This window comes from Rhopalosiphum maidis, chromosome 1, assembly GCF_003676215.2.
Source record: "Rhopalosiphum maidis isolate BTI-1 chromosome 1, ASM367621v3, whole genome shotgun sequence".
Taxonomy (NCBI): Eukaryota; Metazoa; Arthropoda; class Insecta; order Hemiptera; family Aphididae; genus Rhopalosiphum; species Rhopalosiphum maidis.
The window spans coordinates 77,105,947-77,227,240 of record NC_040877.1 but is presented as its reverse complement, the minus strand read 5'-3'; the positions used below and the strand labels follow the sequence as shown (position 1 = coordinate 77,227,240).

The 121,294-nt window shown below is 26.1% G+C and overlaps 9 protein-coding genes across 15 annotated transcripts; 3 read left to right on the top strand and 6 right to left on the bottom strand.

Moving 5' to 3' along the window:
- Window positions 1-6,869: 6,869 nt before the first annotated feature.
- LOC113555979 (apoptosis-inducing factor 1, mitochondrial) lies at window positions 6,870-12,680 on the bottom strand. The gene is given in 11 exon segments (XM_028188599.1): window positions 6,870-7,408; window positions 8,523-8,634; window positions 8,708-8,848; window positions 8,914-8,951; window positions 8,954-9,608; window positions 10,132-10,271; window positions 10,694-10,760; window positions 10,908-11,063; window positions 11,141-11,275; window positions 11,937-12,034; window positions 12,104-12,680. Coding segments are annotated over 11 exon segments (1,989 nt in total). The 5' UTR covers window positions 12,147-12,680; the 3' UTR covers window positions 6,870-7,004.
- Window positions 12,681-13,740: 1,060 nt separating this feature from the next.
- On the top strand, window positions 13,741-22,105 carry LOC113556059 (squamous cell carcinoma antigen recognized by T-cells 3-like). Its single transcript, XM_026960779.1, has 16 exons — window positions 13,741-13,981; window positions 14,174-14,300; window positions 15,492-15,596; window positions 15,874-16,058; window positions 16,134-16,352; window positions 17,071-17,380; window positions 17,450-17,629; window positions 18,110-18,278; window positions 18,382-18,540; window positions 18,898-18,985; window positions 19,044-19,164; window positions 20,220-20,425; window positions 20,484-20,631; window positions 21,317-21,450; window positions 21,507-21,673; window positions 21,733-22,105. Exons 1-16 carry the CDS (start codon window positions 13,871-13,873, stop codon window positions 21,860-21,862), a joined length of 2,559 nt encoding a protein of 852 aa, XP_026816580.1. The 5' UTR covers window positions 13,741-13,870; the 3' UTR covers window positions 21,863-22,105.
- A 167-nt stretch (window positions 22,106-22,272) lies between these two features.
- LOC113556703 lies at window positions 22,273-50,752 on the bottom strand. The gene is made up of 4 exons (XM_026961810.2): window positions 50,516-50,752; window positions 25,818-25,936; window positions 25,623-25,746; window positions 22,273-23,419 (listed from the first exon to the last, which is right to left on the bottom strand). The coding sequence occupies exons 2-4, from the start codon at window positions 25,928-25,930 to the stop codon at window positions 22,586-22,588; spliced, it is 1,071 nt and encodes a 356-aa protein (XP_026817611.1). The 5' UTR covers window positions 25,931-25,936; window positions 50,516-50,752; the 3' UTR covers window positions 22,273-22,585.
- Window positions 50,753-65,140: 14,388 nt separating this feature from the next.
- LOC113555563 (N-alpha-acetyltransferase 25, NatB auxiliary subunit-like) lies at window positions 65,141-72,303 on the bottom strand. Of its 2 annotated transcripts, XM_026959990.1 has the most exons (16): window positions 72,163-72,303; window positions 71,675-71,803; window positions 71,521-71,606; window positions 71,296-71,434; window positions 71,043-71,236; window positions 70,715-70,852; window positions 70,482-70,636; window positions 70,058-70,308; window positions 69,676-69,845; window positions 68,824-68,987; window positions 68,585-68,757; window positions 68,330-68,499; window positions 68,076-68,243; window positions 67,315-68,004; window positions 67,110-67,241; window positions 65,309-65,659 (listed from the first exon to the last, which is right to left on the bottom strand). In XM_026959990.1, exons 2-16 carry the CDS (start codon window positions 71,742-71,744, stop codon window positions 65,309-65,311), a joined length of 3,051 nt encoding a protein of 1,016 aa, XP_026815791.1. In that variant the 5' UTR covers window positions 71,745-71,803; window positions 72,163-72,303. The 2 variants fall into 2 exon arrangements, with proteins under 2 accessions (XP_026815792.1, XP_026815791.1); XM_026959991.2 differs by lacking the exon at window positions 72,163-72,303 and having other exon boundaries at window positions 65,141-65,659; window positions 71,675-71,744.
- Window positions 72,304-72,497: 194 nt separating this feature from the next.
- On the top strand, window positions 72,498-81,302 carry LOC113555564. 2 transcript variants are annotated; one of them, XM_026959992.2, is made up of 11 exons: window positions 72,498-73,090; window positions 73,490-73,659; window positions 73,901-73,914; window positions 74,012-74,107; window positions 74,168-74,379; window positions 74,466-74,615; window positions 75,114-75,169; window positions 75,640-75,692; window positions 75,789-75,935; window positions 76,006-76,088; window positions 79,846-81,301. In XM_026959992.2, the coding sequence occupies exons 1-11, from the start codon at window positions 73,043-73,045 to the stop codon at window positions 81,073-81,075; spliced, it is 2,259 nt and encodes a 752-aa protein (XP_026815793.1). In that variant the 5' UTR covers window positions 72,498-73,042; the 3' UTR covers window positions 81,076-81,301. The 2 variants fall into 2 exon arrangements, with proteins under 2 accessions (XP_026815793.1, XP_026815794.1); XM_026959993.2 differs by lacking the exon at window positions 72,498-73,090 and having other exon boundaries at window positions 73,652-73,792; window positions 73,872-73,914; window positions 79,846-81,302.
- Window positions 81,303-85,084: 3,782 nt separating this feature from the next.
- On the bottom strand, window positions 85,085-91,181 carry LOC113556688 (UDP-glucuronosyltransferase 2C1-like). Of its 2 annotated transcripts, none has more exons than XM_026961784.1 (5): window positions 91,032-91,181; window positions 86,645-86,882; window positions 85,987-86,579; window positions 85,467-85,909; window positions 85,085-85,385 (listed from the first exon to the last, which is right to left on the bottom strand). In XM_026961784.1, the coding sequence occupies exons 2-5, from the start codon at window positions 86,880-86,882 to the stop codon at window positions 85,085-85,087; spliced, it is 1,575 nt and encodes a 524-aa protein (XP_026817585.1). In that variant the 5' UTR covers window positions 91,032-91,181. The 2 variants fall into 2 exon arrangements, with proteins under 2 accessions (XP_026817585.1, XP_026817587.1); XM_026961786.2 differs by lacking the exon at window positions 91,032-91,181 and adding an exon at window positions 90,247-90,364.
- Window positions 91,182-92,553: 1,372 nt separating this feature from the next.
- Window positions 92,554-101,129, bottom strand: LOC113555925 (5-oxoprolinase-like). 3 transcript variants are annotated; one of them, XM_026960548.1, is made up of 23 exons: window positions 101,111-101,129; window positions 99,126-99,307; window positions 98,873-99,064; window positions 98,537-98,784; window positions 98,204-98,366; window positions 98,052-98,137; window positions 97,786-97,975; window positions 97,446-97,706; window positions 97,252-97,374; window positions 96,985-97,186; window positions 96,289-96,508; window positions 96,088-96,226; window positions 95,847-96,018; window positions 95,653-95,761; window positions 95,041-95,188; window positions 94,859-94,971; window positions 94,524-94,797; window positions 94,220-94,464; window positions 94,042-94,153; window positions 93,756-93,980; window positions 93,435-93,678; window positions 93,216-93,313; window positions 92,974-93,126 (listed from the first exon to the last, which is right to left on the bottom strand). In XM_026960548.1, the coding sequence occupies exons 2-23, from the start codon at window positions 99,285-99,287 to the stop codon at window positions 92,974-92,976; spliced, it is 3,879 nt and encodes a 1,292-aa protein (XP_026816349.1). In that variant the 5' UTR covers window positions 99,288-99,307; window positions 101,111-101,129. The 3 variants fall into 3 exon arrangements, with proteins under 3 accessions (XP_026816350.1, XP_026816349.1, XP_026816348.1); XM_026960547.1 differs by lacking the exon at window positions 101,111-101,129 and adding an exon at window positions 100,284-100,439; XM_026960549.1 differs by lacking the exon at window positions 101,111-101,129 and having other exon boundaries at window positions 92,554-93,126; window positions 99,126-99,287.
- Window positions 101,130-101,334: 205 nt separating this feature from the next.
- LOC113555926 lies at window positions 101,335-103,058 on the top strand. The gene is made up of 4 exons (XM_026960551.1): window positions 101,335-101,537; window positions 101,969-102,182; window positions 102,289-102,480; window positions 102,567-103,058. The coding sequence occupies exons 2-4, from the start codon at window positions 101,980-101,982 to the stop codon at window positions 102,823-102,825; spliced, it is 654 nt and encodes a 217-aa protein (XP_026816352.1). The 5' UTR covers window positions 101,335-101,537; window positions 101,969-101,979; the 3' UTR covers window positions 102,826-103,058.
- A 305-nt stretch (window positions 103,059-103,363) lies between these two features.
- On the bottom strand, window positions 103,364-106,393 carry LOC113556335 (UBX domain-containing protein 6). Of its 2 annotated transcripts, XM_026961209.2 has the most exons (7): window positions 105,826-106,393; window positions 105,413-105,718; window positions 105,177-105,343; window positions 104,964-105,091; window positions 104,488-104,891; window positions 103,898-104,027; window positions 103,364-103,835 (listed from the first exon to the last, which is right to left on the bottom strand). In XM_026961209.2, the coding sequence occupies exons 2-7, from the start codon at window positions 105,643-105,645 to the stop codon at window positions 103,587-103,589; spliced, it is 1,311 nt and encodes a 436-aa protein (XP_026817010.1). In that variant the 5' UTR covers window positions 105,646-105,718; window positions 105,826-106,393; the 3' UTR covers window positions 103,364-103,586. The 2 variants fall into 2 exon arrangements, with proteins under 2 accessions (XP_026817010.1, XP_026817011.1); XM_026961210.2 differs by lacking the exon at window positions 105,826-106,393 and having other exon boundaries at window positions 105,177-105,365; window positions 105,413-105,641.
- Window positions 106,394-121,294: the final 14,901 nt, after the last annotated feature.

Sequence of the window (121,294 nt, the reverse complement as noted above, 5' to 3'; positions counted from 1 at the left end):
GTCTTTTTTTCAGCAAGATCTTTAATAAATGACCCCTCTTTCCTCCAAGCATGACCATAAGACCAAATGAATTTATTTTTCGTAATTTCTGCAATAATATCTGGTTTTTGAAACAAGTTCTTCCATTCTTTGTTGCGGCATATCCTCCATTCCCCAGTGTTAAAATCGATACTTGATCTATAAATTCTTATTAGAATTTTTCAATCAAACGTTGCAAGTCTTGTTTTCTCCATCTTTCTCTGTGATTAAGGCCTCAAAACCATAAAACATTGTTTTGGTTTTATCAGCGTCATTTATTATTGGATTTTTTCAACTTTTTGATAAAACTTTTGAGCCAGACATGCTTCCTAGACCAAAATAACACCTATTTCCCATTTATATTTGAGATCAGTCGAGTATTTTTTAATATCATAAGCCTCAGCTATAAACTGCAGCCTTTTATGTATATTATGTAATAGTTATAGCTATTTTTTGTAGGTTATATTCAAATATTCTTACATACCGCCCGGAATCCCAAATCATTAGTGTGCAATACTTGGTAACAATTGGTAAAAATTATGGATTTACAATATTTGCATAGGATAGGTATATATAGTTAGAAAATAATTTGTTATTTTGATTTAACCAATTAATAATATCTATATTAACTATATATTACCCGATTATTTATTACAATCCTCTTATCTATTAGTTCCGTTTAGATTCAATTAAAAATTAAAATATTCTCAATTGTTTTTTAGTTAAAATCGGTTTAGTATTATTTTAGTATTTATTTTATAATATATATAAATCATAAATCATAATTATAGTATACTTTCTAACTTAATGCAATTTTAAATTAAAAGCTATTAATTTTGCTATTCAAATTAGCTGTTACTTGATTTTACATTTATGTAGAATATAGTTTAATTAACTTAAAATCGAAATGATAAAGTATAATACAATACACATAGCAAATTATATTAAAGTAAAGTAACTATTTTATTATCTGTAACGAGTAACGACTGTAACCACTAACTATAATATAGTACCTAACCTTATATTATATAAATAAAAAAAAAATATTTTTTTTTTTAAGCCTAAACAAAATTCATGTGTCCCGGCCTCAAGAAATTTATGATATGTTTAACTTTTATTTAAAAAAGTCCTATATTGTTTTTGAGTTTATAAAGAACAAATATAGCAACATTTATGTTTATATAACCATATGATTGGTAATAATAGATCAACATGTTTGTTTAGTTTTTAGTACAAATTGGCAATTATAAATATAAATAATAAGGAGTTATACCAAAAATAGTCCTAAAAAACTCTAGGTATCTAAAAATATTGATTTAGTTTAAGTTTTGTTTTTAAAATTAATTTAAACAAGGGTTAGGCACTATGAAAGTGTGAAGTGCATAGGGTGTTATTGATTTTTTTTCAATAAAAATATATATTGCAGCAAAGGTATCATTGCTATTTTGACATATTGTTTTTAATTCTGATAAAAAATGTTAAATGATGTTAGTTGCAGAGTTTATCTTATTTTTTTTTATTGTAATAGGCGACGAATAAGTGAAGTTATAGAAAATATATTAGAAATTACATGTAAAGGGTTTTGAAATGTAATGTTTGAGCTTTTGCAGCTGTTACTGGGTCAATTCACTTAGAAATACTATACAAAACTTCTACGATTTTAACCAATGATCTAGGAAAGTGAAGTATGGACAATGAAGTAATGTTCTACTAGTTTACTACCAATGAAGTTTAATATAATGTATGTAAAGAATGTCCCAAATCAAAAAAAGTGATGTTAAGGCTGTTTAGCAGATAAATTGAAAAATGATATAACTCCAGAAATAGTTTCAAATGTATTTTAAACAGTGGCGCTGAACCTTATATCCAAGTATTGTAAGTTGCGACTGTAGCATATGCTTTGGGTGGGCGGTAATTCCGTAGGCTTATTTTAATATTGGACTTAAAGATAATACCTAGTGGCTAGTATCTAATTTGTTGAATTCAAGCTATACATGAATACATTACACTTATATGAACTTAACTTTCCGAAATCTAACGCAATACTATGCGATCCAAGGTCAACAGTTTTAGCTTGTCCATCTAACTATAATTAGTGAATATATGAAGATGTTATATATGTGGGTGATGGGTCTATAAAACAAATTTAGGTGGTGGGTGTCTGGAATCTTATACTATAGTGTCTAGTTATATTGTCTATAACATGACGGTATATTTATAAGTTATAACCTAACCATGGTCTATATAAAAATGTATTATTTCGCAACATAATTTAAAATGAATCCCGGCGCCACTGATTTTGAATACTCTCGCTGTAGTATGTAAGTACTTTGTACCTTACAATCTTTTATTAAATAATTGTGCAGTGTATGACTAAGACATAGGCATCGTTTAGCAAATTTTAAGACATCATTAAACATTTTGTAAAGTTGAAACAGCACCATGTTCTGATTACGGTCGCTCCTGGACCCCACACCTTTACGGATCAATATTACTTTCAAGTTTCAATACCATCGCACCTCTTCACTATTTATTCCTATAACTTGGAATGTTAATTTGACAACGTTGTCTAACGGGCATAGAAGATAGAACCAATAATGTATGTGAAAGTCGGAGTTCTCGGTTTTCACTTATGAATGGACAAAATCATTCAATAATTTGGAAACTTATTACTAAAATAATGTATAAATATCTGCAGACCGTGCCAAATTAGCTTTAGTCAAACTGAGTGAACAATCTATATAAAAAAAAATAAATGGAAATGGAAATGGAAACAAGATTAAATGCTTATGCACGCGTTTTGGGGAAAATAAAATAGAACTTAAAGATTTTTTGAAAGCTATACAGCTCATAATATTAAATTTAAGTGATAATAATTTATTTTTGTAATGTACATTTTTCCATATTCTGAAAATTGAAATGTAAAAAGTTATTATCTTTTTTTAATGTTTGTTTTATATACTTATTAGCTATTATTATATAACTGTACTAGTTTTTTTAAAAAACAGACTTTTTTTCCTACCATCGCTTTTTGATATAATTATAATAAATTAAATAAAGCTATTTATTTTACTTTAAGTAGAATAGCCGTATGTGTTGGGAGGTTATATTATTTTATTTAATGTAAGTAATTTAATAAACAATAGTACTATTTTAATATTTTTTTCTAAAGCTTTATAAATATTCATATTTGTGAGATGGCGCGATAAGTTTACAACACGGACTAAGATATCTTAGTCCGTGATTTACAATGTTGAATTTATTACCTTTTTTGAGTACCGGTGTTGTTTTTGACATTTTAATACTACCTGGTAGACCAGTGGCGTAGCCAGGGTTTTTTTTCGGGGAGGGCTGATCAATTTTTGTAAAGTACAATTTAAGATTTTTGTAGCGATTTTCATAAACCATTTAAAATTAAAATAATTTTTAAATTTTCTTGATATTTCGGGGGGGGGGGGGCTGCAGCTCCCTTAGCACTCCCCTAGCTACGCTACTATAGTAGACGTTGTAATAACTAAATTAATAATGAGTGATAAAAATTAAATTAATGAAAGTATATTTAATTTGAGCATTTTTAGTAATTTTTTACTGTACTTCTATTTATTATCTAACGATCTAACCCACGAGAAGTATCGTCTTTTTAGGCTTTTATTGCTTTTATTATTCCTTCTTCACCACTTAAACTAAAATTATTAAATTAAATATCTGTGGTGACGTGGTTGGTTGTTTTTAGAAAGTACCTACCTGGTTACCTGTAGTTGTTTAGTTTTAGTATCAATAGTATCTATATAGTATAATATTGTCTATCATTTGTGGCGTGTGTTGATTGCTTTGTATGTTTTTAGTTTTATACATGTTTACTGTTGAGTGCTGCATTGTGAAGTATTCATTAACGCAATTTGATATTTATTTTTATTTTCCTGTTGTATCTATATAGTTTTTCACCAAATTTATTATAATGATGGTACAGGTTTGAATAGGGGAATTAGTTTTATAACGGTTTATCGCTTATTTAATAATTTAATAATAATATATACTTGGACTATTTTTATAAATGATAAATTATGATAGATTTATTCTGTGTTGTCTCTGTCTTACTGACGTACATCATACCAAATTTGTGTTCAGCAGAGTATATTTTGTGATGTTACCTTCAATATTAGAATACATTTACCTATAATAAAATTTAAAGCTAAGAATATTTTCTAGGCATTGTCATATGGTTTTATTGATATTATCATTTTAAAGTTGTAATATTTTACATAACTATAATTCATTTTAAAAATTGAAAATAGCCATATTATAGAGTTCATTTTCAGAATATATTGACGGTTCAACATTTTAATTTCATTAATATGATTTTTAATACTTTTTCTATTTAAAAAAAAAAAAACTTTGAATTATTTAATGCGAACGCTTTCAGTGTGGCTTGCAATGTTCCAATGTTGCATAGGAATCCATCACTTAACTGTCTTAACTAGGTACTTGCCAATTGGAATAATTCAATATCAAGTTTATAAAATTTTACTTCAGTCAGTGTGAAGTATTTGAGCGAAAGTTTAAAAGTATTTTTTTTTAACACTTTCAAGTATGAAAAATAATAGTTTTATTCAGTTTTATAGGTGGAGCGACCAAGACAAAAAAAACTTATATCATGTTTCTAAATAAAAAAATATTAAATAAATAAAATATGTTAATATATATATTAGTTAGTTTTAAACTAACAAAAATAAGCAATTCGCAATATTTTAAGAAAAAAATTACTTAAGAAATATTTAAAATACTTAAAAAACAAAACTGTATTTTTCACAAAACATTGTTTGAGTTCATCAGGCGCGAACACAGGGGGGGAGTGTTTAAACTCCTTTCGAATTATCATCAGGAACAAAAAATAAATTACCTGATCTACAAATTAATAGCATGATATTTATGTACATTTTTTAACCCTCCCCCTCACCGATATTTTTTCCTGTGTTCGCTCCTGGAGTTCATACATCTACTATCCATGTTCAAGTTGGCATTTGAGCATCTCCAACTGATGGTTAATAAGAAAAAAGAATATAACCTTTTTTTAAACTGGTTTTGCTAATAATTATTTTAGTTATTAAACATTTTTGTTATTCTTAATAAGACTGTAGGAAGCTAATAATTTTTAAGGGGTCGTATTTAGGCAATATTCGATTTCCATCGTGATTTATGTGCAACTCTGTGTGTTGTGACTGATCATTAGTGTGCGTGAGTTCCTTGAATTCAGTGGCGTACTTAGACCTGAACTTTGGGGGGGGGGGGGCGTTAATCCCCTCCGTTAGTACGCCATTGCTCGAACGCTTTATGTAATTAAAGATTAACTACAACTAAGATTATTAGAAATCAGTAACTTACATACACGCAGTCACACACTCACACAACACTAAATTTTGCGATAAAGTATCTACTAAAGTAATTACTATAGTAACAAATGAATTAATATGTATAAATAATTATTTTTTTCAAATTTCACCTTATTTTAGTGTAACTAAAAAAAAAAATTTAAAACCCATTTCCTACAAAAACTTGAAAAGAGAATAAGGAATTCAAATATGTTTTTAAAAATAATATGGGAGTTTTGCTACTGGGTAAATTTTTCTTTTGCTTATTGGTCTTAACGCACAAAAAACGACTGGCTTTCAACAGCCTTAAAATAAAATTGATTCATACGGCAAATGCACAGAAATGCTATTTATATTAAATATACTCATGCCTATTGTCTGTACAACATGTATACAATAACTAATAACCCATTCCTTAATCCTTTAATTAATACATATATTATCTGAATAATGTATTTAAGACTAACATAATGTAACATTAATAATGTTAGTATCTAATAATTGGTGTAAATAATACTTTTTAGAAAATCCTCCAATGACTAATCACTAATGGTAGTTGTATTTATATATAAACATATAAGTTTTAATAAAATATGAAATATACACAATATCATTTAAAAAGTAGTGAGTACTTAGCAATTAAAAGGATGCAACATGCTCACGCTCGAATGTATTGTCTCATCTTATAAGCGTAAATGCCAAATTTAGTATTTACATTGAGTAGAACCAATTTTGTGTTGTGAGCTTTAATATGAGATTGATTTGACCGATGGTCAAACTTAAAAGTAAAAAGTAATCTGTGATCCTTCATTGGTTTTTTTACATTATTTTAATTTTTAAGCATGTTATGAGTATATAAATCACTAATATAAGTAAATACTCAAACTCGCAAAACAACACTTGCAGGCTCTCTGTGGCGTCCTCTTATGAGACAAATATTGTTACTATATATTAAATTAATTTAAGTAAACGGTTTATTATTATTATTTTTAATAGATTAACTAAAAAAAATTATTAATATTATAAGAATGTTAAATAATAAATTGTTTAAGTAATATGTTCTACAACATTAATTAATATAATTATACATTATCAATTTAGTGTAGTTTTTATTTATTTATTGATTTTTTACATTAACAATATTTTCTAGTAAAAATGTGATTGTAAAAATTGTAATTCATAATATATAAAATATATAAAATGTGTTCAATTCATTATACCCATAGCTCACGAATATTTGAGTAAATACTGAATGCATTAACTACTTTGTGAATAATTAAAAATATACAACACATTATTATGAATTTATAATATTAATAGTTAATACTATTCACAAATTAAATAACACTATACTGTATTGAATAAGTATTAATACGATTATTATTATTAACATTGCATTAGTGAAAACATTTTACTAACTAGTGAAAAACAACTTTATGCAGAAGGAATGTCAACAAAATATGAAATAAAAAAATTCTAAAATAGAATCAGTCTATACAAAAATATATTAATTTTTACATATACGAAAGGATTTCATATTTTATTATACTATCTAGTATTAAAAATACTAGTATAACAGTAAAACAATGTAAAATAACATTAAATTCAGTGTGGGCATCATGAAGAATCACCATGAATATTGAAGAGTTTAGCAACTTCGTTGAGATCTTTATAACATCTATCAGATTTAAGCACTTGGCGTGCTATAGACATTCGATTGAACAAATTCCATAATACAATTCCAACAATTACATCATTTTTCAAATAAAAAACAACACCTTTGTTGTAATCATTTTCAGAAATATACTCATTATTTTTGGATACTAATTCTTCATTTATTTCTTTTTTATTGGTTGAGGTATTTTGGTCAGTTTCATTAGCCAAAAGTGATGGATCCTTATGGTTTCCTTTGGCAAATACACCCATTGTTATTAGAGACGAATCTACAATTCCAATAGCTTCATAACCCACAGAAGGTCCAATATCAGACCAAAACATAGGTTGATGTTGATATGGTTTTGCTGAAAATTTAAAAAATTGTTGATTCAAGTAAGACAGTAACTATAGTTGAAATTCAAAATGAATATGATAACCATATTCTTTATTAGTTAATTATCTATGACCTTAGTGTCCTATCGCCAGCTTTATAACAGCTTTATATAACATAATCATACATATTATTATCATCAGTATTCGGCTATGGTTATTGTTAATTACAATTAAACATTTTGTTTTGACAACTGGTTTTGATAAACTATACAATATCAGAAAGTTTAACGAAAATTTAAATTTTATAAGTCACAAACGGATTACTCCAATCACATATTGTAAACGTACAGTAAAAACTATTCTTTTAAAAAAAAAATTAATTCTTATTTTATTTTCAGTACAAAAAAAATAAAAATGTTTATATTACACATGTAATAAAAGTGTCTTAATAAATTTATGAAAAAAAAAAATTAAAAAATAATGATTATAACACAAGTTTTGTCAAAACTTCATGATATACTGTATAAAAGTCCATGTCATAAACTTAATTTCCAGATATTCATTATTTGTATTTTGTTCTTGTTTGCTAATATGTTGTATAATATTATTATAGTTTTAAATATTTATTTTTATTTATGAAATATCGGGTTTTAAAAGTTTTTGAAATATTAAGTTATAAAAAATTATAATTTTTGAATTCTAAAAATTGTTATTAAGACAATTACTGTTATGTTAAAATATCAGTTATGTTTTATGTGTGGCATCATAAAATCACATAGACTAACAGGCAATATCTGAAATACATGTGTCGTGTATGAATATAAAATTTGTTTTATATAAATAAACAAAATTTTAACGATCAAAAACATGTTATTTAAATTTATAAAGTAAGAACTGAAATTATTATTAAAAAAAATAAATAAAAATATAGTAAAATAAATTAGTATGTGATCTACCAATGTTTTGTGTTTTACTACATTTACATAAAAATTTTTATCTTATTATTTTATTTGCTTATATTAAAAAGCCATTGCTATTATAGATAATAATTGTTTTGTTAGACCTTTTTCAAATGGTTACATTTTGTAACAGTGTTTTGATATCCCCATAATGATATTTATATATTATTACTTTAATGATACTTACCAGCACCAGCCATATTTTCACCAGCTAACCTGCCTGATATAACAGCATGATCATGATGTTCAACACGTCTCCTTCCAAGTTGTTTGTCATAAAAACAAGCACAATCACCAGCCTATAAAATTTTTTTTAGATATCTTTCATGTTTATAACAATATGAAAAAATAAAAATATTTTTAGAAACTAACAATATACAAATCTGTTCTTGCTTGTAATTCAGAATTAACTAAATAACCATCAAGTTTTGAATCAATTTCTAATCCAGCATCAGCAGCAAGTTCAGTGTTAGGTTTAGCACCTACTGCCATTATTACATGATCAACAGAGATCTGAAAAACCATTATAAGATAAAAATGCAAATTTTTATTTTATTTTGATAACAAACTGTACTAACATTTTTCCCATTACTTAATACCAAATTAACTCGTTGTTATCATTATCTAAACTACAATTTTCTACTTCTGTTTCAGTCACAACTTCAACGCCTTCATTTCTAACTTTTTCAGTAGTCCATTGGCTAAGATAATTAGGTAAAACTTTTCCCATATTACCCTTTTCTTTGAATATTTGATAAATTTTAACTCCATTTTTTTTTCCTTTATTGGCCAATGAAGCCGCAAGCTCACTACCTAAGAATCCACCACCAATAATGGCAATAGATTTTATATGACTCAGTTGTTCCCATAAATCTTCAAAATCACTGATGGACCGAAATACCGAGAATTTATTCTTAACTTCTTCACTAGCATCATCATATAATTTTAATGTTTTTGGAATAGATCCAGTCGCAATTAAACATTTATCATAACTGATTTCTTTGCCATCATTTAGCTTTACTTTTTTTTGTGATACATTTATTGATTCTACTTTCCAGCCTCTTGCTAGTGATATACCACCGTTTTTAGCAGTTGTTAATTCTTCAACAGGTGTATAAAATGGTTCAGGTTCATAAAATAGACTTCTAGATGTACCATTCCATTGATGAAAGCTTAACGATTTAGCCATTTCAGTATCATCACCATACCATAACTCTTTAGATAATGGGGGACGCATATGAGGAAGATAACCTTCAGCTGATATAACTAAAACCTTGATTCAAAACATAAGAATACATCATATTATTATAGTGATGGTTGAACTGTATGAATTTCGAACCGAACCAAACCAAACCCTTAATGTTTGATCCAGTTTGAAATTCGAACTCGGCATGAAAAAATTCAAACCAAACTATCAAGCATCTTTTACTGTTCGAAAACCGAATTTGAAAATATTTGTTGAACCAGACTTACTGGCCACGATAGTTCAAAGACCAAATATTTGTACAATTCTTCAAGTTATTTTTAAAAAATATAACTTGATAATGATTATTTAGAAATAATTAGACTATTGGCGATAAAAAGTTATAAGCTGTAACGGACACATTATGTATCATTTATAATAATATTGATAAAAACTATTGAGTTCGAGTTCGACTTAAAATGATTCTAGATTTGGTTTGATTCGGTAGAAAATATGAAGGTTTGGTTGGGTTAGATTTAAAAATCAAGATTTGACCCATCACTACATATTAATTTATAAATCAGGTATAATAAGATATACAATAGATATTTACCCTGGCAGTAGGATCTGCAGATTTTATTGCTCGGAATGCTGAGAAAGAAGCTGTACCTCCACCAATTAATAAATACTGTATATTATCTGGTATTGATTCAGATAATGAAGGAATTTGAACCAGTTTACGTGTTTTTTTAGCTAAAATAAACATTAATAAGTTATGATTTTAAAATTTGCTTAAGAGGATAGTACCCGCATGTGTTGTCTCCATCTTACACATGTACAATATAGCAAATTTTCGTTTACCAGTTTCAATATTATGTTGTTAGTTTTGATATATATATAAGTGAACTGACCTATTATAAAATTTAAAGATAAGATTATTATCCAGGTCTCCACATAGCCTTTTATTGATATTATTATTCTTAAGGATCTTTTTTAAACGGCACATTTTAAAATGATCATAACTGGGCCTTGGATAATAATCTTACTTTTAAATTTTATAATAGGTCAGTTAACTCAAATACCAAAACTAAGTCTAAAATTTGCTATGTTGTACGCGTGTAAGATGGAGATAACAAATGTAGGTACTATGTCTTCTTAATATAATAACATATTACCATTTATAGTCTCTTTTGTAATATTGCTATCATCTTTTTTCTGTTTCATTATATCAAAATGATAGATCTGTTTTAGAAAAAATTCAAAATATAATTAAATAGTTTAATAATTAATAGGTAGCTGGTAAGTACTACATATTATTGTTGAGTATTATTAAATGAACCATGTAATTCTATTTCAATTGTAAAATTTAGTTCTACAAGTAATACTTACACCATATAATGTTCCCGATAGAATAATAGCTCCTCCAAATAGACTCCAATTACGAAAAGATTGTTTATTTTTAGAATCATTCTGCCAACCATCATTTTTTTCAGACTCAGAAGAATGAGATGTCGAGTATGAATTTGAATTGGTACTAAATTCATCCTAATGTGTAATTAAATAATTTATTAACCACAAATAACTTAACACATTGAATGTAATTTTATTGAATTTTGGTCTACCTTAGCCACTAAAGGGTAAGTTTTTAGAGGATATTCGTTATATTTTGGTATTATAATTTCTTTTTTAGGTAAATTGACTGGTTCATTTATTTTTTTTGTTTTTTTTGAAAAATTGTTTTTAACAGGTTTAATGACCTAAAATATGTGTTAAGCATAATGTTATTTTTTTAGCATTTTATCAATTTCAAACTATTTAGGTATATAATATTAAGTATTATTGCATTATCTATTAAATAGTTGTAGAACATACAATGTAGTATATTTAAATTGTAATTTATCAATATTGACAATATAATTGAAACTAAAAATATTATAATAGATAAGTATGTATTGAAAATATTTAATGCTTATAGTCTATACACTATGTATTTATTCTTATTATATACCTAATAGCTGAATAAAGTTAATTTAATATTACATAATATTTTATGTTTTTAATGAAATACAAAACTACTGCATGCATTTCTAAATTTTTTTTATTAGTTGACATTGTAAAGTATAGGTTGCATAAGAAATTGAAGTAATTATAGAAGCAATTTTATTTTCATTAAAAAAATATTTGACTTTAGCCATGCAACTATTATTACAAAAATTATTTTTTAAAAACTGGTTTCTATTAATTAAATTATAAATAATTTACAAGCAAAATAAAATTGTTTAAATGAATTTTACAACGTAATATAACTATTGTTTATAACAAGGGAATCTTTACAGTTTAATATCATTAGAAGCTACCTAGTAATTACAAAACATTGTTTATAGGTGCATACCTATTTGAATAATAAATAATTTTTACCTGTATTAATGGAGGAGTTTTTCCTCTATTGTTTTTTCCACTGCCATTCTTTTTATCACTATAATTTTTACTTTCCCATGCACTTAATATTTTGGATCCTGAAAAAATCATTCAAATACATAATATTTAAATCGAAAGTTATGGTATTAAATGTTAACTTTACTAACCTGGGGAAACCGGCGGTCTGAGAAGTCTTAGCTTGGACAGCATAGCTATTTAATACTATAGCTGATTAAAATTTAAAAAGAATATTCTTGTCGTCAATAAGCCGGACGTTTTTAAGATTTTTGGCTCAGTCTATATTTTGGTAATGACAACAAAATGACTACAAAATTTGGATGTACACTTAAAATATTATTATACAAATACAATAATATCACATTCGCGGTTTGACGGCTTCAGAGTTCATAATATACGGTTCAGCATCGATAGTTCAATCTTCAATGAACGTTTAGGAAACAAAATGTGTTCGACAGGAAAACTTGGGTACCTACATCTAACCCGAATGGCATTTCTCATGGAACGTTGAAAATTGAAGGTGAAGCACTGCGGCCTATAATGTGCCGGCTGTGGCGCGGGTAGTGGTGGTGGCAGCGTATACGATGTAACCGCGCGGACATGCGTACAAACAGGCGAATGAGGTTTTTGTAATCGAATTTGTTTGGGACATGAGAAATAACCAAAGTGAACATATATTCATTTTTGATTTATTGAAAATGAAAAAATAAACAAAAATTATTTTTAAGTCATTAATGACAAAAATGGACACCGATGTACATGAACGCTTACCGAAAATTCCGTATTATAAACAACAATTAGGTATAGACGTATAGTTCTAGGATGAAATAATTTACATAATTTATCTATTTAAATTTGAAGGTACAACCGGCAGTCGGTCGCCGGTGCCTCCCGCTTGGTAGTAGAGTTTGTTGGGTAAACACATACTTGCCTGAGTGATAACCATCTGAACCGGTTTTCATTTTAATAACACCTTAAAATTATACCTATTATTACATAGGTAGTTACATAATACCATGACAAAATATATTTTGTATTTGTAATCTATTTTGTCATGCATAATACTATAACTATTTAAACGCATTTACGCATTATCATAAAATTATTTTTAGATACAATTTTATTTTCAAAAATAACAGTTCATAAGATTCTGAGCTACGCAATGAATATATTTTGTTTTAATTTTTTGAAAATGTTTTACATTTGAATAGGAATCATTGTTCGAGTCCACTAGAATAGATATTTGGATGATTGGATGACTGATTCGAATGTACATCCAAAATTGATCTTATTGATCGTAGATAAAGATAATAGATACATGAATAATTGATTTCAAAATTAAAAAATATATAATAATATTGATGTTTGATTGGGGGTCGGTCTAATTTACTGGACTGCTGAACAGTAAATTATGAAGTGCCAACTAGATGGTGAATCCTGAATGATATATTATTATGATTTATAATATACCATTCACCATCAAACAACAATATTATTAAATATTTTTTATTTAAGGACACAGATTATAATATGTTATTCATGAACATAGTAATAATAATATTAATATGTCTATGATGTTACTATATTTTCATGCATTCTGTAGTAATATTGTCGACACGTAGTTAATGTTTTTACGTATAGCACTAAACACCCATCACCCATGTGGAAAGGTTATATAGCTCCCGTTAGATATCACGATACTTTTTTCTTGTTATCTCGATTGTGATTTTTGTTTATACAATAATGTTATCAGTAGAATTTCGTGTCAATACATGATTGTTGTTGATCTGTTAGCTACGCTTATTTTATTGTCAAAAACGTGAAATTATATTTAATTATTATTTTTTGTTTTAATTTAATTTATTTTTTACTTTTTAGTGTACTTTACTATTTAAGCGTGAACGTAATAATTCGTAATGGATGTTGATTCTGATTCTTCATGTTCTTCGTCAGACTCTAATGACGAAGAGCTTGAACAATTTAAGCAAGATGAATTGAAAAAAAAAATTGATGTTTTAGAAAATAAGGTAAATTTCGAATAAAAATTTGTTCGTCCTGATTTTAATTACTAAGATATTTTGTATCCAAAGATCGTGTTGAAAATTTAAAATTGTATTTTTTTTATTTGAGATTAATTTCATTTATATTTATACTAATGTGTACATACTATGTAAAGGGTAAATTTATTTTATAAAAAAACCTTTTGTGTTTTTTGTTAGATTACAAATAATCCATCAGATTATGATGCACATGTTGAATTAATAGAAGTACTTCGCAAGGCAGATAATTTAGATCAACTACGTATGGCTAGAAAACGTTTAAATGACAAATATCCATTAAGCGCAAGTATGATATAGTTTTATTATTAATATTTAGTTAATAAGACTTTCAAAACTGTGAATGTATTATGTAATACTGATTAATTAATACTTTGGGCCAAAAGTTACAATTGCCATGATTCACTGTTTAGTAGAATAAATTGCCATTGCAGCATTTGATTATAAAGACTAAACACATGTGAAATTAATTATTTTTTTATTTGGTATAGATATTGATGTCACACATACAGTAAAATAGTATTATAGTCATGTATTCATGTAGATGTAGACCATAATATTGTGCCATAAGCTACAGAATATTCTTTAGAAGATTTCTTTTTTTATATATGTATGTATTATATGATCAGAGGAGATTTATTTAAAAATGCGTTATTATAAGAAATTACCATCCACATCAAATTATAATCCGGGACACTACAATGATGTCAATGACTTCCATCCACTAGAAAAAGGTTACAAAACTAATTGTAATGACCAGGACTTGGGACTTAAAGCACTTGCTTATTTTTATGGATTGACTTAAAATGTAACAGCTCTATGGAAGTGTATGTCATGTTACAATATGTTCAATTATAAAATTTGAAAGTGTTTTTTTTTGTTTTTTTCAACATTTTTTTAAAATGATGCTTATTTTTATTCCAGTTTTTCTGATTACTTTTGCTTTTTTAACCAGTTTTTTTTCAGAAAATCCCTTGGAAAATCTATAAACAATAAGGCAAAATGCCTGGAAAGTGTAGTTTGATTTTTTTAAATTTTTTAGTTAGAAACTTTTCCTAATCATTTTGTTGTAATATTTTTTGTAATCTTTAATTATATTATTTTTAGCACAGTTACAAATTATGTCTAGTACCTACTTTATCATGTTTTTTTTTTGATTATACATTTTTATTCAAATTTAAGTTTTTTAAATGCTTATTTAAGTGCTTATTTTAATGAAATTAAATGTTATAAGTCCCAAGCCCTGGTAATGACATTTTTAATGATATACTTTAGTATCTCACTAGCCTATCAGCTTGCATCTCAGTGATAAATAAGAATAAAGTTATTAAACCAATAAAATTTGATAAAAAAAAGTTTAATTTTAACTATACATAATTAATTACACAGAACTAATTTTTATATCAGAATTTAAAATATACCTACTTATAAAAAATATTAAAATAACTAAAATTCTTATTATTTCATTTATTTTTTTTAGATTTATGGTTAGATTGGATAAAAGATGAAATAGCTATAGTAACTACTGATGAAGAAAAGGATAACATAATTAAATTATGTGAAAAAGCAGTCAAAGATTATTTAAGTAATTATAAAATATATTACTCTAAAAATTTATTTTGCTACTTTTTTAGTATATCTTTTTATTATAATGGCTATCTTATTTATTATTATTCGTAAACTATACTTTTGTAGGAATAATACTTAAGTTTATTTCTCAGTATTACTAAATTCTAAAATTTTAGTTAAGTATGCTTATATTTTTCATAATTTTTATAAATATTTTCTATGACAAATTGATTAAAGAATAATTTAAAATGTTTATGTTACTATACTTGAATTATAATATATATTAATTATAGGTATAGATTTATGGTTAGAATATGTACAATTCAGCATTGGTTGTATGTCTGATACTAATGGAACTGACATCATACGAGAATTAATGGAACGTGCATTGACAGCTGGTGGTCTTCATGTACCTAATGGCAATGTTCTTTTTGAAGTGTATAATGAATTCGAAAAATTAATTTTAATGTCTTTGAAGGTTGATAAAAACATTAATTATACTTATTATAGTTAATTTTAATAAATATTAAATTTTATTTTGTTTTATTTTCAGCAAGGTACTGATGAAAAAGCTATAAATGATCAAAAACGTCGTATAAATAATTTGTATCGTAGACAACTTTCAGTACCTTTATTTGATATGGAAAACACTTATGCAGAGTATCAACAATGGTTGACAACTGAAAATCTTGAAATAGAAAAATCAACTGTGGATGCTTATAATAAAGCTCTTAGTAAATTACAACAAATTCAAGTTTTTGAAGATCGTTTAGTAAGTTTTTTTAAATTATTTATAATTCCCAATGACGTTTGAAAGCAGTGATTTAATTTTATGATTTAGACCTAAAAGTCTAACAAAATTAAATCTATTATTCTCTATTTTGAATAAGAATGCTTGTGCTGACAAACAAAAATGTGTCAATGCGTATCTCTTTTCACTACTAATTCTAGCACAGTTGCCTCTACTTATCTTCCTATTGTTTGCCACTGACAAACATCAGAGAGCCAAACAATGTCTTAGCTTATTTGTGAAGCTGGGTAGAATTATACTGATTAAAAAACTGAATAATCAAATTTTAATTATGTAAAAATGCCAGTTCATCGATTTCTTTTCTAGGTGATAGCGGAAAACAAATTTTAGAAATAAATCCTAATTTTATTTATCAAATTTTTAGTACTTAAGTATGTATTATTTTGTTAGATTTTTTTGTCAAAATTGGTTTAAATAAGTTGTATCATACAATTAATACTTTATTTTATTGAATGTAATGACTTGTACATATGCATTTGGTTTTTGAATTTATGGATGATGGAGACACTTGCACAATATTAGTGTGTAATGTTATAACAATTGCCTATCAAAAACTCTTTAAATAGCTAAAATGTTTGTTTTTTGTGCTGTATTATGACAATTTAATTTCGTACCTCATTGAAAAAATGTATTCTTATAATGGTTTTTTAAATATTTGTAACTATATTTATTTATTTAGTTATCAAAAGAGGTTAAAGATCGTTTAGATTCGTATGAAGAATATATACGTTGGGAAAAAAATCCTAAAGAAGGTGGTAATAAGCCAAGTCGAATTATATGCTTGTATGAACGTGCTATTGCTGATATACCTTTGATACAAACACTCTGGGCTGATTATATTGACTATATTGTAGTAACAATAAAAGAAGCTGATTTGATATTAGCTACTTGTAAGAGGTCTGTTGATAACTGCACATGGTCATCAGATCTTTGGATTACTTATTTAATTCAAGCTGAAGCCAATAACCAATCACATGAAGAAATTACAGGTTTACTATTAATTTTTTTAATATGCCTTTTTTAAAATGTTAATTTCATCAATTAACATATTATCTTAGCAATTATGGAAAAGGCATTATCTTCATGGTTCAGTTCCGCAGCAGAATATCGTTCCTTGTATCTTTCTTATATTTTTTATTTGAGACGACGTTTAAATAATACAGACGCTGAAACAAAACTAAAGAGAATTGAAGATATAAGATCAATGTTAGAACAAAGTCAAAAATTTCTTCTAGAAAGTATGAATATTAATTTTTATTTCTTGATTTTTCATTATACTTAAATAGTTTATACTACAAGCAAATATATAATAAAATTGAAAATTGATATCTAGTCACTTTGCTGTTTGGATTGTATTTTTATTTTGTATATGTTATTAATATGGTGCAGATTTATATGTATTTAAGTCTCAAAAATGTGTACATATATGTGTATTTAATAATGATATATTTATTATTATCCAATTATGCAAAAATAAAAAATCATAAACCATAACTTCAAACAATCAATGCTATAACATATTTAATTTGTAGAATCATTGAATTATCTTCATCCGTATTAAATATGAACATAAATATTAAATACATACAAATCCACACCCTTGTTATTGATATTAACTTTATTAAGATCGATTAAATTTGATTTAATCATATCAGAATAGTTAATATAGTATATAATAATTAGTTAATATATTTATAGTTCTAAAATATAATTTTAAGGTTATGGTTATTCTGGTGATCCAAATTGTGAATTGCTTTTATGGTGGACTGATTTTGAAGCCATTATAACTGGAGATATGGAACGTGTTAGGAAGATGTGGAATGAAATTTTAAATGCTGGTCTTAATCAATACTCTTCATATTGGATGAAATATATAAATATTGAAATGTAAGTAATAAAAACTAAAATATAAGTAGAATTATTTCAAAAATTATTAATTTATATTTACATCATTCAATTCATTAAATTTATAAAATATATTTATTTCCAGTCAATTTGGTGATCAAAAACATGTACGTAAAATATTTGCTAGAGCTTTAATGACAAACACAGATTTACCTGAAACAATTGGAACTGAGTGGATTAGATACGAAACATTGTATGGCGATTTAGATACCTTATTAAATTGCAAAGAAAAATATAAAACTAAGTATGTGATTATTGTTATTTAATTTCAGAATTAATTTTTTTACTTATTTGATACTTTTTATTTTTTTGCATGAATTTAATTTGAGTTTGTTATACATCAATTTCTTGAAAAATTAATAATTAATTTTTAAATTAGTCTTATTATATAATAACATTTTTAGTAATTATATAAATGTAAGCAGATAGTGAAGGAATAAAAAGTAAATATTATTTTATAGTTATCTAAAATTGATATTACATTTATTAATTACATTCTACTATTCTATTAATCAAACAAAAGTAATATTAATATTATTAAAAAAATATTGGGAATAAAATGTATTAATATGTCTTTAATTTAATTTTATACAAATTTTAGAATGAAACAAGTACAAGAAACACACGAAAAAGATTCAAAAACTGAGAACAAAACAGGAACTAAAGAAAAAGAAGCAAAGAAAAGAAAAGTAATTCTGTTTTAGTAATTAATATTAATATATTGAAACTAATGCTTCTATTTTTTAGTGGGATGAAAGAGAACCGACTAAAAATTATAATGAAAAATCAAATGGAAATTTAAAAGTAAATTATGCTAAGAATGACAAACAAGAATTTGAATCTTCTCCTGTTAAGAAATTTAAAACAAGTAAATGGAAATCATAACTTTTAATACCTAACTATTTTAGAGTAGATGAGTGGAATAGGTACTTGGTTTTTATATTTTTAATTTATATCTTATTTCTTCTTTTAGTTTGCAGTTTAATGAAATGCCATACAAAATAAACCTAGTTATTAGAGTATTTGGATGCATTTGTTTTGACTAACCAATAATAAGCATTTAGGAGAGCTTTGTGCAATAAACACTTTTGCTCATTCATTCTCAGAATTACATGTTATAAAAAAATTGTTATCTACTGTTACATTAGTTGTATACTCTTTTTAATTTAAATAAAGCTTTGACTGAAAATCTATAAATTAAATCCTATTTTTCTCAGAAATATAAATTGATTATTTAAAAAGCAGATTTAATCTGAATGATTTATAGTGATTCATATGACATATTGCTCTTGGCTTGATAAATAAATAATAAAATTTAGCTATCACTACTTGAAAGTTGTAATTGATTAAATTTCCTAGAAGTTTTTAAGTTAATTTTGAATAACTATTAAGTAACAGTGAAAAGCTTAAAATCCTTTAATGGTGTGTATTCTTTGTCCAGCAAGAGAATATACCACTTCTGGGTATCTCTATGCACTACTCTACCATCAACACTAGTTCATCATTGGCAGGGTGTTGCATAAGGATGCACAAAAGAATCAAATTTTTTTTGAGCTATTGTATTTTCTCAACAAACAAAGTATTTATACATTTTAAAAGTACTGTCGTGGGGAATGTTGATGTATAAATAAATATATATGTTTTTATCTGATAATACAAAAATATGGCTTATAAACTTAATCTAAGAACATATCAGCTGATAGTATTGAAACTTAGATAACTGTCAAATGATATAATATGTTTGGAATTTCTAAATAATATACTAAATTTAAAATGTATTATTTTATTTTATACTATTGTGGATTTTACTTAAAATAATAACTAAAATACAACTATGGTGAAAATGAAAAAATTATTTAAAAAAATGGGTAAAATATTAACAACAAATAAATATGTTTCTCTAATGTCATGTTATTGTTTTAGCTGAAATAAACCTGGATAAAGGTGGTCGACATATGGAAGTTGAAGGTAAAGAAAACCGTTCTGTATTTGTAAGCAACTTGGATTTTGCTGTGACTGAATTGGAAGTGAAAGATGCATTGTCTTCAGTTGGTCATTGTGAAGTGTTATTAGTAAGAGATTTCAAAGGCCGGTCTAAAGGATTTGGTTATGTGCTTTTTGAAAAGCCTGTAAGTATAAATAATTATTTTTATTAATATTCTTATTAATTTATTTATTGTTTTACAGGAAATGGTTGCAGAAGCATTAAAAAAAGATCGTGAATGTGTAAATAATCGACCAATGTTTGTGTCTAAATGCGAACCTGATAAACAAAGTAGATCTTCAGGGTTACGATTTACTACTGAATTAGAAAAAAATAAATTATTTGTTAAAGGTAAAATTGTTAAACATTTTGTAATTTTTAAAAGAAGTAATAAACTTTACCATTAATTTAATTTTAACGGCAAAGTTCTTCATGTTTATGAGTAAATTATGTATAAACAATAATTAGTTGTATTATTTGTTAAAATTCAGTTTATTTTTAATATTATTTAAATGTCACTTTAATATGTGATACAAATACTTAATGAAAAATAATTTTTAAAATTGGCATTATTTTAATAATTAATATAATATCATTCTTCTTGGCTAAATTAATATTAAGTTAATTTAGTCATGGAAATTTCATAATTTGTCTAATATACTATTATATTTATGGTATAAAAAACAATATTAAATAATTTTAATTTTCAGTATTAATCATTTGAAACAATCATGTTAAAAATGATTTAATAATAAGTAATTAAATAATTTAAATCAAATTAGTTTTTTATTATTGCTTATAGAAACTTAATTATTAATTGATAATTGTAAAAAACAAATAATGAAAAAATGATAATAGTATTCAGTCATAATTTGTTCAAATTTAAACATAACAATACTAATTTTCCAGTCAGTTAAAATGTTGTTTATTGAATAAAAAATGTCTTATTTTATTTGTTTATAATTAAAATAATTTATATGTTGAGTAAATACATTTTAGGATTTAGTTATTTATAGAAATTTTTAATTTTTCATAGGTTTACCATTTACTTGTACAAAAACTGATATAGAAAATATTTTTAAGCCATATGGAGCTTTAAAAGATGTCCGGGTTGTGACATTTAGAAATGGTCATTCAAAAGGATTAGCTTATGTAGATTTTGAGGATGAGGTAATATAACTATTATAATTTGACGTAACCTTATGTTTAATTTCATATTTTATTAGGTATCAGCTGCTCAAGCATTGTTAAAAACAGACAACATGGTAATAAAAGATAGAACTATATCAGTAGCATTAAGTCGTCCACCAGAACGTAAAGATCCTTCAGAAATTAAATCTTACCCTCCTGTTGCTAAGTTCAAATCACAATCTTCAACTCTATTATTAGGACGGTAAGTTATTTTTTATTTTGTTTAATAATATTTTTTAATGTGAATATATTTTTTTTTAGTCGTTCAAAACTATCTTTAACACCAAGTGTATTACAGAAAAAGTCTGTTCAAACTGCATCAACATCTGCTGATGATAAAACTCCACTTAGTAATGATGACTTCAGAAAAATGCTACTTGGTAGCAAGTAAATAGCTAAATTGAATATTATTTTTTTTTTTAAATAGAAAAATAATCCTTTTCTTTCCGTTATCTTTATGTAATTTAAAATATTTTGTTTTAATATTATATTTTATGAAGATACAATATTCTTTTATAAAATCAGATTATTTTTGCAATAGACTTGATTGTAAGTATTTTAAATTCAATGATACAAATAATAAAATAAATAATCTATTAATTAAGAATAATAAAAACATATTATTTAGAAGGTATTTGTTTATTTACTTCTTTTCTATGATCTGTTAAAAAATAGAAGTTATTACAAAGAATTCATAATATGAGCATCTATAATAACATTTGGTTTTTAAATTAAAAGATTGGCAATTATACAATTTAAAATCAAAAGTTTTTATTGCCATAATAATTTAATATATTATATTTACTACATTAACAATTTTTGTGTTTATAAAATAATCACTACAATCTTAACACCTTACCAATTATTATACTACTTTTTAGTTCATTACTAATAGTTTCATAAATAAAAATCAAGTACAAAAAGATACTCACAATAACCATGTCTTCTTTTGACACATAGTCTTGTTATATCATAATATATTAAAATATATATACAGATTTTAATTCTATAAGCTATCACTTTAATTTAAGTGTGATCACAATTTGTAAAATATAAAAAAAATAATAATAATAAAAGTTTTCTTTACAGCACTACGACTTATATTTGTATACTCTTATACTAGATTGTCGGGTACACCTTTGAAACCTATCATAGTCTTCTTAACCCTAGGGGGTGGTACAGGCTGCTCATTTTTGCCCGTCTTTTTTTCTTCATTTACACTTTTTCTCATACAAGAATAAGATGATTCGGCCATTCTTCTCCACCATGATTTTATAGTGTCTCCAGCGTGATAGAAGTACCAATACACAAACATGAATACCATTAAAATGAAACCCAATGTCAATAGTATAATAGATATGATAAATATGGCCAAGCTGAATCCTGTAGATTGTGGCTTATGATGTTCCGTCGTGTCTGGTATCTCGTTGGTGTCAACAATCTCAGTGACACTGGTAGTCGACGTCGTTATTGTAATAGGTGTTGGATATGGTGACGTATCGACTGTACCATCTCTGTCGGACACCGAGATATCAGCGCACGCCCGGAACTCCTCTTGCGGCCCGCAGCCAACCGCACTGGTGCCATTCGCACACTCGCCCCAATTGTTGCCCGCAATATACTTCCATTGCAATACGCACTGGCTGCATGTCAAACTGTCCGGCAACAGGTATCTCATTTCGTACACCTTGTTCTCTGTACCTGGATAAAATCGAGTGTCGTGGAACGCTTCGATGGCGTCCTTGGTCTTAACCCTCCGCAATACGTACTTGTCCAGACACGACTGGCTGGCCACTTGCTTGGGCGCGTTGTTCGGACACAGCCTGAATTCGAAGTACCCGCGGTGGTTAGCCGTCAGCTCGATGCGTACAATTACTGGCTGTCCGATTTTGTAACGGCGCACGATCACTCCTTGTCCGTACTTTCCGCCAGCTTCGTGTTGTCTCGGCTGCAGAAAAACACAGGGTCGTAATTAATCGTTTATATGAATTTGGGATATTTTCCTCCCACATGCGTACCTCTCCCCGCCCTTAATAAAAATCATGATTGATTTAAAATTTAAACAAATATTCTCATTAAAATAAGTTAAAAAACTGTTACAAATTACCAAAACTGAAAAAATAGTATTTTGTAAATATAGATGGATACATAGTGGTTAGTGTCATTGAATAGAAGTGGAATTGTTCAATTGAATATAGTCAACCCTATTTTTGTGTGTAGTAGTAAATGACAAATTGACAAAAAAAAATATATGTTTACTAGTTACAATCCTTAAAAGGTAAAGTGTGTAGTAGGTAGCAAAATGTACAAAAAATAGATCGCAGTCAGCTAAATGGTAGGTAGGTATTATTATATGTTATAGGATATTAAATTCATTCATTTTGAGCATATTTACTTCAAATTTATAATATATTGGTACCTATTAATTGTCATTATTTGGCAATAAACGCTATTTAATATTTATTATGGTATACAGTTTTAAAAAAGATAAATATTTTGAAGTTTATTGTTTGCACGTTGAATTTATAGGTTTTTTATACACATAATTTTAAATGAATAAATCTGTGCAACATTTATAGATACAAGATAAAAGTTTATTACTAAAATAACTAATAAGTGACAATTACGGATAAATAGGTAGTCAAAGTAATCATATTTATAATTATAAATTTTTATATTTTGTGTAATTAGGTATCTCAAATTTTGTACATTATAGATACATATACCTATACGAAGAAATGTTGGTATGAAGGATTTTTAAAGCAGATAACAAAAATGTCCAAATAAAGGTATTCAGGTCAAACTTAAATATTATGTTTACTAACAAAGTACAAAAAAGGATGCCAAACGTTAAAGTGAACCAATCAATTCGAAAAAATAATACATTTTATTTTTATACTTACATTGGTTTTTATGTGAAATACAAGGTGATTTTTTTATTATTATACACTCATTATTTCGTCAAACATTGATATTTTTTTCATCCTTTTATAATATTGAAACCACTATCAACGTTTGATTTTCAAATGGTAACTTATATTTAAAATATCATAAAATAGTAGGACTAATTTTTTATCAATCAACTGTATAATCATTATTTTTCATTTAACCGTTAATGAATTAAAGCTGCTCAAAGTTGGATGGTTTGAAATGTTTGTGTGTTCATTCTACAGGTTATTAAGACTGTGAGGCTTTGGTATAACTACAGGTACAAAGTTCATCACTGTGTCGATACTCAATAGCCGATAACGAGTTTATTTTTTTACATATGAAATTATATATTATATGTATTTATTACATATTATGTACCTTTTATTATTTATTACCCACGTGACTACTTGTTTTCAGAAACAAGAAGTATTATAATAACCGAAAACCACCTAAATTTGAAAAGCTATATCTTGCTAAAATAATTAACGAAAAATAATAATTAGAACGTTAAAATTCATAAAAAAATAGCTCTATTAATTTAGTATATTTTAAATGTAGTTTGCAATTTGAAAATCAAAAGTTGTAGTGGTTTCACTATTAAATAAAATTGTGAAAAAATTTCATGTAGTTAGTTTGAGAAAAGCATGATACCTAGTCATAATATTTAAAATAAAATGAAAAAAAGTCAATACTTGACAAAATAATGAATGTAATGATAAATGTATTGATAAAAGAATCACTCTGTATAATAACGGACTGTATAATAGGTACCTATCCATTTTTTGAAAAGTTCGATGTAGATGAGATATAAATATATATAATTTATAACACAATACTGTATATAATAAGTATAATGTAAACGGGATTCCATCACTGTTAATTTTCCTTAAAAAAAAGAAAGGTACTTTCCATTTTCCTTCAATATTTTACTATATTTTATCACAATGATTTTTATTTTTAGTTAATTGTAAAAATTTATAGAACAATATTGGTCATGGTCATAGAGTGATAGGTAGGTATATCTAGGTGTATTTTAACCTACCTATTTTAATTAATAATAGGGTGACAATTTCTTTTTTTGTTAATGGACTTAATGAAGGAAAATGGTCTAAATTTATCAGGTATTTTTTTTTTTTTTTTTGACAAAAAAATGAACAGCAAAAGAATACGGTATGTGCCTACCAATGTATGTATATTGTATGTATGCTTTAAATAAATACCTGTGGAGCGTCCCATGGGTCGCCGCATATACCGCATTTGCCTCCATTCGTCTGATACTGTCTCGTAAAGCCACCACAATACAATTCGTTGTCATTGTAATTTGGTGGTGTATTGAAGCCATATCTATTGGGATGAAAAGCGTCAGGGGTTTCAATTGATTTCATGGCTACTTTATAAAAATAAAAAAATCTTACCTCCACATAGATGCTCTGGAGGGTGGTTCAATTAGTCGTCCGTGTCCATTGGTTTCTTTGTACTCTAGCGCCCATAGGATAAATCCAATAACCAGTTTTGGTCCAAATATCATTATGATCTGTATAAAGAAAGCAAAACGTAAATGTTGTTGATTGGCAAGGAAATTATTATGTTATTCGATATTTCAACGTACAAATAGATTAAATTCATCTGTATATTTTGTATTTACACAGTACATGGTGAACTCAGTATAATAATAATAATAATAATAAGTATAATATGTATTCATAAACATCTATAAATTATAATTTATCACGTTAAACTCCTTTCGAATTAACCGGATCCCCGGCTCATGGACAGAATATTATTGACATGCTTCACCCATAACAAGAAAAGTGAAAATTGGTGTAGAATATAACTAATAGTTACAAGTTTAGAACTTATAACCTATATAGTATATAGTATTTAATATGACTGCATTTTTCAAAAAACCAGTTGATTAAATAAGATTGAATACAAGCCAAACTCGAAGTAAATAATAATATGTGTATATTATTTTTATTATTTTAATCAATAGCGTAATATTATTACCTGTTAACTTTCAGATTTTAAATTATTATACATTGGAATTGCTCAAAAGTCAAAATTAAACTAGAAATGTAAAAATTAAATGCTCGCCACTTCATTTACGTGTTAATTGTTTATTATAGCCTATGCCCTATAGGTTTAGGTACCTATATTATTGTTTTATACTCACGCAGGATTTACATTTGTTTCATGTTTACTACAGAATATCAAAAAGTGGCAGATAGGATACAATGAGAATTTAATTTTTTTCTGGATGAGCAGATTATCGAATCTAATAATATAATTTTTAAAAGACGTGAATTTTACTTTTAAATTAATCATTATTGAATTATGAAATGTTTATAGATATAGTTACCTGCTAATGTTGATTGTTTGTGATTTAGTGATATACTGTGACAAAAATGTACCTATTTAAGTGTCAAGTATTCAAATATAATTGAAAAAGATTTATAAATAATCAATAAGTAAATGTTATTTTATAAATAATATAAAAGATTTAATGGCTCATTATAAAACAATAGAAACCCCGCATAGTATTGGCATTATATTATAACTTGGAAATTGTTAATAAACATTTTGTTAGGTAACTTATTAGTTATTATAATTTATTTTTTTTTATTCAATAAAAATAATTATTTGGATAATAGAGTACTTATGTATAGCTATTTAATATTGAATGAAAAATGCATATAATTTAATATTAATATTTGATATTAATACATTTTAAAAATAGAAAAGTGTAAAATATTTGTATTACATTCCGATATTCGACATTCGTAAAGTATAATAAAGTTTAATACCTATAAATACATAAAATATTAAAATTAATTTATCATTAATAAATAATTAGACAATATCAAAGTAATAACATTATATTTCTAATATTGTGGCATGCAAACTAGGTAACATAGAAATAATAAGACTATAATTTAATAATTATTGTATTTACATAAAATCTACAATTGGAGTCGGAAATAAGTATACATTATACCTACTCGTTGGATAATTAATTGAGTTATATACTTATTAACAATTAATCAAGATCGTATGATGAATTAGCGTACAATTAGAACAGTCTAATATATACACTGACTGTTTAACTGACAGATGATCGTTTATAAAATGTATATTTATTGTATGACATTTTGTTTTAAGTAGTGTAAAGAATGAATAAAAATCATTTCATTAACTTAAATAATGTCTTATAAAATAAAATAGAATAAATATTTTTTCATAATTTAAAATCGTCTTTTACGGAAAGATAAAATAAATATATCGCTGTCGATCCATCGTTTGAATGATGACTTCGCTTCATAGTATTTTTTTTCTTCAAATTAACATTACATCATCTAGTGCATTGTTTATAACTGCTTCCGTTCTAATTAGTTACGCATTATAGAACGACTGACGACATCCTCGATTTTATTGAAAACAAACTAAATTTTAATATATTATATATAAGTAAGTTATAGGTGTAATATGGTTTTATATTTTTTATAATATTTTATTTTTTTAAATGTAGGTTCATACATGGGAAAAATTTTGGGGAGTGACCTTAGAAACTTTTAGTCTTTTTTCTCTCTAAATATCCGCAAATTCTTCATCACGTAGATAATATATAAATCAATTATTTTGCATTCCTTTTTTTCTCTTCTCTACATTTTCTTTATTTCTTTAATACTCTTCCTTATTACCTACCTACTTAGAAATTATTTATTGTTTTTTTTTCAAAGCCACTGAATGGATATAAATAGGGTTTTCACTGTTGGATAGCTTGGTTCTCCGTTGAGATTTAAGATTTAATCGCATAGATTAAATTCCTGTACCCGGAAAATTAAATGATAAAATAGGAGTAAGGACACCGTAACGCCATCTGATCTGCTTTTACAGTGACTTAAAAAAAAATTCTACAGAACTACTTACAGTTTATTTTATCATACGAATATGTCTTATCATTTATTTTTTCCGGGTAAAAATAAATAAATAGGAATAGCTGAATTCATTTGCTCGTGATGTTATTACACTTAAACCGAAATATACATAGCAATAGTCGTTATAATACCTAATTTGCAATAGTAGGATTGCCTAATTCTGGAGGATTTTTTCCCAGGCGAAATCGGGTAATAGTGTAATATTGGAAAATGATGCTAATCATTTTTTATATATATGATATAAATAATTAAAAATAATTTAATCTATCATGCATAGGTATTATAGCTTAAAGTTGTAGATTTTACTATAGGCACAGTACCTATATAAATATAAATAAGTACCCACCTATTGTCTATTGATAATGGACATTTTGGATTGATGTTCAGTATACTGCATTCGTGTGGCTTTATTAGTTGTATCATGTGGAGTAAGTTGGGACTAAATAGGTGTAAACAATTGCGGATAGAGTTTTTTTGGGTTACAGTTGAACATTTTTAATAAAAATATAAAATTCTAAATTCTAAACTTTATTTTTCTTTTCAGTTTTACACAGAAATAAGAATGTTTGCAGTATCTATCGATAGCAGGTAGGTACCTACTAGTTGTGTCCAAAAGATTACTGCTTGCATTTAATGTACGTTATAAATTATTAAAATATCAGAAAATATTCAGCATATATAGTTTAGTTTTATTAATTATTAGATAATATTATCATTTATTGTCAGCATAATTATTAATTAATGAATTTGTTTCTAATTTCAATGTTTGCATCAATGAATTTAGTGGTATTTGCATTTGTTGGTGACGAAATACATTCAGTAATTATAATGAGGAACAACTACTGCAACTACAAGTCGAAAATGTATTTTATAATGTCAAAAAATTCCATCGTCATCATTTCAACCAATATTGTTTGGCCTACTGCTTGTTATTGTTCGAAAAATAATTTTACACGCATTCATAAATCTCAAGTATTTTACCATTTTTACACCCACAGGCTACAAGCCACAGTTAAAAACATCCTACTTTATCTTCTCACGCGGTTCTTTATGCGCTGCACCGTACATCCAATTCTATAGGTATATTATGTACGTTGATACACACACGACTATGCTGCACGGATTTAACATCACATACTTCTGCTATCATTCACTGTAAGTATTTTTTACAGTGTTGATGACACTTACACAGTTACATTTGTCAGTTCACGATATTGTATAAGAACATAAGTACTGTATAGATATAGGCACTGGTGCACTGCTAAAACGTCTGTTGTACTAGCACTACCCACATGCCTTCGAGATTTCGTGCATATATTATTATATAGCAGTGTTGTGCAATGACTGCCAAAAAAGTGCCCGGGCCTAAAAATATATTAATTTGAAAACTTGTCGCAATACCTACTGTGTATGTATATTCTGTACACACGTGTTATACGTACATATGGATACATCTCATTAAAAATGTTCATGAACTCTGAATAGTAAACACCCACGTATATTTATTAACTCTAATACTGCTTAAAAATATATAAAATATAAACAATAATATATTATTATTATACATAGGAACTATAGTTATTGGACTATTAAAGTCTTAACTATATGAATAAAAAATTTTCACGATTGTTTTTTTTTATCAACAAAAAGTACGCGCTTTTTGGGTTTTTTTATTCTTATACGAGTCAACATATTTTAGTCTTTTACATTGTTCTCATAATAAAATAATATTATAATTTTAAGACGAATATGAATTATATATGATCATATTATACTGAATTATTGAATTATCTTTAGTCTTTATTGATTTTAATTTTAACTATCCGCAAACCATGGTTTTTTTTCATTTTTAACAGTTCAAAATTGAAATTTATCCTAAATAAATAAAAAACAATCTAAAAAATTAAAAAATGTTCAAAAATGAAATCATTTTTTAAGTTACGGTTTTTTTAAAAAGATGAAGTTTTTAATTTATCGCATAGTTAATATATATACTCTAGTAAATAGTAATGCTGAAGATTTTTTGGAAAGTTCTTTGAGTTTAGATACATTTTTTACCATAGTGAGTTTCTGGCTTATTATTGTAAGATCCGCTTCCGTTCTCATCCATAACATAATATTTTCAATCAAAAACGAATTAGATTAAATTTCTAAACTTAATGTAACATTTGATTTTGACTAATGAGTTATTATAAGATTGAAAAATATACAGTATATGAATATGTTTCTAAGAATTTTTTCTTTACGATCAAGATATTATGACGTAGTTTTGTTTTTTTGAACAATGGCGATTACTGTTTTAAAAAGTGCAAATACAATTTATAATATAAATACATTTTTGGAAACTTGCATTAATTTAATCACTTAAACTATTAAACCATACCAACTGGAATTCGACAAAAGTTACATGTGGGGGATTTGTTTTGATATCTCGTATAAAACTATCGACTGCTGAGTCATTTGAATTTTTTAGTTTCATTTATTACTATTAATGCATGTTATATTTAAAAAAATTTACTTTTATATAGTTATAGTAAAATTTAAAGTGTATTATTTAAATAAAAATTTAATAATGATGCATGATTATAAAATCGCGATATCTTCTCGGATATCTTTATTTGCTTAGTTTTATAATTATTAGGGTAGGGTTTTGGTTTATTTACAGAAAAATAATAAAATATTAAAAGCCCAATTGGTTTATTGCACTTATTGCAGTGTATTGTATGTTGTTGCACTATTGTAACAACTAACAATGTATTTTTGTTATACTGCACTTATGTTTTATACGGTATATGAGTGTATGATAATGATTTGATATACTTACTACTTACTAATAATACGGTATATATGCCTATTATTAATATATATTATATATTTATATATATACGATGTGCGTATGAAATATAAATAATACAATTGGTACATACAGTTCAGTGAACAAACAACGATCAGTATTATTATATCCGTTGGTTTATAATTCTATAGAATGTTAGGTACTATGGGACAGTATACAGATACATATACATAATGATGATAATTTTAAATTTATAACAATAGTAATATACTAATAGGCGTTGCAGCCATACTAACAGACGGCGCGCGTGCCTAATCATACTATGTCGTTGCGTCTCGTTGTTTTCTAGGGCACTCATTATCATTTATCAGTAGGTACAACAGTTTCCGTTTTGCAATCCTCCGGAACCACACGAGTGCCTTATATTATACCTTATATATATTTAACATACGGGTGTAGACGGTGTAGTAGACTAGTAAACTAGTTGGTATATCGCATATTGTTTATGTATAATATTGTTTACAACAAATATTGTTAAATTTTATATAGGTACGCGTTATTACACGATCCTGTGTATTTTAACTTTCCCCGCTGCAGTGATCCAATAAATATTTCGAAAAGATTTGATGGTATAACAAACTGCGATAATCACTTCATTTTTACGATCAGTGAAACGAATGATTATAATTCATAACAATAAATACAATACAGAGTACACAATGGATGGCATATTCTATAAAAGGTACCAAAAAATATCTGCTTTGTTTCGTCAACAATTAATTTCAAGTAAATAAAAAAACGGATCATAAACTAAAGGCGTACAAGAAATCGATGGCGTTAAAAAATATAGGCAATATCAATATAGCCGTCCAATGCCGTGGAATGAATTAACCGGATGGATCATATATTATACAATAACTTGCGCTACATGGTCAAATTTAAGATCTTACATAAATAACCATTTTTGGTTTTTATCTGATAAAAAAAGAAATAGGTAGTGTAATTTTCTACATTTATCTTATTTTGATTGATATTTTTAAAAAATGAATACGACTGATTAATTGATTTTTTTTGTTTTCTCATAAGCTTTATTAGGTACTTTTTGCTTAATAATTTTTAATTTATTTGTGCTATTTATAGACATTAAATCAAATTTTTTATTGGTTGAAGGTTGGAATGTTTTTTTTTAGTCTATATATCTTGACAATATCACTTATAATAGTTGTTACAATTTCTTTTTCAATGATTTAATTTTTAAATATTATTACTATTTTTTTTTGTGCTGGTAACTGATTAAGTTTTTGAATTTTATCTTATATTTATTACAAAATTAATATTTTTATAATAATAATAAGACTGTCTTTTAAAAATTATTTTTTTTTGAACTTTTGCAAAAGTTTATACCATTCTTCCGTTGTATGGGAAGTATATAACGAGTGTAGAAACGCTGATCTTCTCTATTGCAACTGTTTCAATCGATCGGTAGAATATAGAATATTAGTGAAAACAAATTGGAGTTTTGATTCTGTCGATACTTAGTCGCTCTGCATGCTACGCGCGCCTATTGCTATTATTATAAAAAATGTATATTGTTATTAGTTCCTGTCGAAATCGGCTCGTTCACAAAATATTACGTAACAACGTATATAATGAGATAATTAAACCAGCTAACTGTGCGGTGCACCCTATACAGCGCTAAGCGTTTCGCTAATCAAATCAACCTGCTTACATATTATTATTTATTATTTACTTATCGAAATTGATGTTGTATGTCACGCACGACTACCGGACACCCCACGGTGTCTCGGACATAATATCTCGCACGTTTCGTGTTGGCTTAAAAATATATATGTATAAATTACACTATAAGAGTATTACGCAGTGGCGTAATTATGGAGAAGGGGGCAATTGTCTCTATAAAATTCTTGCAGCAATGGTATCATTTTGTATTTCCCATGCGACCTGCCCATAAATATTTCAACAGTAGAAATCATCAATTTTTTTAAATAAATAATATATATTAATAAAGTAATTATTTTCCAAAATGAATGCGTATATATATATATTAAAAACATGCATATTTATTTCACGTTTATCTTGTTGTATAATGTGTCGATGTATTGTCAACGTAATTATTACATTATTTGGGTTACAAAAATAACCTAATATTATTATTTTATGAATTATGATTGGAGAATTATCCTCAAATTATTTTTCTTCAAATAAATTATGTTTTTTTTTAATGAACTCATTTCATATATACGTACTCAATATTGTTTAACGATATTGGGTAGATATGAACGACTTGTTTCTCAGCCATAAAACGAGTCTTATTATTTGTGTAAAAATAAATAATTATAGGTTATTGTAAATTGTTTTGCCTCCCACCCCCTTAGTTTTTTTTCCAGTTATACCACTACCAATATGTATAATGTATATATAATGCCTAAATATTTGTATGCAGTATATAATGCCAGTATATAATGGTTTATGGACATATCACATATGGTATATATCTCAATTTTCAATGCATTAGTACCCATAATATATACTGTACATGATTACGTGTATTATGTATGTATAGTTATTTTGAAGACATTATATAGATATTAAATAATAAATATACGTCGACGATATTCGACTCGTGTACACAGTGCAGTACGACGACGTTATTACAGTAAAAAAAAAAAAAAGTTACACGTTAATTAGATATAAGACAGGTAAGACAAGTATGCCAGACCTAGGCGACGAGGTGAAAAACAAATAGCGCGCGATACGCACTTTCTATATAATAATAATGATAACGTGATTGTAATAATATATACCTGTACATATATTATAAATATATAATATTATATATATATATAATATATATATATATATATATATATATATATATATATATATATATAACGCATTTTATGTATACGTATTATATGGCGTGGATAATTGTCGGCTGTTTCGGTACAATAAACGAGCGCGTAACACCATAAGGCCGCGGTGTCGTCTTCCCATCATCACGGACGTTGTGAACTCCTATTGTTTCTCTGAACGCCCCATAATGCGTATATTATAATATGTATATCACATTTTATAGTAGCCGTCTCTGGAAGTGATTCTAATAATAGTACACCTTATAAACGCGGTCGCGAAATAATATAATATTATTATAAGCGTGCGCTTTCACCGAGCGACTGCCGCAGCCGCCGAGGCATATTTGTGGTTTCCGCAAACGGTCTCGCGTGCGTTCTGTAGGTAAATTGTTATAATATTTTACACTGCACTTATTATATCTGCACACTATTAGGTGTATTTTGGTATATAATATTATTATGTGTCTGTAGGTCCGTATTTGCGCGTACACGTATTCGCCTGTTTTATACACTATTATACGTACTGCTATGATTAGCAACGCACTTTCGTGAACGCGAACGTGCGTGTATACATATACCCTATTACGACACCCCTTATATATTAGCCGGCTGACATTTGAAAAGTTTCTATACGCGCACAGCAATAATAATGATTAGAACATAATAAACATAATATAATGTATGTTATGTGCTAGTTGATGGTTCTCGCCTATATTAATATTTAGGTACTATACGTAGTATGGTTGTAGTACCTTAATATTTTATATAATGTATATATAATATGTACTATTATTATTAGATATTGCCAACAGTGTATCCGAATTTGATCTCAGATTATTTTTTTTATTAACTGGTGAACCTATATACTTACCAGCTGTATATTGGCAAAGGTTACACCCCAGAACAACATTTAAAAAGGTCGATATTTTTGCAATTTTTGTATTGTTTTACTTGTGAGTTCAAAGAACGATTTACTAATCAGTAATCACCATCACATTACACCTAAATTACAATCTTTTACCTCAGCGTACATAAATATTATAATTTTAATGAATTATGATTTATTGATTTACAAGAATTAGCAAAGTACTTTAACAGTTTATAAAGGTATTTTATCAAACCATGAAACATTTGATGCAGAGGTAAAAACATTAGGCCTATGTAAATAGTAAAATTGTACCATAAAAAAACCGCCCAAATACCTACTTTTCTACTTTTTGGTATCACTCTCGGTTTTCTTTCCATATACGAAATGGGTAAGTTGGGTAAGTTATTTATTCGTAGATTAAATTTACGATTTCGATTAAAATTAATATTTATCTATTAAAAAAATTTAAGTATGATGTTTTTCCTTTTTTATATCTAAATTCAAGGGTGCATACAAGGGAGGGGGGAGTGCAATGGGGGCAATGGGTATCATATATTTCAACAAATTTTTTTTTTAAATAGGTGATGTCCTTTTTTTAGTTGATAACTAACAGATTCTCCCCCCCTTCGTTTAAAACCACTGTATCCGCCCTTGACTATATTCTTATTTTTCTTAGCTTTATTTTATTCGTTACAGTCAATAGACCATAGTGCAGTAATGAAAATGTATTTTGCCAGTTTTAGGAAGTACTAAATCTAAACTATTATATTATACGACAGTAGGTTGATCAACGATCTTAATGAAGATTACTGAAATTACGACAACGACCTCGCAATAATGTTCTATATTTTATGTTTACTAATGATAAAAACAAATACATATAATAATGAATATGTTTATTGTTTCTTAATATCTTTGTTAAAGGATTAATTGTATAGATACAGTTATTTAAATTTGAAAATTAACTTATATGGCAGAAAAAATAGGACGTTATCTGATATTATTATAATATAATATATACATTATAAATTTATACATGTATGATGTATGATGTAAAATAACATATAGTGTATAATGATATAAATATTAGAGCTTGATAATAATGTTATGCCTGAATAAATTAGTACTTAATAAATGATATAGTTAGGTATAACTATTATAACAATTTAACATTTTTAATTAATATTATAAGTTTTTAAAAAAAGCTTGGTATTACTAATTTTATTAAATAAACATTTTAAGCTAATAAATTTGAAATAATTGTGTGTTATTGTAATGTATTTATAAATTTAAAATATTTAGAATTTTCCTTCTGTATTCTTCTATATTATTTCAACAATAAGTTATTAATTGTAGATATTGTTTATACAGTGGAGTGATTTTATGACTGACACAGACGTGAAACTAATCTCAATAAATGTATATAATTTGGAAACAAGTTCACCTTGAATGATGTAGTTTCAAATCAAGTATTAAATCATTAACTTAATTGTGGACCGTATGGTACCTACCTAATGACTATGAGTTTAGGTTATTCAAATTTACATACATTGAACGTTAGATTATAGTAAAAATACGTTTTTAAAATTTTTACTTATACAGGTAAAACAAAATGCCGTTTTTTGTTTAAAGTATTTTTACAAAAATAAATTTCGCTAAATATATTTCATAAAACTGATCGTATTTTCATAAATGAACAACTAAAGACTTAATATATGATTATCTAAAAAAAATATTTTAAAATAAAACGTGTTAAAGTAAGTCGTTTTGTTATTGATTAGTTATAGTACATTAGTAGTTACTATTATACCTATATTGAATTTATTTTTCGATAACTAGATAGACGGATAGTTATTGTGTTATTGAACTAAATACATATTATATAAATCGTCATGTCCTTGAATGGTCTGAACGTTGTTTTGTTTAAATAATAAAGCAAATATAAACATAGACATTGACTATCGGTGTTATTATAGAGTGAAAAGTAATTATTTTATAGCAAATTATTATTTATTGCAAAAAATATGTATTATATAAAGTATAAGGGATTTGTTTAAGTATTAAAAACCAATTAAAATAGAGCAAAATAGGAAACACAATATTTGTTTGTATAGCAGTGTATAGCTTTTTTTACTCTAAACAGTTTTAGATTACTTTTACATTCAACTACACACTGATACTTGATAGACGATAGTATTGTAATTTTACTTGCGTTTCAATGTAATTACTTGTTTGATTTCGTTCAATTTAATCAATGTTTAATTTTGTTTATTAGGTTACCTACTACTTTCATTTTATAATATATAATATTCAAAATAAAAATTGTTAAACATATATTGTTATTATTTTTAACTAATTTTAAAATGTTTAATAAATTATAAAGTTGAAATAGTTTAAAATACTAGTAAAAATTTAACACAGTAACTAAAAAGAAAATACTATTAAAATGCTAATGAGTAAATTAAATTTTCTTTTTAAAATCACATTTCAGTTCAATCTTGTGATTTTAAAATGAATACGTCCATTTTCAATTAAAATATACAAATAATGTATCCCACGGTGAGAAATGCTAATTATTTAGTAATTAAAATACAATTGTTTTAGAAAACTGTAAAAGTGAACAACACGCGAAAGTAATACTTTATAACCAGATTACTATAGGCATACCAGCTATTACTTAGTATTATAATATGAATTATGTTGTTAATTTTTTATTAACTGAGCAATATGTAAAATTATTGATTTATTTTAATAATGAACATTTTAATTCCCATAAAACACGTTATATATAGGTACCATTTTATATTTAGTTAAATTTTTATTTTCAAGCAAAATCTCAAATATTGGTTGAACATAAAACATCGAGAAATTTTATCATTGATAATGGATATGGTATCTATGCGACTATACGTTATGGTAATTACATTTTTTATAGTAAAATATTCAAATTGGTTAATATATTTTGTTGTTTTGTTTAGGTGGCTTGCAGAGTTATAGGTGAATGGACTACCTAACCATAATAATTTGACTTCCTTCGAAAACATTTTTCACGTGGGTGATTTTAGTGTTGTTGACCTAACCTACTCAAATTCAATTTTAATACAAGCTTATTATACAAATGACAATTTTTTGTCAGTCTATTTATGGTATAGTTGTACACGGGTACAACTTCAATAAATCTAGTTTCAAGTTAAAATTGTTTATATACTAGATGTCCAAATTGTTCTTATATATTATTATAATATATAACAATAATTAGAAACATAAAATCTTATTAACTTGACGTTTTATTAATTTAATCATTTTATATGTATCATTAATATCGCTGTTACAGTGTTACTGTATAATTATAATTAACATTTTGTAATAACTCCTGTAACAGTTCCTAGGCTATAAACTTTTTGTAATAAAAGTAACGATAAATTGTGCAAATCATTTAAAAAAAGAAAAATTGCATAAAATAAATTATATATTAGTTGTAATTTCAAAAATAAGTGGATTGTACCAATCTAAGTCTATACATTGAATCAATATCGATTTTATCGCCAGGTAATCAAGTAAATTAATTTTTGTTTTGTTAATTTGTGTAAAAAATTTAGTAGATTAAGTACATTTTGTTCAATAATATTGACTTAGACTTTTGACTAGAACCATAGGGTATACTTACATAAAAACGTGTAAATAATAGATATAAACCTATATCTAATTTCGGAATCTATCTTATAATAAACAATAAAAGCTAATTAATTGTTAAAGTAATTACTATAGGTACATAAATAATTAATGTTATTTAGTAGGTATACCTATACTTTGGTCTAATATTATATTTATCTTTAGATTTTTAGATTTCTCATTAAATGTAGTAAAATTCGTTAAATAAAGCTTTATTTTTCTATAGGTAAAAGTTAAAAAGGTTATGAATGAATAACAGCTTAAAATGAAATAAATAATATTATGTAGGTACTCAAAAAATAATTACATTCACCGTTCGGTACAACGTACAAATAAGTAAACAGTAAACTCTAAACAGCTAGGTACATTAAAAAGACATATAATTCGTATTATGTAACATTTGGATAATAAGAATGCCTAAGAGAATTCACATCTAATATTAGTGTTTGGAAAAAATGAGTAATAAGAACTGAAGACTGAAGTTCACATACAGATTGAAATGGATAGGGTATTGAAAGAACTTAGTCATCCCAAGAGTTTAAGATATATAAGTCGTGTGTTGACACCAAGTTCAAGTACTTAACTTCTAACTACTTATTTGCAGCTGTTGTTCAAACTTAAAAACATAATATAAAAACATAACTATTAAATATAATAAATATAATCGTATGTATTTAAAAATATTCTTACATAATTTTTTGTTTTTATATTTCATAATTATTTACAGTAATTAAGTTCTATATTCGATTGTACTCAAATGCATATTAGCTTTTAACATTTAGCCTTAGTTCCTTATAAGTACGGAAATATAAGTATATATTTCTACTTAACCAATTAAAGTTTTATTACATTCGACTATGCAAGTGTTCATTTTTGCTGCGACTTCTAATAATTATTAATTTGGCGATAATAAACAGACAATACCAAATATTGTGTTTGTAGTTTTATACTTAAAAGTTAGAATTATCAGTTTATTTTAGATATTTGTTGCATATTTATAATTTTTGTTTTAATGATATGTCAAATTTCATAGTTTAATAAATCATATATAATAATAATAAATATTACCTATATAACATTGTTTTAATATAATATAATCATTAATAATTTTTAGCTACATTTTATGACAGAATAAATTGTATTACTTCCGTGATTTTAAATAACAGTTGTACCTATATTTAAGAATTTAAATATCTTATCTTGTTCAATTTCTAGCATCATGCATAATATAGTATATCATATTATACTTGTTATAATAATCTCTATAATTATTAACTACAGAACGTAATCTGAAGCATTAATTAAAAAAAAAGAAAAGTTTTCTGAGTATGAATGTAGATACCAGATACTCAACTTATGTATTTTCTACTTTTAATATATGCGCAAGTAAAATATCTAGTTCCAAGAAATATTTTTGAGGTATCTATATCATATCTACAAAAAAACCAACTCGATTAACCATTTGTAACGGGATCAAAAGAATAATAGATAATTGATTTAGACGGATAAAAGTAAAATATTCTTTCTTATACTCTATGATTATTATGTATTAATTTAATATTATACGTATTATTAGTGTAATAGTGTGTATAATGATAAAATAAAATAATTTGAAAAAATTAGTCATTTAAGTTGGTTTATATGAATCCAAGGCTTTTTTCAGTCTTCTCATTGGTAAGTTTTTTTATTTTCGTTAACAACTGTAGATTTAACAAATCGTCTTCATAATGCATATTTATATCCAGGAAATTATCTTTATGAAATGGAATGAAATTTTTTTTTAAGCATTGCCAAAAGAAAGTCAGTAGTTAATTTTATCAATAAGTAAACATTAAACGTAATAGGTTTTATAAATTATAAATTTATAACATAATATTTTTTTACAATGTATTTTTTTCATTTATAATTAAATATTTATGTAGATAATGTTTTATAGTTTCTAACTTTATAGAATTAAATATTTCAGATCGTATATTATTGTTGGTAATCGACATAGTTGCATTATTACATTTTATATATAGCATTATTTAGTATAGACATTATGGTCCACTAAAGTCTCATTATTGAAACATATAAATGTCAGGTATTTTATTGTAGTCCTCTACGAAAAATTCAAAAGGACCTTGATAAAACGAGATTGGCGAAAGGAACACGACACAGTTGCACGAAGTAACTATAAGTCTATAACATTACAAACAAATAGAGTTCATGCAAGTAAAATAGAATAAAAAAATATATATAATTCACGTTTTCAGTATCTGAATAAATCATATTACTTGATATTATAGTATTATAGGTACATATATTATAAAATTGATATAAATAATTTCAACGCAAAAACGAATAGTATTAAACAAATAATAATGTTTATGCATTTGTACAATGTTTTATGTTTGTACAATTATCTTTAATATTAATTTATTTAATGTTTGTTTGTGCGACTAGTGATGTAGAACTTTAACGAATTTACTATGGCGAATATCTAATTTGAAAATATTACGTAGGTAACTGTATTACAGCATTACCACCAGTTAAAATAATAACACCAAATTTTTTTGTTACAATTTACAATATTATATTGATCAATTATTTATAAAATTATATTTGATATATTATATGGCTTTATTTTATTATCATATGTAGGTATATCAGCTTATATATTCAATATGTGTAAAGAGTACATTGTGCACTGTAATTACAAGTATACAACTATGGTTAAATTATTACCACTACTATTTGAATTGACTTATAATTATATAAATTTATGATGAACAGTGACATTTTATATTTATATTAAAAACAGTTTTTTTAATTTTTAAATTAATATTTGTATTTTATAAAGGAGTAGAATTTACGAGTATAATATGAATAACATTTAATAAGTAGTTATATAAAAGTTAAATTATTATTTATAGTTTAAGTATAGGTACTTTATTATTATATTATTGATGTTATTTGTTAAAATAAGTTTATATCTTGGAAGTTTTATTCTATCAAATAATAATAATCTACTTATACATTTCTATAACCTGTAAGTATACTATAAACAACTTAACTCAATGTAAATTTATTAGACATTAGCTGTAGATAACCTACCTATAATGAAATTGAGTGAAAATAGCATGTAGGTATAGGTGTATAGCTACCTAATAACTATTATCTAAAAATATATATCATATATCAAAATTTCACTTAACTTTCGTTTCTTAGGGCAACTTTTAATAAATGTATAATGATATGAATAGGTGATTATTACTTGTCAAAGAATTAATTGAATGTTTTGATATTATAGAAAAAAAACTTAACTATATTCACAAATGTAGCATTTATAATTTCTTATTTGATATCCAAACAAGAAAACATAGATAAGTATATTATATCTAGTTGATTTGAAAATAAAAATTATCTTTATTATATTGTCAGAGGTTGTCGCACCGGAAACACTATTTCACTACTACCCTCCCACCACTGGTGAGGCATTGCAATTTGGGTCTCAATCTAGAAAAATATAAATTTTCATTTGTTGTAAATTCGGTACACCTGTTTTTATTGTGGTAGGATCCAGTGTTGAGCATCAGATATATAGATTGGATGTTCCTGGGGAATGGAATTTAGCAGTTGTGGTTTTTTGATTTCTATTTCAGGTGAAAACGTTACAAAATTACCACGATTTAAAATAAAGAATTGTCGTTTAAAAATATAAAATACTATAATATCTATTATCTAAATATAAAAATATATTTGCATACAAAATCTTTGTAAATACACAGCTTAATCTAGAATTTTTTTGTTTTTAATTTAATATTTATCTACTTATTCTTGAAGTTGTTTTAAAAATATATTGAACCAATAAATGATGATAATTATTATTATTTCATTTTACTAGTATAATGAAATAATATCCAGTGTCCACTACGTATTATTATTTACAGTATTTACTATATAGTAATGCGATGAAATAATATGAATTATAAATATAATCATTAGATTGCTTATCTAATCTATCACATCGTTAATTAAACTTTCTTAGTTGCAAAATATGAATTATTTTTTAGTTATTATTTGAAAGAATAAGTTTACAATCAAGTTACTTTCATAAATCAGTTAATAATTATTAATAAAGGTATATTATGTTTATAGTTTATGTTTAATAATTGCTTTCGAGGATTCGAGACATTTTCCGTTTTACATATAAATATTTATTATATAAAAAACAAAATATTTTCTTTAAAACGTATCGTACTACAAAATATTTATTCAACAAATAACAATCTATAGTTTTTGTTTTTTAATTTTTGTACATGTTTTGTTCAAAGATTACAATTTACATAACAATTTAAATTTATATTATTGGTCACTGTTTATTTGTTTAATATTTAAATACTTCCCAAATAAGTGTACAATTTTCAAAACATAGTATGCGTTTCCAAATACGTGTATGAAAAAAAATAACGACAAAATATAATTGCTCTATAATTTATAGAATTTTTTGTAAGAAATGTGTTTATTGTTGAATGATTAAAGTTCAAAGTTCAAACGAATAACGTTAATAAAATTTCGGCTACAGGTCATACATCAATGAGTGGGTATATTTATGCATGAAATAATGATGTATGTATATAAAAAGCTACATTTTTAGCAGTTTTCAAAGCATGCAATTAATTAAAGGTCAAGTTCAAATACAAACCTAAAAGAAGGCGGGTCATGCATGTGTAGGAGTACTATGAAACATTATGGCTTTAGGAAATGATGATTTATAGGTGTGGACCTGGTAAGACGCATATATAATGTGATGCCTTTATTTGTACAATACATTTTTAATAACCATAATAAAATACAATATTAATAAAATACGTAACTCATAGAAGATGTCATTATATACATTTATATTTTATAATAGTACATGATATATTAATACCTTGAGGTTTAATATTTTTAGCTGATTAGTGAATAATTATTTATTTATTTATAGATAGTTTATGTACATTAGTTCAATTTTAAATTATAAAATAATAATGATTTAATTAAATATTTAAATATAATTCATATTCAGTAAAAATTAATTTAGTATTATATTATACTTAATTGTATTAGTTTAAATGACTAAATTTTTTCCATTTTTATAATTTATGTTGAATTTTAATATCGCAAAAATTTAAAAAAGGTTTAATTTTTTCACGGTTCTGTTTAAATTTTTTAAATGAAACAAATAAAATATAAATATAATTAAAAAATATAATTGTACAGAAGGCAGATGTTAATTAAATTATACAATATAAAATATATACTATACGTATTCATTTCACACGTTAATTAAAATTATTGTTGATGAAACAAACAAAAAATAAATAAAAAACGCTAAATCTTTATTAAAAGAATGAATAATCACAAAAAGTAATTTAAAATAAAATAATAATTACTATGTCATTTAATGGGATTTGATTTTTTTGGTAACATGAATTGCGTATTTAAATAAATTATTCCTCCATATTATATATATATATATCATATATATTGAAAAAGTGCTCGCCACAAAATACAAATAAAATAAATATCGATTATTCCCTAGATATCTATAATATAGCTACATAATAAATATACATTTTTTATATAAAATAGAGGTAAGTCAATAATTTTGAACTAACTTTATGGTTAACATACTGTTTTAAAAGATATAAAATAATAAATATTTTTATATTAAATAAACTTGTATCGCATCGCTTCATTTCAAAACTTAGTGATCATCAATAAGCGTTGCTTTAAAATACAAAATAAATTGTCTAAACGCTCGCAATTAGAGTATATTAGAAAATGAACTGTTAAACTGTAATTGAATAATATAGGTATATATTTGTTTGTCGCTCTCGACTCTATTGCAGAGTTGTAGCTATAAAATAATAAGTATAAATTCAAAAACTATATAAATTATTATCCAATATTCATTTTTTTCTCTTGTATGATGGTCGACAATAAAATTCGACTTGGTTGTAAAGCCCCAATAAGTATTTTGATGCTTTACTTTAATAATAATATCAATGTATTACATGATTATTGATTACTGATTAGATAGACAATTTTTATCTAGTGTGGAAAAGTAGTACCATATCTACAGTACTCATCGGATTCTCCAAAAGAATAAAATAAACGTTAGTTTTATTAAGCTGTGTCAATCTACTCAATCTATTGACATCAATCAACGTGATTTAATACACGCTCAAGACATATTTTTAAAACCACCATCACAGTTATGTTTACCCCGTGGAAGAAAGTGCAGATGTTCATTCAGTGAACTTCGCACCGTATAAAACTATCTTTGCGGGGTGCAAGTTATATAGATTATTTTTATTTTTGTCGGTGTTGAAAGATTTGCACTCTTTCTCGACTTCTCTAGAATAATATTATATTATTAAAACGATGAACATAATATAATATTTTGATATATTAACTAAGGCTGAAAGGCTGTGACATAAACTGCATAATAAATATAAATTTATATATTATGTAGTATAATATACCTCCTAGTACCTATACCAATCGTACTTTCGCTCGATCTATAATATTATGCATTTCCCCTTGCGCGTGCCACTGACAGATTTTGGGACGCACATCGAATACTCAACATACAAAATATAGGTAATACGTATAACATATATGTATATGCACTGTAGTGTATAGGTAATATTACGACTATTGGTATATAATATTTGATGTAGCCATATAGATATAAGGAATAACTATATTTGTAATGGGGACAACGCACTGCATGCGTAGATGATTTTGTAATGGTTAATACGTTTATAATAGTCGTACGTGACGATTTTTTTTAGGCTTGAACATTTGGAATTCTAAAACTAGTTAACAGGCGAAAAACTTCGAATAACATTTGTATGACAGTAATTCATTCTTTACTATTATATTATATTATTATAGTTTTTATGTACCTACCTACCTATATAATTATATATATAATATATATATTTCCGCCGTGGACTCTGCAGTATGCGTTTTGATAATGTCAATGGACCGAGAACTCTTCCACTACGAGTTTTAGAGTATATCTACGATTTTTTCTAGTTTTACAATTTTAGACATTAGTTTTGACAAATGCGTTTTGTAGGTATTATACGCGTATATCTATAACATTATTTATACACTATACGTCGATATGTACAATATGCATAGGTGTGAATTATAATATTATAATTGTCATCATCTATGGTACCCACGATATAAATATATGTATATAGGTATTTGGTATAGATACGAGTATTAAATGAATTATTTCCTTAAAATTATTATTGTTTTTCATCATTATTCGTTTTATTCTTACTCGCGTTAAGATATTAGTCAGAATTGAAATGCGAAATAATTTCAAAATGTTTAGATTTTGAGTCTTGATACCTATTTGAATATTACCTTGGAATTAATTATAAATTTACAGTCAGTTTACTCGCATTTTTTGATATAGATAATAAACATAAGTACTCAATTCCAGTGAGTATTACTGTATATTACTTGTATATACGCCTTATTAGTTCTCGAAGTAGTATTACATTTGATTGGACTGCGTTGATTAAGTTATGAATTTGGTAATTATCAAGTTTATAGCTGGTGCATCCCAAACGGCTCTCGTCCACGGTTTGCTTATTCTCAAACGGCTCCCGTCAAAAAAAGTATTATAAACAGGTTAACTTCCAAACTGCTGACCGTAATACCGGTATACTGATTTGAGATCGATAAAATTTTAAAAAATATCGGAAATATTGATAGTATAAAAAATACCAAAAACACTGAAACATTAAACATAATTTCTATAACAAAATTAATTATATATTATACGTACTAAAAAAAAAAAAAATGGGAGCTCATTGCATGGAAACATCATTGTTTATCATTATTGTTTTTTTAGTTTTCGTCGATTAAAATAACATTATTATGGATTATATAAAAATTTTAATTGTAAAAATTTAATTAGTGTACACCAACACATTTTTATCCAAGACTCTTTTGACTTTTTGAGACAATCCAAAATCTTTATGATGTATGAAGTGGGAAGAAATTTGTGTTTGTTACTTTTTTATAGAACGGGAGCCGAATAAGCTACGTCCTTAATAGCGATTTCACTTAAGTTATAAACTTATAAAATAATACTTTTAAATCATTCAATTTAACAAAAGTTAAAAATACATACAAAACGTATTTTATATTATCGATATTACATAATAGTGGTTAAATGTGTTTCTGCAGTCGTCCAGTGATAGAGTATAGATACCAGAAAGGCAGAACATATTTATTAATTTATTGACCAATGATTACCCTTTAAAAAATAAATGCAGAACTTTTATTACCTAATTGTAAAAGTAATTAATAATCTTTCTATTATTGTTATTTAATTTAATTTATTTATTTTTTACTTATTAATAAAAATAACAAATAACTATTTATTTCGTAAGCCTTTCTCGTTATTGATATTTTAACTATAGTCAACGCAGATTTAAATTTAAGCCTCAGCCCTATTGCTTATTTCACCACATGCAATACACAGGTTAATTGTCCACCGAATTCACATCGTACATAGACAATATGAAGACGGCAATTTCACACATTTAAGTAATGTTCTACAGCAATGTGTGTAAATTAGACAATAGAAAATAATCGGGTTGACACGTGTAGGGAACACGACCTTCGTGGTTCGTTGCATTTCTAAAAAAACAAAGGGGTCTGATATGGTACTTTTTATCATTGATATACCTAATATAAAAATAATAAACGTCTGTTGATCTTTATCCGATGAGCCTACTTGCCAACTTGTTGATAGCTATATCGCGTATTCATGTATAATAAATGAAACTATTATACGGTATTTGATGTTTTCCTTGGTGTACAGCCATGACAATAATAATGCGTTTATGATGATGTTTTATTTTCATCTTATTCCACAATTGAAACTAATACGCGAAAAATCGAGGTTAGATGCGTGAGGTTAATGCAGGGAGAGTTTTACTAACCAGTCTCGATCTCGACCTATAATAACGCAGGAGGCGGTGAAACCTATGTAAACGTAAGGAATCACTGCGCCGCCGCGGACGGGCTTCACAATAACGCCGAGTAACTATTATAATTGATAATTAGTGTAGATAGTCGATAGATTAAAATTATATTATTTTTTTTTTAGGTAACTATGTTTGGATAACTGTTTGTAGAACAAACTGTATACAGTGTATTCCCATGTTTAATTTATTATTTTCACGGACTTACAAGAACAATGTTCATAATCCTCCAATACAAGAAAATATGATGAGTTAAAATCAAATGTAGGTACGCAAAATAAACATAATATACAAACTGGAAAAACGAGAAAAAATGTTAATTATAAATCACTTATATATTAACTTAATATATTTTTTTAATGATTGTTCTTTTTCTATAATAACAAATAACTTATAGGTACCTATTGGCTATTATAGCAGTTATACCTATACATTTATATAACAAATAAGGGTTTCTAAAATTGTATTAAAATAAACCAGACACTAGTGATGAAACTACTACAATTGATGTTTTCGATATAGACAAAAAAATACTTAGAGGTGCATAAAAACGAAAACGAAAGAAAAATAATAAAAAAAATATGGCAAATATTGAGTAAACATAAAATATGAGTAATATTAAATTACTTTTGTAAAAATGAGACAAAAATTAAAGACAATAAGTTTTTTATGTTTAAAACTTAAAGACTGATCATTTTACATGTATTGCAGATATTATAGAGTGTATCTTATTATGTCGTAGGTATGCGTATTTTTTTTTAATATTAATTGATCGACTGATCGACAAATAAATTTAAAAAATAAACGAAAAAATACGTATTTCTTTATTTTTAACTGGTAATTTTTAACATTTTTAAACAGTATTAACAAAAAATGTTGACGACTATAAATATCACGTTTTTTGTACAATATTTTCCATTATTATTATTCTCTCTTCTTTCTTTAATAATATTTACATTTTTTATTAATTTCTTTTATAAATGGTCAAACATTTGATTATTTTAGATTCATCAGATCTAAATCCTAGTTAGGTAATCAATATTAACTTTAATTTGTAGACGTGTATATGTAAAGATATATATTAAAAACACTAAATTGATGTTAACAAAAATCTTGTTTTTTATTATATTTGTATAGTAATTTACTAATTTACATATAATTATATTTATATACATATTTTTTTGAAATAAAAATAACTTTTTTATCGTTTAGACTAGAGGTATTATAAGAGGCGCTAAAATTGTGTAAAATCTGGTGAAAATCAACCTATAACAGACAAGAAAATCCCAGCTGTATTGTTAAATAATTTATCTATTTTAAGTTCTATTATAATGTTTATTTATTGAAACCATCAAATATTATTATACATTTGTACTAATAGGTACACGAAAATAGGTTTGTTGAGTTTTTATTTTTTTTTAAATTCGTTTATCATGCTCTCACCGCTGTTGTATTTTCTAATTACATTAAGATAGTGACATCGTTTTAGTTGAATTGAAAACAATATTTCTACTAAGAGAGTTTAATGCAATTTAAAGATTGCTTTCCTATATAAATATATATAAAAAAATATCTTTCCCATAGTTGATTTAATAATCAACTATTAATTGGCAACCGTATCGACTAAAAAAAAAATTGCATCGAGTCAATTATTTTGCTTTATTTTACATAGTTTAAATAATATAGCTTACATATTATTATCATGGTAGCCGGTAGGTAACTAAATAATAATAAAAAAATGTGTTTGGATTTGGCATTAAATTTGTTATATAATTCTACTCAATATTAGAATAATTAAATCGTGATCTGATTGTTTAGCTGTATGTATTTAATTATTTAAGCGAAAAATAAATTATTAGTTCAGTGAAAAAATATAGGAAGTCTTATTTAGCAATAAGTACTGTAAGAAATAATAATGAGTAGTAATTATTGTAGTTAGAAATATTAATATTTAATTTATATCTTAATAAATGTTTTTATTTCCAAAGAAAATGATTTAATTGTATGGTACAATCCATACACACCAAGTTAGTAGTAATAGGTGAAAAATGTATGGAAGCATTTTAAACACCTCTTCTAAGCGTTCTAAGTTTCTAACTAAACATTTTTAGCTTAATTATTTTGTTATTACTATATATTTCAATAGGTCATTTTTAGAATTTTCTTATTGTAAAAATATACTAAATTATCAAATTGTTTTGCTGTAATTCAAATAAAATACTATTATACGACAAATTACAATATTTTTCTTCTTTCCTAACACATATGTAAACAATTACTCCTATTTTTAAAAACATTTTTTTTTTTTATTATTTAAAAAAAACATCATTTTTCATTATTGTAATATATTTGTGACAAAATACTTTGGAGATGAGAGTTCAGGCTACTGGATTAAAGTGACTACCAAACTACCTAATACCTATCATACAATTTAAAGGTAACAATAATTAGATTCCTATTTAGGTACTTATTTTTCTAAAAGGAATTTTTTTTAATTTTAAAGAGTCTTATGACTTGAATATTATTATAACGCTCATATAATAAATTCGTAGAACTAAAACGTGAACTACTGAAAGTAAATATGTGGTTTTATAAGCGCTTGTAAATTGTAAGACAGACATAAATGTATAATAAATGCTGGTGTAGCACCCTAAGAGAACAATCTCTTATGTACTTTTTCAATACGTTATAAATTATTAGCCAATAAGTCGTTATCAAAAAGCAAAATTTACTTTTTTGTATAGTATCTACTTATCATAACATTTAGTTATAGCATATCATCAATTTAAATTATGTACAAGCGAAATGCGTCCATGCAGTCATACACATCTTTGCAATCGTCAGTTACTATATAGTCCATAATATAACTAATCATCTCTATGGATATTCATTAATTTTATATACAAAAGAAAATCATTTACCTTTTTAAAGTGTTTTCCAAATTAAGCACCGGAAAGCGAAGTCATAATTACTAAAATCGTATATTATAGCGAACTAAATATTTTAAGCACAATTATTATTCACTAAAATATCAATGAACGTATTTAGTTACTTATTGAAAAATAAAACAAAATCCACTTTGTTTGAATATTAAATAATTAACAAAAATCGATAAATCTAAGGCACACCAACCGCACGTCTACCTACCGGTGGTTTCGGTCGCGATACTACAGAGGTACGTTTGAGTTAACCGGCTAACGGTAACATCTATAACAACTAACGATTCTTTCACTTTGCTCCCACCTTAAACATTTAGACTTTATTATTGCATGAGGTTTTATGGTTTCTGTTTACAGTTTTTCTATAAAATAAAAATATCAACTCGCCTCATAAGAAGATTTTAGGATATAATCATTGACCTGATTTAGCACAGTGAAGTATAAATAATAAGTTAATCGATTTTTTATTCAAATATGGTTTTGGATTTATACAGTTACTTAATTTTTATTTTTGTATAAATATACAATAGATAATATTATGTTTTTTAAAATATCCTCAACTGTATATGAACAATGTTAATTTTAATAAGTTTATAATCTACCTATATTAAAAATAAAAATGTGAACATTAGTTACAATTATAAATTTGTAAGTACAATACTCAATAATTATAATTAGTTTCGGAGATTTGCTTTGATCTTATATTTACAGTTTAAAAAGAAAATAATATACGCTCCTTTAAATATTCACAAATAAGTGTCATATAATATTATGTATGTATAATATGAATATAATATTATATGCAATATTTTTAAATGATTAAAGATTATGTATTTTTAATTTTCAAAACTATTATTGTTTAATGTAAAAATTAAATTTACACAAATTAATATTTTAAACAGACAATATTAAATGTATAGAATTTAAAATAACTTTATAGTTTATTTTATTTATTATTTGTTTTATTTTAAAATATCTACATGACTATAAGCACAATAATCATATTTTCTGGAAAATCGTTTGACATGAATTTTTATCATGAGGTGAAAGAGTGAACAAGTGAACATTGCCCATCAGCAACAAAAGTTTTAAAAATTTTATTCAATTCAACAAAAATATGTTTACTTATATAATTTTGACATGAAATAAAGATTACTTTTAGAACAAATAATTAAACATTGTTAAATATGTAAAAACTTTATAAGTGTCTTTGTTGAAGCTGAATTTATTTATGTTATTAAGATCATTTTTTTTTATAAATAATAAGATGGTATATCTTTTTAATGGGTCCACAATTTCAACCTTTAAATTATTTTTACTTTTTATTAAATTATATATTTCTAGATTAGGTAATATATAATAGTAAAATAAATGTGCAATATACAGATTATATAGTATACCTGGCTAAATGTAAATAAAGATGGGGTTTCATGAGATAAACCCTCCAAACATTTCAATAGATTCCCATCCTTTTCCTAAATCTCAGAGAGACTCGATAGATCAATGAAATATATAAGTATTATATATAAATATAATAGGTATTTAATCAAATAGTTTGTGTCATATATATATATATATATATACCAACTCCTGACGGTAATAATGCACTCATATACTTGTAAAATATGACTCATCGTATTAGAGTCATATAGGTATATTTAGGAAGGATACTCGATGAATCAGAAACTGTAACATGTAAATAATAAGTATATAGGTACAATGTATAAATAAATGATCATTTTTATTGAAAATCATAGTCATAATGTTATATAATATGTTGTATTCTTTTCTTATAAACATATTTGCAAAGGTAAGATATCACATACACATATTTGTATTCATGCATTTCACGTTATCATGGTTATACGGAAGAGTTTTAGACAAGATTACATTGGCAGGTACAAGAAAATAAATCGATCGGTGTTTATTGACTGTGACTTAACAATGTGCATGATATTTGTTTATACCGGAACCAAACAAAATATGTGATAAATATTTTATCATCACTATGTAAAAAAAATATAGCATTTTTATAGCTTAAACATAGATATATAGTTGATATTTGTTCGTGGATTATGATTTATGGGTTATTTTATTAACAATTAAACGTGAGAAAAAATATCTAGCTGATTATTTACGTTTCTCCATTTTTGACTATATGTACATACGTTTTTTCGTTTTAAATTTTGATCAAAAAAATAAGTTGGTACTTATAATAAAATATTTAAAATCAACAATATCGCATTAAATCACTGATTTAATCAATTTAGATTATTTTCATTTTAAAAGGTAGGTAGTTAAATTAAATTGCTTTTGTTTAAATAATTCCTTGAAAATATTTTGTAATTATTTTAAAGTTATATATATAATATTTTTATTAGTAATTTAGTTTATCATAAAATACATTAAAAGAAAATGTCTACATAGTCAACTAAAATTGAGCTATTGACTTTGATAAGTTTAAATTAAAATCTATAAAATACAATCCCTGCATGTACATATAATTATACTTAGGTCCTGACTCCTGGATCATACTCAACGAATTGTATGCATAGCCACAATTATCAAGCTTTGCTATAATTATTACGAAATGTCGATGAGTAATAATTTACACTATAAAAAATTTATTTTTTTGGCAAAGAGAAATTAAATAATAATAGCGGCGTCTATCACACATGGAAGAATACGATGATCACTGTCACCTAAATATAATGATAAATCTAGAAATGAACAAAAGTTGCTAAGCACAAAACAATAAAACATGCATGCATTATTAGTGCATTATGCATATATACTTCAAAGCCACAACAGTCATCTATATATATAAATTAAATATACAAATATAAAAAGTGATAAAACCCATAATCATATACTTAATATATTTTAAAAAATGTGTGTAAGTATTGTTCTATAGGTAGACTATGGAAAATAAAATAATTTATATTTCATATTTTTAAAAACTTTAATAAACTACAAATTTAACTTTGAAATATTATCTAATGAGTAACCTATGCTGGATATATTATGTATTCATCCTGATTCCTAGTTATACACATATTGTGTATTATGATTTCGTTACCTACACTCTACCGGCTGTATTACACACTTAAAAGTATGATAACGATACGGATTAATCACGCGGTATCTATGTAGTCATGTAGTTTGGTATATAATGGTAGAATATAATACAATAACAATGTAACACACTATAATAAGTGGATACCCAAATAACAAAATAAATAGGCACATCAATGAGACCGCATGTACATAGTGTGCACGTATAATATTATGTAATGGACGAGACGCGACTTACTTAACGTTGTTGTAATTTGCTCATAAACGACATGACGAAATAACTTTTTTTTATTATTACTATAATTGTTGTTAATATTATATTATCATCTGTATGCGGTCTTTTTTTTGAATCTTACGAAAAAAATATTTTTTATCCCAAGTTAATAAAAAATTTGCATTTACTATAATTTATTATACCTTTTAAGTCTAAAAATATTCCCACAAATCGTTAATATAATATAATTAGTAAATCATTATAATTCCATTTCGTGACTTTCGTGTACCTACCTATAAAAAGTATAAAATATTATAATAATATGTGAATTTAAGTAACAATTATCCAAGAAAAAATGTCCGAGGTTAAATTTAACCTACATAAAATAAATCCGGAAAAGCTTTTATATACCTTTTATTTTAAAGACAGTTAAAATTTAAATTGTACAAATTAATTTAAATTTAAAATTTTTAAATATAATTTTTTTCCACAAATTGTTTAGCGCGGATAATTGATGTCGACAAAAAATTTATGAAATGTGCAACGACAGAGTAGCATGGAGAGCTGCAACAAACAAATCGACGGATTTTTAACTAAAAAAAAAAAGATCGATGTACCCTGTATATTGGTTTATTAATTAATTAAATATTTTTACTAGAACTGGTAGTAACATCCAACCAAGACAGTATGCATACTTGTCTTAAGCATTAAGATAACTACTTGAAGATTAAGTCTCTTGATTTGTGATTTACCTAGCTAGCAATAATAATAAATAATATCAATTACGCATTTATACAATTATATATTAAAAGTTATTAACAACTTTTAATAATATCCAAAAAGTCGTTTTCAAGTAATTTGTATGCAGTAAATGTGTATAAAATTGTTCTAGTAATAGTTATAATTTATATTATTAATATTATAATCGAAATAATGTCATACAATTGATTATACTGATATTATTAAGGTTGTGTTTTTTATGTGTTTCCATAATTAAAATAAAATAATACATTACACATATAAAGCACATAACTAATAGCTCAAGCCTTGGATTATATGATTTTCCTATATTGTCTATGAATATGATTTGCTTGTATATATATTTGTATCGTGTAGAATATTAACTTTCAGTACCAAGTATTAAGTATATAGAATCTTCTACTCTTATATATCGTATATATACCTATGTATTCCAATTATTATTTAATTATATGAATGCCAAGAGATGAATATGTGTACAAGATAACAATTTAAAAACGAAACCTATCTCAAAATTTCACTATATTCAATATTTTTAAATAATGTCATCCACCGAATGCCACTTATAAATTCTGATAACGTCAAAAACTTTCTTGGTATAGACGGTATAGTGTTTAATTTTACGTGACTAGAGTAAGTTATGTTTTTATAACTAATTTAGTATATCATTTTTTTCGATAACAAGCAGCACTTTAAAAGTTTAAAACAATAAAAACTATTGCTTACTCAATGGCGTGCCCAAGAATTTTCAATGGGGGGGGGGGGATATGTGCTATAAGAAAATACCGGATTTAATTCCATTAAAAACATATAAGAACTGTATAATTATACCAAAAAATACATAAAAATTGCATAATAAATTGCGCTGTAAAAATACAAGTCATATAAAAAAACTTTAAATTCTTAATTATAATTAAATTAATTTAAAAAAAAAATTGATGAATGTATTACTTTTTTGAATTAAAGTTAATAATTAAATATATTTCCAAATTATGTTCATTAAAATTAAATCTTTTATTACTTAAAATATGTTTGTACAAAGAAAAGATACGTTCTACTTCTACTACACCAATTATTTATTAGTGAACATTAAAAAAACTCAATAATTTAGGCGTTATATCTAAATAAACATCTGCTTTACCCGATATGACTTCATAGTAAGATTTAATAGTTTTATATGCTATATCCTTTATTTTTTTCAATTATATACATATACATAAATTTATCTATAGTTTTTTTTCAGTTTGGACCAGGAATATTTGTTAAAATATCTTCAGCTTTTCTAAACCTATTCATATTTTAAGTAGCTCACTATTCGATTCTTCCAAGCTTATAAGATTAATGGATAACTCAGATAAGTGTAATTGTATATTTTTATGAATATTATAAACCACAATTTGACTGCATTATATTGTACAAGTTGTTTCAGCTTTTTCACACTGATGGGGATTAAAATCGTTTTATAAACTTTTAATTACAATTAAAAAAATTTCAAAATTATTTGCATAGAAAATTGTAGCAATAACCATGTTTCCGACCTTGTAATAATAAGTTTGGAAATCGGGAGGTAAAGGTATGCCCGGAATTTCTTTTCTGTATTTATTTATTCTCGATGGTATTACTTTTAAGAAAAATTGTTTTTCTAAAATAAACGAAATAAGTTACATATGTATTTAGATTTTATATATTAAAATAATTACCATTGTTAAATAATCTATTTATATTATAATGAATTTAGTTCAGTTAAGTATTTTGTTCATTAAAACACTATATTTAAAAAAAAAATCCAAAAACGTGAGAAATTGCAAAAAATTGCATTATAAAATTAAGTAGGCAGATAATGAGAGAACATAAAGTATATAATTATAATAAAATGTATATGTTATAATAAATATAATTTATATAAGCAATAACTTATTACTAATAATCAAAAGCAATGACTTTATAATAAGTAACAACTTTAATATCTAATAATTTGTTTTCCGAAAGTCAGCAAAAAAAAAGTCAATGGGGGGGATATAACCCCTAACCCCTCCCTGGGCATGCTACTGTACTTACTATACAATTAATTTACACATGATTATTTCGTGGTTTTTTTATTATTTTTCTGAGGAGGAACTAATATCCCATCTTGCTAGGGGGGAGGCACCAATGGACGCTCATATTTCTCGCTATAGCTTCGTACTATTATACATATTGATTTTATATGACATTTCACCATTATTTTATTTTTGAAATTACTTATAATGATACCTTAATAATTATAGGTATATTGATTCTATTATTAAAGACGGTGTACATTTCTATACATTTTCCTCTATCAAAATAATTTTTACAAAATAGTAATATCTAGGTAATAATTATGTCTAATAAGTTTTACCGAATTGCCGATATTAGGTATATATCATAGGATCCTTAGGATCTATATTCTATACTTTATAGTAAGCCTAATTCCGACGAATTATTATTGCAATGATTCACCGTTTAAATTTACAAATATTATGTTATTAACTGACACTGAGAAAACCTTGAGTACCTAACATAATATATTCGTATATCCTGTCTTCACTCTTAATTTTTATTATTTTAACGCAATTTAAATAATATATTGTTCAAAATAATAATTATTAATATCTTAAATTAAGTCATGACTAGGAAAATAAATAATTCTAAGAAAGAAGTAGTTAAATATTTTATTTATTTATGTTTAACTACTGTGTGTGACACCGTGACTCAACAAATAGCCAATAGATATAAAGTAAATTACTAAGTGACTCACATTGAAATAGTTTTTATTTAAAATATATTAAAATAAATTCATAATAATTCGAGAAATTTCCGGAATAGTGAAGGAATTTGAAATTTATTATCATATTGCTACACCGGGATGTAAGGATATAATACAGCAGTGGAAGGCGTTATCTTTGTTCTATATAATATAATATAAATATAAATATATACCTAATGTTATCTATATATAGATAACATTTTTTAAATTTAAGGTTAAATAATAATTAGCTTACTAAAAAGTCAGTTTTGGTGTGTCAAAGATTGCATGTGTAAATGCCTACCTATTATTAATTTTTTAGCGAAACTAAACAAAATAATACAAATGTACAAAAAACCGGAATCCCTTTTAAATACTTGTTTATTAACTAATTATTATTGCAGTAAGAATACTATAAATAATTTTATTTTTACACTGTTATTAATTATTATATAGATATAAATTAAGTTTCAATTTAAATTATACGATATATAATACAATATTGTTTTACGCCAATTCAAATGATCCATAGTAATCGGTATTTAGTAAGTAATTATTGATTAATAGGTATTTATTTTCCACACGCACACGGCAATAACTACTGCAGTCTGCAATTAATTTGTTCAACTAATGCTAAACAAAACAACAATATTAAATATTTTAAGCATGCAATATGGATCATAATCAGAGCGCCGATTTATATGGATTAAAAACCAACCAAATATGCGCTAAAAAAATTTAAACATGCATAAATATATGCACGAAAATCAGAAATATTCAAAAATGTATGAAAAATAAAAATATGCATAAAGAATTAGCAGAAAAAAAATGTATTTTCAAATATTTAATTAATACAATATATTATATATATTTTAAAAAATTACGCAACCCTACTAAAATTTTATATTAACCCTTTCAGACCCAAGTTAACTTCTACCACGATAATATTTTTTTTTTGCATATTTCTTTTACTATGGACTCTAAGAAAAATTAAACGTTAAAAATTTTTTTTTTTTTTAATTTTTAACGGACTTAGGAGTATGTCCCCTATAAGTGACATTGGTTCACTATGGTAACAAAAAATATTAAAATCTAAACAATTATCAATAAGTATAATACGCTATAAAATATAATAAAAAAAATACATTTATACTTATAAAAACAACTTTAAATAGAAAAAAATAAAAACAAATCTTTGTGTGTATTACCTGTGATAAAAAAAAAATAACATTCTATATATTACCCATATATATATAAAAAAAAAACTTTTGTTAACATTTTACTGATGAAAATTATAAAAACAATTACTTGTACCATCAAGACATAAGTGGATATTACATTTTATGCAAAATATGTGCGTTTTTCTTTTACATCCAGGATTTTTGCATCTCGAAATGTGACCTTTTTGTATTAAACTCAGGAAAATGATCAAATTTATCTTTTCGCACATCATCTGTTGGCTGACTAGAATCGACTTTTCGCACTTTGGGTATCGTTGAAACTTCATTACTATATCCTGTATCTGCACGGGGTCTTCCTCTACGTTTTATTGGTACATTTTGGCCTACTTTTATGAGATTTTCCGCAAGTGCCATTCGAAAATGTAGCAGATCTTTTATTTTATTTTTATTTATGTTATAATGGTCAGCGTCTTTTTTATATTGTATCCAACAGTTAACAACTATTAGATCGAAAGCATGTACAATCATCCGTTGTGTCCATTATTTTGAACGTATAAATGTTCGATAATAACTGATGAGTTGATCTTAAAGAGGACATGGGGTCTGAAAGGGTTAATCCGGTTAATCGTATGATATGCTAAGTGAGCACAAAATTTGTTTCATTATATAACAATTCAAAAAATGTTTCTTTTGGTGCATATTTTTGCATATTTCAACTTTTCTATTTTAAAAGCTTATTTTACAGTTTTAATTGCATATTTCATCTTTTAGTGCATATTTCGATGTTTTTTTTTTTTAGACATTTTATAAATATATAATATAAGAAAAAATATTATATTTTTATAGTGTCGATTAACCAGAATAAATATACAAATGCAAATGTATATAAATTCGCGCTCTGATCATAATAATAATACTTTACGAATATTATACGATATACTACTTACATTGCTGTAACCTATATGGAGATTTAATATAAATCTTATTAGATTAAGGTTAATATAAAATACAATACACTTATTGCATTGTATCAAAATAGGTTACATTTATAATTTATAGTTTATAGTATTTATACATATTATTATTTATATATGTACCTATGAATGTATGATACTATGATATTTACCGTTTGGATAGGACAGGTGTCATATCTCTTTTCTATGATCATAACCACGAATCATGGTCATAAAATATAAGCCTATAAGTCTATCATCAGTATTACCTATATTTTATAAATATTATTAGATACCTAGGTGACATTAAAAAGTTAAAAATTTATGAAAATATACAAAATACAAATAGGTATAGGTAGTCATCATATATCTGTGGTTAAAATTAATTTTAGGTATGTTACGGAATATATATATAAAATGCTATTACGTTTATTATAGAATAAATTGTACTTATATATATAACCTATACATACAAACATGCGCATTCAATTTTATACGGTTATTTAGAATGAAAGTAATGATGTACCTACCTATATACCTATACTTACGAGTATTATTACCAATATTCGCATAAAAGGTTATGATTTTCATGCTTTGAATTCGTTTTGTACCTATCATCGAATATCCTGAGCAATCACTTGTCTGTCTCTACAGTAATTTAAACATACAATAGGTAGTACTTTTTCCATAATCGATGTGCCCAGGTACCTCTTGTATATTGTATAAACTATATGGTAAGATAGGTAGGTATACGATACATCTAGGTTCATAGTGGCTACTGCCTATACATTTCAGAATTCTATTTAATAGGCGTAGGAAATATAAATAATGAACAAACTTTCCAAATCCATGACACGAAATGAACTCTTAATAATCTATACTAGGAATTGACGGATTGATTGTTACGTATTTTTAGTTGGATGATGATTCCAACAGTTGATACCATTGTCCATCCTGAAAATATGCGTGACTTATTTAAAAAATGTGTACTTATTTTGTTAGAATTACAGACACCTATTGCCTATTACTTAATAGTTATTAGTTATTACTAGAGTTAAGATGTTGATGACCTAAAAAACACACAAAAAATGCCCTAAAAACTACAAAAAATAATCTAAAAATCGAATTAAAAAAATTAAAAAAAATTATTTTTATAAGAGATATGGGTGTGATAATAAGGTTAGGTTATTTAAAATAAGAATTATAATGTTAATAAACAATAGTATACATTTACACTTAAACATTTTATAAAGTTATTAAAAATACATTCAAAAATAAAATACCTATAAATAAAAAAAGTTTAATAAAAATACTCTCATTAATATTCATATTTTACTGTTGCACTGTACAATTAAAATGTGCCCGATGTTTTCTAACAAAAGACGATAACGACACGTCAATCAGTTAATAAATGTTTGTATGATGAAAAATTTTGCTCGACATCAACGGACATTATGGGAGCATACTTGAAGTAGATCATGTAGATCACATTCGATAAGTGTGTATGATCAGCGTATGTCTGAAAGAGCACTTATTTTATCAATGTATAATACTCAAACAATGAATTTTATCGGTACGCGATAGATTTAATTACAACAAAAACCCCATAATATAATAGTGTTAAAATTATTTTTTTGAATATTATATAAATTTTCTATAAAATCTAAAATTTGAGAAAAATGACCCCACATTGTACGAAAACTACAAAAAATGACCTAAAACATGAATAAATGAATCAAAGGAAAAAAATGCAAAAGTCATCAACATCCTAAATCTATAGTTATTACTCTGATTTTTCAATATTTATGTAAAATTCAAAGACACAAAAGGTGAGCAAACGGGTACCACTCTGCAGTACGTAGTAGGTGTCGAGTGGGTCACTGTAATCATGTAAATGTGTAATAACGAGCGTGTTAAATTTGAATTCAATAATATTTTATACCTTTGTGGCTTTGTAGGTAAGTACTCGTATATGAGAAAAGATTTCGAGTGAAAACGTTCTATTAACCTATATTACTATAATAGGTATATTTGATTTTATGTTTTTGATATAATTATTAGATTAAATAACTTATTTTACTATTAGTAATTACAGTAAGATGATATTGTTTTTATCGAAAACATTAAATTTGAAAACTCTATCATAATAATATAGGTACTTAAAAGTTTTACATCGTGAATAACGTTTTTGAATCATAAAAAAATGATAAATATTGTTATAACTTATAACGTTAGGTATTCATTATTTAAATATTATGTAATTTTATCCAAATTTGTTCTTAGTAACATCTATAAAATGTATACATTTTTAAATTTTTGATTATGAAATGCTACAGCCTACAAAATTGACCGTTACCAAGGCGCAATTTCATATTTTTTCATGGGATGCAAATCCAATATTGAAAATCTAATGTAATACCAAAGTCGTCCACATAGTCGAGTACCGTTTTATTATTTATAGAATTAAAACCATACAGCATAAGATACACAAAAAAACCTAATGTTGTTTATTTTCTAGTATAATTCTATGAAATGATGACACAAAAAATTCATGGGATGTATTTGCACACCCTTGCATCCCACACATGACACCACTGATGAATTTAGAATATATCTTTTTTTCTTTTGTTGCAAAATAAAATTATCTTTTAAATTATTTGATTAAGCAAAAGTTTACTGCACTGATATATTATAGATTATATCTGTGTAGTTTTCCTACTGTTTAGTTGATATATTTTGTATCAGACAAAATACAGGGGAACATATTTTAGTTTTACTGTTTATTCATAATTTCCATATATCAAAAATATTATTAAATTAATTTTAAATAATAATGAGTTTTTCTTATACTGATTGAAAAACGTAATGTTTTCAAGGTTACAAATTAAACACTAAAAAAATATTTTTACAAAAGGAGAGATATATAGTAGTACCAAATTATTTACAGAGTTGAAAAGAATATATAATACATATCTAAAAATATAAATTAAATATTGGCATATTTAATATAATGTATTTTAATATAATTTTATTGATATACAAAAAAAAAATTAATAATAATTTAAAACAAACAAATAACAATAAGTAATTGATTAACAAAACTGTAAATTTCATAAAAATCATTTATATATTACAATTTTAACCTAATTAATATAAAGTACTAAATACAAACACTAAAATACTATATCTAGACAATGTACACTTCAATTATGAAATATCATTACTCAATACCCTGCCATCGAGACAGATTCTACTATGGTAGGGTGTTGTATGGGGATGTAATAAACAGATTTTTGTTGGGATGCAGCATGTCATTGGCTCACTGGATAGAGTATAGGTAAATTTATTTTATTACATTTTACAATTTATTATTCAGTTCATGTATATACTATATACATAATATTATTATAGAAACAAAGTAAATTTGACACATATATTTATGTACAAAGAATTAATTGTAAAAATTGTGTATTTGTGTATGTTACATTATATTATTATTTATATATCAAAGATAATTTTACTCACTAAAATAAAATAATAATATAATTTTTACTCTTTTTAATCCGTTACAGTCATACACATTTTCAGTCTGTTAAATTTTAAAAGTAACCTGCATTTTAAGAATTTTCAATAATCATTTTAAAAAAAATTGAATAAATATAATTTAGTTTGTTGAAAAAATATTCATTGTATTAAACCGAATAAGAAATAAATTTTTTAAGTTAGTTATTAAAATCTTAAAAATTGATATTTTACATTATCTTTAAGACTATTACATTTTGAAATTAAACAGTGTTATATATAATATATAATTTAGAATAAGAATGAGATTTAATTTAATATAAACAAATTAATTTTGCATAAGCATAATAAATCTAATTATTAAATAGTCCATGGGTTATTATTTCATACATTTTAATGATAGATGATAAATATAATAATAATAATAATGTCATTATAATAAAATATACATACATATATATAAAATGAGTAATAAAACCATTTTTATAATAATAAATTTTTGTTCATTATTTATTGGAAATATTTTTATTCTATAAGTGTTTAGTAATGTCATACTTATTTTGCCAGATAAAAAACTAAAAATTCAAGTTTAACAAATTAAAACGTATTCATCAATAATAAATCATGATTAAACCATTACCATTGATAATAAGTAATAATATAAGTAACTATAACAGGTTTATTAAAAAGCTTGGCAATGATATTGAATACTGGCCAATCTACTTTAAAATCTAACATTATTAAGTTAAATACATATTCATATAATCAAAATTTTAAAAATAATTGATTAATTTGGAAGTTTAGTAGGCATTTAAAATATCCTTTTTTATTGTACAAGTTTTAGTTTATACTAAATATAAATAAACGATAAAACTATAATGAAAGGAAAAAGAAAATTTAAAGAATACAGGTTTAATAAAATAACAAATTTATATAATAAAAGGTATGCCGACAAAATATCGTAGACCAATATATACCATGGAACATATATCGCTAGTATAAAATATACTAGGAATTTAAATATAATATAAAGTAATATTGATAAAAATATGTAGAATATAACATTGATGTAAGTGGAAGGAAAAATAAAATATGCATGTATAAATATTAATATTAATTAATATAAATAGATATTAAATGCAATACCTTAAAAACAACCTTTAAATTCTTAATTTGAATAATCTTCAACTACTTTTTTACTCTTTCAGCCTGACTGATTGCCTTATACTTTTTATTTCTTGGCATATTTGGATTTCTTACTATACTTTGACTTATTTTAATTCCAGTTAGGTTTAATTGACGTTTCAAATCATTTATAAATTAATAGATTGAAGGATGTTGAACAGAAAGTAAATGAGCAAATCCATTGTTAAATCTTTCATTTATATGTTGTTTTTTTATCCCCAGTCACTTTGTATTGCCTCATATACATATTTTTACCACTTTTATCAATACTATTATATATTAATATAACAATATAATATATGTTGATATACATATAAAATTGTTTATATTAATGTTCTATATTATATTAATATTAAATTACTGTTATATTATATACTGGCAATAGTAACTCCATACAATATATTGGTTTCGCGATATTTTGTAAGTAATTGTTAATAAAATGAAGTTGGCAAAAATGTGAATTATAGTTAAGTAATTAAATTTGTACAAAAACATAAAATTTAGACATTTTTTTAAGTGATCAGATTATTTTTTAGCTTTTAACATTCAAAACATACTATGTGGGCCAAGATGATTTATACAAATATTTGTACTTTAAGGCTTTGAGTTACTAAAATTATTTTTTTTTTTTTTACAATTTAATAAATCAATTTTGGCAATATGTAATATGAATAAAACATCCATATAAAAATGTATATCATATCAAAATATATATTCTGTTTATTCATACACAATTCTGACTGAATTATTTATTAATTAATCTCGTTATTTATAAAAATTAAGGTTTTTGATAGTAATGATTTATATGACATAATAACCAAAATAATTCATTAGTCTTGTATATAATTGTATTTTTTGATAGTCTGGTTCCATAAATATAAAACAGTAGTTATTTATTTAAGAAATTAAATAACAATTATATTGATAAAATCAAGTTAGATAAGTCGTAAATAATGTTTTAATACAATGTTGTCACCTTAAATATTAAGGGTAATTAGTCAATAGTAAATACATTAACTAAAATTCAAAGCATAGTTACATTTTCATATATTTTTAGGTATCAATTTATTTGATAAATATAAAATATTTACATGTATTCTTAAAATTATAAATTACCATTTAAAATGATGGTAGTTTGTTGATTTGTGTTTGTTTCTTAATTAATATTTTTATCATTTCATCTAACGCACCACTATAACTGTCACTTATCTTCTTATCAATAGTGTCCACTAACTGTCGCCACCTATCAGCTGTGATCTGTCTTATTTTGTCAGCTTCTTTTCCTTCATCAGTATCATTAATTGTATAGTCGGTATCATGTTTTTTTAACATCAATGCATTGGAATTACCACATCCCATACGATTCCATGCTTCTTCAACATTCTTTACACAAGCAAGAATATGACTAGTACTGTTTTGAACAGTTTTCATAACCTCACGTAAAATTTCTGATTTACCTTTATATTGAGTCTAAAAATAAATATAATTGATTTTTTGTTAGAACTTGTAAGGAAATTTACTATTTTACTATTTATCTTGACCATAGAATATATACTTAGGTAATTATTAATGGGACTTAAGCATATTTATCAATAGACAATAAGATAAAAATTTATTTATCAGTATTTTAGTATTTAGTATATACAAATATTTTATATTAAAAAAAAAGGAAAGATAACATATTTGTGCATATTTTGCATTTCTTAAATATGTATGTCCGTAAAATTGTTAGGGAAAAAATTCCCTGAGTACCTGACTCATACATCTGTTTACGATAGTTTTGTCGCTTAAGAATCAACCTTTTTATCAACAATTATATAGTTGAGGTAAAACCTAATGACATCTAGATTCTAAATTATACAACGAAATAAAAAGCAATACATGTTTGTTTGTTAATTATAGAAAACTGATCAAATTATCACGCGTTTACGTAATTTCTCAGGATGTGTCAGTTTTTTTTATAAATTATATATATATATAGCATGATTTTTTATCATGAAACACTCATTATTTCAAAAAGTATTCATGTTTTTGAAATTTTTTTATATAGTTTAAAGTTGTTAAAAAAACAATGGTCTTTTTTATCCTTATATATTTTTTAAGTTTTTTACTTTTTTCAATGACAACATAGTTTTAATTTCATATTCCAATGCAGAATAATTAACAGAATATTTTGATGCCTACATTTAGTTTATGAGTTATGAGTATTTAAAGTTTTGATGTGCGGAGTGGAGTGGTTACCCTGCAAAATATTTGTCCACTAATCCGCTTGTCTAAGCTTTAAATACCTATAACTCATAAACTACTTGCCCTGAATTAGATTTGTATGTATCAAAACACTCAGAAAAATATTCTGCTATGAAATTAAGACTCTGTAGTCACTCAAAAAAGTAAAAAACTTAAAAAAATATAAAGATAAACAATATTTAAAAATATAATTTTTTAATAAAAATGTTGATTTTTTAACAACTTGAACTACGTAAAAAAATGTTTTCAATAATATGAATAATTTTTGAAATAATGAGTGTTTCATAATAAAAGAATCACCCTATATAATTAATTTGTTTTTTTTTTCGCAATTTTTATTATGTACCTAACTAATTTTTAAATTTTTATTTTCATAATTATAATAAGTTTTATCAAAAACAAAATAAAAAATTAGCTGCATATTTTTAAGCATACTTTGATATCATAATAATGATATATTTGATTTTAAGTGCAACAAGTCCCAAACCCTAGTTATTAATTATGGTATTATTATGAAACAATGCTGTCAAAATTAAATTAAAATATGTGTAATTTATTATTAATTTAATATTAAAATTTGTTTTAGATGAACTTTATAAATTTCATATAAGATATATAATTAATATATGTATATATTAAAATTAAAATTAAATTATATATTACAATTGTTTACCTCAGGATTATAGGGTGTAGAATGAGTTTTTCGTTTAGCTTTAATTTTTTTTGGATCAGAAACTATTTTGTTTTGATAACTTTTTATAAAATATGTTGCTAGGGAAAGAAATATGCATGAAGTGTTCAAAGTCTGAAAATTAAAAAAAAGAATAAATTAATATCCATTATTTAGTATTAATAATTAATATAATAATACTTCTTACATCTATCATATTTGTAAGTACTTCTAATACTTCTTTTCTTCCTTCTAATTTTAGACTAGAATCTATTTCATTTATTGTTTTTGAAATAACAAATTTACAATATGAAATTGATTTATCAAATGCAATAGTTAGTTCATTAGCATTAGTTTTCATCTTTGCTGTCCACTCATCATCCGTAGAAACGGAAGTTTTTACATCTGATCCTATTATTTGTATAAATTCAATGAAGTTGATGACAATTGTCAACATAGTCTTAGATTTATCCAAACCAAATAACTTAGATCCAAAAAAACTTCCAAATACATTATTAGGAACTGGAACTGGAGGATCGCTTTCCAATTGAGTGTTAAGGGTTTTCAATGTTTTTAAATGGAAATTCAATTGATCGAAGTCATTTGAATTGAGAGATTCATCATCAGTATTAAGTCCATTTACTTCTGAAGGTGTTTTAAAATGTTGAGTACTAAATTGTTTAATCATTCTTGCACTGTAATAAATACAACTTAGCAAAACAGCACGGATTTCCAGTAAACGCAAATCATGAGAAAATATTTGATTTGAATGTTCTGTAGTTAAGCATCGTGTAGGAGGATTGTAGTTTATTAAAACCGAATAGTCTCGATTATTAATCATTTTTTTGAGTTGAGATTTTGAAGCAATTTCAGGCACATCATTCATTTTTAATATAATCTAATAAATGTGAAATACAAAAATAATTTTTAGCCAACAATTTTAATTTAATTAATTAGTATTTTTAATACCTCTAAACAATCATCCAAATTATCAACATCAAGTAACGAAATAAAATAGTTTTCTGTAAGACACATAGAATGATGAATAGAATATTTAAGTTTTTCTCTAAATTCCACAAATTCAATAATTTTGATAAAAGATCCAAATTTGTACGATATTGTTAAATGATCTGCGACCTAATAAAATAATTTAAACAAAAGAAACATTCAATGAAATTAATCTGGATGTAAATATAACAACCTTTTTTTTTTTATTTTCCTACCTCTCGATAATTATGTGAGAAGAATCTGATAGTTGTAGCATACAGTTTAGATGCATTCTGGAAACGACCTTCATTGAACATTTGAAAAGTATGTAAATAACCTAATGAATCCAACTGAGTATTTTTTATTTCTAAATTTATATATGCTAAATTTGACGCATCAGAGGCTCCTAAGAAGATAAATAAATAAATATATTATTGTCATAGTAAAAAAAAATAAAATAAAAATGTTATATAAAATAGAAATATAATTACCTAACATATGGTAGAATTTTAATAATAACAATTTGATATGAAAATTTGAGGGACTTAGAGCGTATGCATACTCAAGTACAACAGTTGCTTCCCTTATATATGTGAGTCTATTATTTTCAACCCAAATGTCATACATTAAATGTGCCATCATTATAACAAAAGTGTCATTTGCCCTAAAAAAAATATTTACAGTAAACATGATTTTTTTATGATAATAAATTGTTATAATATAATTTTACATTATTTCTGAAGATCTTTTGCTATTATTAAATATTTCACATCTATGATAGCATCTGAGTAAACGATCAGCAAGTTTTAACTTTTCTTCGGTGTTCATGAGATCATGAATTCCAACATGTCTGGCTAATTGGAGATATGATAAATAACATTCCATTTGAGATTTCTGGAAATACATGATATATTATAAATTGTAATTAAGGGGATACTATGATTTTCTGTTTTTGCCTAACGCACGGGCGACATAAAATTTTAGACTGATCCTTTGCCAATCATACCAATTGATCCAATGAAGCGATAATAATTCTGAAAACAGATCTGAATTTGTCGTCGAGTCTACTTGAAATTGACTTTCCAAAATTTTTGACTTTTTGATTTTAACTTCTCCAAAAATTGAAATACTGCAATTTTTAATTACTTTTTTTTTAGGAATTTGGAGGAAAATATCAAAGCTGTGAGAAAGTTGATTCCAAATAGACTTGACGACAAATTCAAATCTGTTTTCATAATTCTTATCACTTCATTAGATCAATTGGTATATTTGGCAAAAAACATGTCTAAAATACTATATCACGAGTGTGTTAAACAAAGACAGAAAATCACACTAAGTGATAAAGTACACTCATTTTTTAAATTTATTATAGTCAAAAGATTAATACATCATAATTGTTTTCAACACTGGAACTATGGCAGTAAACACCAGTGTTATAAAAGTAACTAAATGAAGGTAAGACATGTGTTACATTTCTTAGAGTGATATAAGACTGATGCAATCCACACTTGGCTACAGCATTTTTTTTTTTTTTTAATTAGAATTATACTTGGTAAATCTCTTAAAATATGCAGGTACTCACAGTTTTTGGGAATTCTCCTTCTTTCAAATTAACAATTTCATCCAATATCTTCAAAAACTCATCGAGTAATTCTTCTTTTAAAAGTGACATATATGGTCTTAGATCATAAAAACAGCATGGCTTTTGTCCAAATATCTTAAAATATTCGGTTAAAAGATTGATAGCATCACCTGAAATTATTTTGTTTATAATAAATAATACAATTTAAGCATAGAATACAGTAAGAAAAAATAGGATAACTAACAAGTGTGAAATTATCAAATTACAATAACTATTTTTAATGATAAAATCGTTTATTGAAAAAAAATTTAAAGCAACTAGAAAGAATAATTTATGTTTTTAATTGTATTTATTAGATTGTAATTTAAGTAAATTATCTTACCCATATATTTATTAGCATTTTCTTTTAATCTAGAATATAATTCAAGGCGAGCAAGGTAAACTCCTCTTTGAGGATAGTTTTGCTCAGAATTTAATTTTTGTAATTCATTTAAAAACAATAAAGCTTCTTCTATAGATGAGTCAAAGTGAGGTAAACCAGTATCCCCATTGCAGTTTAAGTATTTATCCTTAGATTCAATTATTTTAAATAATGAATCATAATACTTAGTATAGTAAATCCATGAATCTATGCTGTTGAATAAATAAATATGTTTAAAAAAAATATCATAATTTAAACATATATAATAATAAAAATTACAGACTATTTTAAAATAAATATATAAATATTTTATTTAAAATTAAAAAATAAAAATTATAATTATAATTAAGTCTGTAAGCAATACTAATTACAAGAAGTTACTTACTCTTTAAGAAGTAAACTTTTTAGGTATGAGTTTGCTTCACCATACATTTCCAATTCAAAGTAAATATCAATTTTTTTCCGTGTAAGACCAACAGTGCGATGTAGCTTATCACCAAGTGGTCCATTAAGAATATCTAAACTTTCTTTGTATTTTTTCTAAAAAATTATTTTTGAATATTCATTATTTTTTTTTTAAAAAAATGTTATTTATGTAACAGTTAACTTCAATGCTACCTGCATATCTAATATCATCAAATACAATTGAATTTCTTGTTCAGCATCAATTTTGTCTTCATTAATATATTTTTGCACCATTCGTTCTGCTAATGGCAGAGTAATTCTTTTTGATATTTCATCATTTGCTTGATACGCCTTAAAATAAATAGGTATGCATATAAATCATGAAATTATAATATGTAATAAGACAAAGTTAATAGTATTAATAAATACTTCATTATTTATACTAATATTTTTCCTACCAAAAAAAAAAAAAAAAAAAAATGAATTTATTAATCTATTTTTTGATTTATTATTAGTAATATTTTAATAACTTAATATGTACCTGCATAACAATACTCATTATGGCCCAAAAATAATATGGGTTATTTGGTTTAACTTTATGGAGAGCTAATGCAGTTTGCTGTTGTTTTTTGTAATCACAAACACGAACGTAAGACATGAAAAGACTAGACAATAATTCTTCGTTGACTGGATCTTGGAGTAAAGCATCCTCGTATACTTCACATACCATATGAGCTATACAATTAAAATAAAATAGATTTTATCAACTTAAATGCAAACACTATTAAAATTACGTTTTTTTAACTCTCTATAGCACGCTGTTAATGCAAGCAATGTTGATTCATCAGATGGCTTGCATTTTCTTACTTCTTTCAACAATGTTTCTGCCTCTTGGTCTTTTCCAAGTCGGACTAACGTTAAACTCTTCAGCGCCTGTATGAAATAAATATGGTTATAACTAAATAATTTGACTAGACAAATCTACTTAAGAATTCTCTATTTAAACATTTGGTTCATACTTTGGAACAATTTTGACTAGGTAATTTTTTTATTAATTTATCCAACTCGTGCAAAGCCTTTTTATAATTTCCGTTGTCTATCCATTCTGTAAGTAAAAAAAAAACCAAAAATAAAATTTAAGAATGTCGAACAGTAGGAGAATTAATTGAGTACCATAAATCGGTCTCAACCGCCGTTCCGCCATAGAATTATCGTTCCTACTAAGCCTGCTTCTGGACGCCATCGGTACCGTTGTAAAATACCCTTTTTTCTGTGCAGTTACCGACCGAGATTTAAAGGTACCTAATAATGGCAGAAAAAAGACTTAGTACTCGTAGTGTAATAAATCGTCGGGTTTGAATAAAATTTAAAGTGATCAAAAATCACATTTGCCGTGTTTATAACCACAAAAAAAAAAAAAAAAAAATAAAAAAAAATAGTTAAGAGAGTGAAACTGCGCAACCAGTGTTGCTTGCACTGATAAAAATGAAATCATGTACAAAAAAAAAACCGTAAGTGTTGTACGCATGGAGGTCGGACTTGGAGGTAGAAAATATTACACACATGGAGCGTGAAGTAAAATCATAACAAGATGTTCCGCTGCCACCGCCACCGCGTTCGGTGCGACGGTAAACAAAAACAAAAATCATTAAAGTTATTACCTGTTAAACGTTTACTACGCCGTCCGTTATCCAACTCGAATCGTTCACCAGCGTCATATTATTATGTTGTCGTAATATTTTATTATTATCATAGAAAATATACGATTTAGGACACGCTCGGCGGTCGTCCGTGTTGTCCCGGTAATCGCGCTCTATCGAACGAAAGGCCGACCAATAACGGCAGAGCGGCCCTGATTTCTTAAGTACACAGCAACCACAGTCACAGTTGTGTAGTGTCGTACACACTTGCAGTTTTACGTATCACGTACCGTAATCGTATATTTTGTGTGTTACACTGGTACAGCATCAAAATCCATTGCCACCCACAACCGTCAGCGATAGGTCCAAAACGACGATATCCGTCGCGAGCGCTCCGCGTATCCGACATCCGAGTCGTCGCGCGCGCTGCTAAGCTACCCTCAGTGTCCTCATTCAAGCGTCCGGTTAGCTCGTCTGTGCGTCCGTTCGTTCACGTTCGTCTCTCGCAGGACCATCCGTCCGCCATCGGTCGTAACAGAATCGCATTGTCTGCGTTGTCACATCGTTGTCGTTTTCATTAGTTGCGGCCATTAGTTGCGTTTCCTTTAATTTCTCGTTTATACATCGTCGAAATCCGTTACTGCCGTGCCCGACCAATATTACTGTTATTAGATCGTCTTAACGATTTTCTCTCCTTTCACATGACCGACGCCGCCATTTGTTGTCGCGCGTTCGGGTGTTGTCTATCCGTCCGTTCCGCGTTATCGATCGCGTATTCGTCGTCGTTTGGCGTACGCGAACCACCCGTGCAATCTGCTTGAGTGTACACTGACGTCCATTACACAGAGCACGAGCACGCGCGATCATATAATAGTTTTCGTTTAGTTAGACCGTTGTCGTAATGGCCGCCAAGAGATCGGTTTCGCCCGGGCCCATCGACCTGATGAAGGTAAGCCCATCGTGCAGTCCGACTACATTTTCTGCGGTCGTCTCCGATGTCGCTTTTACGGTTTCGTTTTCAAGGCGAGCTCGCGCGTCCAGGCCGAGCAAAACGCGCACAACGCGCAAAACGTGCAATACGCGCACGGGTGACGAGGTGAGCTGTGTTGCGCGGACTGGGCGCCGCCCTCGTTCATTTGTTTTCAATTTTTACTCATCGTGTGGCATGTTTCTGGCATCTTGCGTATCGAATAATCTGCGTAGCCAGTACAACCAATCGATCAATTTTTTTTTTTTTCGTGAACGATCTGAAGGGACGCTCGCAAATGTTTAACAATTTTGATTTAAATAATATGCCTAACGTCTGTACTTACCCATTCCCATTGCTTATCCTTTATTTTGGATTTAGGAAATAATGAGATTGATTGCTGAACCAAATTCGGTGAATAACAAGAAAAGACTGGAAGTTGCTTATTTCCAACACCCATCTAAGACCGTTGATCCTACAACATGTAATCTATGCAGCGATAGTACAGGATTTGTGTGCAGTGGACAATATCAAAAATCATTAAATAGCCCGTAAAATAATATTTTTATTATGCATGCCTTAATTAAATATTTGATATATTATAATGTTATGTAAATATTTGTGTTCATGCAATGAATAATTTCCTTGATGAACACTGATCCAGCCTATGTCTATATTGATTATGTAAGTAAAATTAAATCATTATTACAGATAACCATATTACTGATTTGCTTGTATTAACTTTTTATATTGTATGTTTTAGAATGAAGTATTCAACCCTGATTTTTCCAGGAAAAAATATGAAGGTAAAACTGAAAACTAATATACAAGTTACCATTTCACATTTAAGTTTCATTTAATATGGAAAAATATAACGTATTTTATTGAATTATTTTTTTACAGAAGTTAGACTCAAGATTAAACAATTATTTGATTTTGATTTTCCGTTCAATCCATTTGAATCATTCCTTGAAGAAGTACCAATACAACGCAAATTCAGTACGTATTATTTTTTTTTTTTCATTTTAAATACTTAAATAAATTAATTGTTTTTATCAGATGCAAAACTTCCTGTCAGAAAACAGTTGGATAAACTTAAAATGATACGCAAGAACGATAGATGTGTTGTATGTAAAAAATGTGTTCTTCAGGGACGATTAGTGCAATGTCATCATTGTACTAGACTTTATCACCTCAACTGTTTGGATCCTCCTATCCGTGATTGGGATCATAGTATGAGATGGATCTGTCCAGCACACGATCAGTTTTTAGTTAGTCATATAATATATTTTTTAATTAATTTTTATAACTAAATTGTTTACATTTATGCATCAAAATTTATGTTTCTAAAAACTAGGAATTAGCTTATCCTGACGTTTTCACTCCTGGTCGTGGATTACTGACTACTAATAATATAACAACAAAAAGGTCTCAATGTGAACTGCCATCTCTGCCTGTAGACAAATCTTTCAAACTGCCTAGTAAAATTGAAGCAATGTATAAAAAGGTAATAAGTTTTTAAAATTGTTAAACAAGACTTACATCATAAAATGCAGTAAATAAAAAGAAAACTGTTTACAAAGTACACAATATTTAATTCAAGTTTGATATAAACTTGAATGATAAATATAAAATTTATATTTAATATACTATCCAATCTGTTTAAAATCTAAGTATAATTAAGATAGATTAAAAGTAACATTACAATTTTGATAGGTTGGTCCTAACATAACCTAATTACATTTTTAAGGTTAGGTTAGTCATAACCTGGCCTAATAAAAATTGTTAAGATTAGGTTCAACTAGAGCATGCCTAATTACATTATTGTTTTGGTAGGTTGCTTCTAAACTAATGTAACAACATTTTTGTGAACTTAAATAATACATTGCATAGTACTTGGGATTTAATATTGTGAAATCCATAACAATGACCTTATGCAATGTATTACTGCTAAAAAATAATAAATTACTAAATTAATATATTTTTTTTTATTTTTTAAATTTAGGCGAAAGATGACTTTCCAACAACATCGACAGAAAATTCATCTTTAAATATTTTATGGTAAAAAAATGTTTTTATAATAGGATCGATTACCTAATTTTAGTTAGGTTTGAGTAACCTAGATTGAAGTTGGCAACACTGTTCTTATTATTTTTATAACAGATTTCATTCGGATTTTCTATAAAATAATCATTCACTTTTTTCAGTGTTAAACCTAATATTTTTGTTGAATTAAATAACGTAATCTAATTTTAATAAATATATTAATATTTTATTTTTACAAATGAAAATCGTTGGGGTGATATCGACAGTTTTTATTGATAATCTATTTTTAATCAGAATGATATAAAAGATATCAATATTATGATAACTACTATTTACTTATAATTGGGATGATAAATAGTATTAAATAATTAACTGTAAATTAAAACTATATTGCCAAAATTAAATTAAAAATTTGCATGTGTATAAAATTACCTTTAATTTTTATTCACATCTCAATATAAAATTTTTTTTTATTTTTTTTTCAGTGACGTTGCATCAATTGAATTGGAATCAATTAATTCTAAAGATAAGATGAATGGTAAGTATTATCTTAAAAAAATTACTATAGTTCACAAGATATTTTTAAATTATGTAAGTAAAAAATAATAATCTGTTGATATCTAACTTCTTTCAGAAACTGGTAATGTTACAAATTATATTTCTGATAAGTTACTGAAAAAAAACAAAAGTTCACTGCCTACAAAATGCAGTGCAACTTTGTCTTGTATAACTGTACCCTTTGATATATCTGTACAGAGAGAAGTTATAACAATTGGCAAAAGTGAGTTATTTATTTAATTGAAGTATAAATAAATATCCTTATTGGACATTTCATGTTTACATTTCTGTAGGTCTTAAAAATCGATTATGTTTGCAAAATATTGGAAATTGCGAATATATTTCTGATTATCATGCCACCATCAGATTTGATAAAGTATGTATTACATATTTTATAAATAGTTATAAATTAACTCATAAATACTTGTTATCGAGTCATTATTTATTTAGCAATTTTTTTAAACTATAAGTACATATTAAATATATACTATAACATTAAAATTAGATATTTTTAAAGGAATTTTATAATTTATAATCTATACAAAAAGATAAAAGTCCATCATACAAACATATTTGATGATAAATTGAAATTATCTGTACATTGGTTAGGTTAGGTTATCTAACCTAACCTCACCTAATCTATCCTTGATCTTCTGTTACCTAACCTAACCTAATCTGTAATTTTATCTTAGATAATTTGACAAGTATACAATGCATTAAAATTAGGTGAGATAACCCGTAATAGACCGACAAAAATCTGTTCATTTTGCGTATCTCTTCTGTCTAGTCACTGTAGGAGCGTTTTAATACAGCACACAACGCTAGGTTAGGTTAGGTTAGGCGCACATGTTACACATGCGCATTGCAATATTGTGCGAGTACTGATAACCTAACCTAACCTAATCAGAGTTAACTAAACAAAAAAATGGAGTTTTTCTCTTTTATAATATGGAGATTTACATTTATTCAACATATTATATTATTCATTTATCTTTTAAATATTTTATTAGCATTTAACATCGATTTTAAATATTGCAAAATATAGTATGGTCCATTTAGTAATTTCTACGTAGTTAATTTTCAAATAATTATTTAAAATACTTTACAGTTATTAATATTATTTAAAAATATTAATGTTTATTATTATGTTCTTTTAAAACCACACACTTTTTAAGTAATAATGTATCGTCTTGACCCCTAATTTCATTATATTTTCTAACTATTTTTAAGTAATTCAGCCTTTAATATTATAATTTATGTTGTAATTTAAATTATTGTAAAAACACTATGTTAGGTTAACCCAAACCTAACCTAACCTAACTCCATTTACAAAATATACTGAATTGTCTGAATTGTGTATCATAATATTTTAAATTTATGATAAATGTTAATAAAAAATTTTATCAATAAATAATTTAATGCAATATTATATAAGAGCTGTTACAATTTTAGTTAGGTTAGTTCTTATCAATTACTAGATGGTACGTGACCGTCAGTGTGACAGCGCTAACGTTAGAACCATGGTTATAGTTACCATGATTACACCACAAGTAGTAATAAAATGGCCCCAAATGTTCTTATCACATAAAAAAAATACCGGCTTATTGTGTTCCTTTTTAATAGTGGCTAAACGTACGTACCTAACCTGTGCACGCAGTTGGTGACTCCGCCTCCTTTCGCCGCGCTGGCAGCGTGCATTTCAAATGTAAATGTATAAATAAAAAAATTTTGGCGACATCCATGTGAGTGAATACTATCTACCCTGTGTAATTGAAAAAAGGCGGTAAAACGATTAATTAATATACATCTTTTCAAATATCCCGCCAACAGCTGTTTGTGTATGAAGATTATCTTTTGTAATATCGCCTCGAGGTAGGTGGAGTTACCAACTTAACCTAACCTTAGCGAATATTTAATGATACCAAACACGTATATAAATAGTATTTTACTATGGCTGCGGGACGATGCGTGATTAGTTGTCCGCGAAAAGTTCTTGTTCTAGCGCAATCTAGTTTTGTAGTTCAAAAATATACTTTTGGCTCAATGCTTGAACAGTTAAAAATTGATATTTACAATATACACGACTGAAAAAACTATAAAAATGTAAACATCAAAATATGAGTTTTATAACTTCAATTTTTATAATAAAAATAATTAAATATTATTTTATTATTATTAGTACAACTTTTTGCAGTCAGATACTTATTTTTTTAATTTATTCTGTTGGTTCGTTGAATATGAAAAACTGTCTAATTCTCATTCTCAAAATTATTTTTTACAATTTAGACAAGTTAAACCTTACCTAACACTTAAAGTATATTTATTGTGACCTTCGCCTGAACTCCGTGTATTAATAATTATCTGCTTCTTTACAATGACTAGAGCGAACGCGATCCCATTTTTTAAAAATATTTCCTAATGCTTCTCACTTTTTTTTTCTTGGTCATCTTTTAGAATGTCAAATATGTTTTTGGAAATTGTATGCGATTCTTGTACGCAACAACGAGACATTTCAAAATATTTTTATGTTTAATATTAAGTTAAATCTCAAATGATATAACAATAGTTTATTAGCTCTCAGCATAATAGATAAAAAACATTGATATTTTTAATTTATATGTTATTATTTATAGTGAACATGGGTTATAACTTATGATGTACATTACGTCAATACACATCAAAATAGAGGGAAATGTAATTAAATATACTATAGTCATTGACAATGATAGCAATTTTTATGATAATATTCATACTTTTCGGGAAAATAGTAAATTATTGTTAAATGGTATTTAAAAAATATACTTTTGACATCCCACGCAAATTCAAAACCAATGTTTTTCATGAAGTTACTGCTATTATTCACTAGGAGCGCTAACAGTTATTAGAAATCCGGAAGAACTGTATAGATGCCGCTTAATATTTGGTAGCATATGATAATACAAATAAAATCCACATGAAGCTCTTACAGTTATCAGGTTTTTGTCGAATTTTGATAAGAAAATTGCATTGTTTTTCTTTACAACTCATTAGTCGTGGTTGGCACGTTCGATTATTGTTGACCAGGTTACTCGTAGGGAGAAATAATGCTTTATTATTGTTATTATTATTATCTATATGTGCAAAACTTGTGTGCTCTCACTGTACAGAGTAAAGTTTTGTTTATATTATAAATACTTAAAATAGTTAATTTAAAATTTAGAATAAATATTTTGATTATGGTTTATTTTATTACAAAATAATCTTACTCACGTAATAAATGCATTGAAAAAATATTTTAGCGATGTAAAAATTAATGTCTAATTAGCATAGCATGTATCAAAGTAATTAATTTCCTGAATTACCTTGTAATATATTAGTTGCTAGTTTCTACCTACAACTTATATTGACTATTTTGTTGATCATATTTTAAAATTTAATTTAAAAGAGTTTAAAGCATTTATTTTTGTTACAATAAGTAACATTTTCGTTAATAATTATTATTGATAGCTATTTTATTTATCAGCATTTATCTGCATATCAGCAGGGGTTGATCACGAAATTTTATACCAGAGGCGGAGTGCATAGGGTATTTTCCTTTTAGTATTACTAGCGCCGTCTTAGTGGATATATTTATACTAGATCAAATAAGACGGTTTTTACTGGAATTTTCAAAGCAAAATAGTGATATTAACTTTATAGTACCTATAACATCTTTAATTTATCATACTATAATATATATAATCAATAATTATTAATCAATTTGTGATAATGTGATCTAGTTCCATAAGTATCCACTAAGACGGCGCTACTAATTCTAAAAGGAAAATACCCCCTGCACTCCACCTGTATTATAACATTTTGTAACCATAATATTCATCGTGTGTCCAGTTTTGTATATCTTAGTCCGTAGTTTAGACTTAAGTGTAACCACAGTATAGATTAAATTAAATTTGTAATCATACAGACTTGATCTCTGTTTTTTGTAAAAGTTATATTTTTTTTAAATTTATTTTTGTGATTAAAATTATCAATTTTTGTATTTTGATATATTTGCTGAAGAAAATAAATATGTTATAAATTAAAAGCTTTTTCAAAAGAACCTCATTAGTCATTACTTACTATTTAAACATTTTTTTATTTAATTTTTTTTTTAGAAAACTGGAGATTTTATTTTGAAAAATCTAAGTCGATTCGGTGTTATAGTTGATAATGTGTCATATTTTGGAAATCGTAGACAACCATCAAATAATCATGAGCTGAAGAAAGTTAATTCTGGACATCAACGCCACGTAAATAAACAAAAAAGAACAATTCAAAAAGATAAAATTATAAATATCGCCGCTAACAGTGATAAAGAAAAACCACTAATCAAACATGCCAGTAATAAACGCACAGTTAATTACAAAAATATGTCTAAATATCATACTAGTAAGTATAAAAGCACAAAGCATGGTTATCAAAAAGCTCAATGCAAGTGTTCTAAAAGACTCATCCAAAAGGATGGTTACCCTGGTTTTGCTATCCTGCGAAAAGAGTCTATAATATTAATTGGTTGTATGAAATTTAAATTTATTTATGATGTGGGCATAATAGAAATTCTCAAAGTATGTACAGATGAATCACATGCCAAAATAGATGGGATGGTTGAAAACAAACCATTAAATGAGTCACCTTTAAAATGTATGTCTGAACAAGAAAATGGCATCAATATATTAATTGATACAATAAATAATCTTAATTCATTTTCCATTAATGAAAATTCAGATCATAAAAACTCTATTAATGAACAAAATATCACTAATAAGTTGAATTTAGATAATTCAGCAATCGGTGAATTATTTAATATCAAAGTTGATGGTGTATCTGAGAACATTGTACGAGATAGTGATGATGTACAACCATTGGAAATTAATGCCTCTGAAACATCAGACACAGAATATATAAAACAGTGGGAGATGATAAATGCTATGTCAAGTGATGAAAAGTCTTGTTATGCCAGTGATTTAATACAAGAAGTTGAAATCAATGAATCGTCTGACGATGGTGAAACTATTGAAGAAGAAATTGTTTATGAAATGAATTATGCAGAGGTCGATAATTGTGCACCTGGACGTAATAATGATGTTCAAGATTGGCTAATAGAAGAGATTGTAATTGATGAAGACAGAAACTTTAATGATAATGAACCTGGACAATCTGATGACTTACAATTGACATCAACAGTTGCATTTCCTGTACCTGCTTGTGATGATAAGGACTTTAAGACTGAACATATGTATTGTGCACGTAGTCCAACATATGATGATGAGACTATTGTCATATCAGATGATGATGATGATAGTGACAACTACATAACTGATAACAATGACAGTGAGAAAGATTAAGCTATGCTGTAAAAATAGGAAACAAAAACAAAAAAATAAGCTTTTTTCATTATTATTTTGTTATTGATTTATTAAAGTTTGTTAAAGATTTCTAAAATAGGAGTGTAAGTTTTTTTTTCAATTTTCCATTGTACTTTTGCCTTATTTATAACTAAATGAAGTTTTTTTTTTATTTTGTTTACAATTGTAGCCATTATGTTAGATAATTATATTAATATTAACAAAACTATTGCTTGTGTGATAATTATATATTATTATTACCCTATAAAATAATCTATTATTACATTATTAAGTTACCTTGTTATTACACAATTAATTTTAGTTATTGTCTATTTACAATTTAATTATATCTCAACAAGTTTTAATTATGCAACATAATTTTATGTCTAGCAAATTATTATAATATAATTGTATTAAAATCTATAAAAAATATTGTTAAATCAATTATTTACAGTGAAAATTATCATCCATTCTATTTAAATAATAATTTATTGTAATTGTATCAATTTGAAATAAAATTTTACGATATTTCTTTCTGTACAAGTTTAAAATTCTGATTTATTTTTATTTTTCCACAGCCGTAGGCGTACTTTAAATTTTTGTTTAACAATTTAAAACTAAAATAATCTATTATTATTGTTATATAATTTGATCTTACAAACTGATAACAATATTTAGAATTAAAAATATTCGTATTATTAATATATCTTGGTATTTAAACATAATTAAAATTTATAATTATCTATTATTAAATAAAAAAATTAGTGCGAAATAACAGAATAAATAGTGTTCATTTTTTGTTCAATGGTAAGATAAACCTTATGTGGGCGTGTATAAAAGGCGTAGCCGTCACGTTGGCAACCAATCACATCTCTCGTATCGTAACATCCTATTGGTCTATATAAATAATTACATTGTAGCAGTAAGTTGGTGATTGGTAAACTACCACTATATTAGCGAGATAAACGCTGTACCAACTTAACAACGCTTTTATAAATCCGTATCGTGACAGTGTTACACTGTCGTTTTTGTTGACTGAAGTGCAACCTAACATAACCTAGTATTATTACTTTACGGTGCTACCACAGTAGTTATAACAAATACTATAGATTATATAGTATTTGGTTATAAACAAACTATTACATTGTTCTGTGCTATTATAAAGGTATTTATCACGGTTTAAGATAGACTATCTTAAACCGTGGTATTTATTAAATGGAATGGACGTTTAGTATGTTAACGGGTGACGATTAGTTACGATCTTAGATCATATACTATGAATGGGGAGCCATGGCCTATCTCGCCTGTGTATACAATTTGAAGCACATATTAGCGACTAGTCTCTTCTTGATATTCATTATCTGCACGTGCGCGAGTATAATCGTCGCATATTTATTCAGAAGGGGCGCAGTGTTAGGTTAGGTAAGAACATTAGAATGAATATGCGACAAGTATACTCGCGCAGGCACAGATAATGAATGTCAAGGAGAGACTTGTCGCTTATATGTGCTTCAAATATCGGGACATATATATACATATACATACATATACATATTATGTTCATGATCGGGACCATGATTTGAGATATACCTTAAACCGTGATCGAGCCATATTATTGAATTGTGTCTCACCCATAGACTTTATAGTAATAGACGGTACACGATAGTAGTTCCGGCGTCCACGCGCGAGGGCGCTGATCAAGGTAGTAAATGTACATTGCACATGTGCACAAGAACCATGGGATTTTACAATCATTGTAACCGTGCGTCTTATCAATACTCACACCGCGTACTATCACAGTTAGGAAAGACCGTACCACCCACCCGCATCCATCCCGAATGACACGTCTGTTAGTATAAGGTCTATGGTCTATGGTCTCACCACGATTTAAGATAGTGTTATCAATAGTGATTCATTGACGTGATACAATAATATTATGACCACGAGCGTATGACATGATAAACGCCCAATAGGGTACGTAGTGTGGTGTTACCAAAACTATGTTTATGGAAGAGACATGTCTCAACGTAATACTTTGATAATAATAATTTGCATTCGTCTGAGGTTTAGGTCCTTACACATATGTAATGTTTTTTATTTTTAAATAAATTTTATACAACACTATTTCTTTAGTTGTCTTGTTGTTTACCCTATAAAATTGTTCACGCGCCGCTACTGCGAAATAAGATTTGAAGACCAACGTCCATTTTGACAAAAAATATAAATTGTTAAGTTGACTCGAAGTTGCCTATACTAAGGGAGTGATATACTGTATAGAGTATAGACTACAATAAACGAAAGATTCTGAGCGGAACAATAATTGATTAAATTTTTTCGAATGTTACTTTATCATAATTCGTAATAATTATAAGCAAACATATCGGTTATCAATTTATCATCCACCTATTAAAGTTTATCTTTCCTCTTATTTCTAAATTAGAAAAATCCAGAAATTTTTAATTTTCATTATTATTGTTTTACTGAGAGACACAAGTATTTTAAATTGTAATTGTATGCAGAGTAAGGTAAGAAAATAATTATGTATAGGTACATTTTATTATATTAACATTTTTCAAACAACAATTAGCATATTAAAAAGGTCAAAAATGTTTTAATATTTTCCTCCACGTACAAATCAAGGCTGAGAATATAACCTCTTAATTTAACTTAAACAAGATGTAAGTATTCAAAATATTCTATTTAACAGAATATATTTCACAATATTATACTGTTCTAAAAACTGTTTTATTTTCAAAAGATTCAAAATTTCAAAAGTTTTAGTAAAATTTGTCTATTTATACCATGCTATGAATACTATTTTATTAATTTTTTTAAAAAATACGATAATACTAATTAGTAATTTAGTAATTACGAATACATTTCATAAAAGTCTTAAAAATGTTATTTCATGAACTAATTACTCACGATAAATTTTAACAATTTATTATTTATAAAATACAAAAATAATTCTTAATTATTTTAAATTTATAATAATTATTGTTCACTGTTATGGTATTGCCAAAAATTAAAATATATATACTTTATGAAATCATATTATAATCAGTGGCAAAACCACAGTTGGTGGATTATTTGTTAGCTTATTTAATCTATTCTATGTTTTGTTGTTAACTCTCCGCCTATGATTATAGATTTCTACCTAAAATCATGTAAAGCCGGCCATACCCTAGTATTAATGTATGCCAGATTTGTCCCAAATACATTTTAATTGCGTACATGTCTCATCCATTTTATGTTTTTATCTATTTCACAAAACAGAAATTAATTTATTACATGTCACACAATTACACAATATGAATATAGTTTCATCATCAAATGGACACATAAATTTAGTACTTAGTGCTAGTACGGAACTTATTATCTATAATCTACATCCATATGAAAAAACAATAATATAAACCTATTAAATTTTTATAAATAGAGACTCATTAATCATTTAACAATTTATACTATTAAGCAATTAAGCTTAATTAAACTTAAACTAAAAACTAATTATTAAAGGCAATTATCTATTTCAGTAAATTATTAAGAAAATAGTTAATATTAATAAATAAAATCCAGTAAAGAAATGTTAGCATAGTAAAAATAAACTTATTAATATTTATTAATATTACAAAATGATAAAATGCAATTTATAAGTATAAATTATTAAAATAAAAAATTTTCAAATCCATTAAAATTAAAACTAAAAATAGATAAGCTTTATTAAGCAAAAAAAAAAACATTCAACAAGCGTGTACTTAATTTTTTGATTTTTTTTTTCTATTTTCTATTTTCGGCTTTTCATAGAATACATATTAAACATATTTTTTGCTTATATATGCCAGGATTTAAGTTAACATTTACCAATAAAACACTTAAGAATTCTAGCTACAAACCTGCATATTATAATAATTTTTAGTTAAAATTACAATAAAAATTGTCATAAAAGTTGAATTTATAATTTAAAAAATATTAACTTACTCAATTAGTAACTACAATATTTTATCTTTTATTTATCTTTTTTATCATCATTAGTTTCTGTATTGTAGTTGCGAAACTCAGTGACCAATTTATAAATATTTTTTATAGCATAAAAAAAAATAATTAAAATTAAAAATATAGAAATTATGAGCACAAACACAACATCAATTGACATAAACTGGAACCAATTAAGTTTATTTCCAGCAGTTTTCAGATGATGGGCACCATCATGGCGTATAACATATTCAATCCAGTAAACTGCTTTATCCAACGGTTTCATTGGTTGATCATGAAATATTTTAGATAATTTTATTGCATTTTCTTTGTACCTGGTATGTATAAAAAAAAAATCAATTAATCAAAGATAGTGATACTTTTATAATAGTATCCTATCAATGCAATTCACTTACGATGTATTACTAAGAATTTCATGTAAATTATTTTCAAAGCGATTTTCAGTAAGTTCTGTGTACTTTAATCGTATAGCAGCTCCTCTAGATTCCATCATTATCGAGTTATACAGTTGATCTCCAAAAATAGATATGGCCAACATTGGAACTCCATAGTAAACCGCCTCTTCGACACTATGTATACCTCCATGAGTGATAAAAAGTACACAATTAGGGTGCCCAAGAATGTCAACTTGTGGGAACCATTTTCTAACTATTACATTTGATGGCAATTCTGGTAAATCGTCAGATTCCCATTTCCATAAGACCTTTTGCTTGATTTGGCCTAGTTGACGCAAGAACATTTCTACTTGATGCATGGGCAAATGACTACCTTTGACAACAGATCCAAAACTAAAATACACAACACCATCAGGTGAGTTATCCATAAGCTCTCCTAAGTCCTAAATTAAATTAATATTAAAAACAAACCGGAATTAGTTGTGAATAATAATAATTAAAATTAATAATAAAATATTACTTTAGGTAATTTTGAAGAAGGCTTTAAATGCATTCCTGCAACTTCTATAAAACTTGGAACAAGCGGCCTGGCTGTTCCTAAAGTAAAGTGTGTGTTTATTAGTGTTAATGATACATTTTTCATCATTTCTTCCAACGATGGTCTAGATTCTGAACCAGTATAATTAAAATAATTCAACATAATTTCATTTTGTTTGGGCATATAAAATATTGGAAACAGAAAAAATTGAAGGCACATTACAAGGAAATTTATAGTTCGCTCAAATAAAGTCATATGATCTTTGTACCCAGAATTTGGATCTGGAATGTAAGATGGATTAAAAGGTTGACTATACCATTGTGAAGGAAAAGCAGTTGGTGTAGCTGGGAATAGTTGGATAGCGTGTGCACCAAATTTATGGCTCATTGAAACAAAGCATTCATGTTGAAAGTTTTCAAAAATTACAACATCAAACTGATAGCCATCTGAATGAATAAATTCTTTAACTTTTGTATTGTTTAATGTTTCTAATGTTATTTGACTTCCAAAAAACAAAGTTCCAATAGGAATAACCAATGGCTTTAGGTATGGTGCAATAGATAACATGCTAAAATCTGTAAATAAATAAATTAATCACTACATAAGTAAGTACGAACTAAGAAAATCAATAAATTATTACTATTGTCTTGTCTTTCTTTTATTGAAACATCAATATGGTGATAGTTTGGTGGTGGATTTTTGAGAGCAAAATGTGATAAAACGGTAACATTATGACCTCGTAGGGCTAGTTCCTTCAACAGTGGTTGGAAACCGCCATAGTGACTTCTAGCAAATGTAGGCAAAAATGCCAATATATTAGCTGACATACAATGACCGACATAGAGTAGAAGTAAGACTGTGAAGAACAAAAACTTCATCTATAAATAAAATGAAAAATGAATATTTTTAACAATATAATAATTAAAAGAATGATGATTATGATAAAGAATAATATTAAAAGTGGATAAGTAGGTAACCACTCTGCTGTTCAATAGGTGTAAAGTGTACCTCATCATTTTATAGGTCACTGTATAGGGTACCACGAAAAAATAACCCCACATGAGATTTTGTAAAATTTTAAATTTAAATGATAATAATTGTATAATATTCAAATAAAAAATGTATATTCTAATAAATACGTGTATGTGAACATTTTATAAAATATTTTAAATTTTAAGTAAATTATGAACATTTTCAAATATTTAATATTTTTGATACTCATAACTCACCTAAAAAATTAAAATATCGTAAAAAACCAACGAGAAAACACAAATTATGTTACCTAAAAGCTTGATAAAAGGTCAATTCATTCTAATATCAATATAGGTATTAATATATTATATATAAATTTTTTTTATGCATTATAATTGACATTTAATATTATTAATATTATAAACGTTTTTTTATTTATATTTCAAACTAATTTACTTAGTAACATGGGCAGATTAGGAAGTCCATATTTTAACAATATAAATATAAATATAGGACTTATAGATATTAAGATATAAGTACCATATCTTAAGAGGACGTCGCATCACAATATGCCTAGTGGTGTTTTTAGTTTCGATATTAAAGTGAATTGACCTATTATCAAACTTTTAGGTAAGAACATAATTTGTGTTTTCTCGTTGGTTTTTTATATTTTAATTTTTAGGTGAGTTATGAGTATCAAAAATATTAAATATTTAAAAATGCTTATAATTCATTTAAAAATTAAAATATTACACTTACACGTATTTATTAGAATATACATTTTAGTTTTGAATATTATACAATTATTATAATTTAAAATCTTACAAAATCTCATATGGGGTTATTTTCTGTGGTTAAGTTATTTTTCCGGGGTTATTTATTAGGCAAATATATTATTTAATATATGTAAATTATATTATTACAATGATAAAAAAAATAAATACTTAGGTATGTCATACAATATTAAACATTTAAGTGTACTTAGTAATTACTAACTAGGGCTGATAGACCTTCTCCTTTCAGAATCGTTTTTCGCATGCAATGATTTATCATTTAATTCTAATTTAATACATCCATAATATGATTTGCCTAATAAATAACCCCAGGAAAAATAACCCCGGAAATTCGGAAATACACTTGTTGAATATTGTGTGACATAAGTATTTTTTTTTTTTATATCATTATAATAATATAATTTATAAATATTAAATAATAAGGTATGTACCTATATTAATTTGATTTTTGCTGAAAAAAATTGCATTTATTCTATGATTATTTTAATAGTTTATATTATGTATAAATATATTTATATCATATATCATTGTATCAATGTGACAATGTTATTATATTTTGAGTCAATATCATATATTCATACAGAATAAGAATATCGACTTATCGTAGAAGATAGAACGGTGTGAATAATTCGTGGTATAAATTAGCAATAGCCAAAAAATTAATCTAGTATTTTGAAAAATATTATTATGTATTTATGTAGTATAATAATATAAACAAGAGTCCGTTACACTCAAAATATAATATATTGTCTTAGTCCATACAACCCGGGTTGGGCAAGATACTAAAAGAAAACTATCATAGTATATGAATACTATATGATACATGCATTTCTTAATTTATCTGGATACAAGGATACATTGTGAATGTAGTAAAGATACATGATACCTACTTTTATAGATTTTTTTGTCATTTAAAAAATATACAAATATCAATAATTTATCAGTTTAAGATACAATTTAAATTTTTTTCCCAAATACTTATTTCCAGTTAATTTTAAATACCGCACGAAGTCATGATATCTTTAGTATGTTTAAACTCTTGGTAAGAATTAATTGTAGAAATAATACGATTATAGTCATTACTGGCCATGGTTTTGATAAAATTGTTTTAGGTTTATTTCATTATTGTTACGGTTTGTGTTTATGTTTCTTTCAAAAGAGAAATCACTATACATGTGTAAGAAGATGCTTGCTAAAAACTTATATAAACGACAACGTCGCTGAAAAAATCGTACTTAATCGTTTAAATATAAGGTACAAAATATTATTTCTTTGATTTGCCGATAATCGTTTTTAATCGTATAACACTGATACTAGTGATACTTCCACGATAAAAATGAATAAATAAATTAAAATTGTTAAGTTTAAATAGTTTTTAAATTAAATGATATTTTTCTTTTATATTTTATATCATTATGTATGAAGACTACACGCAGGGATACAGACGCTACAGCTACATTCATATCTAGGTAACAGATTCATATTTTATGAGAACCAATTCCAGTTTAGTGATTATCTATATTACTTTAGATCGGCCGTATACGGACATACGGCAGCTATACAGTCACCTTAATTGAATTTTATGGTTTTTAAATTATCTTATAAGTTATAACATTGTGTACAGTGTAGTAATTTTTTTCGTTATCGTTAATTCTTTAAATAATATAAAAATTCTAAAACATTTTTAAAACTATATATTTATAGTAAATGATTATAATAATATTCTGTAAAAAAAGTATTTGAGTGGTCAAAAGTAAAATCTCGTTATTTTTTAAAAAAACCAAGGAAACAAAATTAATAAAAACTAAAAACAGAAATTTTATACCTCAAATGGGTATTGGACAAAATTATTTTTTTGCGAAACTCAAAATCGATTTGTCTTAAATATTAAAAATCAAATATTGACCAATTTTTCAATAGATGAAAATATTGAAAAGAATATTCTATGTATTCAAAATTTTAAAATACGTTTGCCCAATTTAAACTACAAAATATCATAAATTATCTATGATATATGGACATTTGACAATTTTTACTTATTTTTTATAAATTTTGATACAATTTTCAATTTTCATTATCAAAACACTTGAAAATTTAATACAAGGTTTCTAAAGTAGTTCATTATATGCAACTAAAAATCAAAAAAATATATTAACATTTTTATAGACATGTTCAAATCATATTCATACTCTATGGTTCAAATTAGGACGAAATTAGATATAACCTAAACATAGAATAACGATTTTAGTTATTCGTTTATTTAAAAAATATTATTCACAGATACTTAACACTTTTAACGTATAATAATATATTATTGTATTCTATACATACTATGACATTTTTAAATGCAACGTTTTTGACAAAAATTAATTCAACCTACTGTATTACTAATATCTTGTAAATAACTTACTTTACTTTGTTAGCAATAATATATAAATATATCTTAAAATATATTTAGTTATATAGACTGACATACTTGTTTATGCTTAGAATAATTTTTCGTAATACTATATAAAATTATGTAGAAAACATCTCTATGCTCTAAACTACAGGAGTATTGACAGTTAAAACTATTTCATATCGGGAGTTACGAGAAACAGATTGCTGTGGACTACACAGTATTATAGAGCAGCGGTTCTTAACCTGTGGTCCACGGCCCCCTGGGGTCTGTGATACTCATGTTGGGGGTCCAGGGCAACTTTAAGAAAATTAAAAATAAAAAAAATTTATATTACAGTTTTATGAAAAATTAAGTTTAATAAAAATAATTATAAATGTGTATGTTTTGTTATGTCAACTTCTATAACTTGTAATATAAAATAATTATAATTTTGGTTATGATAACATCAGATGTTTTGTATAGTAAAAAAAAGGTGGGTATTCGACAAAAAATTGGTAGGGGGTCCGCGATTTCTAAAAATCTTTCATCGGGGGTCCACGTTCTACAAAAGGTTAAGAACCGCTGTTATAAGTATAAGGTATAAGTATTATATATAAACAAGTGTTAAGTGTTATCAATTATTTTCTAATGTGGAATTTTTAGATGTCGTAATAACCATGATAAAATAATAAATGATAAACATAAAATGGCTATAACTTCAAAACGGAAGTTCAAGACCCGAGCAACCAATGATTGCACCATTGTTCTTAATTTTTTGAAATGTTTTTTAAAACGAAAAATACGCGTTGGCTTTGGCTAATGATAACTAAGGGGAATTTGTGCCCAATTTAGCGATACATTAATAATTTATATACACTTACTTTGAAATTTGAATAAGCACTACCACTGAAGAGTTCCGACGTACTCAACACGACTCAACGACTGTACTTTGTTGACTAAAGTCTAAAGTAAATCTAGTACTACTACAACTGTGGATCATGATTCATGGACCACGGTAGGGCAACCTAAAACAGTCATGGCGTTAAATTTAAATTACTGAAATTGACACATTAAAGAATTTGTTTAATGTTTTATGCATTTTTTTTAAACACAACTATACGCTATAATGACGTAAGTAGCACTAGAAGATTTTTAATGTTCCCATGAAATCTTCAGGATTAGTAATTTTGAATCCATTTAAATTTATTCAAATGATTCGATGCATCAGTAAAACATTTGTGAAAAGATATCGACCAATTGGGTGATAAAAGAAAAATATATCTTTAATGTAATTATTAGAGTTCATTAACCAGTGTTAAGCCATTTTAAAGTTATCCCATTTTATTATAATACGTAAACATTAAAATCCAAATAACTATTAATAACTATTTATCAATTAGATACCTACCTAGTACCTTAAATAAATGTCATAGAAAGAATTCTCATTCCAAATATAATACTTGAAGCTGTTTTATTACCATATAAAATTTAATATTTTAAATATCATTATATTGATTGTCTCAAATAGCTGAAGTACAATATTAAATCAAAGTATATGTTATACACTTCTGCTAATACCCCTGTATATTGTCTGGTGTCTGCAGCAAATAAGTATTTAACACTAAATTATTTGATTTCTCAAATATTTTATTTAGTTAATAATATTTTTATTTTTATTTATTAATTTCATTATGTTTTACTCTTAAATTAATATTAAATAATAAAATAAATTAAATTATATTTTATACTTCCGAATTTGTAAGTTTAAGAGGCTGTTCTGGTACTTATATTACTCTTGTAGGTTTATCTATAAATCCTGTTTTCCTACTATACTTACTCTTTATTTATATTATTGTATTTTGTAATTTATTAACACGGATAAAGGTTAGTTATTATTATAATTTATTGTTTTAAAAAACATCACAACAATAAACTTTCCAAAACATTTATTATTTTTAATTATTCATTAAATATTTTATAGAAAAATAATATCAAATAAGATTTAGTCTCTTAGAAGACTAGAATATTAATATTTTGAAATTATAAAAATTTAGTTACTGGTGTTATTTTAGATGTTTATTTACTTATGTTTGATATTTTTTCGTTCAATCTTTTTATTTATTTGGTCTTCTGAGAGACTAAATCTTATTTGATATATTTTTCTATAAAATCGAATTCGGGGTCTGGGGGGGGGAAGTTGGGTAAGTGTAGACCTAAGCTAACATAATGGGTAACCTAACGGATAACCTAATCTATTATTTGACATATATAGTTAGTGCAACTTTGAAGTGTCGTTACTTCTTAACTATATTCGAGCACCAAATTCTGACTTCACCATTGTTTTCAGCGTACTTAACTACATATATTTCAATTACAAAAATTGCAAAAAAAAAAGGTGTCCCGTAAAGTAGAAATATACTATAATCTCAGGTTATGACAAAAACAAGCATGAATTAATATCACATCGAATAGAACAATTTACATCAATTGACAATAGTTAACAATCATTAAAATAAACTATAAAATAAAACATATTTAATAATTATTGTATTAGTATAACATTTAATTGTATCACATTCCATCATACATATTTGATGCTTTAAAAAGTGTTTTGGTAACAATGTTAATTTATAAAGTATCATGGTTTTGATATTAAATTTAAAAGTTTAAGAATAATAAAGTATAGAATTATTATTTAAAGTAAGAACAAATAAGTAAAACAATTTGACAAGACATATATTTGAATCGATTATAGTAGAATATAGACCAATCAAATATAAATAGAATTAGAAAAATTAAATGAATAGATAAAATGTTTTGCTTTTAAACAGATTCTTGCAGCATACGGTAGTTATACCCAGATCCTCGTTCTAAAGTTGAGCAACAAATAGGCTTCTTTACAGTTGTTACAGTGTTGTTATCATCAGATGACGATCCATATCCACCACCACCAGGAGTCAATAACAAAAATGTGTCCTGAAATAAATGCAACATGAAACGAGAGAGTATAATATATAACATAACATACTAAATATATCATTTGTTTAAGTTATCAAAAAACTTACACCGGGATCAATGTTGACTGCAGTTTTAGCACCTAGTCTAATTTTTCTGCCATCGTGTTTTTTTAATAGATTTTCGCCTTTTTTCCCATTTTCACCTCCTGTAATAGATATTATTTGATTTGAATAAATGTTTCAGACACACAAATAATATTTAGCTTTTAGAAATAGGATGTTAGTATGTTGTATGTAGCAAAAACATTAAATAATGCATATTTTTACCTTTGATTCCATTAGGAGCAAAAGATCGCCTTTCTGTTAGTATTGACAAAGTTACGGGAGATCTAAATTGTAATTCTCTCACAACTCCATCGCCACCATGATATTTTCCGGTTCCCCCAGAGTTTTCACGTAATGTAAATGTAGTTAAAAACACAGGATAACGTTTTTCTAATATTTCAGGATCTGTTATACGAGTATTTGTCATGTGAGTGTGAACTCCACTACGACCAATCCACGTAGGACCCTATAATAATTAATATTTAATAATATTTCATTAAAATATAGTATTCAGAAAATGACACTTTAGTTTTTATGACTTACAGCTCCTGCACCACCAGCAACAGTTTCATAGTAACCCCAATCATCTTGACCAAATGTTATGTTATTCATGCAACCTTGACTATCTGCAGCAGCACCAAATGCTTTCAACACAACATCGACAACACGTTGCGAAGTTAATACATTACCACCAACCACAGCAGCATTCTCTGATGGATCAAGTATAGTTCCAGAAGGAATAATTGCTGTGATGGGTTTCAGGCAACCCTAATAAACAACAGGGAATAAATGTAACTGCATTTTTTAAAATAGTAAAAATTAAAATTACTTGATTTAATGGTATATCGTAACCAATCATACTTCTTAAGCAATATATTAATGCTGACAATGTAATAGCTTTTGGGGCATTACAATTTCCCCAAACTTCATAACTAGTTCCACTATAAAAAAAAAAATTAAATAATAGAACATTGAAGTTAAAGATGAAAGTTAAATACTAAAATTACCTAAAATCAAATATAGCTTCTCCATTTTGTACATTTATTTGAACTGAAAGTTTTATAGTGGATCCGTCATCTAAATAATCAACTGATTCCAATGTTTTCAATCCACAAGCTGAATAATTAGCATTACCAATGTTTTTCAACATGTCTCTAACTGAAATTTCTGCATTTTTTTGTATATGGTCCATGTATGCTTGAACAACATCTAATCCATAAGAATTTATGAGTTCAGTCACCAAGTAAATACCCTAAGGTAAAATATACTGTTTTAGACAATACTATTTAATTTAAAAAAATATTAAACTACTTTTTGATTCGCTGCAATTTGTGCTTTCAAATCTGATAAATTATCCTTGAGGTTTCTAGTGCCAGAAGATCCAGGTAATAATGCAGGAGCCATAAGAGCATCGGTAACTTCTTTCTCACAGAAACGTCCACTGCGAACTAAGAAGAAACTTTTAAACTGGGCTCCTTCTTCTGACAATGATTTAGAATGTGGTGGCATTGATCCTGGTGTTATACCCCCAATATCTGCATGGTGTCCCCGACTTGCAGCATAAAAGACAGGTTTTAATTGTCCACTACAAAATAAAAATAAAAACTTGAAACAATTTAATACAATACTTAAAAGAATTTACACACGGATAAAATACAGGTGTTATGACAGTCAAATCAGGCAAATGAGAGCCACCTGCTTTTGGATGATTGCTGAGAATTACATCACCTTCTTTGATCTCATTGCCAATTGATTTAATCTAATAAAATTATGTAGTACATTACTATGTTAAATTGAATAGTTACTAAATAAATAATTAAAAACTGACTTGATATTGAACAGCTTCTTGCATAGCACCTAGATGTACAGGAATGTGAGGTGCATTTGATACTAATCCACCATCTGGGCCAAATAATGCACATGAAAAATCTAAACGCTCTTTAATGTTAGTAGATATTGACGTTCTCTGAAGTATTCTAAAATATTAAATAAAGTTATGAATACTGGTAATCAGGAAACAGATTCATATGTAAATTGATATATTTATTAAAATAATCTATTTAAAACCTTATAATAAATAAGATCAAAATTTAGACCATGGTATTGATTTTATTTTATATATTTTAACATATTTATTTTGTTTTGCATACTTGTTATTTATAGTGAAAATTTTTATTTAAAGCGAATATTTTTCTTTCTTATGCTTTCTTATTTACACCTACATAAAATTGTGAAATTACATTTTAGTCATTTATAAACATACATTTTCCTATATAAATATAACAATACTTTTATCGATAGTTCAATTTTTATGAAACTGGTTTATGGAACTACAATATTTTTGGTAGACTAATAGATTATATTATATGATTTTTTTTGCATATAAATTCATTCCTTAATGATAATTATAAAGATTACTAAATTAAAAAATAATTTTTACCTTCCCATTTGTTCAGCAATACTCATGAATCTATGAGAAAAAATACTTAATTGAATTGGTTCAAGTTCAATCCCAATTTTAGTAAGCTCATCACAATTAACTTCAATTTCTAAAAAAAAGTAATATTAAAATAAAATAACGTACAAAAAAAAGCAATTAATGCTTCCATTACTAATATACTATTAAATACTTACCAATATCGCCAGATTTACTTATTATGGCTTTGCACTTAGGCTCGACTAATATTGTACTCAATTTGTCCATTATTACTGCTGGGCCATTTATTAAATGCCCTATATTTAGCTTGCTAAATAGATAAATATTACAATCGATATAACCCATGTTTTCAAAATATATTTGTTTGACCTAAAACATAAAGTTAATATTAATAAAATTTTTTATTTAAAGGCATTTAAAGCCTTAAAAAATTCTTACTGATTCAATTTGTGGAGGTTCATCAGTTTTAACTTCTTCGTTGTCAATATTTAACAATGTTTTACCAATGCCTCTTATACGTATATCATCAACATATATTTTACGCCCAGATAGTATGAATCCAAATTCTTTTTGGTATCTACAACATATTTCAAATTTAAATAACTATAAATAATAAATATTAGAAAACAGCATATAAACCTTGTAAGAAATCCATTTAAAAAATCTCCATGAACTAAGCTGGAATTAACTGTGCCATCATAACTGGCTGAACACATAAGAGCACAATCTGTACCTTCATATCTTAAATGTAAAAATGGTTCAGTGTGTAGTTGATTATCTGAGAATCCTTGTTTTTTAAGTTCATCAATACATTTTGAACTCAACATAATGATTCGTTCGTTTAAATATTCAAAGTTTTCTAATAATAATAATAATTGTTATTAATTAATTAAATACCTAAAACAGTAAAATATTATAAGTTGAGCTACTAATATACATATTTATATCTTACATTTAATTTTATTTATGAAAATTAATTTTTACATAGAATTTACTAAAATTAAATAATTTTAACTCACAAAGTGAGCTGTCTGCATAATTTTTTTAAAATAAAGTTAGTGTCACGCTCAAATGATCAAAAAAATATCGTTTGCTATAAAAACAGTCATAAAAAAACCATTGAATTCATTCAACATACTTTTGTGCCATTTATACTTTAAATGTTTAATATATTTAAATTGTTTTATAATGTAATATTTTACTGTTTTTTATCATTCAAATCATGGATGTATGCATATTTTAAATTTAAAAAAAAAAACAATCAAATTTTATGACATGCAAGTACATAGAGGTTTGCCATTCCTGCTATAGATTTAAGCTAGACAAACTTCTTACCAATGTCATATGTTAATGCACAAGGCTCTTGAACCTCATGAACAACATCAGCACATGCCATACCATAGGCAGACAGAATGCCAGCATATTTATGAATAACAACACGACCAATTCCTAAGGAACGTGCAATAGCACAAGCATGCTGTCCACCAGCTCCTCCAAAACAAGCTAGTGTATGCTGTCTAGTATCATATCCTCTTGCCTGATAAGAAGTATATAAAGTATAAAATCGATATACAACAATAACATTATTCAATTTAAATTCACCTGAGTTAGAGCTCTAATTGGACGACACATTGATTCATTTGCAACTCTTATGAATCCCATTGCAACTTCTTCAAGGGTCATTAGATTTGAACTTCCAGATTGAAGTCTTACAAAGTTGTTAACCTGTATCCAGATATTACAATATAATATGTAGAGAACAATTTTCCAACTTAGATTAATTCATAATTTTATACTTCATTAGTCAAGGCTTCAAATTCTTTTAAGGATGCTTCTTTATTTAATGGCATGTTTTCAGTTTTACCAAATATTGAAGGAAAGTATTCAGGTAATAGTCTACCAAGAACTAGATTAGCATCAGTAACAGTTAATGGACCTCCTTTTCTATAACATGTTGGTCCTGGATGAGCCCCAGCACTTTCGGGTCCAACAATAAATAATCCTGATCTAAAAAATAATCTGCTACCGCCACCAGCTGCAACAGTATTTATATCTAGCTAAAACACAAAAAAAATATTTAAATAAAATATTTTGGATAAAATATACTATATTTAATGTATGAATAATATTTTTTACTTGAGGAGCTTGAATTGTAACACCAGCAGTTATTGATTCAAAAACATGCTCAAATGTTCCATCATAGCGACTAACATCAGTTGATGTACCACCCATGTCAAAGCCTATAACAGGCTTATAAGGAGTAGTTGCTGTGTATCCAACCACACCACCCGCTGGACCAGATAAAATAGCTCTTGAACCATTGAAACTAAACAAGTTTTCAAAAATAATTGTTTTTACATGCAGCACTTGACACATAAAATCATAAAATTTATATTTTTTACCTGTTCATTGGCGTTAGTCCACCATCACTTTGCATAAATAATATATTAACATCTTTTAAGTTATTTTTAAATCCTGAAGCAAATCCCTAAATATGAAATTATTTTAATTCTATTAATTTGAATACATATAATACAATATGTCGTTAATTTACTTCAATATATTTTTTTATATGTGGAGTCAAATAAGCATCTGCACAAGCTGTATACCCTCGTGGTACAATTTTTACCATAGGCATTACTTCATGGGATAAAGATACATGTTCAAAACCAACTTCTTTAGCTATTCTACCAACAGTACGCTCATGTTCATTATAACTGCATATAAATTAAAAACAAAAATATTTATATATTAAAATAAAAGTTAATATTATTATTAACTTTTATACAAAACAATCTTAGGTTAATTTATGTATTAACATAGGAAAACAAGAAATAATAACCTACTTTGTACTAAAAAAATAAAAAAAGATATAAATTGTATTTACGTGTAAGAATGCATTAGAGCAACAGCAATACTATTAATTCCTTTAGATCTTAATAAAATTAAGTCATTTTTTAGTGAAGTTTCATCTATTTGTTTTAAAATTAGTATATCTTCACCAGTGACACCTCGGACAATTGGCTTATCTTTCCAAATTGGAGTTGGTTGATCACATTTTTCACAATTTAAATTAATTACTCTGCAATCTATTTCCATAACTTCTTCATATAATACATCTGGTGTTACAATTTCCTAAAATATATAAATAAGTAAATTAGCCATATTAGGTACTAGAAACAGTAGGCACAAATATAATTTATCATTATTTTAGAGATCTTACTAAATCAAATATTTTTGGACGAGCTTGATTGCCAATATGTAATAAGTCTTTGAAACCACGAGTTATCAACAAAGCCATACGTTCACCTTTTCGTTCTAGAAGAGCATTTGTTGCAACAGTTGTACCCATCCGTATCCATTCTATATAACTACTATCAATTGGCTCACTTTGTGGCATACTTTTTCCAGTTTCCTAGAAAAATAAAAACATTTTTTTAAGATAGTTGGTTTTTTTTTGCAGTAAAAATTTTTACTGTTTCTAATATTCTCCTTATGCCTTCACGCGGGGCATCTGAATAATTGATTGGATCAACTGATAAAAGTTTCATAACATGAACTTTTCCATTTGGACATTTAGCATAAATGTCTGTAAAAGTACCACCTCGATCAATTGAAAATTTAAATTTACCTCCCATGATACTTGTATTGAAATAATCTAGAATAAAATTGAGATATAATATTATAAACAATGTCACTATTTGAGAAAAAATGTAAAGCACTCATTAATTAATAATTAATGTGAAAAAGAATTTGTAAAAACATTATTTTTCGTTTAAATATCTAATTTTGTCCAAATTTGAACTTTAAATATGTATAAAAAAATTGTGTTAACATTATATTTTTAGATTTTTTAGTTATAGCATGAAATATTTATGAGAAACATTGTATTACATATCCAAGCCTTAGTTCTAAAAATTTTTAAATTCTTAACTACAAAATAATTTAAGTGATTTTGGTAATTTTTACAAATTTTGTCAAGTACAACTTAAAATACTTCTAAAAAAAAGACCATGTAATTTTGAAATTTTAAATAGGTATAATAACAACTTATGAGAAACCTTTCAATAAATCGTCAAGGTTTTTGACTGTTTATTTTTTTTTTTCAGAATCAGAAATTTTAAATTTCTATAAATAGATTTAAAATATAAAAAATATATTTTAAATTATATCATGTAAAGAAAATGCTAAAATAAACAATAAGTAAAATACCTATATAATTATCTATGGATATCCGTTTATTAGTTACCCACTTAGAAAAACAATTGATTTTGTCAAAAATTGGTTAGGTTTGAGTAAAAAATTTTTGTTCTTCCAATTTTTTTTTGTTTTGCCTAATTATTTTAATATTTTGAAACGTACTGGGAATTTTACTTTTAACCCTCCAAAGTTCCCTAATATAAAATTGTTTACAAGAAACCATCCTTAAACTCTCAGTTAAAATAGAAACATTTTTACAATTCTATAAGTCAATGATAGAGAAAAAACATCATTATAAAATAGCTTTGCTCAGTCAAAAACATGTAACAGATATAAGGTAATAAAGTCGTAAATATTATGATTAGAAAAAGGGTGTGGTCGAAGCTCCGAATACTTATTAAAATTAATTTTTTTAATTAGTTAATACAACTTACTGTTGATTGAATAGAAACCAAGAAATTATTATTAAATAGCAATAATTACTTATTATATTAAATATGTCCCGAATTTAAGGAAAATTAATCAAATAATACAATGAAAAATGTATTGAATGAAAATAACAGTAAACATGAAATCTTTATAACTAGATTACATTAATTAATAAAATTGTGTTAAGTGAATAACTAAGACACTATAACTACAACTACTAATTTCTTCTACTTTGAACTCTTCACAGTCTTATCTACGTTGGTCACGAGTCTTTTGATCAGTGTTGCTACGATTTACAAAATTAATTAAAGTACAATCACAATTTAAGATATATAAATATATCAAAGCTTATTTTTAAATTAAGATATATCGATATCGTAAATCGTGGATATAATTGGAGTTAAAAATTTTGCATACCTATAGGCGGAAATCCATTGAGATTTCTAGGGGGCTAACTAAAAAAAACCTTATGCAAATAATATGATGGAAATTGAAACATAAACGTCACGTACTTTATTCAATCATAACACATTATAACACATTTTAATAGCCTACAAGTACACATCAATACAACAACAAAATATCAACAATATACTATACTATACCATTTGTAAACCTACCTACATCATTTATTTTCAAACGTCCCCCAAGTCACCCCTATTCATGCTATGTGCATACCATATTATCATGGCTAAATTTAGCAATAAAAATATATATTGATATTTTTTTTTAGATTGTAGACGATATTACGGTTAGTAACTTTATAAATGTATGATGAAATGTTTATTTTATCATGCATACATCAGGATTAACTTTTAAGTATATACTTAACGATGTCTTATAACGTGGTATATAAATCATGTAAGTTCGTAGATTATTTCGTAATGAACTAACAAAGTAACAAACGTGTAGTAGCCCGTGAATGTAACATAATAGACATGGACATATTATTTATTTAATCAATGGTTTATTATCAATTAACAACGATAACAAATTTTATTGATAATAAATAATAATTCCGTGGCGAAAACATTGTGTACGTCCTTTTCGTGATAAGGATTCAAATTTCGAACGTTTTTTTATCTTAGTTGTTATTATTACTTGTGAGTTCTTTAATATTTTTGTATTTTTTACTTACAAAGTTACGAGTTTCGAGCTACGACCAAAAGTTATAGTTGTAGCTATTAAGTAACCGGAGCAACGTCTAATATCTTAAGTTCTGGCAACAGCAGTGAGTCATCGAACTACTGATTACTAAAGTGAGTTCATAATCTGTTAATATTTCAAAAAATGTAATGTTTATTTTTCTGGAATTTCGTTTGTTTAATTCGCGTGATTTTAATTTTGATTTTAAACAAAGTATCCATGAATAAATTGAAGTTTAATATGAATGTAAGCATGTGATATTATCGGTTTCCAACCATCAGTTAAAGAAAGCTTAAGTCCTAACCATTTAAGCCGACCAACCTTTTTTTTTTTAAGTTGTACAACTATATGTCTAAATATTTCTATGAATGACTTTGATCAACATCAATTTAATTTAACCTACTTATGACTAGATAACCATCTGATATATTGTTTATCATTCAAAACTTACATTATATATTTATACATGTAACACAATTATTATTATCAATATACACATTTTATGCTCACAATACTGTTACAATATATCATAATTGTTTGTCAGAAAATATTAGAATGGATAATAAAGCTGTATACCAACCAATGGTCACCGACGAACCACAAAATGAAGTACAAAACTTCAACATTCATCCATTGTCATCTGATCATATGAATATAAGTGTAGCGTTTAAGGAAATAGTGTCCAAGGATCCACCCAGGTATACAAAATTTCTCGAAGCTGTCAACAAGACATTTGAAGAAATTAGTGATTGTGTTGGGTAATTTAAATACAATTTCTATAATTTAATATTATACTGACATGATTATTTATGTAGATAACTACATAAACTATAAAACATTTTAATTTTAATTTTTTATTTTTAGTCCAGAAGAGTTTAAAAACATAATGGGCGATATATCATTTTTAAAAAGTAAAAGGAATGTGACAAATTTATTGACTACATTAAAATCTCAAATCAGTAACCTGATGAGCAAGCATTTTGAACAAATTATTGAGGAAGAAAATCTATCTGAATTGTTTAGTAAAAAAAATTCATTAAATGAGGAAGAAGCAAAGTATATTATTTTATGCCTTAATACTTACTTATTATTAAGTTTGGTCACATTTGATATATTTTATGAGAAATTGTTGTTATTTTTAGAAAATATTATATAGATAATAGTTCTATGGAAATAATAGAATTAGAAGAGTCTTTGCATCAACTTGATTTACAAATTATGGGTTTGGAAGAAACTAATGAAGTATTGTTCAATCAAGGAAAGTTTAATAAACAACGGTTCGATCAACTATCAGAAAGGATAACAATGTTAATAGACGATTGTCAGACTAAATATACTGACTGTGTGCAACAAACGGACCTAATAAGAAAAGATTTCACCAACATATTGAAAGATCCTTGAATGATGAATATTATATACTATATCTTTTGAATTTATGATGTAACACTAACAGTTAAGATATGTTAAATTTTCAACTTGACCATTTCCACTAAGCCAGTGTTTAATGGTGTGTATTATCAATAATAATAATAGTTACTATTAAAAATATTACTGGTACAAGTTTCATTACAGGTATATTTAAGTTTAGTAATACAAATTAGGTAATAAGCTGTATTTTTATTTTTATATTTCTCACATCCATTCAATATATATATTTAAAGTTGAAAAATATTTGAAAACTTTCATAAATTGTTAATTTATTTTACCATAATAATACATGATGTTACAATAATATATTTTAATAATTGCTGAGTACACTTTGAAAATAAATTGTAACATACAGGTACATAATACTTAATTTCAAACAAAAATTTAATACAATTTGAAAATAAGAAATATAATATTTAGTGTTTACTTTATTAAAAGGTTCAAAACATCAATAATAATGTCTATAAGGTGTGTTAAGGATATGTGACTGGTAGAGATTAAGCACTAGAAATTAACAAAAAAAGTAATGTTACATTTTAAGTAATACATATCTTTTTTATTTATCATAAATTATGAAATAAATTTTTTAATTTTTTAACAAAGTCAAAAAGAAACTAATTAAATATATCCATTGATTGTACCCAAGTATAGTAAGTAAACAATACACAATTAAATTGGTTATTAAAATTTATCACAATTGATTTGAAAATAAAATATATTTAATATTTATGCAGTTACTGCACCAATGCCATGAGCTCGTCTTTTAAATAAGGATGTTCCTCATTATTTTCAGGTGGATCATTAGTGAAGAGTAAAACAGTGGTAGGCACCAAGTTCAATTCGCTTAAAGTCATATTTTCGTGCTCATTATCAAAAGTACTTCCACTGGACAGTCTCAGCTTGAATGGTCGCTGTTCGTCAAATACACTTTCTTTAACAAATTCCAGTACATCAGACAAATGCTCATTGACACCAAACGTTCCCTAATTAAAAAATTAAAACATCATAACAATGGCAATTACAATTCTAAACAATGCAAGTTTACCTGTAAAATCAAACAGTCTGGAAATTTAATTCGAATCAAACAGTACTTGTAATTTGATTTGTATCTATTTTGTTCTTTCATACGCATATTTTTAGTTTTTAGAATCATTTCACTCTCCAGTTTTTCAGTCCTAATATTAAACAAACAAATAAATTGTATCATTTGAAATTTGATGACTGAATAAAAGTAGTTATTTATTTAATTAAGATGATGCCACATGCTCACACTATCTGTAATTTATAAATGAAAATAGTTTTGAGTGGAACAATCTCAGCAATAGTTTAACTAAATTTTAACACACAAAGAATAACTTTGTCTATATTTAAGTGTTTTTTTTCTAAGATAACTCAAAGATAGTCAATAATCATTCTTAAAGATTTGTGTATTTTGTTTTTTTTTCTCATTTGTGGTTACCAATTACAATCTAGCAAGTTATGATATAAATAATAGCAAATTAAAACCAAATTTTGAATGTGTATAATTGTTATTAAGTTAACTAATTTTTATTTTTGTTAAATTACATGAACTTCTATAACTTCAGAGCCCAAATAATATGTATTATACATTTGTGACAATATTTTTGTATTTACCTTTTTTGATATTCTGCTTTTATTTCAGCAGTAGAGACTATGAAAAACTCTGGGGGTAATGACACTTTTGTTGATGCTTGCGATGGTAAGAGTACCTGAACATTTCTATCCAAGACTAATTGAATACGCTCTGCAGATTGTAAGTCGTCCACAGTGGTCTGCACTGAGGCTAAATTATCCAAACATTCTTCGGGAAAAACTAAGAAATCTTCTTCTTGTTCTTGGTACATAAGTTTTTTTTTAACAAAACCAATAGATTCTAAGAATTCAATTGCTCCTTTAATTGGCAATACCTTTTCAACAAATGTTTTATTAGTTAATCTGACTTTGCGATATTTTTCTTCGTCTTTATTTCTAATGATATTTTCTGCATATGTCACTAGCAACTTAATGCACTCTTCAACCTTTTCAACAGAAAATTATTAGTGAAATAGTTTAATGAATTCTACAGTATTTATTTGAAAATTTTATTTCACCTTGGTTCTATTATGATTGCAATTTTGGATAAGTAGAATCGATTGTAGTATAGGATCATCTTTCATTTGTTCTTTAATAAATTCTTCTATTTTTATATGCCACTCTTCTTGTGGCAAAACTTCTAAACCTAGACATGATTTATATAAATAAAAAATGTATTTTTATTTTTCTATTTGATTAAATAAATAAATTGTTATAAAATAAAAACTAACCTATCATTGGGCACTGGAAAAAAATACCACTAGTAGCTAATGGTCCAGGAACTTCAACACTTGTATTTTCTTCTTCTGAACAGGTAAATGTATCTATGTTTTGGTTCACGTTTTTTCTTTCAGCTTCCAATTCTTTTCTAGCTCTTGATTTAATTGCAGCCAATGAACTGAAAACCAGAAGCATACCCACTTAAGACATAAATTGAATATTATTCTTAAAATGATATTATATTCACATGTTAAGAGGGCCGGTGGTAGTCTTTTTACTTTCAAACCGAGCCAAGGCTGCAGCTGCTGCCTGTTTAGCTTCATCGGTAGGCTCGACTCTACTAACGCGAGACGTCTCGCCTTGTTTAGTCACAGTCTTAGCTGTGGCAGTGCCTTCGTTCAGACGATGACCGGGTCCTGCTCTTTTAAATTTCACATCAGCTTTTTTTTTTTGGAAAAATTTTTTCAATTTGTCACTCATTATATGCGTGGGGTATATGATTTAGGTAACTTCAACTGGGATACGTCTTCTCTTAGTTCATCAACCACAGTTTCTGTAAAAATTACATTTAATGAAGAATTAGACTTGTAATGATGATCAAATAGACCAACTTTTCACAGTGGCGGTGATTTTTAAAAAGAAAAATATTCTGTTACTAACCGGTGGACAGGAAGCGCTCGTAGATGTCACCACTATATTTGCCCCAAACGAATATCAAAAGAACGAGCAGCAGACTCTCGAACAGCACCAGCGAGTTGAATATGTCAACTTGGAATCGGTCGAAGCTGACAAAGTGCAGTGTGTCGTACAGAGCCCGAATGACCACGGCGCGCAGGTCCGTCAGGGAGAAACAGTCGTCGAGTACGGTGAGCGTGTAGAGCTTGGCGAACGTGGACAGACCGTGCAGACAGCCAATCGTGGATGTGTCGTTATTCGACGGAGTCGGGACGACGTGTTCTTGAAATGTCATTACAGCTGCTCACGATGATACCGCTTTTGCGGGCCGGACGATGTGATCGGTGTTTGAAAAACCATAATAATATTATTGTTATTTATTTTTATTATCGTCGAACGATCAACTAAGAACGACCACGACGATGAAGAACTTAAAATGGATAATCGAGTAAATCTGTAATACTTGTACCTGCTGTATTACTGTAATACTATAGCATGCACGGTAATCTTATAGGTATTATAATATTATATTTTTTATTACGTATACTCGACGTTTGTTATCGTGTATTAGTGTATATTATAATAATAATAAATATCATGTCCATGGACGCGAGAACGCTATTACGCATGATCCTCCTTATCACTTATCATTGGACCTGATATCAGAACCGAGGTATCTAATTGTTCAGTGCTAATATCGATCATGAATAATGATCATAATCTATAGTCATGATCCACGCCCAACAGATCAAGATAATAGTGTATTCTATGGATTATGGACCCGAAACGAACAGATGACTGATGTGTCAGAAGAGAACTAGAGTTTTACTAGAAGGAATCTGGGAATCTAGTTTATACGATGAATACTATAATATATAAATAGCGCTCGATACATATATTATAAACTTATTGTTTTTCATCCAATACAAAACTCTCCTAAAGTCCTAAATTTTACCAGTAATACTACTATCCACTTTTCCAGTTCATTCTATCTTAATTCTTAGTCCGTGAGCAAATTTCATCCACGATATCTATTAAAGACTAAATATATTAGCATTAATTATAGAATAATATTAGTCAAAATAGTACAATATTCAAGTTATAAATAATTTTAGTGATGAATTTTCATTGAGCTTTGCTTGTTTAATGTGGCTTAATGTGGCATTAAATTGATTTTTTTAGTTTAATATTTCCGCGTGCACTTAGCACTTGTAGTTTTCCTTTTCGAGACATAATATATTAATGTGGTATATGTTTATACAGTGTAGGTATACCTAATGGGCAATGGCTATATGATATCCAGTATCTTCATGACTACATCAATGATTGACTAATGACTATTAACTGTACCAAATATAAATAGGCAATAATATTTACTAGTTTTATAATTTTTTCCGTTAAACGTAGATAGGTCGATAGGACCAGTTGTCGTACTTATTTACATTTTCTTAAACTGTAACACATAATATAAGAGTAATCATAGAAATTTTCGAAAATCTTAAAAATTACTATAGAGTATAGCTAGTATAGGATACTGCTAGAAACATAGTTTTGAACGTTCCATGTAAGTATGAACTTATACATGTTACAAATGTAACTCATACAAATAAGTGTGAACCACTTGTAAAGTTGAATGATTTAATTTTAATTTTTAACTTATAAAAATACAATCACTATCATATTATTAATTTTAATAAAAATTATACTAATAACTATAGTTACTTATAAGTAAGTACTTTAATTATAATAAAGATTGAATGTAATGTATAATTTTATAATATACCTGTTATTATTGTTAGTAAGTGTTTAAATTTCAAAAATTGAGATTAAAAACATGTGTTATATTGATAGTATTGTATATGATAACTCTGTGTCATTGACCACTGTTATAATTGAAAAAATCTAGCAACGTTGATTATTATGAGAATTATTAAAGTTAATATTTGATATATTTATGAGATTAAAGATGCTTAAACGTACAATTATATATATCATATATATTTTTTATATTACAATGGCTGTATTTCAAACAATATTAATCGCAGGAAAAGAACAATTTTACTTTTATTTATATACTATGCTAATTTAATTATGTTAAAGAAATAAGTTAGAAAAAAAATGTTATAATTAGAAACATTTATATGTTAATATTATATATTAACCTACTGATACTTTATACAGAGGTTTTGAATGAGCAAACTCTTAATTATATAATACGTGGGTTAAAAATCTATTTTGGGTCATACACGAAAACGTCTTGCTGGCTATAAAAGTGTTACCCGCATAGGCGCACATGTACATGGGTGCCCGGGGGCGGCTCAGGCACCCATTGAAATTATGGGGTATTGGACACTATATTGGGGACATTATATTGACCAGGGGCTAAGCCTCATTCCCCAAATTTTACATTTATTATGCCTATGATACCAAGACACCCGTTAAGTTTTTTTAGAACTTGGCGCTTATGGTTACCTGATTTATGTCACTCGTGGGACTTAGCGGTAAACGACGGTTACAGTCGTCTTCGCCATTTTATCACTGTAGAACTGTATTAACTGTAGAAAAAATTATATAACTACAAGATACTAGTCGTATATTAGAACTCACAGACTATACACTAGAATCATATGTACAAATTGACGCTGACATTACACTAAAAATATGAGTAGAATATTTATCATCAATATTACGCGCGGCAAACAATTGCGAATCATTCTATAGAAAATTCAGGTATCGCAAAATAGATTAAAAAATAAAAAGGATAAATTTAAAAAAAAAATGGATGAATTAAAAACTAATAGAAACTAAAAATGACTCAAATTGAATTTATGAGACAACTGTCATTCAAATTTTTACCTGATAATAATATGACTATGATTACTATGTTCTTATAAGTTATAATTTTTACCAGGCCATATTATATAAAGATAATGTTGACAGTCCTAAGTCTTATAAAATAGGAAGGAAAATATTGATTGTAAATTTGTAACATATATTTTTAATTCTATTATAAAAAATACCAGAGAAGCAATTTATATAAATGCACCAAAAATACATTACTCGGGACGCAATTTACAACAAAAAGGTACATTTTTTTACCCAATTCATACTGTTTTATAGTTTTTACAACAACATGTTATTTAATTAAAAGTTAACAACAATAATATAATATATAGTATGAGTTTATACTATATGTTATTATAATAATTAAACACCAATAAAATAATAAATGTAATATGTTCGGAAAAAAATTAAATCAAACTAACATAAGAGAAGTACAAAGAATTACTTTCACTTATTTTTATGATTACTTTTTTTTTTTTATCAAAAAATATATTATCATCATGAAACATACTTAATGGTATAGACAGACCATCTTTACTCAAAATCGTTAGATTTGATGTATAATTTAATTCAAATTTAACACACCCATTACAGTGTTCCATCCGACACTTAATGGCCAGTAGAGTTTTACATAGACTACCTAATAAAAAATAATATATAATAACAGACTTCTTTTAAATTAATTAAATCTGCAGGTAGGATTATTTTCTGATTTCATAATAATCAATGCAATAAAAATTGTATTGCAGCAATAATCTTCGTAATATTAATCGTATAATAACAGAAATATTAATATTTTATTTGAATTCGCATATAATATGCAAGTTGTTTAGTTTTTGTATTTTGTCTTTCCTCAATTTTTGGAGCAGTTAAGAAGTAATAATGATGAGGGAAGCAAAGAACAATATTCTACTATTTTAGAGACAATGAAAATACAAAAAAAGTACTATAATAATATTAATAATAATAGTAGGGCCCTTTTCTCATAGTTGCGTTTCATTTTTTACATATCTTTGGTTATTAATATTGATTGAATCATATTATTATATACGATATACCTATTACTATCTTTTATTCTTTTCATTGAATCAATCGCCAATTGGTACTTATTAAGATTTAAGATTTTATTCATTTTCACCATTGGCGATCTTCTGCACAGGGACGCACTTATTTTGCCTATACGTAACGCCGTATTACAATTGATAGAGGTGGCAACTCTGATCACGATTATTGTTTCAATGACTCCTTGATTTGGTCTAAATGACTGAATTTTAAAAATTAAAAATATTGTTAGGAGGTTACGAGTCTTAATGTCTATAATATTACGAACATATACAATAAAATAAGCGATAAACAGCCAAATAGAATTTTTAATTATACTTAAGGATCTTACTTTCAATTACTTAGATATTTTTTTATAATTTGTCTTGTGGTGGGACATATTTTTTAAAATAAGACTTATCTTATTTTTCTGTAAAGAATGTAAAGTATGTCAAAGAAATAATTTTTTTTTAAATGTCAATGTATAAATAGATCGAAATTCTGATATGAAGTTTCTGAACTCTTGAGGTTTAAATAGATAATAAGGATATAGATATGGTGGCTATGATGATTTAAAAATTGTAGTATTTAATTATTTATTAATTACACGAGTACCTAAAAGTATAGGTACTGGACGAAATATGTATTACACTAATTTTTTTTCACGTAAAAGGTAAAACTATTTTTAAAGGTTATATATTTAATACTGTAATGATATTCTGGCATATCATAATTTTATTACATAATTGTATAATAGTTAAAATACAATAAGTAAATAACGGTTAATTTAAATAAATATTTTTAATCATCACTGATAAAAGAGACGATTTACATTGTAAGGTCAAATAGAAACTCACAAGTGTTTGTGTCAATGGGGCGCCAAATGTGTATATTTATCGAATGCTGCTAGAAACAAGGGATGGTCCAATGAGGTTCTCTGCCAACAAGAATGGAGCTAAGATGACACGCAGAGGCCTTTGAAGGGGCCACCAGTGACTCTGGCCGGTATGACTACGTCGTCTTTCTTATCAGTGCATGTGCACTAGTCATATTCAAGACATCTTTCGATACCGGATACTGCGAGCGACAATGCAACAATAAAGCATTTAGGTATAGATAAATACTATATAAAGGGTTAAATTAATTAAAGGGTATGTTATATAAAGGGGTTTGTTTGTGTAAATAGATTTTAAGCCAAGAATAGGAGATATAAGACCGAATGTTGATATCGATCGACGAAATTGATTAAACTTGATTGAGATATAACAGGCGTACAATGTACCATTAAAAAAATATTACACTAATAATAAACTCATATAAGTGTAATATTATTATTGTATTGTACCATTTTAATCAATACTTATTATTACCTAATATTTTTTATGCCATTTTTCTATTAAATGCTTATTGTTATATTTTCTTATAAAATAATAATATATTAAAAGATATTTTATAGTTTATTAAATATTTACGATTTTAAATATAAATTATTATTAAAGAAAACCTTGTTATCCTCTAAAGTCGTGTATCCGTGTAAATAATGAAAATAAATCTAATATTAAAATAATTATCAACGATGAAGAAATAAAATTTCTAAAAATTAAAATTCAAACTTTCGAATAAAAATAACAATTTTACACAAATATTATATGTCTGTACTATATTATTATGGGTAAAATCAAAATATATAAATAAGGTATATCACACATATTTGGTTCTTCACAAGTTAACGACACATAGTTAAAACTGTATTTGACATACTTAAATATTACCTATGTGATGGTGACGCTTGCGCGGTCATATTATAGAATGTTTGCGAATATTCCCGAACATGTGAGAACGTTAGAGAATATTCGGAAGCGTACTATATCTAGATATACCGGAATGATGAGGAGTAATTACTAGAGTTAGTCGTTTATGGTGTATCACCGCGTATGAGTACATTGTATATTAATCTGTCACGATTTACTTATTTATGTAATATTTAATATCAAGTGTTCATTTGTGCAGTTAATAATAAAATCAATAATAAATCTTTTTTTGTAGCGTGGCTGTCGTTATTATTTATTTATTTTTATTTTGCGACATCCTTGACACCTAGGCATCTACATCTAAATATTATTACTTACCTAGATTTAAATGCTTGCGAATAAAATCTAAATCTAGATTATCTTAAACTATGTTTTATAATCTTTATTTCAAATTACTGAATAGTAATCGAGCGTGAAGTCGTCATTATTATTATCTTTGGTTTTCTGAATTTAACATTATTTTTGATCTTTAGACTTTTCGTACAGCATTTTCCTGAAATGTATTCGTATACGACTTCTGAATAATAATTTACGATACTTATACCTAACTAATACTTTTACGTAACATATATATATATATACACATACGTTAAAAATTCAAAACCTGTTATTTAAATTATTGTACATCGTCAATATAATGTTTACTTGACCTTATGTCTGGCGAATATAGTCTTCCTTTGCCAGCCACGAGCCAGCTTGACATAATTCATGATTAAAATAATTCATTTAAACTTGTTTACAGGTTTTTATATTGTACGCTGACAATGCTGACATTTGTGTATGTATTGCGTTGAAAACAACAAAAACCTTTTTAAAATAAAATGTAATGAATAGTCATGTTTGGTTATGAATATGAGTATCTACTAAGAACATATTTAACTATTCTAACTATACATGTTAGTTTAATATAGTTAAGTTCTTTATATATATCAGTAAGCAAATCTCTGATTTTCTCGACAATATCCAACACCTAGATTAACTTTTATAAGAACATGATTTAACAGTAAGTAATTAAATTTTTATAAAAAAATTTGATATTTAATGATCAAATACAATATAAATATTGTTTTTCGTGTAAGATATAGTTTAAAATGCGTCAAATGCAATAATTTAAACGATTGGTTTTATGCTTATTGTTGATAATGGTAATATTAATTAGTAGATACAATTTATTTAATTAAATTAAATAATTTTTATAAATTCAATTATACAACATCTTTATGTTTAATATTTTTGCACTTTTATTTGTTAATTGGTAAACCACTAGTCTGAAAAAAATGTACTTGTATTATACTGGGATTAAACTTTAAAATATTTTATGCTATTTAATTTAAATGAAACATAAATAAAAAATATTACATCTATTGATTGTATTATATCAAAAGAGTATAATAAATTGATTTCTAAATTAAAACAAATATTATTCGGAAATAAATTATTGCAGATAGTTTTGAAGAGGATGACATTAAAACTAGGGCTCAAGTTAATTCTTGAAAAGGGAGTTCGATAGCAGGGTTTGAATATAAGTCAATACGCGTACATAAATACAACATTTATTTGATATATTTTTGTATATATATTAAATATTGCTGTATCGACTGTACTATTTTTTAAAAATTTATATGAGTTTATCTATTTTGTAAAGTTTTTTTATTTATTTATAAGTATGGGTTTACTTGTTTTTTAAATTATAATTTTAGTCATAATTTGGTTTCTTTTTCGTCTTTTTTGGTTTTATATTAGAAATGCTTACAAGAGTATTTTTTTATAAGTTGATTTTTTTAGTGGATTGTTTTGTGTTTTTCGTGGTATTTACAGTTGTGTAATTTATGTTTTTTTATAAAATGTACACTACATGAAGCTTGGACAAAATCGATTGCAATTAAATTCAATGCAATATAAATTTGAAATGTATACTAATGTAGTATAAACATAATTTTAGTAATGAATATGTGTTAAATTCTACTATAGAAATTTACACTAATTCTAAAATTTTCATTACAAATAAATAGTCTTTGTAGGCTGTATTTGAACAAAGGAAATTACTGTCGAAACTTAAGTTGCATTTAATTGTACTTTGGTCTAATATTCTTATTATAGTTTATTAAATCTGTATAAAATAAAGTGAATAAAATCATAAAATAATTCAGTTAAAAATATCTTAATGTACTTAAATTATAAATATTCTAAGGACAAATATAAATTGTAAGTATTTTTAATAATGGCAATATCAAAGCGTTACAGTTATAGCAAAATTTAGTAACTTAATTGAACTGTTAAAAAAAAACTATAAACTTATAGACTTATATTAATATAATTAAACTTATATTATATTATTATTAAGACATATAAATATGCCTTCAGCTAAAGTTTTTAGTTGATTTTGATGGTCAGCCCAAAACAAATCATAATTCCTCTTATATTTTAATACTAAATATTTTATATAAAATTAAGATGTAAATTGATTTAACATATATAAACAAATAGCAATACAAATAAGCTATATATTTCAACATTGTAAGTTTCAAAAATGAAACTATTAATGTAACTATAAATTGACTATCAACACTAGTATACGTTTAACCATCAGTTTAAATTATAATAAACGGTTCGATAAAATAAAATGGTTGTTTTAAAATTGAATGGGCATCTAAGATACTTCAATACACTGAACGCGATATAGTTGAGAAAAATTAAGGTTTGTATTTAAACACAATAGTATTTTTTTTATAGTGTGCGTTATAATTATATAATATTATAGTTAATTTAAGAGTCACACGTTCTCGTGTTACTGTTAAATCAGAACTATTCAAGTCTCCAAGTAATAATTTCATAAACATTAATAATTACGATGAGTGACGCGCGACATACACAGGGTGAATTTCACGGCGCTTGCGCTCTTGTCCGCTAGTCGCGCATCGGTTGGGAACAACTACTGCAGCAGACCTAATATTATAGGTAATACGTATATGATATATATTATAATATTCATACAGAAAAGTTATTCTCCTCACAATCGAGTAGGTAGTTCTGAAATATAGTATTGCATTTGGTGCAGTTATTATACACCGCAACTTAGTTTAGATTATACGATTTTAAGGTTTGAGTATTATTATAATTACGTATGAATTATATTTTTATTTCACTTTTCGTTTTATAACCAAGTTTTATTTATATTTGGACAAGCCAAACGCGAATACAACATTGTTTATTATTGAATCGCCGACATTTGCTGGACTTGCAATTCAATGCCGGGGATTTTTAAAGACACGTACCTACGGTAAGTATAATAATATATAATACAATATAATATTGTAATTCGAATGCTCTTATAGTCGGATCAAAATTATACGACTTTCAAACATAAAATTTAGAATCGGTGTTAAATATTTCTACCATCACGAATCTCACAAGAAATTCTTTATAAAAATAATTTATTTAACTATTCACGTAACATCAGTTATATTAACACTATTAACAGAATAGACTATTCTGTAATAGCTGAAGTGTAATAAATAATAATAACAATGATTTTTATGAAATGTAGTTTAGTTGCTATTGCGGCATTTATTATTATCAATATTATGTCTTCTGTTGGATCGGAAGACTGTATTTGTCTTTTGAACTATTTAAAAAAAAGAGAAATATTTGTCCTAAATGAACCAGAAACAGTTGAATTTCTTTCCACTCAACACACTTACGTAGATTCTGGGTGGTCCGATACTTGTGTGGGTACTACTAATTGTAAAGTATATAATGAGATTAGGTATAAAAATAATATACTAACATCGCTTTATGACACCGATTTTAGAATTAATGATGATGACTTAAATAATGCTGTTTATAAGAGTTTTAGTAACACCGAAGCCTTAAATAATGTAGTAGGTGTATTTACTAATAGATACGCCGTAAGGACGCGATCGGAAAAGGTTTTAGTCTTTTCGATAAAATATGGCACTCCAATAAATGTTGTCAGTCCAAACTGTACGAATTTTTATATCAGGTATCAAATGTCAAGTATAAAAGGACTTATGTGCAAAATCAGTTTTGTATCTGGTGTGAGATCCCGTATTAAATGTGAAGAAGCTGAAACATTTTTCTATCCTATTGACGAAGATAAAAATCTTCAATGCGAGATAAGATGTGAAACATAAATGCGTGTTTGCAATAATACCGGAAACGAATAAAAATATATTTACTATTAATAATTCTTATCTCGACGTATTAGTACATTTGTATTTTACTAAATTAATAATTATCTTACAACGAAATGTAACTATCAATAATGTAAGTTTTTAATTTTTATTTGAAGTTTTTTTGCAGACGATAATATTGCTCAATTATATGATTATTTTCCTACAGGCATATGGTTAGCTATTCATAAATACTATGCTATGTTTTATTTGTTGTGTGCCAGTTGCTTAATTGACGATCATGTGTTTAAAAATGTATGTTCAAAACAAAATATCTCCGAAAATCGTGTCTTCAAAGTGTCTTATATTCTAGAAATTACCAATTTTAAAGATTATTTGTTAAAATTTAAAAACAAAACTTACATTAATTGGATCTAGAACATGGTTTGATAAATCTCACATAAAAATAGATTTTTCGTGTATGTATTTCGAATGGAATATGTAAGAGAATGTTTATTATTTAAAAAAAAATATATTTATATTTATAAATTTTGAATTTTCATAATTTTAATAGTTTTTGAGTTCAGATATTATCCGCCATATCATCATAGGTACTCCGAACGCTACTTATTTTTTTATTCCACATTCAACGTTTATATATTATAATTAATCACTTAAAGAAAAAACAATAAATTAATTTAAAAACTATTTATTTTATATACTATTATAGTTATATTTTTATAAAGTGGTTTTTTTTTTTTATTAAAAAAACATCATTGTACTCGTACATAATAACATAATTTAAAATTATTATAAAAAAAGTACAAATTTCCCAGTAAATACGATCACAATTAATTTAGTGTAATCATTCGTGGAAATCTTAAAAACAATACGTTAGTTTTTCTCACTTCTATAATTAAATATTACAAATAAATATTCTTATTTTTTTAAAACAAAAGTAACTTCTTATTGTATAATTTGACAAGTATTAATCAAAATTAAGAATTAATTTTTTAAGTTATATTTAAAACTTCTCTCCACAGATAGATCTATAGGCCATGGATGGTCACTAAGGACCTCTATGATAATAATTTCCATTTGCAAACATACTTATTCTATATTCTAGCATTTATTTACATAATATCATAGAATGTAACAATAAGTAAAATCAATTACGGACGTTTCCGATCGTGGTAGAAATGCTGATCATGGTTTATATCCATGTCGGCATATTAAACAGTAGGAATAATTAAAAAAAAAAAAAAACACCAGACTAATTGCATAAAATACGAAAAATATTTAAATTAGAGACTTGTTTACAAGTAAGTGGCTATAATGAGTCGAGCTAAAAACGCTCAATCATTGCTGTGGGAAGGATGGCGACTGAGTCAAACCGGTTATAGGCGTTATACCTAAGGCTCGGCACTCGTACGCTTTTCGTTGTCTGTAATTGACCATAATTTTGATGATAATAGCCTATATTATAATCGATCGAGAGATCATGTTTTCGTATTTGGAAAACCTAAATCAATTATTTATAAATTAGGTATATTGATGACGGAATAAATAATTTACACAAACTGTAAACACGAGTAGAATTCATATTGTATATTTTTTCAGCGTTGGCTCAATAACAAAATTGTTAGGCGAAATGTCTTTCCTGTTATGTTTACAGGCTTTGCGATTGAATTTAAAAAATCTATCGCCATTATTTTCGACAAGGAGGTTTAAGATAAGTATGTGTAAGTCGTTTTAATAATAATAATAAAATATATACAGGTATACAAGTTTATAATTCTTTAAAATATGACGATTTTTACACTATACATTATAAAATGTGTACAATGAGCAAATTTGATGAAGGTAAGTGATCAAAACGGGTAAATCGTACGGTTGCGGTACATCAGATTATTAAAGTAAAAAAAAAACAAGTATCTTATCTTATTATACAAAAAATTAACACTCATAACTGTATTCAAAATATGTTAGATTATTGTTGTAGTGTTATGATCAATATTTTCTAAAAATATGAGTTTATTTTTCTATAGCAGATACTTGTTTTGAATTTTTGATATGTATTTATTATATTGGCTATTGAGCACTTACAAATTATAATCAAATTCACATTTATAAAAAATAATTACCATTAATAATTAGTTGAGATTTATATTTGTAGTTTAAAATATTATAACGTTTAATATAATACATTATATAATAATTTTATATTAAGAAAGTTGTTGAATAGTTAATTTTAAAATTATAATTTAATTGTACAAATTATTCGATGTTATTATGATTGTAATGGAAAAAATATTGTTCTGAAAAATATGTATGTAAATGTATTGTGTAAAACTAGTATATTAAATTATCAAATATTTTTGTACTCAATAAATTATTGTATGATAGGAAAAATTGCGAATTTAATCAATCCAATGTCAAAACCTTTGATATCCAACACTTAGAACCTAATAGGAGGTGACCACTGATTATTAAATTTAAATGCTCACTGTTATAATTAGCAAGTATTATACCTGACAAACATTTTTTTTATATCAAAATCTATGAAGAAATAAATAGAAATGCATATGCGCTATTAAACGCTTTAGCAATATAAAAAGAAGATTGTGTCCAAAAATGAATAATGTAACGAAAAAATGTAAATCAACTGAAAAGTCTTTAAAAATTAAATAAAAGATAATTCAATGACTTATGAGTTCAAAACATTAATGTCGAACATTTGGGGCCGATTGGTTGTGAAAAAATTGAATGCTATAGTTATTGTACTTGGCAAAAATTTGTTATGAACTCAAAATTAATGTATGTGAGTTATAAATGGTTTTTGCATTAGCATAAGAAGAATGTACACACACACACAAAAAAAAAATATATAAACCATTAACTAGAAGAAAAAACGTACATGATAACAGAGCAAATTTAATTGTCGATTGAACCTACAATGACAGAATATTTTGTCAGTAAATTATGAAAATAGTCAATATAATCTACTATTTGGTTCTAAGTGTAAGAACATGAATTCCAGTCAATTGAAGATTCAAACAAAACACAAAGCTTGTAATTATATTATCCTCTGAGAAAATTAAGATATGTAACATAATGCACATAATATCAATTCTCTGCGGCTAAATATTTGTTATATAAGTATAATATTAGTATAGCTATTACAATTTAACATTTAAATATTACTGTAATATTTATTTTGTTTTAAAAATAAAATGATTGAAAATTTATTGATTGCAGTACTGTACTGTGTTAATATTTTATTATTACACATAAAAATAAACACAAAATATTTAGAAAGAAATCCTATATTTCACGTAGATCGATGAGTGAAATCGTATTGTAATAATTATACAGTTTCATAGTGTTATAACTTAATTGTTTTATAATAATATGATGTGTGTAATGTAACCTCTTTCGGCGTAACAAAGTATCCATTTATTTAACGTAACTTAATAGTGCTTTATTTAATAAATAAAATATTATAATATATAGTTACATACATTAAATATTATTTATATATCTGCTATCTATAAGTGTATTGGTTTTCATTCTTAATAAATTCGTGTCTGTTAAAATTATTTTAGATTTTGAGCAGAGCATAGGAGGATATTTAGTTGAATTTTTAGGGGGGCTATAATAATCTAATATAAAGTGATCCCGCAGTCCCTTTTTATACACAAGTATAACATAACAAATTCAATTTTTGGGGGATTTATTGAAAAACTTGGGAGGCTAAGCCTCCTAAGTCCACTCCTATGTCCACCTATGGAGGAGAGCGATGATCGAGACAATCGATGATTGTACATATGATGTGTATTTTTTATTTTGTCAACTTTTAGAACTGTAAAAATGCTTTGAATTTTTATAAAATTGCAATAATATATTTTCAAATATATATAAGTTTCGATGTATAATGATGACGATGTGTTAAAATCATAGTCAAAAACATATTAAATGTAAGTAATATTAAGGACTTTAATTTTGCCGACAATATAAGTTTAGTTATCAATTTTGGAAGAAGTTGTTATTAAAACAAGTAATTCCACAAATTACATAGTCGATTTAATTATATGTTGATATGACTGATAAGATACGTTTTGTAAATAAAAGGTTTAAATTGTTTAAATTCAATATAATAATAAATGTACAGTCTCTATGAAAACTCCAATAACCAAAAATAAATAAAATCATTAGTCAAAATCTAGTGCAAAATTTATAAGTATTTGTAAACAAACATTACAAATTTAAAGGTAATTTTAATTTCAATTATTTATCCCAAAAAATAACGAATCGATCGTTTTTCTGAAGAAAATTCTTTCATACAATCAAACATGATATTTTGCTTTGTTATTGCATTGCAGTTCACTGACTTTACAACAATTTAAAACATATATTGTATGTTAAACACAACAATAATTATAATTTATAACGTATACCTATCACGCATCGGCATACAGATTGAACACCGAAAACTTGTTATTAAAATGACTGTAAATAATTAATTTAATACAATTATGTGGTTTAGGTATATAATCTTTACGACTTGACCTTGTGTCTTAGAATAATATTTTTGCCTCAAGGTAGTCTAACGTATTAAAAAAAATATAATTTACAATTGTGGAGAGTATTTTAAACTGTACGCGATACATATTGCCGTGTTGTTATATTATAAAAAATATACATTAAAAAAATATAATGCAATTCCCGCTAAGAATACGCTAATATCGTCTTTTAAAAAAACATATTTATTCGTTAATATATTTTTACGTTTCACATATTTTATAAATAATTTTAATTTCCTCGTTCCTCAAAATTGTCCAATTAATTAGCATAATAATTCAAATTATCTGAAAAGCTGGTGTATTTATAAAACATCAGCTGTCGGTTCATTAATATCGTATAGGTAGTCGACGTTTTTGTACATTGTTATTTTTTCTTCACTTTGAGGCTAGGTGAATTGGTATTAGGTAAATTGGATCCTGGCTATAAACCATTGGCACAACCTTGTTTAAAACGTTAAAGCTTAAAACTTTAATATTTTGTATTTATACAATTTACTTTTGAATAATTCTGTTTTGTGGACGAACTATTACAAGTACAGTCTGAGACACATATTAAATTACGAAGTACAATACAAAAAAAAAAAGGAAATTATGCTCGGTAAAGAAAAACTTAAGGGAACAAATTACGAAATATACTAATAATGTAATAACCCAATTAAAATTTGTTAAATGTTTATCATTTAAGTTTTTACCTAAAACATAATATTTATACGTACTAACATTATTTTTTGGGTCATAAATTTATGCCGTTATTATACCATATATTATTTATTTAGAACATGATATTATAAAAACTGCATATATTTTAATTTATATAATTTATACCATATATTACTTATTTAGAACCACGATTTAAGATTTTAAGTCGTGTTTAGAACATGATACTATAAAACCACATACATTTAAATTAATATATTTTTTTTCTGGGACTCAACTTACCTACTACCTATTTTTTCGGAACCCGAGATAATGCCATTTGGGACCCAATTCACCAATTCCGTAAGAATATTGTAGAAGAAAATCACTAATCAGATATCATCTA

What these genes read in the sequence shown, in the direction of transcription:
- LOC113556688 (XM_026961784.1), bottom strand. Translation starts at nt 86,882, where the DNA reads ATGAAGTTTTTGTTCTTCACAGTCTTACTTCTACTCTATGTCGGTCAT. An exon ending in AAAAGAAAGACAAGACAATA is followed by an intron (nt 86,580 to 86,644) that starts GTAATAATTTAT and finishes ATTTATTTACAG; the next exon opens with ATTTTAGCATGTTATCTATT. An exon ending in CTTCTTCAAAATTACCTAAA is followed by an intron (nt 85,910 to 85,986) that starts GTAATATTTTAT and finishes AATTTAATTTAG; the next exon opens with GACTTAGGAGAGCTTATGGA.
- LOC113556703 (XM_026961810.2), bottom strand. Translation starts at nt 25,930, where the DNA reads ATGATATTTGGACCAAAACTGGTTATTGGATTTATCCTATGGGCGCTA. An exon ending in TCCAGAGCATCTATGTGGAG is followed by an intron (nt 25,747 to 25,817) that starts GTAAGATTTTTT and finishes TCATCCCAATAG; the next exon opens with ATATGGCTTCAATACACCAC. An exon ending in ACCCATGGGACGCTCCACAG is followed by an intron (nt 23,420 to 25,622) that starts GTATTTATTTAA and finishes GTTTTTCTGCAG; the next exon opens with CCGAGACAACACGAAGCTGG.
- LOC113556335 (XM_026961209.2), bottom strand. Translation starts at nt 105,645, where the DNA reads ATGAGTGACAAATTGAAAAAATTTTTCCAAAAAAAAAAAGCTGATGTG. An exon ending in TTTCCAGTGCCCAATGATAG is followed by an intron (nt 105,092 to 105,176) that starts GTTAGTTTTTAT and finishes AATCATGTCTAG; the next exon opens with GTTTAGAAGTTTTGCCACAA. An exon ending in CAGACTGTTTGATTTTACAG is followed by an intron (nt 103,836 to 103,897) that starts GTAAACTTGCAT and finishes TTTTTTAATTAG; the next exon opens with GGAACGTTTGGTGTCAATGA.
- LOC113555925 (XM_026960548.1), bottom strand. Translation starts at nt 99,287, where the DNA reads ATGGGAGGTAAATTTAAATTTTCAATTGATCGAGGTGGTACTTTTACA. An exon ending in TTAAATGGATTTCTTACAAG is followed by an intron (nt 96,227 to 96,288) that starts GTTTATATGCTG and finishes AATATGTTGTAG; the next exon opens with ATACCAAAAAGAATTTGGAT. An exon ending in ATTGCTGAACAAATGGGAAG is followed by an intron (nt 95,189 to 95,652) that starts GTAAAAATTATT and finishes TTAATATTTTAG; the next exon opens with AATACTTCAGAGAACGTCAA.
- LOC113555563 (XM_026959990.1), bottom strand. Translation starts at nt 71,744, where the DNA reads ATGGCGTCCAGAAGCAGGCTTAGTAGGAACGATAATTCTATGGCGGAA. An exon ending in GCGGTTGAGACCGATTTATG is followed by an intron (nt 71,607 to 71,674) that starts GTACTCAATTAA and finishes TTTTACTTACAG; the next exon opens with AATGGATAGACAACGGAAAT. An exon ending in CTAGTCAAAATTGTTCCAAA is followed by an intron (nt 71,435 to 71,520) that starts GTATGAACCAAA and finishes TATTTCATACAG; the next exon opens with GCGCTGAAGAGTTTAACGTT.
- LOC113555564 (XM_026959992.2), top strand. Translation starts at nt 73,043, where the DNA reads ATGGCCGCCAAGAGATCGGTTTCGCCCGGGCCCATCGACCTGATGAAG. An exon ending in TTCTAAAGATAAGATGAATG is followed by an intron (nt 75,693 to 75,788) that starts GTAAGTATTATC and finishes AACTTCTTTCAG; the next exon opens with AAACTGGTAATGTTACAAAT. An exon ending in AGTTATAACAATTGGCAAAA is followed by an intron (nt 75,936 to 76,005) that starts GTGAGTTATTTA and finishes ACATTTCTGTAG; the next exon opens with GTCTTAAAAATCGATTATGT.
- LOC113555926 (XM_026960551.1), top strand. Translation starts at nt 101,980, where the DNA reads ATGGATAATAAAGCTGTATACCAACCAATGGTCACCGACGAACCACAA. An exon ending in GAAATTAGTGATTGTGTTGG is followed by an intron (nt 102,183 to 102,288) that starts GTAATTTAAATA and finishes TTTTATTTTTAG; the next exon opens with TCCAGAAGAGTTTAAAAACA. An exon ending in TTAAATGAGGAAGAAGCAAA is followed by an intron (nt 102,481 to 102,566) that starts GTATATTATTTT and finishes TGTTATTTTTAG; the next exon opens with AAAATATTATATAGATAATA.
- LOC113556059 (XM_026960779.1), top strand. Translation starts at nt 13,871, where the DNA reads ATGGATGTTGATTCTGATTCTTCATGTTCTTCGTCAGACTCTAATGAC. An exon ending in AAGAAGCAAAGAAAAGAAAA is followed by an intron (nt 18,986 to 19,043) that starts GTAATTCTGTTT and finishes TCTATTTTTTAG; the next exon opens with TGGGATGAAAGAGAACCGAC. An exon ending in TCAACTCTATTATTAGGACG is followed by an intron (nt 21,674 to 21,732) that starts GTAAGTTATTTT and finishes ATTTTTTTTTAG; the next exon opens with TCGTTCAAAACTATCTTTAA.